This window comes from Macrosteles quadrilineatus, unplaced genomic scaffold, assembly GCF_028750875.1.
Source record: "Macrosteles quadrilineatus isolate MER2022 unplaced genomic scaffold, UCM_ALF_1.0 Scaffold_4__1_contigs__length_99947679, whole genome shotgun sequence".
NCBI classification, from domain to species: Eukaryota; Metazoa; Arthropoda; class Insecta; order Hemiptera; family Cicadellidae; genus Macrosteles; species Macrosteles quadrilineatus.
The window spans coordinates 19,552,424-19,686,068 of NW_026542597.1; the positions used below are offsets into that span (position 1 = coordinate 19,552,424).

The 133,645-nt window shown below is 34.7% G+C and overlaps 6 protein-coding genes across 11 annotated transcripts in view; 3 read left to right on the plus strand and 3 right to left on the minus strand.

Annotated features, from left to right (window-relative positions):
• Positions 1-11,642: 11,642 nt before the first annotated feature.
• LOC128992063 (neprilysin-2) lies at positions 11,643-62,581 on the plus strand. 5 transcript variants are annotated; one of them, XM_054415448.1, is made up of 16 exons: positions 11,643-11,757; positions 19,737-19,810; positions 49,905-50,038; positions 51,515-51,625; positions 52,260-52,366; positions 53,804-53,942; positions 54,288-54,499; positions 55,080-55,256; positions 55,453-55,670; positions 56,784-56,942; positions 57,619-57,762; positions 58,407-58,503; positions 59,168-59,336; positions 59,463-59,581; positions 60,457-60,588; positions 61,619-62,581. In XM_054415448.1, exons 2-16 carry the CDS (start codon positions 19,785-19,787, stop codon positions 61,961-61,963), a joined length of 2,289 nt encoding a protein of 762 aa, XP_054271423.1. In that variant the 5' UTR covers positions 11,643-11,757; positions 19,737-19,784; the 3' UTR covers positions 61,964-62,581. The 5 variants fall into 5 exon arrangements, with proteins under 5 accessions (XP_054271423.1, XP_054271425.1, XP_054271422.1 ...); XM_054415450.1 differs by lacking the exons at positions 11,643-11,757; positions 19,737-19,810 and adding an exon at positions 23,820-23,876; XM_054415447.1 differs by lacking the exons at positions 11,643-11,757; positions 19,737-19,810 and adding an exon at positions 42,847-43,022.
• Positions 62,582-64,446: 1,865 nt separating this feature from the next.
• LOC128992533 (uncharacterized) lies at positions 64,447-72,606 on the minus strand. Its single transcript, XM_054416154.1, has 3 exons — positions 72,209-72,606; positions 67,125-67,248; positions 64,447-64,790 (listed from the first exon to the last, which is right to left on the minus strand). Exons 1-3 carry the CDS (start codon positions 72,364-72,366, stop codon positions 64,500-64,502), a joined length of 573 nt encoding a protein of 190 aa, XP_054272129.1. The 5' UTR covers positions 72,367-72,606; the 3' UTR covers positions 64,447-64,499.
• An 885-nt stretch (positions 72,607-73,491) lies between these two features.
• LOC128992022 (coiled-coil domain-containing protein 40) lies at positions 73,492-89,194 on the plus strand. 2 transcript variants are annotated; one of them, XM_054415364.1, is made up of 14 exons: positions 73,492-73,556; positions 74,546-74,836; positions 76,053-76,272; positions 76,714-76,871; positions 77,526-77,770; positions 79,827-80,070; positions 80,719-80,901; positions 82,237-82,482; positions 82,816-82,990; positions 83,818-84,026; positions 85,633-85,848; positions 87,264-87,458; positions 87,706-87,864; positions 88,849-89,194. In XM_054415364.1, the coding sequence occupies exons 2-14, from the start codon at positions 74,567-74,569 to the stop codon at positions 89,080-89,082; spliced, it is 2,754 nt and encodes a 917-aa protein (XP_054271339.1). In that variant the 5' UTR covers positions 73,492-73,556; positions 74,546-74,566; the 3' UTR covers positions 89,083-89,194. The 2 variants fall into 2 exon arrangements, with proteins under 2 accessions (XP_054271339.1, XP_054271340.1); XM_054415365.1 differs by having other exon boundaries at positions 73,523-73,628.
• Positions 89,195-91,020: 1,826 nt separating this feature from the next.
• Positions 91,021-113,020, minus strand: LOC128991904 (calcyclin-binding protein). Its single transcript, XM_054415179.1, has 6 exons — positions 112,809-113,020; positions 109,695-109,902; positions 109,276-109,372; positions 108,632-108,741; positions 93,160-93,407; positions 91,021-92,039 (listed from the first exon to the last, which is right to left on the minus strand). The coding sequence occupies exons 1-5, from the start codon at positions 112,827-112,829 to the stop codon at positions 93,166-93,168; spliced, it is 678 nt and encodes a 225-aa protein (XP_054271154.1). The 5' UTR covers positions 112,830-113,020; the 3' UTR covers positions 91,021-92,039; positions 93,160-93,165.
• Positions 113,021-125,504: 12,484 nt separating this feature from the next.
• On the minus strand, positions 125,505-130,913 carry LOC128991864 (UDP-N-acetylhexosamine pyrophosphorylase). Its single transcript, XM_054415099.1, has one exon. It carries the CDS (start codon positions 130,619-130,621, stop codon positions 129,143-129,145), a length of 1,479 nt encoding a protein of 492 aa, XP_054271074.1. The 5' UTR covers positions 130,622-130,913; the 3' UTR covers positions 125,505-129,142.
• Positions 130,914-131,962: 1,049 nt separating this feature from the next.
• Positions 131,963-133,645, plus strand: part of LOC128992607 (NADH dehydrogenase [ubiquinone] 1 beta subcomplex subunit 4) — a 4,539-nt gene continuing 2,856 nt past the window's right edge. The window contains exons 1-2 of the mRNA XM_054416268.1: positions 131,963-132,066; positions 132,180-132,320. Coding sequence (XP_054272243.1) covers positions 132,192-132,320 — 129 coding nt within the window. The 5' untranslated portion in view covers positions 131,963-132,066; positions 132,180-132,191. The remainder of the gene's footprint in view (positions 132,067-132,179; positions 132,321-133,645) is intronic.

Consider the following 133,645-nt stretch of genomic DNA (forward strand, 5'->3'; position numbering starts at 1 on the left):
AAAACTAACATAATTAATGTGTTAAATGAATAACCATTCACAAAACTTTCAAAAGTCAAATTTTACGTCCTTCAATTGACTTTAAATTTACTTTTATAATTCATAACCATTCATGCGTAGCCTAAAGATGCAATGTTGACTGTTGCCATAATAGTCTGTGATGTTATATATTTACAGCATTTATATTAAGTTTACATTAGACCTGAATTTCATCAGTTAAAACTGTAACAATTGTGTTTCGTGTTTTTGTAGGATGCCATTTCCAAATACCGCCTTCCAGTAAGCATGTTAATAACACTTAAGTTGCTTTGGTGATGGTTAAATTACTCATTACAATACATATTGAACACGACAAATGCCACAAAATGTTTAATAGGGGTGATACGATTGGCATTTCATGAAAAACAGAACAGGCAAACAACCACAACCAGGTAGTTACGATTGGAACTACCGACAGGTACTTAATCCATATAAGTTTATTTCTTAATATTTTAAAGCCAAATTCTTAATTTTTCTTATTATTGCAATTCTATTGACTGATCCTCAATTTCAACAGAAACACCAAAATGAACCGGAGAAGAAATATTTCTTGAGCCATCAAAGAGGTGGGTCGACAGGGCCTGTACACACAACGGATTGTTGGGAAGGAAATGACAAGATTGCCAAACTATACGTTTATTGTGTGTATAGCGTCAACAGAAAGCTTCAAGAACTTTGAAAATCCTAGAATCTTTCAGAAAATTCAAGTTGAACCTTAATTTGTATTCGAAAAATTAAATATATGCTTTTCAATGTAGTATCGAGGTATTGTTTTAGTCGACCACAAAACAAATAGCATAGCCTACTCTTGGAATAAAATGTTCATTGTCAAATTAAATTGAATCAAACCGACAATTAATTTCAACCTGAGAGTGCGCTGCTGTCCATAGTTTGATAAGTGACTTTTAACTACATTACTTTTTAACCTAGCCAATTCAGGAAAACGTGTTTGAACTACCACTTCTTGTCAATGTCATCACCATAGAATAGAAAACTCAAGAGATAATAATAAAAAAAATATAACATTAGTTTTATATACTTTCATTTGCGAACCAGCATAATCGGACTATGGGAACGGGGGTTTATGTGGGGTTTTATGGGGTGAAATAGATTTTTCTTATTATTGTCCTTAAAAACTCAAAATTTCATAATTTCTCTCCAAACCATTTTGTAGAGCTTAAAAAAAAATAATTTAGTAGGTACATTAGTTCTGTTTTCACTAAACCGTTTGTCTATTCTAGAGCTTTAAAAAAATTCATTACATGACGTATGTTGAACATTTGAAAACTCTGAGATTCTAACCCATGACCTCAAATTTCTCGAACACCCTGTATTTAAAAAATGGTAAAAACATGTTTATGTTGTTCCTTGGGTATGAATTATTGGGGAAAAGTTTTGTTTCATCTCTATATGTCAAGCCGTCTTTAATCTGTTTAAGACAGCTTAGAAGACTCACCCAGTATATGTAAAACTAGCTATGTTTTTGTTATTACAAGATAATAAATACTATAGTGTGACTGTAGTGTAGTATAATAATGTGTAGATTTTTAAATAGTACAGAAATTGATTTCTTAAAATAAAACATAGAAGGGAAATCTATGTTAAGCAGTTGGGAAAATTGAAGCTTCCCCCCTCCCTGGAATTTACCAAGGAGCGTCACTGGACACAGTGGAAATGGCCTACATATGCGTGCCAGAGAATGTCTTAGTTTGATTTGACTATATCTGTATCGATATATAATACAGTAGCTGTAATACTACTCAGCAGAAGATTCTTCAAAACAATATATTGAGCGCTTCAATACAACTACGTTCAATAAATATAAGATGTGTATTTATAGCAAGTCTTAGTCAGTAAAATCGTCATTAGGTACGGTATCTACACTTATCTTCAATTTAGATTTACAGTAGGTAAATATACGCCCAGTTGCGTTTTTAATTGTTAATAATACAGGATTTTGGCATATTCAGAGCTGAGTATACAAAAATGTTAAATTCAAACTTCGAGCACTTCAAGGAACTTCCGCCAGGGAAGACACAAGACACAAGGAAACCACTGTGTCCAACATCCTGTTATCATGTGTTGGCAGACGCCCTAGACATGCTAACCTTGTTGGCACGCTGAGTTGGTCAAGGACCTACAAGTGTCTCTTTGGACTATTAAAGGTCTTTGGACTACTTGGACGCTCTCAGAGAGAAGGATGGACATAAACATGAACCTTGTGATGGGTTTCCTAACTTGCAGGGTTTTTTTGGTTGAGAATGGGTAAAACATTGTTTTTAGAAGACAACAATGGGGCATCCCAATAGACGAGGAAAGAGATAGATGGTGCTTCCTTTGAATTTGGATACTGAAATTTAAAGTTTCGTTATATGTATGTCAAATGCATGCGTTTTATTATTTAATAAACCGGATTATTCAATGATCGTCAACAGTAGGCTTGGATCTTGTACCTAGAGGTATAGAATTGTTGGTTTTTGACGATCATTGAAAAAACTATTGAATATTACACCTAATATACGCCAGCCCCGTACGAAGGACGGGTACTCTGCTAGTTCTGAATAGTTCTTAATACTTTTACTCACTCTACAGAACTTAAACGCCTTTAACACAAAAACACAGCACTCGCAGACAATCTACTATCACCTCGGTTTTGGATTTGTTTGAGTCTCAAACTATTGTATGTTACTTGTTTCTGTCTTAATTATTATTTATTGGATTAGGTCCGTAATTTTTCCGTCAAAAGGTTATTATTCTCACTTGGTTTTGGATCCGTTTGCGTAAAGTGATCGGAAAAATTGCACTATTGGTAAACAACTTGTGTGAACATATCGACAGTAAAAAATATTTTAACCAAACACCTATCAGTTATTTCATTAATCTACGTACTCGTATTTGGTAAATATGGGGTTTTGAACATTTTGTATCTTATTTTAAAAGTAGTTAAGCCATTGTTAAGCGGTTTTAATAACGACATTCTCTTAAAACTCAATAACACACTTGAGTCGAGGTGATACTGATTTATCACCTACCTTGTGGTTAGGTTATTTTAATTTTTTTGTTATAAGCCAATCATCGGTCCTAGGTAAAAGACACGACTCTCGGCTTTTCAAAGAATTGATTATCACAGCTTTTCGCTGCTTTCAAGCGTGAATGAAACTGAAAACTAAACTACTTTATGTAGTAGCTACGCACAAATCACTGCGAGAGTCAACGAATACAAATGTCTCTCAGTTAACTACCACGGCTTCAAACGCAAAACTTTGTGTGGTTTAAGGTGTATATTTCATTACTTTTTTAGCTTGAGCAAAGTTTGTTGGATTTTTTTGTAAAGTTTTAAAAAATTTTTGAAATAAATAAAAAAACAGAGGAGTATATTGTTTTCAGTGACACCTAGTGGTGATTGGGCGAACTGTCTCCAACCTCGACGGTAGCTTAATCTAGCGGCGTTAGACCTACCAATAAAAAAAAACCAAACTAACATCAATTCCTAACGGAATTTGCAGTGTAAATAATTATTATGCTGGAAAGCAATCGTTTACACTCAGCGCTCACCACAGAAAAACACAGACGAGTTTTCCATTTGTACTGTAGCTGCCGCTCAATTTGCCTCGCTAATATATTTCCATAGAATAGCTGCTGTAAAAAGGTGATAAAGACAGTATTTTCAAAATTTTAATAGCTTATTATAAAACAAATAAATTTGCCTATTTTAATCAAAATATATAAATAAACAAGCAAACTACAATAAATTTACTTATTTACTGCAAAAAATACATAGGAATTTTAAATTTATAATTAAAAAAATCTGTAACCATTAATTAATTGTACAAAAGACACTTCATCGTACTAAATGATTTGTTTGTTGTTTAGCTATACAAAATAGCTTAGACAGCAATTGGGCAGTAACATTTTATCTTAACAGATCAACTAGTTTTGTATTTGTTTTTTGTGCCAATAACAAGGCTACCGATGTGATGTATTTGTTTGAAATAGTATATTTCACTTCTAGCTCAGAGTAATGATACATAGGCTACTAGTTACGAAAGTGACCCATATCGAGCCCCGAGATGGGACTTTCGTGACGAATATTGAACGGTTCTTTTTATCACGATGAAAAAAAGTACTTAATCAAACTTAAAGTTCGTAATCTATTAATTTTCCCAAACACAATACGGCTGTACAATTAATTTTAGTGTAAAATTCATAACATCAACAAACTGCCAAAACAAATAAATCTCAATGGTTTTTTTACATTAAAACAATTACACAATGGTGCTCACTCCTTTTGAGCTAACCGGGAACTTTAGTTGTAACTTTGTTGATATCAGGCAAAGTAATGTTTACGCCAGGAAAAGTCAGCTGATCACTATTTGTTTTCGTTGTATGGAAATTGACAATTTTCGAAAGTCTCAGCTGTATGGAAATGGGCAATTTTCGAATACAGAGTGATGAAAACTAAATTACAATTAGGAGATGTGTGTTGATGTTATTTTGTGTCCAATGTTTTAATAAATTCCTAAGCAAAGCAAAGCAACCAGATCCAACCAAATCAGATCTAGATGACTTGATGTTTTTGTCACCCCTGACGATGGACTCTAGTAGTACGAAACTATAGGTAGTGTCTGAAAAGGACCACTTGAAGAAGATTTTACGGCACTTACACACTCACCATGTAAATTATAAAGGTAAATCCGTACCGGTACTTATTGCTCATTTTAATGAAACCCACTTGTGTATATACATTAACTGTGCAGCAGAATTTAAACTATAATTGACTATCTATATTGGGAATTAAAAGAACAACAGGTAAAAAGTAAACAAACAAAAATCTAACAGCTGATGCATCTCCAATATTTTGAATGTTAAATCTCATACAACCATCTAATTGAAATTCGTAGCCTTAGGAGAGGGTTTATCGAAAAACTTATATATTTTGGGAAAGTTTTACATAAAAAAACTTTTATTCGAGTAAGCGGTTAATATGCGTGGCCTACAATACGGTAGATTACGTCGTAAGGAAATATTTAAAATCTTATGTTTTCTTACTTAAGAAAATTACTGCAATTTCAAATCTCATCGATGAGGTACGAATGGAAAAATTAGGTAGAGTTATAACTTAACTCAAATATTATAAAATTTATATTATTTATACGATTATTTTCAGTTTGAGATCAAGTGGTTGAGTAATTGTTGTAGTAGTAGATGCAAGCTTATTATTGAGCGAAGCGAGCGGAGCGAGCGTAGCTCACTTTCCCTCACTTTGTAACTTCTTTGTAAGAGCATCAGAATGTAATGGCTTGACCAATTGATATGAAATTTGGCCAACAGCTAAAGAATACTGAGCACAATGTTTTGGTTAAAGATATTTGCAAATTTCCTTCTGGATTTTATTTTACGGGTCACGCAATTTCGCTTGTTATTTTAATGTAAGTTGAAAGAAAAATTATATTGGGTTTATGACATATGGGTTTATCTTGTTTTATTTAAATAAGATAAACATAAGTTAATTGTTTGTAACTGTTTTGTTTACATTTCAATGTTTACTTTCATCCTAGGTTAAAGTTAGTTTATCAATGGAAGTAACAGTTTTGCTATATTTGTTTTGAGCATGGCTCAAAGACCACGTCGTAATATTGGTCGTCGCACCAATAATGCAAATATTGTATGATAGTGGCGTCGTGAACAAGAAGAACCAGATTGATAGGCAGTTAGCTAATCAATTCCAACATGTATTAGATGTACTACAATTTTATACTTGCACTAACTGTCATCGCCAACAACTAACAGCTTTAAACCAATCACCGATTTGTTCGCGTTGTCGTTCAAATGCAACTAAATTCACGGCGTTAAATAATATGGATGAGTCAAGTGTCCCGAACGAATTAACTGACCTGACGATTGTAGAACAAATGTTGATTGCACGAGTACATCCTGCTACGCCCATTTACAAAGTACAAGCAAATAGTCAGGATGGCCAGTTTCACTACAAAGGTACAGTATGAACTATCAGATAAATTTGTCATTCTTTAGAACTTAAATAATATCGGGCAAACAGTGAATCTGTTGAATGGGAACATATTGTAGGTTGTTAGCTGCTTTAGCCATTGACAATCTTTAAATAATGCTTCGCTCATTTATGCGTCTAAAGTGTAACGGCAGACCACCTTAGTTAATTTTCATTAACTACAAAATTGACCGAGAAACGCACAATATAGCGAGAATATATTTCTGTAACCCAGACCAAGTATTTGTTTTACACGAGCGAGTTTATAATGTTTGAAGCTCTAATGCGTTTTTAACGCGGCGTGTGATGGTGTTTTAATGCTTTCTGCAGAGTTCAAAGACGATAGATGTTGCTCACTTTAGATAATTCCATCCCAAACTCTGTACTAAGTTGTCACGTGAAATGATGTGCAGTATTTAAAACCAGACGTGATACGGAACCCGTGATACGGGTTAGGGTCAGGATGAAAATATATGATTATTACTAGAATAATTCAATTGGTGTTTAAATTTCAGCTACCTAGATAAGTAAGTGGCGTTTTTTTTTAATATTTAAAATGATAGCTAATTTTTTTCATAAATTATTGATCACTGATGATTGACATACAGTAGTCTCAAAGGAAATGTACCGAAACATTTTTCCTACTTTGCAATAATTAATTATCTGCACAAAATGAATAATAATAAGTTAGCATAACCACAAATAAACATTCCATTCATATATGACCTCATTTAATTTAAGGTCATTTCAATTATTCCTACAAAAAATATATGTGAGGTTGGATTACAGTGTAAATAAATCAAATAAAATGTCCTTACACTTCGGTCAGAATATTGAAACATTCCCATTAGCCATTGTGGTTATTGTTAAATATTTATATGTACTCACTGAAATTTGAATTTTGTACTCGCTTAGTAGCTCAATTAGTATCAAATTATGCACCTTCCCGACGTGTGAATTTTATGTGTACGATTATACACTCACAACGTATACAGTATACATATAAAAATAAAATGGGAAGAAACACTATTCTTTCCAGCTTTGTTTACATGTGAAAGTTGTCAGTTTTAAGCGACCTTGTCAAAGCCAAGTTGTCATCGGACAGTCGTCTTATCAAATTACTCTTATCAGTTTAACCTACTGCACGTCCGTGACATTGGAATAATCTGGTTCCGACACGCTTTACCGAACAATTTGCATTTCAACGTTTACGGAAGGAACTTGAACGCTCTTCTGTTTTTCAGCAGAGAAGTACTGTAATTTATTTTTGTTGAAACACAGTAAGAAGATTTTGTAGTCTTGCGGACCTAAATTTTTATTTAAAATTAACTTCCTTTATCTCAGTAGTAGATATGTATTAAAAACTTTTGGGTTATATAAATTATACTCTATAACCTTACATTGTTTTATTCTTAATAAGTTTAACTGTGATCGCAAAACTTACGATAAAAAACACACGGAAATTGTTGAAGTAAGTTGTACACTTGTAGAGTATCAACAACCAAAATATCATAAATATCTTTGAAAAAAATAATTATGTCTTTAAATTTTCATGTGGCTATTGAATGATGAAAAATATTTAACGAAAAATAGTATATGTTGAATATAAATTTAAAACGTAAACACAGAAACAATGGTTGCAAATACTAACGCAATTAAGTCCAATTTAAATAATGTTGAGGTCATCTAAACTATGTTATTGGCTGATTTATGTTAATGATTTGCTGACCCCTGTTAACACTTATAGCAGATAAGGGTTATAAATATTGAATACTGATTAAAATAAAACAAGGTCAGTATTTTCACACTTGGCGTTTCCAAGGTGGTGTTTTAATTGTTTTTGTTGTGTTATGTGTTGGTAAAAATCTGCAGATCTATCTTTGGAGTTTGGAATATCGGTAATTATTTAAAGAATATATCTAATATAGTTAACTGATTAGGTTAACTGATTCACTAACCCAATACAACTAGATAAATATTTTACTTATCTATAAAAAAACTTTTATTTGTATTAATATATTTTTATTTTATTTACACTCGTTATAAAAAGCGGTTACAAGATCATCGATTTCTTCTTCGTCCCATTAAATTGTAGCTTATTCGCCCCATATGTAGAAACTGAGTTAAAAGTAAACTACTGTGGATCAAAGTACTATAAAAGTAATATAAGCTGAAAAATCATGTAAATTAGTGTGTTATAATTATTACAGTATACACTTTTTAATCGTTGATATGATAGGGGACAATAATAATAAACTTTGCTTTGTTAATTTTACCATCACCATGTAAAATTAATGGTTGATTTTATTAAATTAACAAACTCCTTCTACCAACAACCACATAATAAGTAATTTCTAATTAATTTTAATATATGGCAATAATTAAAAACTATATAGGTACAAACAAGTTATATTATTTAACCGGTACATTAATACCTGCATACCGTTTTTGATATCACATTACTGACAAGTTACAGAAAATATTCCGACACAAAAATACAGTTTATATAGTATGTGTTATAATGCTGCACCACATTCTATCAAGTGAATGTCCAAACCAGGTTTTATTGGTTTACAAAATGGTTCCCCGTGGAATTGACTGTGTGTTGATTGTTTGTCTGATCCACACACTGACTGACAGTGATTGATTCCAATCCTGAAAAGTTCATTAATCAGCAGTAAACGCTTACTATGCCCGTGTAGCTTTGTTACTGACTAAGATCAGCTGTTACTGACTAAGATCAGCTGTTTCGTCAGGACCATTTATTAAAAGCCCAATTATCAATGACAGCTGGGTCCAGTTTCGAACCATCTAAAAGCTACACACTTTTCTCAGGATCGAACCGGCCATCTATCTATATATTAATAGGCAAGCATGTTTCTTTAAAACCTTTTTTCTCAGCTCGTGTGCATCGCAGGGAAAATCTTCGCATACTGTGGGAAAGATATTTTCCTGTAGATGTGCAGAATCCCTTTATAAATTAAAATAGGCTCAAAAATAAGCACAAACAATTAGTTAAACAATTTTGAAAAAAATAACATGGATCTTGTGGGTTGCAATGCTGGTGACGAAATGACAACGAAATATAAACAGAAAATCAAAACAAATGGAAGAAACTTCAATCAGATGTTTTATTTACAGTGTGGGGTGAAAATAGAGAAGTCTGTACATTACATATTTTTGGTCGAGTTTCGACCACTGGACGACCTCTAGTTTTCAATTATTAGGCGAGAACTTACTTCATAAACTACAGCATTTAATTCATTTTTTTAACCTGTTTCGTCTCATGTTTACAATTTCACTGGTTAGTGATACAGTCGAAACCGTTATAAAGAATATTGGTCAGCATCTGGACGTTTGAAAGTAGTCATTCGTTTTAGAAATAAATTAAAGGCTATGAGGAGTGAAGCCCGAAGGGAAATTATCTTTTTAATTACCACTCCTCACTGCGCTAGATTATAAGCTCTAAAATGACACCTCAATCCTAAATATTTGTTGAGAAGGTGGCTGAAAAGGAGGTGTTTCAGAGAACTTTTGTAATAAGTATATCTATAAGTATAAAAGAGGATGTTTGTATATTTGACAGTGATAAACTCAGACACCGCTGAACCGATTGCCACGAAACTTGGTAAATACGTGTAGAATTTCATGGAATAGGTTTATACACCATCAATTTCGTGATCCGTCCAATCGGCTCCGCCCCAGTGGTTCTCGAGTTTCCCAGTTAACCTTATGAGAAATGGAATTAATGAATCTTAACAGCTGTTTCAATTAAACAAGTTGGTTCTGTTCTATGATGTTCCATAGCATTAAAGTTACAAGGATTACCAACAGGGTGCAGCACTATTATTTCTTTTACATTTATGACAACAGCTAATTTGCAACCAAAAGGTGAGTGAGCATAGCGAACAAACTTCAACCTAGAGGCGAGTTAGCGTAGCGAACGAGCTAACCTGAAGGCAAGTGAGCGCAGCGAACGAGCTCCAACCTAAAGGTGAGTGAGCGTAGCGAACGAACTTCAACCAGGACGTGATTGAGCCGAATAGAAAGACCAAAAATATATATACGGTACTTAAATTATAAATAGTCAAAGGCAAGACAACGTCTGCCGGGTTCAGCTAGTAGCCTTTAAAATACTCAAATAATGTCAGGAAAGCAAGAGAATTTGTCTAAAATTGTATACAGTAAGTAAATGTTGTAACACTCCGGTGGGAGAATTAGAAAATATGAGTCGTAATACGACGCTAGAACTAAGTATTTAATCCGTTGATGTAACATATACAAATGGAGCAATTAAAACTTGTCACAAGACTTGGTTTCTGGCCATCAATCGTGAAGTCATTACTTTTATAAGCAGGGAATTTTTAAATAGTAGACCAAAAACCTGTACCTATGCAATTTGACATTCCTAATAACATTGAAATCAAAAACATTTTGTACAACGTTAACTATTTAGTACTATAGCATTGACTTTAGTATGGTATATGTTGAAAAATAATTATTTTATTGGTTTTTGTCGTTTTTGTATTGAAATAAAGTTTTTGGATTGTATTAAATTTATGTTCGTGATTCCCAGTTCAATTAAAAGTGTTAAAGTTTATAGTAATAAATTTTAATGTTGTCCTTTAATTGTTTCGTTGCTACCCATTTTACAATGGAAAAACTATTCATTTCCCTTTAATTGGAGTGAGCCCAATGTATCAGCATGGGGAGCGAGCTGGTCTAGTGGTTCGAGCGCGGGACTCCGGTTCCTGGGGTTCCGGGTTCAAACCCCGCCAAATCACCAATGGATTTTATCCAAGTGATATTTCCGTAACCCCTAGGTCTAGCCTGAAGTAATGTGAATAACAATTCCGGCAAAAAAAATGTATGAACATGGAAAATAGCAATACATATTAGCTTTGAGTATCCAATAGTCAATTATATTAGTAATTTCGTGCTGATTTAGATCAGTTGACTACGCATTTCATATTGTCCCATCTGTCAAATCCGTAAATAGTATAAGACCGATGCTATGTGACCAAAGAAAGTAGGTAGTATATTTGACTATTGATCCAGTAGTCAATGGTAGTAGCCTTTTCTATTACATTTTAAAGACCACACTAAAACAATCCAGGTTCTTTAGAAAGATTACGACATCTACAAACCGTAGCTATTACAGAATACCATTCTAACTATACCAAGAACCAAATTATCTGATAGTTATTTTTTGTCCTAGGACGCTAGGCACGAGCCCGGGATTGTTTTTTTTACATAAATTTAGACAAATTTAATACTTAACTTTAAATGTTTAGCGTTACAGTTAGTTTCCAAACATTTCCAACACCTCTTTTTAGTCTTAGAACTTAAATATCTCTTATCCCGGTGTCGGTAGCTAACCCACGACGATCCCACTTATTCTATTTATAATTGTAAATATATTTGTATAACATACTTTCCATTTAATTCGAATGAAAATACAAAGAAACACAAAAGTAACAATAAGTCTATCGTAACTCGTAACAATATTAGATCAAGATTGGAAGATGTTTCATTGCCGACAATAGTGATTAGCCGGCTGGAACAGCTGTTTCTCAGCATTGTTGCAAGAGTCAGGTGAGAGGGGAGGGGATCAGCTGTTTTGACTGTGTTGCGGCTAGGTGTTTAGTTGTTGTCCAGCGTTCGCAAAGGTAACACTACCACTGACACATCACACCACTTCAAACAACACGGTAATTTATATAATTAAAACATTTGACCTTACAAGTTATTAAATTAGCTGTTATTCTTTAGTTATCTACTATATGATTTATCTAATTGGGATGTCAGCAACTGTTTTTATTAATAGAAAATAGTTAAAAGTGAAACAACTTAAACATTACATACATTCTGCACTCAAAAAGTAAAACATTGTAGGCCTGATTTTTTTTACATTTAACAAATTCCATAAACTAAGATTAACTAAACTTGTTTTCGTAGTTGGTTTGGTTCTTGATAGTTTTGTTTACATACGAAATGTGAACGGAAATGTTTTAATTTAAATATGTACAAAAATATAATAGGAACTACATATTAAATGATTTCTCTGGAAAATAAAAAATAAACAATTAATTCCTAAAACCTTGATGTTGTATTTTATGGTATGAGCATATACACTCCACATACAATATGTTTTTTGTGCATTTGTTTTTTACATAGATGGCTGTCATAAATAACTGTCTTTCCTCTGAAGTCAAAATCGAGATATAAATCGGTCAATTAACAGTTTACCCTAAATAAGATAAACATATACGCACGCCCCTAGACAAACTAACCCTACAGGTAGATACTAAAAGATATGCCCTAGAAAAAATATAGATTGTCCCAGAATTATTTTACTCATTTTTGGCACAGATAACGTTATGATAAAAAAGAGCTTAAACAAATTATCCCATATCAAGGATAACTTTAGACTTGTTACCGTTGTTACTACCTCCTTTTGATTTACTGAAGGTTGGTCTATTAAGAAAACCATATCTACATTCAAAATGTAATGTGAAATTGCATGTTCTTCATCTTTATGTACATACGGATTGCAATACTGTACAATAGGTATATAACAAATATACGCTATAATATTGAAATGTATTACTTATTTTCGAGCGTAAAATGTAATTGAATAAATTAAAAATGATAGGTTCGAACTAAGTTTCATAATAAAGCAGAAAGATATAGTTTACTATTTCTAATTTGAAAAATAGGGCAATATGAGTGGTTACCTCCCGCTATCTCCGCGTCCCGCCATCTCCGAATTTCAGGGTGACCCCTATAATCCTCGGTTACTTCCTGCGTTAAGACTTTCCATTCAAACCTAACCTAACCTAACTTAACTTAACTTAAACTAACCTAACCTAACCTAACCTAACCTAACCTAACCTAACCTAACCTAACCTGACCTAACCTAGCCCACGGGTTAAATTTTCATCAAATCTTCCATCCACGGGGCTTCGCAGCCGTGGATGCAATGACAGCTAACAACGCAGGCAGTGACTGGATTATAAGGGTCACTCAAGAATTCGGAGATGGCGGGACAGATTTGGGTTCGGAGATAGCGGAACGCGGAGATAGTGGGAGCACACGATATGAGTAACCATGAAACCACATGTTTGGCAGGTGTTGCGGTTTACATTGTCACACTACATTTACGAAAGTGCTTTTATGTAAATAGTATTTACATGTGGTTTAGTACATATTTCAAACACAAACTTTCATATCATTGTTTCCACATTTATTTGTTTTGGATTGGTTTTTTAGTAATCTTTTTCAACGTATGAAAATCAATGCAAAGGGATCAGGTTTTGTTGAGTAAGAGATTAAACATACTATTTTACAGATTTTTACTCTCATAGATCAACTAAGTAGGCACTTTTAAGGTATGTTTCTTATGGATTTTCTACATGTAATGATAATAAAGACTTTTATTTATTATTTATTTATTTATATGGGAATAACACGTCTAGTATTTATAGTAAAAAATATAACCTGTTTAACAAAATTAGGTGCCCTTAAAATGTCGGAAAGTAAAAGAATAAATAATGTTTTTGTTCATACAGGGTGGCTGAAAAGTAACTTACACCCCCCCCCCCTTAACTTTTCAACCATTTGAAATCTGTTTGCGGTAGCCTTCTTAGATATGAGGGGCTACAATAATTATGGTCAGTTTTTAAAATTGTGCCCTAATGGTTAACGGGGGTAGAGGGTAGCTCAAAATTTTCAAAACTGACCATAATTATTGTAGCCCTTCATATCCAAACAAGTAGCAACATACCGATTTCAAATATTTCTAATAGTTAAAAAGTTAAAGGGGGTGCAAGTTAATTTTCAGCCAACCTCGTGGTTATTTGGATTTGAAACGTTTTAGGGCACCATTTTGTTATTAGTGGGCCAATTTTGGTTTTCTTCATGCACATTTTTATGTTTCGATAATACCTGTCAAATGATACAAACTCGACTATACTTGTCGTTTGAAAATTTTGAGCTACCCCCTACCTCCACTGGAAGGGCAACATTTTCAAAATTGACCATAATTATTGTAGCCCCTCATATCTAAGAAGGTTACCGCAAAGAGATTTCAAATATCTCAAATGGTTGAAAAGTTAAGGGGGGTTTAAGTTACTTTTCAGCCACTCTGTATATCTCTAGTACAGCGACAAATTCTGAAGTAGACTTCCATTTGCTATATTAATAATTTTCTTTAAAATGTATTGAATGATTAATTTTTAAGCTCCTTTATCTCACAGCTCGTTTGATGAAAAGGACTATTCACTAGTACGATACAGTACTACTAGTTGACAACAAAAAGGATAGATTCGTTCGATGATGAATCTCTCTTATATTGTTCGCATTAAAAAAATTCACAATACTAAAGGTTTCCCGTAATATTCTCAAATGTATACAGTGTTTTTATGTAGGGACTGTAATTTTATGCATTATTTTTTCAACCTTACTTCCCAACGAGCCGAGAACGCTGGAAATAGTATTTATTGAACAACTAGTGGCTTGTAGGGACATAAGTCCCTAAAAAGCTCAAATGTAAAACAACTTTTTGCAATACCGGTATTTAAACAAACTCAGAATAACATTATCTATGTGTCAGAATAGGCATCCCTACACCATATCTTTTGTGTAAAAACCAGTTTGTTGTTCTTCTTTGTTTGCTTTTGTTGATGTCATTTTCAATAAATAATTTGAATCACTCCAGTGGTTTAACATGAAAAGGCAGAAAACATATCATTGTTTGTGAATAAATACTGGTTTACTAAGGTAGCTTTGGTCTTGTGGTTAATGAGGATAAATAAAAGCTTCCCTGTTTGGAATTTTAAAAATTCATTGGAGGTTCGCCTTCAGATGAATTGAAGACGCCTGCAGTAGGCTTATTATACCTACGACGATCCATATTTATCCTGTCTACAAACCTAAGTTCTAATTCACTGTCACCTTGTACAACCATTTCTTCCGAAGCTCTTTTGTAAATTTGTGCAAATGGATTTTCTAATAGAGTTTCAGCTAGTTTTGACAATATTTCAGGTTTTAAGTCACTATTTTCTCGACGCCTTTGACGAATTTCTGTTGCTGTTGATGTGTCAATAATGTACAATTGGCCACACATCACACACACACACACATTGGACACATCATGTTGAGGCAGCAAATCTGAGATTGAACGATAAATCTGTCCTTGAATTTTGAAACAGTATGGTCCTTTTCCTGGAATATCTTTCTTACTGGCTGAAAAATAAGCAAAAGCCATCGCACTGTTGCATTGTCGAATGAATTTATACAGTTGTGGGCTCTCTTCAAACAAACTTTTAAGTTCTACATTAGTTTTTGACTGAGGAAGGTTAATAAGTCCGTTATGGCAACATGTCATAAAATGATTATTCGTTAGTTCTTCTCTAAAATGAAGAGCACTACATTGAATGCACTCTACACTCTTGGTCCAATAATCCTGCATCATGGATCTTTACATTTCTCTCGTCTACCATGGGTCTCCTAAAAAGGGGTTGTAACATATCTTGATTAAGTTCGTCATTATCTACTCTTGCTCTCCTACGCGCACTGTCATTCCTATGAACAGTTCCCCGCCTTTGTGGTATTCCCCTGGCGTTCATATTAGTTACAGTACTTATAATGAAAAGAATATATATCCAGCAGCCTACATACCAAAACATCTTGAATCCCTGGTGATTTTATAAAAGTATGATCGAATAAGATTACTCTACGTTGTATATTCACTGCACTAAAAAAATATTTACTTACGAAGGAATGCAAATACACCATTTTAGAACCAATAACATTTATAGGTTATTTTAGTTGTATATTTTAACCTAACACAACCTTAACCTTAAAATGTGTAGAAATATAAAGAAAACAACATCATTTAAAATAAACTTGAACATATGATTTAAAAATAAAAACAAAACAGAAGTTAGATTTAATTTTGATTCTTTGATTATTTATACAGAATATTTATTCTATGTCGTTTATTCCTTTAACACGACAATAACGTAAAAGCATGAAAAAATGAAACTTGAGTATATGATTTAAATATAAACAAAGAATGCAGACGTTTTTCCGACTAATCTTCAATATTTCAGTTTTATTATAGTATACATTTCATAGTTGACTGGCTAAAAGTAAACCTAATGCGTGTATTGATCACTGTTTTCAAATCTGTGGCACAGCTGTTTTAATTTCAAAAGATGTAAACAAATTAAACCCCATGTTGTTTTAATGGGAAAAGTTTTATTCTGTTGCGAATTTATGGTAAAAAAAATAAGAAAAATTAATAGTTTTCCCTCAAAATTCACGTCAAGACCTTTAAAATAAGACCCCTCCCATCCTTCTACGGCCATCCAGTCACTCACAATTTCTTTACAAAAATTTGACTTACGGAATTATATATATAGATAATTTTGAAAATATTTACAGTAAACTATCATTGATTGTAAAAAGCCTAAATAATTTTACCACATAGTTTCAGACAATATCTTAAGTTTCATTCAATTTGAAGATGAGACAGAATATTATTTTTTTTAAATTTCAAAGAGTTAAATATACAGTAAATAATGTAAACATGGTTTTTAGACTGATGACTAACCGATTCTTCCGAACGCTTTAACTCAAATCTTTGAAAGGCCGAAGGAAAATATAAAACTGGGATATTCTCTAAGCTATCCTGGGTACGTAGTTTATCATTATATTAAGCTTATTTGTTTATGTGGGTTTTGTGATGTACATACAAACACACCTCATTTCTACAGTACAGTACTTTAAAATTTCTTTCACATATATGACACAGCTTCATACTGGTCCTTGAATTATGTCATCGAATTACAAATTTAAATCGATATACGATTAATGTTGCCAACATCTCATACTGCAGCTGACATAGACGTATCGTAAATCATCTGCAGCCACTGGACCATTAATATCAGTACAACACCAACAGGCGTCGTGGTTTACAGCTGATTTGTCTACACTAATATTTAGGCACCGATTGTATGCCTATTAATTTGAAACTGTTTTTCTTTGTGACAGCTAATTTGAGAGAACGGCTGGGTGTAGAAACTCGGTAGGGGTCTCTAAAGAAAGGTCTTGGTCAGTAGACGAGCCATCAAAAGAGAAACGTGGTAAATTCCCTTGGGGCTCTGCCCCAGTGGCCTTTAAATTCCCATCCCATGTTATTCTTATGGAGGAAAACAGGGTTTTGTCACAGCTAATTACAGAGAACGGCTGGGCGTAGAAACTTGGTAGGGGTCTCTAAAGAAAGGTCTTAGTCTGTAGATGAGCCATCAAAAGAGAAACAAGGTAAATTCCCTTGGGGCTCTGCCCAGAGGCCTTTAAAGTTCTCTCTTCAGATTTGTTTACATTACGACCATATGCATACATTTACACTACTTTTGAATGAAACAGCTGTTAATATTAAAATTGTGATTTAATAAATTTGTCAAAAAACTTTGGGACCTACAGTTTATAGTGGAATCCGAACCACATTTTTGCCTTGGTATATACGAATTGGTCTTATTTTCAGGATAATCGTAATAATTACTCGTGCGGACGTTAATCCACACCAGGGAGTATCGCAAATCAAATGAAATCAAAATATCTTTATTCGTACAAGACAAATACATGTTAGTACATCTGAATAGTGTCAACTTAGCTATTTAAATTAACATTTGCTTAATTATTCATATACTCTTCTATGGAATATAATACTTTGCAAACCAAGTAAGTTTTTAGTTTTAGTTTAAATTTGGAACTGTTTATTAGACACTTTAATTCTTTTGGCAATTTTCTGAAATAACTTGCTCCTTTGTAAGACGGCTTCTTTGTGTAAAATTCGCATCCACAGTGATTGCCTATAAATATCCACAATTCATAACCTCCTAGTAGCTGGATTAAAGGACGACGCCACCCGTCCCAGTTTGTATAAAAACTAAAGTTGCATAGGATAATTCTCAAAAATATCTCAATTTTTGTTTTTATGTATAGTATTTTTACTAGAGAAACATTGTGATATTTTACAGTCAACTCAAAAATATAACTTTTGCAGAATTAATTGTATCTAAAAAAAGTGAGCGTGGAATTTTAGAAGCTCCACAAGTCTAATAATTACATCAGAATAGTGATAAGATGATTTCATACAAACTCAAAGGATGATTCATCAATCCAAAGAACATGTGAATTAAAACTCCTTTATCATGGCTGAACTTTTAAAAACTAATCTCCACAACTGTATAGTAGTTTTATACAAGTTTTGGTTCAAACAAAAATTAAATCATGTAACAAATTTCATGAACTATTTTCGAATGTTTCCACCTTCGAAAACGTTTTGTGTGATACTATTTCAAGTGCAAAATACCGCTGTTAAATATCATTGACACTGTCAATAGTAAACATAAAAAACTGTGTACTTATTGTTCCAATCCTTGTTTTCAAGTCGGCATTGTTGTGCTGGTCAGCTGTTCTCACCACAGCTGATTTAGCAAGAAACACGTGAAGTACAATCATCTTTCTCAACAGCTGAGCGAGCAGTCAGCTGGCGGAACGTAATAATACGTAATACAGTAGTCCTTGAAGGAAACAAGAATAATAACACAGTTTGATTAATTTGCATTCACATGATAGGATGAGTTTGAGGAAAAATTTATGTTGAATTTTAAATTATTATACTATGTAATCGATTTTTACATTTTACACTGGGGTAAAGATAAAATAATTGAGTAAATTCATCTTTTCATTGTGCTGTGTACTTTTGAAAAGATAATTAATTAACGCAACAGTAGGCCTACGCAACACGTGTTTACTAGGTATAAGGCATAAATTATCCTATAAAACGTTAAGTACTCCAAATTAATTCATATTTTCATTGTGCTGCGCACTTTTGACAAGATAATTGATAAATTAACGCAACAGTATGCTTACGCAACACGTGTTTACTAACAGGTATATATGCATCAACTAGTCATAAACTATCCTATAAAACGTTAAGTACTCTCAAATTAATTCATTTTTCCATTGTGCTACGTACTTTTGAATAGATAATTAATATATTAACGCAACAGTAGGCCTACGCAACACTTGTTTGTAGTTTTTACATCGTTGGTTTACTAACAGGTATATAGGCATCAACTAGTCATAAACTATCCAATAAAACGTTAAGTACTCTCAACTTAATGTTAATCAAGGTTTTATGTTACAAGTCAACAATAGCCATTCAAGTTGGTAACGAGTTTTACAAGAACGACGTGGCCATTGTTTCTAAGTAGTGTTTCGTCACATTAAGCTTCAAAGAGTGTTAACTTTTTTACATTGGCTATTAAATTATTTTTCCAACGGTATTCTGACACTTAAGAACGTTAACCTCAAAATTTTGCTGTTAAATTGAGTACAGTTTGTTGACATGCAATTTAGAATTAAATTTCTCGTTCCTTCATTGATGTTAATGTTTATTCGTTTTAAAATGGGTTAATAGGGATCGTCATGGTGTCAATTTAGAACTCATGCACAGTAAAACTATATCTATCTATCACCCCTTTTCTCTATGATTTTCTATTCAAAAGACACATTTTGTAGAAAAAAGTAAGGACGACCTAGGTAAATTATTGTAAACACATATTTACCTACGTATATTAAAATAAGTTATGTTAAAACTAACTCCTTGTTACAGATTTTGGATTAAGCTGGGCATGCAACTCAACTAACAACCCTCGACAAAATGACCACAACACAGACTGTTATCAAGTGAGTACACAGTAATAATTACTGAAAAAGTTATTTAAGTAATATAACTGTTATGTCTTAAACATTAATTCCAGTAGAAACAGAGGTAAGGATTGAGTAAAGATCGACGCGTCTGTGATTTCGATATCGCATGAAGCTTGTATCAACTTTTGAAATTAACCTTCGAATAATTTTATCTATGCAGGAATTTTGCATAAAGTCAATATTTTGTATAACATAAAATCCTCCGAATACGTTTTACATGTGAAATACTTGTACGATTCGTATAAATAATGAATATTCAGTTAATTGTTACGCTGAATAGTGACTACGTTTAAAGAATTTCATTCACAACTCCTTTTTCGACACTCCATGCTATAAAACTTGAAGATCAATCATGTGAGTGGTGGTTGAAACGATGAACTATTGCATGGCCTCCTCTAAATAAGGCCGCGGTGAAAAGTGGCAACACCGCACTCTAGTCCAACCGAAGCAGCCGCACTAATTCATAATGGAGCTTCTGCGTAATGTTTATGTTCACACGTATGTTCTTGCTGTTATTAACATGGCAATATGACGGTGCGACGTTGCCACACCGACGCCGCGGACTTGAATAGAGGAGGCTATGAATATTGCAGAAAGTGTGCAAAAACTGTAACCTACGACATAAATATATATCTAAAACCAGCTGATTATTCAACCATAATGACACTCTGGACGTAAAACCTTCATCAGTTCAAATGTTTCTTAGGATCGGACCAGCTATCGAATACCTAAGTTGGCTCTCTTACCGGACTACTCTTCTTATAGTTTGCGTAGAATTTATTTTGGTGCTGTTCTTTTTCTTCAAACTATACAGAAAAATTGGGTAAGTAGCTGAACGTAATTTAACATGTGCCTTAATCCTAATTCTTACCTCGGTACAGTTAATATTTTTTTTAAAGGTTTTCGGTACTCTTCTGTTATGCCAAACACACGAGGTAAGGTTAGGTAAGTAAACAAACGTGTTAAACGAAAGTAAAGAAAATTTATTTTTAAATTGATATTACCCTAATCTAGTGTGGTAAACACAGAAGAGTACCAGATTTACCTTGCTTCATAAATGCTAAAAGTTGTAAGCAAGGAATATACTGTTACCATACGATATACATATAATTTTTAATCTAGGTTGATTATCGTACACTGTATAGAGAAAGCTACAGTTTTGCATACATAATATGACGTTTAAACACTTGGACCTACTTCGTCGGCTTCGCATAGAAAGTCTGTCTTGCGAGAAGAGAAATCTGTCACATTTTAGAGACAATGTTGTCGTTGTCTGATGTATGCACGGCGACATTGTAGCAATAGTATGACTCGGCCGAGACAAATGTGGCAACACCGCACTCCCGTCCTACTGAAACAGCCGTTGCACTTCTATATGGAGTGTCTGCGGAATGTTATTGTTTACGCGTTTGTTACGTTTGTTATTACTGTTGTGGAAATAGGCCAGTGCAACGTTGCCACATACCAACACCACGGTCTTGTATTAGAGGAGACTGTACTATAGACTAATAATTACTTTTTTTAACCTTTACCTCTTCTTTTGTGTTATCATTCACAATACATTTTGCTACTCGAATTTTACAAAAGAGCAAGAGCTCGGAAAACATAAAAAAACATGTCTTGTATATACTGTGCTATCCAGATCTACTCTTATTCTAGTATAACGTTCGTAATCGGACATTTTCTAAATGGGAAAGAGGTTAAAACTCAATGTATGATGTGATTCGCCATTTCTTACGCTCTCCTACGAAAGCTCCCAACTTCGTATTTATTCACGAGTAAGGTGTGAGGTGGACACGAATCATCTCGATATTTGCTTAACTTTAAAAGATTTACTCTTTTACTGATTATAACTTGTTTGCTTCAAGATCTTCATATTTCAAGCTTGCATTTGTGTAAGAGAATATGACAAGTAGACATCTATAAGAAGACTTAAAATATGTTTATTTTAATACTAATCAAATATTGACCGCAAATAATATTTTTTATTGAAGGCATTGATTACGAGAAATAACCATAAAGCAAACTAATTTGAAACGCATGAAAATATTAGTGTATACCACTCACACATAAAATATGGCTCTGAGAGTTTATTGTTCATTGATCCATTTTGGCAATCAGCGAAATTCCGAACCGATTCTTTTAACAGCTGCAATAAAATCAGCTGTAAAGTTAACATTTACGCTCCTGATGCCGTAACCTACATTTTTCACTATGGACATGTTACATTCAAATATCTTACGAATATATTTAATGAGTGTGTTAACGGTTGTTTGTATAATGTAACGCCAAAATCTTTGCTTTACTTAAACAACTGAGGTGAATTCGCATATGAATTATTACCACGCAATACGTGTATTGATAACGTTTTTCACTGCATTGTGACGTAAATGTTATTAACATAATGTTAAATATATAAATTAAAATATTGCTCTCTTTCAAAAAACGGCGTTTTATTTCCCGGAATTTACACGGGCAAATCTTAAATTCCTGACTTGGACTTCACTTAATTTATAGCCTAGAAAATTTAATTTTGTAAAATTTTAAATTTGGTTTGGCTCTGTTAGTAAATATCTTACTCTATGCTTTTGCAACATCACTTACATAGCAATCTTGGACGTGACTACAGAACTCTCACTGAAGTTTAATGAAGTCTTGCAACATCCAACATCCCGTACATTAGTGCAAACATTATTACTTTAGTCTATTTTGGTTTAGAAATTTCATTATTTTAATAGCATCAAACTTTAATTCTGCAGAGAGAATATTTTTCTAGTTTTTGATCGTATTTGGGGTATCTTATTTACAAAAGGTAGTATACAATACGGTTACAAATTCAGTAAAAAAAAATGAACGATTTTATTTTGGTAAAGTTTTACTTCATTAACTACGAATGGTGTGTTAGTCAAATTTACGATTTGTTTAAATTTTCCGTAACAATTTAACCACAACCGTAAAAAAAACCGTTCAATATACTAAATTATTTGTTTTTAAGCTCTAAAAAATGGTACTAAAGAAATCGGGGTTTTTTTTGTTTTGAGGGTACAAAAATGAGAAAACACCATTTTTACCCCATTAAACCCCCCTTAAACCCCCGTTCCCATAGGGCCAATTTTCATATAAAAAAATTGAACGAATAGTGTTTTTGGCCTCCGGGGACATCAAAATGAAAAAGTAAATCGGTCCTGGGCCCAGGTCTTACCACGAGATCTACGGTAATAGCTACTTCTCTTAAGGGAAATTCGCTAAAACAAGACGGGAACTTTTCATCAAAAATCTTGTGGAAATTTCCACGAAATAAGAGACCTCTTGCTTATATTTTAGCTTCAGACTATCATATTTGATATATTTTATTTCATATTTTATGTTGAAATAAAAATAACTGTTCCTTAGTATTTTTTGTGACTTTGATGACCTATTCTGGAAACTACCTAAAAAGGAGGAATTGTTGACCACTAAACAATTTATTGTGTTCATGGATAAAAGTTACTTTGATAGATTATTAGAATTTTAACACTATATGGATGAGACCATAGACAAAAAGAATTAATTATAGACTGTCAGCCATTCTGCGGTTACCATGGTTGCCATAGGTTCTGGCGCACACCGCTGGGAGTGCCGTGTAGTTACATAGCGTATGCCGTAACTACATAGCGCTCCCAGCGGTGTGCGCCAGAACCTATGGTAACCTCAGCACAGCTGACGGTATATAATTAAATATTTTTTCTATGATGAGACTTATCCCTTATGTCTGCTAATTTTCCTACCGACTTTTTGAGCAACTTAACCATATTCAAGTTCATTGCACACTTTTCCTGGTTCCTATCGGTTTATTTACAATCCATCCTCGAAAGCGTCAATGAAAGCTCATTGCCAGATTTAAACCGTCAAACCCATTTGGCGACGGTTCTTGTACTTTATACAATTCTATTATCATCGTCGTTAGTTCGATTTATCGGTTGTTTATTTAGTCCGTTGTGATGTCTCCAGTGGTGATAGAGCCGAAGTCTTCTCTCGACCGGGATTTTGCGTCTACACAGCTGTGAGTTTCTAAAGTACTCTAGTAGACAAGTATATATATAAAAATTAGTGATTGCTTGATCTAAAGTGCATAGTTCGTTGGCCGATATCTACCTGTGTAAAAAGCTTTCCTTTGTCTAAAATATGGAGGATAAATCTAATATGATAAATTCAACTGGTGATTTAGATTGCATCTACTCTTCTACTGCTACTTAGTTCCAGTGATAAGTGTTTGTCAGATTAATACTTGGTTTAGAAAAACAGGCAGTTAACTGTTAACAGAAACAACACGTTAGTCTGTAGCTATGAATGCAATCAAATATACGTCAAACCTTTCGCAGATAGATATCTAAAGTATGATTAGTTTCTACGTTTATCGATCTCGTTTTTCGGATTTAATTTTCACCAAATTGTATAAATAGGATTTGTTCATTTCTTTAAGTGTGCCTGAGTGGTTTCAACATGCTCTTTGAGAGTTTGCCACTGGTAATATTTGTTTTCTATTTTAACTAGATGTCGTCTATTGGTCGAAAACTCGACCCAAAATTAATATGTAATGTACCGTACAGACTTCTCTATTTGCACCCCACGCTGTAAATAAAACATGTGATTGGAATTTCTTCAATTAGTTTTGATTTTCTGTTTATACTTCGTTGTTATTTCGTCACCATCATGGCAATCCATAAACTCATGTAAATTTTTTAAATTTAAATCAATTTTTTGTGCTTATTTTTTTGCCTATTTTAATTTATAAAGGAACTCTGCACATCTACATGAAAATATCTTTCTAACAGTATGCGTAGATTTTCCCTGCGATGAACACAAGTTGAGAAAAAAGGTTTTCAAGAAACATGCTTGCCTATTAATACACAGGGTTAGAGTAACAATAGAACATTATTGCTACCGGAACCTTGCAAAAATGTGAACATGTGGATAAAAGTTAGACTGTAGATTAAATTCAGTGTTTTCAAGTCCCAATTTCTCCGTTCACAACATTTAGGTGGGTTTAGAGGAAGAAATTGTTCACCTCGACTTGAGTACCCTTAAAAAGTAGCTCAACAGATAAGGTTTGCCAAAAAGTCAATCAGCATCAAAATACTTGGTGGTGGGGGAACTTCCCCTCAAGTCATCTAAATTATTGATCTGGAAGATAAATACTATTAAAGTACATTTAAAACAGCATTTGGACTATTCTTTTTACACAAACACATATTATAAATCCGCAAGCCCGATTAACCGTTAGCTATCCAAAAATAGTGGCGTATCCAGAGGAGTTTTTAGGGGTTAAACCCCCCCCCCTGACCTTAAAACAATTTTTTTCCTTCATATGTCTCTAAATAAAGTAAAAACAGGAGTTTACAGGTTTAATTTTCATAAGTTTTCCGGGGAACCCCCACTTCCACGGTCCTCCGCTTTAACCCCCCCTAGGGTCATCCTAGTTACACCTCCAAAAGAACTCCACGCTTCCCATATCCAGCTCCGAAACATATTTTAGTTTTGACTCGGCGAATCCAAGCGTTTCCAAACTTGAAGCTTTCTAATTTTCTAAGTCAACCTTACACGGAATCAACCCGTGTGTCTCGTCCGATTACTCGGTCTATCACAGTTTCTCCAGTATAATTACGGCCCAAGGAAAGGTCGGTAGAGGTTCGTTGACCGTGATTGGTAGGTTCTGTAATGCATCCACCACGGTCTAAAATAGCTACCTTTCCCCAGTTGTGAAATACGGTGTTGGACATGGTTCTGTAACGGGTGCAAAGTGTTAATGTGTCATATAAGTGCAGTGTGGGGGGAGGTAATAGTAGTGAAATGGGTCTACGTTAGAGAGGGAAATAACTTTACAATTGGGGTTGGGAGTGGACGAGAGGTGTCTAATATTGCATTGCATTAGGGAGCGTTTCATTTCAAATTTTCATTAGGTAAAATCATACTATTAGGCTTATAAGCTGAAATGTGTGTTTGCAGCTCAGCCACGCATTAACTACTGGTCGGATTGGGCTGAAATTTGGAGTATATTCCACATTAACATATTTTAGGCATATTCTAATCTCAAAATCCTTTTGGTCTCCGCCCCCCAGTTGATCTGTAGTTTTCCATTTTCACCTTATGGATATTCAAATTTAAAAAGCACCAAAAAATCTTGACAGATGTTACTGCTAAACAAATAAGTTGGGTTCTAAGTGTTCTCAATCCAACTTAGCAATTATTCAAAGATTTCAGTCAAAGGCGCTACGGAGAATAGTTGATGCTCCGTGGTTTGTCTCGAATCAAACAATCCATGAAGATTTAAAAATACCTACAGTGATTGAAGAAATAACAAGAATTAGCAAGAAATATCAAGAAAAACTCGAAACCCACCAGAACAATTTAGCCGTTAACTTGCTGGACAATAGTGAATTTCCCAACAGACTAAAAATTGTGAAAGTTCTTGAACTCCCATACCGATTTGTATAGTTTTAGTTACATGATATGACTATTTATTTTTCCAAGATCTTTCACTGGAGAGATTCTTGGTCAAGTCACTTACTTATATTATGTCTTTTACTAATTGTTCACAGTTGTTCTGAACAGATAGTAAAATAAAATAAAGTTAAAAAAAATAGCTACTCTGTACACAATATAGGCGGTTTGAGTGGAAGTTCCCCCACCACCTTTTTGTATTTGTATTTAACGTTGTACTTAATCAGCTGTTTAGCTATTATTATTGAGGTATAGGCGTAATGGTCAAGTGGAGGGGATAGATTTCTTCCCCTAAAACCACCTAAATATTGTGAACGTAGACATAGATCAAATTAATGGAATAATTTGTTGGTGGAATTTTCGCTCTTAAGGAAAGAGTCTTAGTGCGTAGAAAAAATACACGTCAGAGTTTCCAGTTTTGGTCAATTAAGTGTGTGGTTCAAGAGAGCAACTTGGTTTTACCAATCGACTTGTATGACGTTATAATAATACATATTTGTTTAATCCATGAGTAATTCATTTAGTTTCTTGCAAATGAAAGATGATGTTATGGATTTAATCTAGTTCAGAAGGTAGTTACATATTTTAAATTAGTTTACCATTCTCATACTTAACCTAACAATTTCATATTCTTAGTGTCGGTCGTCTGTTTTCAAGTGCATTCGTGTTTTCGTGTGTCCGTCCTGTTTTTATATGTCTACTATTTATTCAACCCCTGACTCAATGCAAATGAAGACAATCTATCTATATATTTAATACTCAGTTGTAAGTCTTTAACTACCCAAAGTACCATGTCCTAATCAAGGTAATTCGGCAATTTAACTACACAAAATAAGTCCACTGAACATTTTGGTAGGTAATTTTTAAATTAAGATTTCATATTTTTACATAAATCACTATCATCGAAGGTACTGATTAAACATATTGTGTCTATGACGTAACAACATAACCAAGGCTGATGCGTTATTATCTCTGAGTAATTTTAAATGTCTGTCAAGTGCATTTTCATTCGCCTTCAAAACTTGCTCAGTCATCGAAAGTCCTTTTGACGTACGATTACTACAAAACACTCAGTTTGTGGTTAACTTGTATTCGGCAAAAAATACAAACTCTTCCGTGTACTTAGGTCTGACAGTTAAAATGTAGAAATGTTAAATGTGTGTCTTAAAATTGTGTTGTCTTTGGAAAAACCAAGATATATTATTACATTCTCAGTGATAATTAATTAATCATTCCAAGTTACTCGGACTTATCTATAAGTGTGCAGTAAAAGAGGATGTTGGTTTGTGTATTTGTATATAATATTTGACATTTATAAACTCAGACACCGCTGGACCGATGGCCACGAAACTTGGTACATACATGTAGAATTCATGGAGTAGGTTTATACCATCAATGTACGAGTATAATATAGTCCAACGTTTATACACCATAAATTTCGTGATAACCTTCAAGGGTTAGCCCTGGAACCGCCTTAAAGGTACCTATGTCAGGGATTTTGAAATAATTTTACTTAGATTTGTTTACTAACAAAACATAAGTAACAAAACTGGTGTTGAAAACTAATTAAGTGTTTAGTTCTGATATTTAATTGTATTTGTTTTTTGGTGCCATGTGGTTAATGAGTTAGACTCTTGCATATATTTAAAATACAATACACTATGTAAAATGTATTACAAAAATTTCCTGAGCGAAGAGCGGGCCAAACAGCTACTACTTATTAAAATGGAATCTGTTGTCCATATAATAAATACATCTCATCAAGTATATAGAACAAGTTTATCCATCAAACATCTCTGCATGCTTACTCGACGTATACATAAAATATGCTTAAAATGTATCTTCAAAGAGATTTATACACGGTATTTTGTATACCATTGCTCCAAGTCAATGCTTAACCATGTTCTTAACCATCACATTATGTGTTTTCCACATTAAATGTACGTAGGTTTGAATTAATTTTTTATTAAGATAAATTTAACAATTTGGTAACTTCGGAGTTATACAAGTTACTGTTATAGGCGTAGTTGATTACTAAATTATTTCCATGTCAAATGTGTGGTTAAATTCCAAAACAAACATCACCACTTCCAGCAGAATTGCCATTATTTTACAACCAATCGTTAAAGCTAATGTTATCTCCAACCATTTGTCCTGTAATGTTTTGGTTGTATGTGTCCTTGTTCAATTTGTTTTATGGTTGTCCTTGTTGGTTTATGAGCTGTAAAAATATCTAATTTCAAAGGTTGTATGCTGTAAATTGTAGAATATACTTAGCATACTTCAATAAATAACCTTAAATACACAAGTAAATTTAATGAACATATTTCAATAATGGGTCAATCAAAAGCACAATTATCTTAAAAATAGTTTTTAAGTCAAAATTTGTGATTCAAACCTTTTCAAACAATGATAGTTGTTATTGATTATATCACTTTCGTTTGTAAAATTTCAGCGGAGGATAGCTCAAGAGGCTGCTCAGGAGCAAAGTACCTCTTCAACCTGTATTTAATTTACTTTGACCCATTGACATGCTTCAGTATGTTAGTCTACTTAGTACTTCTACAAATATATTTTAATATAATTAAAAATGTGTAATTTAAATGATAAAGTGGTATCCTTATATATGATACGTGAATGCGATTTCTACGAAACACTACTCTTTCGTTAATAATGGACGGGCTTTGCCCCACAGGCCATCAAAATACCAATGTATTTCTTATGAAGAAAAGATTTTATTTACTTAAACAGATGAATAATTTGTATTAACAGCTGTTCATAGTAAACACATGATACACACAAGAGCGTTCGTTTTCAAGTATTCAGTTTCGATAACTGGAGTGGAGTGATTGATTGCATTATCCTACTCTTTAATCTTAAGTAACTTAAGAGTAACTTAAGAGTACTTAAAGAGTGGATTCTTTTAAGTCATCGGAAATTATAACTGCTATTCGTTTTAAAATAACTCCTGTAATACTTTTCAATTGCTCGAATTTGAGCAACAGGTGCACTAGTTTGCTTAACCATTCGACAAAACTAATGATCTTGATTAAGCTCGCTATGGTTTTAAAACTCGTCGAAACTAACAGTTAGTATTAAAACAATTGTTTGAATTATTTCAATGAATTCATTGTGTAATAAAAGTAACTAAAGGTAAACTTACGAATAAGCTGCAATTGATTGTGTCCACAACTAACTGGCAATGTTGGGAAGCAAACGCATGGTGTTAGAAAACCCAAACGCTCTAAAAAAAACGTGAGAGGTTTTTAATTAATTAATAGCTTACTTAATTCGTTGAAAAAATAATTTTTGGATTTTCATGGAACTAATAAATTTTACTGATATAATCTGCATATTGGTAAGTGAGAAAGGCCTATATTAAACTACAATTGAAATAAACTAGTACCTTTGACTATTAAGTCAATGCTAGTACGTATATTTTCTAAGATAAAGCTTTGTCCACAATAATGTAATACATTTTGATGAGAACTAATAAAGTTTACCGATCTAATCTGCATTTATTGGTAAGTGATTATACTATTAGTAGGCCTATAAACAACTACAATTTAAATAAATTCGTGTATTTTCCAAGATAAGAACTTATCTACAAAGGTTTAACATTTAGTACCTAAACAGTTTATGAAGGTAAACGCCCTCTTATGAGTAGCTAAACATTGCCTTAACACTATATTAAGAAAACTTAATGGACAAATTATTTACGGTAAAAATTAAAATAGTTTAAGTTAATTGAAAGTAAGCCCTCAGTGGCTGCCAACGCTTTCTTCCCACAGTCAATACCGTTTAAACGGGACAAGGTAAACAAATTAACTAGTCCCGTGTCCCGTGCAGTTCAAACAACGTTAGAGCTTATATCGAATAAACACGATAACAAACCTTGTGTTTATAAAATCATTGACATATCATTGGATAAGTCATTGGCATTTGACCTACTTACCATACTGATGTCAAACATAAGTATTTTTTACATAAGAATCCGAATTTAATTATTTTTATTGAATAAAAAGGTGGTTCACGCATACCCTGTTTATTGTAAGTTTTGCTGGTTTTATTGGTTTAACAATTTAGCAGTTTTTTTAGTTTAGCAATTGTTTTAACAAACTTGGTTATCTTTAATACACTATTAAATGTACAGTAGTGATTTTGTTTGTTTCTATATGACCTGAAACTAAATGCTTTGAAACTGCAAAATTTATTTTTTTTAAATGTACGTTTGACTATAATATTGATCGAGTACAGTGTTGGTAAATTTATCCACAATGGTGTACCAACGCCGAGATGACAGAAAATTTTCCAAAGTTACCGTCAAATTCAATAATTTAAAGCATAAATAAGTATTCACAAAACCCTGGTAACGACACTGCCAGTATGTAGCCAAATATAGCTGAAGAGCCCAAGATGGCTGTGATTGTGGAAGATACGATCTATAACAACCAACGTTCGCTTATGTTATTTTGCACATACATTTCAACAATTGGTTCTCGTTGGATTAATTTAGTTCCACTCCACTAGTATCTAATGGTGTGCATCTCAGTGGTGAGATTGTTTACCCTCATCCTACACGCCATCCTAATTGAGACAATCTATAACAACCAACGTTCGCTTATGTTATTTTGCACTGCATTTCAACAATTGATTCTCGTTGGATTAATTTAGTACCACTAGTATCTAATGGTGTGCATCTCAGTGTTGTTGAGATTGAACCTCATCCTACACGCCATCCTAATTGAAACGATCTATAACAAAAACATAATATACGATTCGTCTCTAAAGAGTAAGATAAAATATTTCTTTGTTGTGAGTCTCTATCAATGTTTGTGTACAACTCAGATTGAAGAGTAGAGTGGTAGTGGCTGCGGTCGTATGAAAGAAGACCTACAAGTGCAGCATTTGTGGGTCCTCTTGTGTATGTGTACCTCTGTGTAATTTATCTGAAAGAAACTTTTCGAAAATGACAAATCCCCCAAAAATATTACAATTTAACAGCATTTCTGAAATGTAAACATATTTTTGCAATTTTCCATAACTGAGAAAGTGGCAAACTAAGATGGTGAAAAGTGTGGAATAAGTCATGTTTTGAACTCTACAAGGAGTTTTGTTCGCATTCCATCACGAACAAGAATTGAAAAGAGAAGAATATAATCTGAAGGTAATTTAAAACAGAATATAGTAAAACGCTATACCATTGACAATACAATATCGATTTGAATCTCTTTGTTTCGCTATCTATCCGAATGAAGTTCCAAAGGTCGGTGATAAAAGTGACTAATTTATCTCAATTGTAAACATATAAAATTTAAAATCCATATGGTAACATACACCATCTTAATTCAAACAATGTGCTGACATTGTTGTTGAGATAAGTAGATAACAATAGTTATTTGTGCAACTAGTGAGAAAAGTGAGCAATTGACTCACTGGAGAGAAATCCTTACTCACGAGCCGTAGGCGAGTGAGGAATGGTTTCTCGAGTGAGGCAATTATACTTTGAACTCGAGTTGCACATTATACTTTTCCTACAGTTACCATAAAACAAATAAATTGGTGAAGAAACATAACCTATTTTTACACAGAAGTGAACTTTTAATATAACATTCAACGTGAAGTGACAAATACAACAGTACAACAGCTGACCAGCTGATTTACAGCCATTGCTGCCAACGTATTTCGCGCGCATACGACGTTGCCTGCATGTTACGCGCTCACTATCTCGTGCCTTCACGTTGCAAATCTAGAGTGAGACAATGTTAACATTTTCTCACTGATGAGCGAATTGGCCACTTTGCTTTCTCAAATCAGTGAGAGAACAAGTACATTGTTAGGCAACTGTAGGAAAAATTATTTTCTTTAACTTAAAAATCAATCAATAACATTATTTGAAAATATATACTTGGTACTTGAGAGCCCAGGGGTAGGACAATAAAGAAACGTGAATAAGGCATTAGGCATAAAAACTCCTATGCTTTTATAGACAAATTTTGTAAGGTCTGTGGCATTACAAAACCCAATCTCTTTGTATGTAATTAATCTTGTGCTTTCGGATCCAGATATACTGCACAACGTCATAGATGTATACATTTTGATCATATGCATTTAGATTGATTTACTACAAATGTTATTATTTTGACTGTAATTCAACAGTCAACAGAGCTCTGGGACTGGGATAGTGGTACAGTAGGTACAGTGGTACAGTGGTACAGTGGTACAGTGGTACAGTGGTACAGTGGTACAGTGGTACAGTGGTACAGTGGTACAGTGGTACAGTGGTACAGTGGTACAGTGGTACAGTGGTACAGTAGGTACAGTGGTGCAGTGGTACCTAGTAGTAACCTCCTGTGTAATGTTTTTGGGCTTCTCTTATGGCACAGAATACAGATTTATTTTGATCTTATAGTTCTACCACAGAAACGGTTGTTATCTTGTCTCTTCGTCTAGTTGTTATACGCTTAACTCATACCATCCTTCCACCCACTAATGCTTATTTATCAATCTTTTCCCGCATTACTAGTACCAAATTATCAACTTGACAACCAAACCCGATATTATATTGTTTAACTCCTCACAACCACCGGTATCATACCAGGGGCCTGTATGGGGTTCCTCAGGGCAGTACTGTTGTTCCTGTGTTGTTAACACATCGTGATATCGGTGGAAGGCCTTGGCTACTGTGGATGTGCCGCGGCCACGGTCACATAACATTGCCTTTGTTATCGTTGCAATGTGGATATGTGTATATGTGGATTGTATAATCACTAAACTTGTAATTGTATTGCATTCCTAATGGCAGCAATTCACACATCTGAAGTTTACTTGTTCATTGTTCTTTAGATTATTTAAAAACAATCCTACAAGTTCTAGTTGGTATACAATTTAATGAACCATTATAGAAAATATTTACTCGATATGTTTATGAGTTTTAAATTAGTTTTAACTGTACTTTGCAGCAGGAGTCGAACAACTAGTTTAATATTTTTTAGGTATTTTTTTAGTTTTTAATGTCCACCGCCAAAATTTTAAGACATGAAGAAGGGCTTTAAGTTGAATCACAAAAACAGAGATATGCACGACTTCGGTACATTAGCTATTTTTATGATAACATTCTAAAAGTAATCCGGTACGTTTTACCATAGACAAAAATAATTAAATATAGACTGTCAGCTGTGCTGCGGTTACCATAGGTTCTGGCGCACACCACTGGGAGCGCTATGTAGTTACAGCCTACGCACTACGTAACTACAAGGCGCTCACAGCGGTGTGCGCCAGAACCATGGTAACCACAGCACGGCTGACAGTCTATATTTAACTCTTTTGTCTATGGTTTTATGTGTTGGAAATACAGGCATAAATTAGTGTTATACCATAGACTATACTGTAAAAGTATAGAAGGTATAAGTCGTAATTTGACATCAATTCCACCATACTGTGCTATTTTGTTGTGTTAAGTATAGGCTACTACCAAGAGTATTCTCAGTTACATTTTGTACCAGAAACCCCAACGGGAACATTGTTAACATAACACGTCTTAATCTCTCTTCTTACATTTCGGTAAGATTCGATACTCTTGTAAAATTGTTATCTTAGCTACCTCAGTGCCTAAAACCATTGACCATATATACCTACAGGTAAGCTAAAACCAATTAATGAAAGCTATCAAATGAATTTGCGTCAATTCCACCATAAAAATATAGAAGGAGCTTCGTTGGTTATCACAGATAAAAATACTATCAAAGAACAGGATCTGATCTTCTGACCGTTCGCGGATGCGCTTATTACCGCATAAGCTGTGAAGGTCTTATTTAAAGGTCAGATGTGGGAATATGTATCGGGAAGACGCTCTCTTGTAGGCTACAGGGCCGTCTGCTCTCATCATCAGGTGCCCGTCTTTGCTGGGGTTCCGGGTTTGGACCAAATCATCGTATGGAAGATTACCAAACTCATATTGAGTATGGAACAGCCACAGTCGTGATACAAAGAGTCGTTTGACATAAGGACAGCTACCTTAACTTTGCTTATAATTTAACGACCCAGAGGTTATCTCTCATAAATTAGTCACTTTGACTTTAACTTTAAGGAAGGGTTTACAATTTACAGTATTACAATTTAATTATAATCCCCGAAAACGTACTAGACCACTTTTTTTCAGGAGGGCAGGGTGGCTTGCAGAACGGATTACGATCTTGGAAACCCAAGCGAGTTACTCCAAAACTATTCTCATGCAAAAAATAATCACTGAGGTTTTCAAAGAAGGCAGGCTCAAGAGAATGAACTATACCAAATTACCAAATTCTTGCGTTTTTTTCTTACTGGTATTTCTAAATCCACATCTAACGGGGTTTTGGTCAGAGAATTTCGTTAAGAATTTCGTGTCAAATTTAGAGGTTATGTCAGTTATAAGCGCCCATCAAAAAGGGGCATAGCGCTATCCACCCCCTGGAGTAGGGAATAAAAATATACATTATTATGTAGGCTTACTTTTAGAGAAGCGATATGAGTGACACTAGTTTTTGTATGTATGCAACAAAAACATACATTGAACCTTATCTTTGAGCACACATTTTCCAAGGAAAACCACCTAGACCCTCCAGTAAGTCATAAGTTACTGCAGTATAATTTTCTAGTGACGCCTTTGATGCATATCCTTTTCAAATTGTCTTTAGGATACAGTTGATGTGTCACTTATGACCAAATGTTCAAATATATCCGTACAGTAATTGTACATTAATATAGGCCTATAATTATTTTAAATTGTAATGGTTGTAGTTGCCAATTGAAATAAGATCTCTGTCACTATTCAACTAAATTACAACCATGTGGGAAAAAGGATTGGGATCTACAAAGCGAAACACAAGTGGCATACTGATGTAGACAATACAAACACAAAAATTATCCGTAGACAATTTTTACAGGATGCTGTAATTAGTATTTCTAAGTCTAACGAAAAAAAAACGAAAAAAAAGCCACCAGGCAGGCCTAAACTGAGATGGAAGGACCAGGTGCGACGGGACTTGAGGAAGCTGGGTAGAAATGAAGACCAGGCGCAGGACAGAGAAGGCTGGAGGCAATGTGTGGGCGAGGCCAAGTACCACTTGGGGTACCTATGGCCACTGCAGTAAGTAAGTAAGTAACGAAATTCTACTGCATTGCAAACTCCTTTGCACAATTTTCAAGAGGTCCCCAATGGAATGACATAGTTACCGCCTGAAACGCCGAAATTTTGGAACTTTCAAATGCACATGTTTTCTAGGCATTATTATTCCACTCCAACTGCCTTCACAGAACGGGTGACCCACTTGAAGATTACTTCAGGAGCAACGGACCAGTGATAGTTTGTCATATTAGAGCGTTTGTCCGTAGACAACGCGTTTTAACGAGCGTTTACGCGTTATCCTTGGGACCCGGAGATCCAAACTGGTTTGCCCATCTGCCTAGAGCGGCTGAGGTCAAGGCGTTGAAGACGATCCTCCACTGTTAAGAGTCCTTGGAGCCTAGATATTATAACTCATAGTCAAAAAAACACTTACAAAAGTAAGAAGAAAATGCTTAATCTCACAGTGGATTAGATATTCAAACTAAAATCACTTTGGTTTCCGAACAAATATTTTTAGATGGTAAATAACTCATCAGCGGCTATTGAATTAACAAAATTAACATTGCTCTTGTGGTGGGCAAATCCAAGATGGCCGTTAGCCTCCATGGACTCCCTTGAAAACAATAACAAAACTACAATGAAAATTTATGATCTCACAGTGTACTATATATTTAGCCTAAATTTCAATCACTTTGGTATTTGAAAAAAATATTTTTGGATGATGTTACCTAAAGCATCCAAGATGGCCGCTAGGCCTCCAAGGACTCGCATGTAAATCAATGACTTACTGAAGTAAAGAACGTTTGAACAGACCAGGTGAGATAATTTTCTACGCAGAGTACGTAGTTGATAAACCTATCTTGCTTCCTTGGAAGTACTTTTTTTTTGGGTTGTCTTACTGAGGCAGTCAATGGGCACACACTTTTCAACATATACAACAAACTGCCATTTCAGTTGGAATTTTCTTTCCTTAGTTTGTTTGTGTGTATAACAGAAGAAACGGTATATACAGATACAACTAACTCTTGTCAGTGGTTCAATTGAGTAAGTCATCTTTCACTCAAAAAGATTTCTCGTCCTTATGGAACAGATGGAGCCGATTTCATTGTTAGTTCTGTCCGGTGCACTGTAGAGGTCGGGTTTTGTTTACAATTTGTTTCTTGTTATTTCAGTTATTTAAACCCTTATTTAACAAAATAAAACTATATAATCATAAACAATAATTTGTCCCCTAGATATATAGCCAAACAGTAAAGCACAAATCATTAAATTAACGTTAAAGTATTATAAACAAAAGTTCGTCGACACTAGCGATCAGTGTCACCGGACATAAACTAGACACGAAAAACGAGCTTCAAAATTTACAATGGGATGGTAAGTCTATGTTAATTATATATTAAGTGAACAATGGCTATAAATTTTAAAAAGAGAGAATTTTAGAGGGGCTTATGGAAGACGAATTATTGAAATAGCCAGAGGATTGGTCACTGTAAAGTAAAGCACAAACTCCAAAGCCATTTGTGAGTTTTGAGATTAAAGGTAAACACTTTTTTCTCGCCCTATTACTGAATTCCGAGAAGTAGATGCTTTCCAGGCACAGACATGAGACTCAATGTAAGAAGGTAAATAAAAGGAAACATGTAAAGGGCAAAAATTTACAAACGATATTTCCCAAATTATAAACTCAAAATAAAAAGACTTGGATAGTGTTTGAAAAAATAATGTAAAACGAGGATAAAATATACCTCTTTCGATATTACATGAACCATATGATTAATACCGTATTACGTTAATAGTTTTAATGACATGCACAGAGTAATCACTCCCACATGTCTATACACGAAGCTAAGGGACACGCGATAAATATTTATCAATTTCAGCTTGACTTACGTGTTGAACAAAGGCCATTACATAATCTGAGATTGTCATTGGTCAGCTGATAGCGTCAACGGCGCCGTCGTATCATCCTGTCACTGTCATGTCCATGTCAGACATGCCTGCCATGCCCACCATACAGACAAGGCCCAACAGATTCTGCTAAGCTAAAACCGTTTTATCAATTTTGGGCAACACGTATGCAGTTTTTTTTTTAATAAGAGGGTAGGGATTTTTTATTTGTCCTATACAAATGAAGATGACGGATACTAACCTAACAAAACCTAACTTAATCTCGCCTTCCCTTTCCTTATCTAACCTACCTAACCCAACCGTACTAGTTCAGGGAAAACTTTAATAGTGGCTGACCTCTTCTTAAAAAGACCCCGCATATAGTGGGAACCCTGTATCACCATTTTAAATTCGTTAGATTTGATGTTCTGACTAATGACAATTTGTTGACAGTTGAAATTTCGAAAAAGAATAACAACTAAAACAGTAATGACCTGAAATTTAATTTCTCAAAACAATTTCAAGATGAGTCTTACGAAAAGGACGTCTTACGAATATATTAGGTTACTTACTATTTTTTCGATACTGCACCTTTATCGTCGTACCAATGTCAACTACTATTTTTGACTCAAATGAATACATTTACAATCTTAGGATTTTAATTGCCTACCTACTAAACTTAGTCTTGCTAGATTTCTATAATTTTTATCTCTCTTTTTGATGGTCAACATGGCTTGGGTCTTGATGGCATGTATTTAATACATGTTTGTTTTATGAAATAATATAAATTAAATCAAACATTACCAAATCATCCCTCTAATATCTTTAGTGTCTTGTTGCGTATTCAGTAGTAAATTAAAATAACCTCTTAGAACATTCAAATATCTCTCATAATGACCTCAAGATACTATATATCCATTCAGATACAAGATATGACATTCATTGGAACTACACAGCATTAAGGTATTTAGACTGAAATCACTGCACAAGTCAGTCTCAATAATGATATTCACAATCAGCTGATACAGCTATAAACATGTGTTTAGAAAGTGAACGATTGATTCTACGAAACGATTGTCAGATTGAGCACCCATTGAGTGAACAACTTTGGTGAACACTTTCACCAAATTACTGCTCATTCAGTGCTAGAAACTCAGAGTCTGAAAAGTCAATAATATCCATAGGTTCAGTCATAACTCCAACTGAATATTCATGAAGTGGAGTTATGAAAGACTAAACTTAACGGTCATTGACATTTGTATGTAAGTCAGGGAGAGAAAAGGGAATGTAATTTAACAGGAGGGGTAATAGTAGTAAAAATAAATTAGTTGAGATACTGTATGGATAATGGATTCAGTGTAACTACCTAAATCTGAATTTTATTTGCTTTATTATTTAATTGTCATCGTTTCCACGCCCTTACCGATTTCCTGACTAAAAGACGTATCTCCTGGAATTTAGGGCTTGCAGTAGAAGGTTTGGTCCGGTAAGATGGGTAAGATACAGTAGATTTTCAAATTATTCGTCAAGGGTCTCATTGACCTAGTTATAGAATAGATGTTTTCTATTTTTTTATCCTAGATTGCATTAAAAATACTCCTTTGTCAATTTACCACTTCTAAGAGCCGTCCGTTGAAAATATATAGGCATTTTTGTTTTAGATTGTTTTTTTAACTGTTTGTGTTTACTACATTTTTCGAGTTATTTTTCGAACTTTCAAACTTTAAAGACAAAAATTTTCCTAAAATAAGACATAAATATCAAGATTATTTCAAACCTATTAGGATGAACGTGGGATGATAGATCTTAAGAGTATTGAGAATCTACACTATTCACTGCTACTCCAAACCCACATTAAAATCTCGCAGACAAAGTCAATCTTTTAAATGGCAACCTCTACTCGTTCAATGGAACCAGAGAAAGTAAGGTTACTTAACAAGTGATGTCTATTGTCCGATCAGCTGTTTTTGTACCAATCAGCTGTTTTGTGACCGAGTTATCTCTTGTTGTTGCGCGCACGAGTTTGTCCTACGTCAAACCATAACATTGCCATTAGTTTTTTGCACTCATCTATAGTTTCCTGCCAAGACTTCTGAGACATTTCGTTATCACTTGTCTTTACGTGTACACTTTCATCTATTTTACTTTCTACGTTTTTACTTCTAGAACGTGCAATGGGTTGGACAACTTTTAACTTAATAATCGAAGATTATTTAACATTGTTTTCAAACTTTAATCTCACATAACATATTGTTTTGCTTCCTCGCAATCTAGGTATGTTGCTATGCCTTAAGAAAGCTTTCCTGATCGTGGTTTAACAATAATTGGAGTTATTTTGTAGCCACCTTTATTATGGCCCATATTTAAATGCTGTTCGTCCAGAATTTTACGTAAATATTTGACGGTTCATTCTAAATGAGTTGTTGAGTTTGAAGGTGTGTAAGTTTTAGTGAAAGTAAAATAATTATTTTGTCTAACAAAAGTAAATATTCCCATAATATATCAAATTATTTATGAGCCCAAACGGTGATTTATGATAACGTTATGCGGGTATCATACGGGTTTAAGGCCGCCATCACACTTTCTCCTGACGCCAAAAATACCTATTCTTGTGCAATCCTTAATATTCCACCGACAACAAATCATCATATTCATGAGGTTTCAGAGGATTTCCACGTGCGATAGAAAATAGTAGGTAGCCTAGGTTTATACAATAATTTTACTTTTTCATTTAGTTTTAGATCAAAATAATTGCAAATCTTTACATGAAATTAAATTTTAGCTAGGTCATTTATTATAGAGATGCATTAAAAAGAGATTTTAACGTAAGATCTGATAGTGTCAGTATTTCGAGAAAGTTTCTGTCAGTTTCAACCAAAAAACGGAAACGCAACATTGCAACAAGGTAGTAAAAATGTAAATACCTCCTCCACAGCAAAGCTGTGACTGTTCAATTTGACTGATTGGATTTTCACTTAGATAAATCTATTGAAATAACATTCGTTTTTAATGAGTACCTAGGTTTGCTGCTATAGGGAGGGTGATAAAGTGTGTTTTTGGTCAAATATTAATAGCTTAATTTAAAAAAGACACTTTTTTGACAAGTTTGATCAACATATCAATGAAAACTAAAACAATTTACTACTCCATAAGAATAACATCGTAATTTTAAATAATTTTTTTCCGTAACCTATAACCGTACAATAACAATTAAATATACCAAATTATTTGTTTTTAATCTCTTTAGGATGGTTTAGATAGAATGGAAAATGTGTTTTAAGGGTAAAAAAAATAGAAAACCCAATTTTTACCCCATAAAACCCCGTTCCCATGGTCTGTAATGTTGGTTTGCGAACTCGTTCAAATAAATGTAGTTATACTTGTTTGTACCAAGTTTCATCGAATTCGCTAGTAAGATTAGAGTTGCCCAACTGTTTAGAGTTGACTACGCAATACTACAATTTAAAATCTCATCTCCACTTTATTTCTCCACACTTCAAACTTCCTTTATCCATATTTATTTCTCAAATTATTATTGACATTAACCCTGTAAGGAGTAAACTGTGGTAATTTTGACAATGTTAAAACGAAATCAACATTGTAATTCACGAATGACAAACAGTCGTACATTGCAAGACTGCTACATACACCATCATCAGTCCTTTGTTATGTATAAACCTTAGTCTCGTCTTGTGACTTCCACGGTTGGCAGCCCTGACCTTGGATGACGTCACAAGAGACCATCCTGGCCATGACCTCGATGACCCTTGGGCACGTCCCAACCGTCTCCTCGACCAACGGGGAAGCCGTACACAGTCAGAACTGGTCCAAAATATACATTTTTATGTCCACTTTCATATCCTAGAACGCTAAAATCTAACCTGGATCCGTTACACATGTTACGTTAGGTTAGGCCTGGTTACGGTATTGTCAATTGGATAAAACACATTGATGATTGGCGGGATTTGAACCCGGAACCTCGGGGGCCAAAGTTCCATGCTTTACCACTGGACCAGCACACTCCCCTGGTGAAGGAATAATAGATACGCTATATGTTTTACAAACACTATGATAAATATTTTGGTTTGGCTATGGGCAGATTTAATTAAATACTTCTATATGAAAAGAGGACTTTTAAAACACATTAATAGAATATACACCGTGAAATATTCTCGATGATTTTTCCTTACGTTTGTCTCTAAGGAAAAATTAAAAACACGAATAAAAATGTCTTTAATGCGCTTGCAAGCAAAGCATGTTCGTACTCAAGACATGTTTCTTTTTGTTTAAACAATTCTTAAGTTGGGGAAATAACTTTAAACGAATAATGTAAACTTCCACAAGCTCCAAATGTCCCAGAAACAAGCTTAAAATTGTCTTCAGCTAATACATAAAGATTATGAATATAAAGCAGTACTAATACACCTATCTCTGAACATTATTTGTACTTTTAAACCTAAAATCACACACTTGATTATACGAGCACATCTTCAAATAATTTTGCAATCACGCATAGTTCACTGTCCAGTATGTTTAGAGTTTGCAAGTTCATTATCATATTTATAACGTGTTTTTGTAAACGACGTTGTGGCATGTGCTTGACACTAACATATTGATGTACACGTGATACGTGATAAAGTACTAGTCCTGTCATATACCCCCTCCAATCTATCATGGCGTCACAATTATATTGATAAATCTACAGGTGCGCCAGTCAAATGGACAAACTTAAATACGTTTCAAGATAAGTTTGTGTTCGCGAGTCGTTTTGTGTGGTCAAGAGTGTGTTTTGTGTTCGAGGGTGAGTTTTTTGTAGACGGGTGCGTTTTTTTCAACACTATAACGTTATAAAACGGATACTTTGAATTTAAATGTATTTTATAACATGGCGAGTTTGCGCTCGCTGACATTGAACATGTTTGCAAAGTCGTAATTAACTACATCACTCTATTTCCAGAAATTACCTAACACTACACATTGGCGTAGGGATATTGAAAACGAAGCTTTTTCTCGAGATAGAGTTGTTCCTCCTCTTCATATTCTCATGTGCTTACATTTTAACTCCCTAAAATTCTTTTGCTGTTGCATTTTTAAATCACCAATTTCTTCGTAAAGGCTGTTTGTTTTGAGATGTTTGGTTAGATATTACTGTACAATACTTCCAGTACAATAACTTCAGAAACAGTTTCGAAATAGTACAGCAGCACTTCTGAAATAGCATGTTTATATTTTCTACGAATACCAAAATATTTTGTCATTTCAGAACCACACTCTATTTCTTGGAAAATTAAAATGCAATTACAGATTCTTCCAATACCTAAAATTATTTAACTTTCTATAACATTTTATAACCATCCTTCCGAACAGTATTTGCAAACTACTTCCTCACTAGATCAAAAAATCAGCTAAACATACCACAACGAATTAAAATACGAGCTCTATAATATAAATCAAATATTGAAAATCAGCACACACTATGCAAAATACCCCAACCGTCAAACTGCGTGGTGTCGTGGTACAGACGACAATGTCAGAGATTGGGTACGTCCATTGTATGTAAACAAGACAGAGATGAATTGAAGAGAGAGATATGGACCTTGATCCCCGTGACGTCATCCGTCACACTTGATGATAACTTATCAACAGTCGTAAGAAGATGCCGTACAGCAGACTGCTTGAGTTGGAGGAGGAGCTTCCAACAGTGGCAATCACCGGGTGAGTAATATTATCTAGGAGATACTAGAGTATTGTGAGTAAGTGAGGAGATTATCTAGGAGATCCTAGAGTATTGTGAGTAGTGAGTCTAGATTATCTAGGAAATAATAGAATATTGTGTGAAGTGAGTGTAGATTATTTAGATTATTTAGATTATTTTGATTTAGGAGATACTGGAGTATTGTGTGAAGTGAGTTAGATTATCTAGGAGATACTAGAGTATTGTGAGTAAGTGAGGAGATTATCTAGGAGATACTGGAGTATTGTGAGTAAGTGAGGAGATTATCTAGGAGATACTGGAGTATTGTGAGTAGAGAGTCTAGATTATCTAGGAGATACTAGAGTATTGTGAGTAAGTGAGGAGATTATCTAGAAGATACTAGAGTATTGTGTGAAGTGAGTTAGATTATCTAGGAGATACTAGAGTATTGTGAGTAAGTGAGGAGATTATCTAGGAGATACTGGAGTATTGTGAGTAAGTGAGGAGATTATCTAGGAGATACTGGAGTATTGTGAGTAGTGAGTCTAGATTATCTAGGAGATACTAGAGTATTGTGAGAAGTGAGTGTAGATTATCTAGGAGATACTGGAGTAGTGTGAGAAGTGATTGTAGACTATTTAGGAGATACTGGGCTATTGTGAGTAGCGAGTCTAAATTATCTAGGAGATCCTAGAGTATTGAATTTAGTGAGTGTAGATTATCTTTATGTTTACACCTACATCGATGTATCATTAATGTTGACATCTAATTAACCCTTTTTACGTATACTTATAAAATATATAATTTAGCAAGTGCTATGCAACAATCTTAATGCTTTTATTTTATCAGTAAACTATAATAATTTACCTGTTTCAAACACACTTCATTTGATATTGGTCTAAAACCTGTTACAAAGTGGGTGTTATACTTGTATAAGTAGACCTAATTTGTTTACTAAAGTAAATGCTTTACTTGAGCCATTATTTTAATTTCCAAAATATCAGAATTCGCTAAATTTTAACAAGATTCACCTTGACATTATCGCACTTGAACTACTCCAGTTATCTGTCGAAGTAATAATAAACTAAAATTGGCAATGTTGTTCTAAGATAACAGATTAAACAAAACAACTTTATTAGGGATCGTATGAGTATGTAATACTGTAAAAACAGAAAATAATGTTAATAAGAGCTACTACATAGTATAAAAGGAGCTAGAACGGGTGTTTAAAACTGCAACGGTTTTAAATATCGCAAGTGAACCATATAGTTTGGTATAACAATATAGATGAATAAAAATTGTTACTTCTATTAGCATAGGTAAAGTAATATAATCATCGATACTTATAGTAATATTATATTACTACTACATTGTATTACTTATTACTGATCATAGATGACGATGCTATTATTGTTTTCATCAACACGCACGCCACGAATCAATAGATACGATCCATAAACATGTGATTCCTCTTCGTTGTGTTGATTGTTGTCACCTTTTGTTTCTATTAGGTTTATGAAAAATTAACCCTGGTTTTATCGGGACCAGGTTTACATCGCGATACAGAGTCTAGAGTCTTTATTTCATTGGTCTGTGTTACGGAAAAAGACTCGATATTTACTACTTGTTAATACATACAATTAAAATTAAACAAAACTATGTACAAGCAACACATTGAATGTAGCCTATACATTGCAAACTCCTCAAGTGAATAAAATTGATTATTAATGCGCCAACGTAGATTTACGGAATTTGAAATAAATAAATAGTTTATTCTGAGAAATACTATTAACACATCCAATTGAATGCAGGCCTACCAAAGCTTTTAGCTTATTTTATATTTTTTAAGTAGTGCCACTAGGCTATATTTCTGTTACAACTATGATATTAGGAATGTTACGGGTTGTTGCAAATATTTTCCTCGTATAATTAGGCGAAACTTTAGTTTAACTACCTAGCTAACCGATTCACGGTAATAATTTCAAACACAACAACAGCAAGGGAGTTCAAAACACAACAACAGAGATGGGGTTTAAAACACAACAACAGCAATGGAGTTTAAAACACAACAACAGCAATGGAGTTTAAAACACAACAACAGCGATGAAGTTTAAAACACAACAACAGCAATGGAGTTTAAAACACAACAACAGCAATGGAGTTTAAAACACAACAACAGCGATGGAGTTTAAAACACAACTACAGCAAGGGAGTTCAAGACACAACAACAGAGATGGAGTTTAAAACACAACAACAGCAATGGAGTTTAAAACACAACAACAGCAATGGAGTTTATAACACAACTACAGCGATGGAGTTTAAAACACAACAATAGCAATGAAGTTTAAAACACAACTACAGCAAGGGAGTTCAAGACACAACAACAGAGATGGAGTTTAAAACACAACTACAGCAAGGGAGTTCAAGACACAACAATAGCAATGGAGTTCAAGACACAACAATAGCAATGGAGTTAAAAATACAACAATAGCAATGGAGTTAAAAACACAACAACAGCAATGTAGTTTAAAACACAACAACAATGGAGTTTAAAACACAATAGCAATGGAGTTGACAATAGTGACGTTTTAAGTGAAAAATTTAAATTTTGACTCCATACACTTAACAGTTTTGTGACAGAAAAATCCGTAATGAATTTCTGTACGGATAAATTCTGACCATCTTGAATCTATAAATGATCGATTAAGTCAAGAGTTCTGCCCGAGATACAGTTTACCCCTTTCACTCATAAATTACTAAATTGGGTTTATGGTTTGGACGAATGTTTACGGGAGATCGGCGCCGGATGACCGGATGACGGTGTGGGAGACAGGACCGGTTACCGGATAACGGATGACCTAGTGAGCGATCCGGTGCCCTAGTAGTACCTAGTGGCCGCCGGCGTTGCAGTACCCAGCAGCAGAGACCATGGAGCGCAGGTTAGTGTAGGTTTAAGGGAGGTTTTATGGGATAAAAAGGTTGGTTCCCAGTAAAATGTGTGTGATAACTATCTAAGACAACATGAATTCTAACTCGGGTGGTTATTCGAGATTTTTTTATATATAACATATTTTTTACAATACGTTAAACAGTTGAAAATACTTGTAACAAATAAATACAATTTAATTTGCTAACAAGTGAATTAAAATAATTTACCATAACCAAACATATAAACACAATCCAAACTCCAAACAAAAATATGTGGTTAGTTATCATGAAAACATATTGTGTTGAGATACCATTACGCTCAAAGACAGTAGTGTTACGGCTCTCAATTAAGACTATCGAGTTAAAACCATCAATACAAATTCTAAGACAACATATTTGAGTGCTTTGTAATATTTGCTAAATAATTATAAAAAAAAAACTACGATAAGCTTCATTATTCGCTTTATATTCGTTATACTTGCAATATGTTAAATAACTTCTTGATCAGCATTGTACGTGTTATTTATATGTTATCATTCGCCTATTGGGTCTGATGATGATTAGAGTGTCCAATCGAAATCGATCACCACTTACCATCTTTTTTGTATATTTACCGTCTTGTGAGTAACATTATAAGCGCAAATATATGTTTTTAGTGTTATAAGACTTTTTTTATTTACTTTCGTTAATATTTAAAGCAAATGAACGTTGTCCCTTAAATTTAATTAAAAATAATAGATATTTTCAGATCTTCAAAGTATGAATTTCTAGTTACGAAAAAAACATAAAAAGATATTAGTTTTTACATTAGCCACCAAAAACGTGAACAGAGATTGTAAAGCAACATACTCATCTGAAATTGTATGATTGTGCCATTTTTATTAGCCTAGGGATGGAAGTGATTGAACTTACCAAGTACTTCTGATCTTCTCTCTTGAGCACCCATAATAAAAAGTGAACATAAAGTAGCCAAGTGGTAGAAGAAGGCAGATGCCATCCCTTTAATTAGGTTAAACTCGATTGAAAATAATCGTTCCTTTGACATTGATATTCTGAACACATTAAACACTATACCTACTGATATATAGTTGCTGAGAAACTGATCTTAAAAAACAACAACGAATAGAGTAAATCTTGATATTTAAATTCATTTAACGATTACAAAGTGTTATGCCGTTAAACTAAACACCAATATTAATTTTCAGGCCACAAAATAATGCAAATGTTTTCATTTCAATTAAATAAATACCACCAGCTGTTCTTTTAGTTCATAGCATAGTATAAAATTCAAAAATATTCATCTCTTCAAATGTAAACAAATCATTTCTCCATAAGGAACATAGGAACTTTAGAGGCCACTGGGGCAGAGCCCTGATGGAATTTCTTGAAAAATCTTCTTATTGCGCACCTATATCCTAATCAAAATCTCCATGCCAATTCTTGAGTTCTTATGGCTTGCAGTTTTTAAGATACAGTGATCAGTGAGCCAGTGAATGGTATTTGACTTTTACAAGTATAGATTGCAAAAAAATGTATCTCAAATTGTTTTTAAAATATTTTAAAAGACAACGGATATTACAGACAAAAATAATTAAATAAAAGACCGTCAGCCGTGCTGTGGTTACCATAGGTTCTGGCGCACACTGCTGGGAGCACCATGTAGTTATAGCCTATAGCGTACGCGCTACATAACCACACGGCGCTCCCAGCGGTGTGCGCCAGAACCTATGGTAACCGCTGCACGGATAACAGTCTATATTTATTTTTTTTGTCTATGACATTACGCTAACGAGGCATTTTTGGACACAAATATAATACTTTATTTTCGTTTTATGTTGAGTTAAACAAATTGAATTTTCTCCACTTACGGTATACCCTATAGTTTTTGGTTGCATTTTTAGAAATTATTCGCCACGCCATCTTTGCATTCGCATGATTCATTAATCAACACATATTCAATTGACAGATTAGTCTTTCCAAAATAACCCAATGTGTTAAGTTTTGTTTCCTTTTCAACAAAACAATCATGAACAATCATCTTCCTGTGGATAGCCCTTCCGTTTATATTCTGTAATATTACTCAACTGTACATATATTCCATTGATATTTTTAGTGGGCTTTGCGTATACCATAGCGACTGGATTCGGTTGCTACATATCAAGCTCACAGCTTTCTTTCAATCAGTTAGAAACTTGTTTCCGGATTTTAGTGTGTGTGCTCGTAACTTGGCGCATATCGACGACAGTGTTGGATGAAAGAAAAGATACAAGGAAGTTTCGGGTAAATAATTAAAAACTATAAGATGAGTCGAATCAATATAGGCGACGGTGTGACGAGTGCTAGAACTTATGTGAAGGAAGGAAACAATACGACAGAGCTTGTCATCAGCAGGTGCGTTTTCATAAATTATAAGAACTTGATTTTTTTCGAAAGATTGATTTGTCGGCCCAAACAGGGGCATGGATCAAACGCGCTTTTAGGTTTGTCATGGTTTTGAAACGATAATTTTTACATAAGGTATTTGTAGAGTTGTGTTTTGATGTTCATTGTTTGTTTGAATTTATTTCAACAATTTATAATATTTGAACGAAATAAAACTGTTTTGGTAACTATTGATCACCTTGTAGAAGTTCAACTGAACAGTATAACCGATAACGAAAAAGGCTTCAAATTTTATGATGGATTAATTGTAGTATACACAATCAATTGCAGTCATTGCAACCTTTTTTTAGAATCAGCGGAAGAATCTTTAAAACTTTGATCGACAAACGATTTTCGTTTTTAAGTATGTGCGATAAGCTGACGCATGTAAAATCACAGAATAACGTATTTAAAAAAATCTTGTTTACTACATCGCAAATCTTACTCAAGGAATAGGTTATGGGTTAGGCATAGCGAATACTCCGAAATCGTCTTTTAGTGACGATTATCAGTGTTATTATTAGTGACGAAGTTAAACCGAGAGCTAGTGAGAAAAACGATTCTCTATCAACATAACTGTACTAGGCAATTTAATACTATGTAATGCATACAATACTATAACATGTAGCATAATATGATACAAAAAAATGCTACGTGGAAAGAATTATCTTCGAATAACTAATGCTGAAGTCTTTTAAGTGAAAATTAGTTTTATGACTATATGGTGGTTGGTGAAAAGCGACGCGACACATGGATCTTCATTAGCCTTTGTCCATAAATGCTACACTGAACACACAAGTAGCATTATAAATTATAAATAACGTTTATTTAACTGGATTGACTTTCAATAAATTATAAGTGCATGTAAGTAACATGGATAATGTTTTTCATTTCATTTTAGAGGGCAGTTCTAAGTTATTTACCAGATTTATGCAATGTTCTTAAAAGATTGTAGAGTCAAAGGTTGTTATGTTTCACGAAAAAAACATTTTGCCGCCTTCAAACTCAATTAATTGTCATGATACAAAGTAACCATGGGGTGAGATGAAACCACTTCCGACTAAAATTTTACGTAATTTGGCGTAAAACCCTAGAGGGTAAAATTGCTATACACATAACGAATGAATGAAAAAACAGCTGTTTTTGCTGCAGTATGACGAAAAATATTTCGGTATGGTAAATAACTCATTAGTAGCTGTTTTAAATTAATCCAAGATGGCCGCTAACCACCAAGGACTCTCAATATCTAATTTTATCCGCTTCGGTCGTTATCCGTTGCCTCACTTTTCCAAATTCATATCATTCCCGTTGAATAGTCTAGGTTATAGTGCTCAAATCACTATAAATCACCTTCCAAATCTGAAAGACGCGGGTACGATTCCTAGCGAGGTCGTTTTTGGACCCAGGTGTCATTTGTCAACGGACTATTATTAATGATCCTATCTTAAACAAATCCAAGGTTTGGATCCCTTTCATAAGGGTAAAAATCAAAATCCCGATAGCGCAGAAACACAAAATTGAGAAAACACTGATGGTTTTTGTTGTTGTTCCAGGAACCCAACATGGTGGAGGCGCCGGACGCTGATGGAGCGATACTGCACGGTGCTCGCAGCCGCCGCCATCTTCCTCTGTGGCGTCCTCACTATCGCGCTCTCTATCCTCTATGTACGAGAAACAGAGCGGCCAGGTGAGTCCCATCATTGATTATATACATCTCGAGATGTATAATAAATACTGCACGGCGCTAGCCGCTGCTGCTATCTTCCTCTATGGCATCCTCACTATCGCGCTATCTATGTGAGAGAAACGGAGCGACCAGTTGAGTCATATAATTGATTACACACATCTCAAGACGAATAATAAACACTCCCTCCAACACTTAAAGCTACTAAACGCTTAAAGCACTTAAAGCTGGTGGAATGTCATATATTGTTTCCAACATGTGATATAATTTAAGTTTTTCATCTTGAATGGGAATGTTGGCAGGAATTTGAAATCTAAAGTGTGTTCATTGATTTAATAGTGTATATTTATATGCTTTCTCTCATCTTATAAAAATAAATTCAACAAATTAGGTGAATATATACAGTATAAGGATGATTAAAAACGATTGCTTTTAATTCACCCACGATTACTAGAAAAAATTCACCCTTCCCAAAAAATAGTGGTATATGTTGGTTCTTTATGTTACCGATGGTCGATTTATTAGCCTTTGCAAACCTCTATAATATATTAATAGTAATTTATAGATTTTAATCATTTCACGATAGTTTCTTAGATGTATTTAAAAGTTTTCACTAATGTTTGAAGCTTTGCAAACAACCTTCTTTTTCAAAAAGTTGGAAACTTTCACGCCAAGAGTTTTCCAAACAACTTGAGACTTTGCTCAAAGACTCAATCACACACATGCTACATTAGCCTACATGTAAAATCAACCCCATCAAAATCAGCTGTTATCATCCAAAATAATAGTGTGTTTACTAATATTAGAGATAGCTATTTTTTGGCAATATTTTCTGATGAACATTTTGGTTTTGTTACATAGTTTTGTTTTATTTTATAAGATATGTGACGGGTTCACTTTATATGAAGGTTTGTCTTCAAATCAAACCATAAAGAAAGTGAAAACACGTGACAGCTTTTAGTCCACAAGTGCAATGATACTAAAAATAATATATGAACCATTTTATGATTTTCATGCTATAACTATTTTTTTGAATTTATTATTTGGAGTGAAATGACTACAGAATTTAGAAACTACAGTAACTACCAATGTAGTAAATTCCAGTTATGATATTTGTGCTGTTATTTAATTGTAACTCATCTTATGATTTTAAAACTATAGTTAGAGACATAATGAGGTTAGGTAAACAAATTTTGAAAAATAAACACAAACACCACTCGTGCTCTTCAAATAACGTTTTAAAATCGTATATATTAAAATAATAAATCATTAAAGTAGCCCTGTTTTTATTATTTAAAAAAAAAACCCTTTGATTGAAAGTTTACACAAGAAACGTTAGTTTTATCACCGGTGGCTTTACCATACACCTAAACATTCCAAAACTTGAAAAGATAGCATTGTTATGTTTATTGAACTCTCATAACTTGTTTAGAATTTTTATTTGTTCCAAAATGACTTAATCATGTTTCCCTGTTTTAGAGTCAATGCCCAGTGCACCTGCTGCACTGGACATGGAGAAAGGCATCTCCTTATGGCAGAACAAATCTCGTGAAAAAGGACTTTGTTTGACTCCAGGATGTGTCTATGCAGGTGAGTTAACTATGTGCAGACTGCAGAGAGATTACTAGCAAAGACTTTCCACAATCAATGATTTTGATAGATATCGTATGATCTCATAATCAAAATTAACTAGTGTGGCTATAAAATATTATATATTTCACATTTATAATATTAGTAATAATAACCACACTTTTAAGCTCAGTTAGGACCAATAGAAGATTTAGTATTCTTAAATAACTATTTTAAGCTAATAAAGTATACTGTTTTTATTTTCTTTATTTTAATAATGTTTTGTAAACTTCACTTTGTAATGTATTATAAATCATATTTTATGGAAGAAAAAGTAATTATTTCCCAAAGATTTTTAGTCTACATAAAGGTTAAAGATACATTTTGTTAATAAATGAAAATTAAAAAAAATATCTTTCAAAAAATGGTTTTATAATTTAAAACGTGTACCTATTCAATTTCAACAAACTGGTGTTTTGTAGCTCATAGGGGCCAATTTTATATTATGTAGATACAACTCAATTTATTTACCGAAAAAATTGATTGAGTTCAAGTTGGTCAAAAGACTACATGCGTGTATATTTGATTTTTTTAGATCGTAACGGTTAATGAAGGTAACCGACCGAAACTAACTATTTGTTTTATCCCTCAACAGCTGCTGAAGTTTTGAATAGCATGAACAAAGATGTTGATCCCTGTGACAACTTTTATCAGTTTGTCTGTGGCAATTTTCTCAAAGAAACCAAAATTCCTGATGACAAGGTAAGTCCATCCATTTGTAATTAATAATAATAATTAATTGTCAGAATCAAACACCTCAGTATCTCAAATTTTCTGAATGGCAAAGTAGGACAAGCATGTCACTTGAGGTAGTTGTTAAAAAAAATGACCCCATCAAGGTAAAATTTAATAAGATAAGCTTTGTTTTGGTATGCTTTATCTAAGTGTAGTGTAACAGTATTCACCCTGTAAAATAGCTGTTCTTTATTTAAGTCCTTGGTTTGTGATGGTTAGGTTTTTTAAAATATAATTACTAAGTGAGTAAATGCAGAAAATGGCCCATTTATCAACAAATAGCTGGATAATGATTAATTTTTTAACAAAGTTAAAAAATATTAATGCCTCTTGCTTTTATTCTATTCCTAAACAATCTTTTTTATATACTGTATCTATAATTTTCAGCATAATCAATAACAGTGATAGTTTATTGATAATAAATTTCTGATAGCTCTGGCCACTTCCCTGTCCAGCTATCTATGAATTAAAATAGTGTATGATTACATTAGTCTATTTAAAAAATAATAACATACTTTCAAACTTAAGTAATTTTATATTACCATGATATTAAACATCTTAAAATCAGTTTATTTGTTTAAAAAGGCATGTTTATGCATAAATACAAGAAAATTTACCAGATTCAACATAAAAAGTTGAGACATGTTAACATTAACATTACTATTGGACACTGTTCGATCTATCAGGATGACCAACTCTCAACAATATTAATTTTAAGTTTTACAAATTTTCTAGACAATAATTTGTGTCATAAATTATGCATCGTATTTCACAGTAATTTATATTAATTTTAAAGTAATTCATTGCTATTACTTCTTGACCTCATGACTGGAGTCTCAGTTTCCTGGTCAGGAACCGATGAGAACCTCTTCTGCGAAGGAGTGGGGGATTGTGCCCCTCACGTCGATTAAAGAAAAATTATAAAACAATTTTTTTTTATAATAAGATTAACTTTTTAATTTTAAAATTAAACTGTCATAACCTAACCTAACCAACCAAACTTGCTGATACAGTAATATAAAAAAATTCAAGATAGATATCGAATGAAATTTTTGCTAATAAAAAAAATATTTCTGTTCATAAAATAAAATAAAATTATAAATGCTTCAAACTCTATTAAAAGATGTACAGTTAAGAAGTAATCGCATTCTAAGCAAAATCTTTGACAAAACGTTAATGTCACCAGTAGAATTCGATCTGGATACCTCATCGACATCGAGTACGCTAACCACTACGCCACGAACACCGATGGCTTCACCTCATATCGTTGCGGTAATGGTGTTCCCTCAAGAAAAGAGTGACGTCATGCCCCCCACTCTTTCCCTAATGAGGTTCTCATCGGTTCCTGACCAGGAAAACGAGACGCTACTTTCCATGGTCTAATATTTCTTATTTTTTTTTTAGACTTCAGTGACATTGTTTAGCAAGATAGATGACAAACTCACTGAACAGTTGAGAGTAATCATAGAAGAACCTTCAGCAGAAGATGAACCCCGGCCCTACAGAATGGCCAAAGACTTGTACAAATCCTGTATGAATCGGTGTAAGTAATAACGTATAAACAATCTTCATCAAAAATACCTTTCTAACCAATCATCCTGACAAAGTCAATACTTTAGTTGAACAGTAAACAAAAACATCTCCCACAAGACCTGGTAAAAAACATTAAATTTAAAGATGAACCGTAACATTGTATACACAACTTATGAAACTAAAATCCAAACCACTTCTTTGTTTTATAAATTGCGGATTTCTAGAGCTAATTTGGTTGGAACCCCATTCTGAACAATACAACATCAAACGGTTTTACGGAAACTTAAAAACAGTAGTCGAAGTAGATTAAAACTCTGAAAGTGTTCTACTAGGTACTAAATCTATTATGTTATAGCGGATATTGAGGAGAAAGGCTTGACCTACATCAAGGAACTTGTACAAAAGATGGGCGGTTGGCCTGTGCTGGAGGGAGACCAGTGGGACCCGGCAAAGTTCACCTGGAAAGACACAGTCTACAAGTTTAAAGACGAGGGCTTCAGCATTGATTATTTGATTGACTTTTCCATCACAACCGACTACAAGAACTCCACTAAAAGGGTTATTGATGTGAGTATTGTAAGAGATAAGACAAATACATGATTTACGTAAGAGATAAGATTCAGTTGTATGCATTATGATGGGATAAAGTATATGAAAATTAATTATCGAGACAAACTAAAACCTCATGATTCTTACAGTTAACCACAGAGAAGGAAGGTACAGAAGAAACACTCAGGTACAATTTAATAGTGTCTAGCGTAGTCGCTGGTGTCTAGGGCAAAGTCCAATACCGCCTGCTGTCATGTACTACAACTCTCAAAGTGGAGGAAGACACTGAGGTCTGAGTGATAGCAACTTCCTCACAGTGCTCGCCGCTCAGGCTCTTCTTTGCTCGTCAAAAGTATATTTTTGGCACAACATACCAGAGTTGAAGGTACAAACAAGGTTGTCCCATAAGCGTGTTTCCTATGTACCTTCTCTCTATGGGTTAACCTAATTTTTTATTCATTTACTATTGAATTTATACCATCCTATTCTGTTAGTAGAGATGAGAGGCTCTACTCCAATTAACAATACATAGACTAACAAATAGTGTATTTAACATTGTGTACAACTGGATTTTTAAAATCCTATTTTTCACCAATAGCTGGACCAAGCGTCACTGAGTCTGAGCAGAGAGTACTTGGTGAAGGGAATGGAGGAGAAGCTTGTACAAGCTTTGTACAGTTACATGGTAGACATCGCTACCATGTTTGGGGCTGACCGCGACCGGGCGACCAAGGAACTCAAGGAGTCGTTGGACTTTGAGATAGAACTTGCTAAGGTAAGTGACCATGTCATTGTACACACTGTCTGCTTGAAGTGTCATAAATTTATATGCTGTCAGACAAAGTGACTTTTCTACCAGGATTCTGGAAGACATTGAAATTTTGGACGTATTTGATTCTTGTACCGATATAAGCAAAAACAAAACCTTGAACTTTATGTAAATGTTTGTAAACATCGCCTTCACTTTACAGATTTCCATGCCTCCAGAAAAGCGACGAGATGCCAACAGGTTGTACAACCCCAGGACTATCCCCGAACTCCAAGAGAGGTACCCATCCATTCCCTGGGTTGAATATATCTCCACAATCCTGCCTAAGAGCGTCCCATTGATGCCGGATGAAGTTGTTATTTTGGACGAGCCTAAGTATATCGAGGACCTGGAAGCACTTCTGAGCAATACTCCAAAGAGGTAGAGTAGATCTTTCAATTTTTTACGGGGTTTTACTAAATCCTAGTTTTTTTATTGGTTCAGTGGTGTGGAGCAGGAACAAATGTGAATAGCTTTTCCACTCGGCTTGTTCCAAAGAACCTATATATTGATAGGCGACCTGTATTTTTCTACGACAACAGTGAGCGTTTCCGCACTGGAACATTTATGACTTCGCCACTGGTTCCCTTATAAATGGGTTATATAGTCAATGGTTATACCAAATAGGCTTTATTGGTTTATGGTACAAAATATTATACATAAAAAACTCAAGTGTTGTATGTAGACAAAAATAAATCTTAGTTATTCTTTGTGTATATAAGTTTGAGTCTCAAAATCACTTTGGTAAGAATCACCTTTTGCTGATCTACATTAAATTTAGTCCTCTCATTCTTAGCTTTTAAAGCATCTAATCCTCTGTTACATAGTTTTTCCTCTAGTTCCATATCGATAACAATTCCTGGATAAAGTTATGAATTAAAAATTAAGTTAGTTAAATTATCCTGAAGAAAAATTTAGTTTTTTAATGATCTAAACTAGAAACAGATTACGTTTTAACTTGTATTACAGGGCTGTTAATTTGTGGTCCTGGCTTAGACATAAAAAATACAAAAGGCATATCCCTCATATTCAACAAAAAGCTATCATTACTTGTCATTCTTGTCAATCAAAAATGGCAGGTTTAGGTATATTTTCACTTTTCAGATGTGTTGTAATAGTCAATTAACCCTTTGAGGTTGATTTATTTTTTATGAGTATGTGGTATAGATCACCATTCGAGGAGTCGAGAAACTGGCGCACGGCGACCTATACTCTCAATTCGACTGCAAAGGGTTAATATTCTAAATGAGTCAACTGTAAATATCCTTCTTTACGAGGTTTTCAAATGGCAAAATTCAATTTAAGCTATTAGAAATTAGCTTTTTCTGTGGTTTTTTAATATAGGCTACTAATTGATTGTTTTAACTTTCCTTTCGCCATGGGTAATGGGACCAATTTAGAGAAGTCAATGATTTCAACACATTGAATATTATGAGCCTTGGTCACTCATGTCATCTTATCAGATATTTAGTTGAATGTGAATGTGGTGTTCAGGGTGCAGGCCAACTACATGTTGTGGCGCGCAGTTGCGTCGTCTGTCTCATCCTTGACGGAGAGTCTACGCAAGCGTCAGCTAGAGTACGGCACAGCGCTGTCCGGACGAACTGAGAGAGAGCCAAGGTGGAAGGAGTGTGTTGGTCTCTCAGCCGGAAGGTGAGTAAATAAGTTTAAATTATTTTATTTTCAATACAAGGTTCTAGAGAAGCAGTGAGATATTGTTACAAATGTGAGTTTGAATAGTCATTAATTCCATGATTAAACAATACAATATTATTGTGATTGATTTTGCCAAACAAAATTTATTCCCCAAATAGTTGGTTTATCTTATTAGTGGCCAAGAGACAACATGGCAGGCTTCTAATTTTAATTTTATACTCTGAGGGAACTCTAAAATTAGGTTAATGAAGTAGTATGTATTAGGGAACCCTTTGAAGTTAGTGTTTTGTATGGAGTTTTTAAAAGAATTTAATTATATTAACACAGTCAGTTGCTAAAACTACAGTAACTGAGAAAACAGTGTTTCAATCAAAGAAAACATCCCAGGATAAAAACTCATTCAAGTGACAGAACAAACAACGTATTAAACAATGTTAGCTTTTGGTGAATTTATTTGTCCAAGCAATTCCTTAAAAAAGAGAACTTATTGACCATCACAATCAGTTCATCATGAATATAACTACAGAGTAAAACTGCACCTAAAGGGGTTTGTAGTGATATGGAACAATATGTAATAACCAACAAGTTAATTTTGTGAATTGTAATAAAAGTATTTTTGTCAATACCTTTATTCACCTAATACGTTTATGTTTCACCTAATGATGTTTTCCAGTTTATCTTTGGCCGTTGGTTCATTGTATGTGCAACGCTTCTTCAAGCAGGAAGCAAAAAAGAACGCATTAGAAATGGTGGACAACATCCGTGAGCAAATGTACAAGATTCTGCAAAATGTGGACTGGATGGACGAAGAGACTAGGTAAAGTATGAAAGACGTTTTGTTGTATTAACGATTTTAACAGTTCGAGGAATTAAATAGAAAATGAATTCAAATAATTTTCCACACACACCTAAAAAATATATATACAGTATTACGTCAATAATTCAGAGGTAAAAAATCCGGACCGTCAATAATTTAAATTTGGCTATAGCTTTTGTACCGTTTTTTTAAAACCACTGCTGCAGTTTAAAAGTGTATCACATATTTTTTTAAAAGCTCAAATACGTAGTGTCTGATGTGGTTACTGTACATTGTACACATATCGCTATGAATTAGCTACGACACATTGCTTGAACATAGCAAATGTTTTAGATTCATCTCTATTTTAGACCCTTCATTGAACCCATAACCTATAATTTAAAAAATATACAATTTTAATTTTTTTCCTCAAATACTGTGTACTGGCCCTTATCCGGTCAGTTTGGTAAACCGGATGGGGTCAGGTCCCAATTAATCCGGATTATTAACGTTCTTCTGTACTTTGTTTGAAAACGAAATCAACAACACTGAAGATCTACATTGAATGAAAGTGTTTTAAACTACAGCTTTTGAACTGGGAGTGTAAAACAATGATCACAATTTCAGTATTGATTTTAAAGTTTACCAGAGTTTTTCATGTACAGGAAAAATGGCCTTGAGAAGGCTAGGGCGATGACATCTCATATTGCCTACCCTGATGAAATATTGGACTCCAGCAAGCTAGAGGAATTCTATCAGAAGGTTGGCTTGAATTTAACACAATTTAGGTGTTGGTCTTGATGTTACTGTTCTCTAAGTAAAAAAACACATAATTATAATTGAATAGAATGAATGATGAATTCAAAGGAATTTTGTTACTTACTATATTTATGTTTTGATGGATACCACTTGCAAAGGCAATTCAAAATATCTATCAATTCAATCCGTTTGTCAAATAGTGTTTCAAATGAATAACTTACTTGAAATTTAGTAATATGTATTTGTGAAAGTAAAAACATAGACTAACCTGCTACATAAGTGGACTTCTATTGTTAATTTGAAGCCCATTTTTTTGTCTAGTTCATGATGATGTCGTCAACACTGATCTCTAGTGTCAATGAAATTTTGATTTTATTATTTTAGGGTTAATTTCATGATGTGTGCTTTACTGTTTGGTCATATAGCTAGCCGACGAGTTATTGTTTATGATTAGATCGTTTTATTCGGTTGAACAAGGTTTTAAATTAATTGAAATAACAATAAACAAATTGTAAACAAAACACAACCTCTATAGTGCACTGGACGGACCTAAAAATAAAATCTTGGCTTCAGCTGATGTAAAAGGATGACATATCTACTTGGAGAGTAGCCTATGTTTTATCCATGGTAAAAAAATCTAATTTAATCAAATGTTTGTATGTTTTAGCTTGAGATTACACAAGGAAACTACTTAGAATCAGTATTAAACTTGACTAAGTTTGGGCTTGACTTTTCCTTTGGAAGATTAAGGAAACCGGTTAATAAAACCGACTGGATATCCCACGGCCGTCCTGCAATTGTCAACGCTTTCTACAGTTCCATTGAAAACTCGATCCGTGAGTATATCATATTATATTTTTTTATATTGACTTTTTCACACCTAAAACTTTTTTTTACCTAGCTCTAAGGACTTTCAATACATTTTTCAAATAAGATTATCATTGATTTGTGTGATTTTTCAGAGTTTCCAGCTGGTATCTTACAAGGAGCGTTCTTCTCTCACGACAGACCTAACTACATGAACTATGGAGCAATCGGATTTGTGATCGGCCATGAAATCACCCATGGGTTTGATGATCAGGTAACACATTGGAACAGTATCTTTAGGTGGCTATAGGAACACATAATTACAATCAATTTTTATAAAACATCCAAAATTCTTTAACTGCTCTAAATATGAAGCAATAACACTTTGAATTAAGAGCGAACTAAATGTTGTCTCTACATCTTTTCCAAATCGCTGAAAATTATTTGCTTCAGCTCGAAATACCATTTTTGAATTGTTCTGTTTGGTCTGTTCTTTATTAAGGTGACTTCAAACTACTGAAATGTTAATTTTGTATGGTATTATGTGAACTCTCTACACACTACAAATTGTACAAACCTGAAGAAAGAGATATAATTTTAAATAGTTTACAATAGGGCATTGATAACTAGACAGGATAGGAAATAAACAATTAAAGTAAGTAATGAGCGTTTTAATTAGTCTGGGTCAAGTACCTGAGAGGTTAAGACAAATTTTGAGATTCCTGTTTCATGTGATACAACCAAAAGTGATGTCAAAACCTCTTTAGGTACCATAATTTAAAAAATCTTGTTCTTTATCACATTCTATACTCCATACTTCCATACTTTTTTACATTTATCCTTTTTGCGTAGTTAATATTGTTTATCTGTCTGTTTAAAATGTTTTAAATTTGTTGGTATAGTGAAGATGTTGATTTTTAATGTACAAAACAAAATGAGGATTTTTATTAGAAGACTTGTGTGTTGAGATTGTGTGATACAGTATTACCTTTTAACAAAAAGAGAAAGAATATAGCCCTAATCCTTAATATGTGCTCGTTGGCACAGACGAAGGATATTATAGTTAAGATTATGTTAAAAATATGGGGTTAACTAATACCGTACACTTTAATGAGGTCTGAGAATCTACTTTGTTTTGCCTTTGTTTAGGGACGACAATTCGACAAGAACGGAAATTTGGTTGACTGGTGGGCAACAGAAACCAAAGAAGCTTACCTCAAGAAAGCTGACTGCATTATTAAGCAATATGGAGACTACAAAGCAGAAGAAGTTGGACTTAATGTGAGATTTTGGAATTTATTTTGTTAATTTTTACTAGACTGAAAATTCAATAGGTTGTAAAAAAATAAAATAGATTGTATGATGAATATAACCATTCGTCTTACATCCGGCATGAACTGGAAACGGTTGTAAATAATACTTTCTGATATAAGATTTTTTTAATAGTGTCAGAATTTCTGTGCACTTTGTATTTTCCTACAGGTATCTAGCAAAACATTAGGTAAACCTGAAAATGTTTTCCTGACTGTATCCTTGGTCCTCTTCCTACTGACTTCCAAAACATCTTAATCAAATACCGACCATTTTCCTCAATTGTGTTTTACTAAAGATGCATTTTATGCCATAGTAACACTTGGTTTCCACGTTATTCTCTCAGTCTACAAATGTTCTCTAGAGCCTTGGGTGTTCTCCCTGCACGACCCTAGATGACAAACGTTCTGGTCCATGGTTTCTGGTACCTACATCAGCTGATTTGCCTCCTTTTTAGCAACACCTTTATCTTCTGACACCCACAATTATGTAGCCATATCGGCCCTCCCCAACGTTAGATCAATAATATCTTAGAAGTAAGAGTTGGATTGTAAGAGTATTAAAAAAAGACCATTTTCATTTGCAGTCCTTTCACACAATTGTATATATTGTTCTAACAGAATGTGGAATGTCCCATACAGATGTGTCTTACATAAAAAGTCTAACATAACAGCAATATAAATGGTGGTATTAGTTTAAAGTTTTTGTCCTACTTTTACATTTTAGGACACTAAACTGTATCCTGGAATCGTTAACACATTATTTCAGGCTAGACTTAGAGGGTGGCGGCATTATCACTTGAATGAAATCCATGATTGGCGGGAGTTGAACCCGAGGCCTCGGGGACAGAAATCCCACACTTTACCACTAGACCAGCTTGCTCCTCATAGTTTTGAAATTCATACCACCTTTTAGATGAAAACAGAATTAGCTGTAAGGCTATATGTTTATGTAGTGTATGAAAATTGCTTGATTTACACCCATTACTTTTCACCCACAGCTAAATGGAGTCAACACCCAAGGGGAGAACATTGCCGACAACGGTGGTATCAAGCAGGCCTACTACGCGTACCAACATTGGGTCAAGGAGCATGGCAGGGAGGAGGACAGACTGCCCGGACTACAAGACTTCACACCACAACAGATGTTCTGGATCAGTGCTGCCAACACGTGGTGCTCCAAATACCGTCCGGAGACATTAAAACTGCGTATCATCACCGGACAACATTCTCCGGGCGAGTTCCGAGTGAGAGGACCGTTCTCGAACCGACCTGAGTTTGCCAAAGACTTCAGTTGTCCGACCGGCTCTAAAATGAACCCAACCAAAAAATGTCAAGTATGGTAGGATTCCCGGGATTTGTTTTCTCTCTCAGATTTCTTAGCTAGTCTCTTCAGTATAAAAATCCATTTTGGTTTTGAACAAGTGAAATTTTAACAAATGTATAAACAAAGAGAATGTGTCTGGCGGCTGGTTTCCGCAGAGAAAACGTTTTAACTCCCCTTATTATGTACTTGTATATATAAAAAGACAACTTAAAAATGACATTACAAGACAAAATGTGTAGTTGTAGTTTATTATAAGCGCACATAATTTAATCTTGATGTAAAAGTGTTATCGATTTATCTATTTGGCTATTGAAATTTATCAATACATTAAGACATTAAATTACAAGTTAAAAAAATATTAAAGGATCCATGAAAGACGAATTGTGACTTAGAATTATTATAAGACTGAACTTTTTTATTTGTAGGGACAGAAGGAGTCGTTTTATTTAATGGTGCTACTGAATTTTATGTGTTAGATGTTCTATGTTTCTTATAATGATCAAGTCTGTACATAGCACAACCATGGACAATAAGATTGTAATTTATCAGAAACAACAAATGCTGTAATCTGCACTCTGCCTTGTCCACATTATTTTGTATACTCTTCTAATTTTTAGTAAATGTTATATTATTTTAATTTTTCTTTGATTACCTGGATTTTTACACCATACTATTTTAAGGTAAGGACTGCGATGATACAACGCTTGGCTATAAAACAGACCGAGAACCAAGTCAGATAAAATCGAGCCGAACCTTGATTTTATTCTTGAAAAATTATCACAATCACAGTATCTGTGAAAATAACCTGATCAAAAATTTATGAAATCAAAGTGATTGCAGGAGATTATAATGTCCCCGCAACCACTGGAGATGTTAACGATTCTGATAGACAAAGGTCTCCTCTCACACAGGCATTTTTACGATTTTACCCCGATTGTGGGAGGGTGATGATGATATCTCCGAGATTGTGGGAAATAATCTCCGGAGTCAATCAGACAGTGTTTTATACCACGTACTCCCACACCAGTTGTGGATAGGATAGGTCTACTGTTGAAACTAATTTCATGCTGTTAGCCTCCGAATCACATGTAGTAAATTAGTGGTTTTAAAAATACCTTTTACTGCCAGAGTGATTCTTGTAGTCGGTCTAGGCTACCGGTTTCGACTCTCAAAGAGACATGGAAGTCTAGACCAGTCTGCTATGCCGTAGGCCTATACGTCACCACAAGTTTTACTTTGTAACTAATTTGTGAAATGTTTACGTTGTTTCTTCTGTGTACTTTTGTGTGTTTTTGTTAGTCAACAATACTGACTTGTCCTGAATGAATGATAATTGAGACCCTTGTGGTCTGATGAAGACTACCTTTGAAGATTCAAAACCAGTAGCCTAGACAGACCACAAGAATTTCAGTAAAAAAATTATTTAAACCGCTATTATATTTTGCTAAAACTAGCAATAAAATTATTTTTTAGGCTTAATAATTACCAAATATCCCTTCTAACTGGAGAGGGGAATGGTTCCATACCCTCAAGTTTAATTCTTGCCAAGCGGTGCCAAATGACCTTGCTTTGTCTCTAGTTTACTAATACAGTAGACTCTTGCTCATCGGGACTAATGTGGCGGACGTCCGGTCCGGATTACGAAAAATCCGGACTATCGAGAGTCGGGCAAATACACAGTACTGTATATAGCCGTTTTTTCAATTTTGTTCCAGGTCCACAGTAATGATAGCCGGGCATATGCACTTCCACCGGTAATAATTTTTTCAGCCAAATTTTGTTCCAGGTCCACAGTAATTGTAGCTCGGTCATATACACTTCCACCGGTAATAATTTTTACCGCCGAGTTTATTATAAGTTATATTATAAGTTTATTTATAAGTTATCCAAGTTTTTTCATTATTCGAGGTAGTCTCGGTCCTGTTTCGCTCGGATAATCGGACTTCTACTGTACTGAGCCACTAAAAAAATCACGATTGCCGATCCGGACTACCGGGAGTCCGGACAAGGCCGATCCGGGTGAGCGAGAGTCTACTGTATTCTCAGATTTCTAACTTAACTTGCAGCTAGAATCTTATCATGTAAAGCATAAACCATGAGTGTTTCCAAGACGCAACAATTGATTTAGAACTCGGAGTCAACTTTTATACAACCAAAAATCTGAGGCTTATTTTGGTGTATCATTTCCAGTAATGTTTCGCTGTGTGGCTAAGTAAATGTTTAACTCTTATAGGGTGCATTTTACAATGTTTCTTTTACTTCTTGCTTAAGACTACTATATCTGAGGACAAGTAGTAGGCCTACTTTTAGTTCAATTTTGTACCAATGATTTAAAATTAGTAAAATAACCAATAAATAAAGAGAAGACATCCACACATTCAAGTGTTAATGGAAATAAACATGACATACAATACAACTCTCACAGCTTAGTTGTCTAACTAAACATTGTTGCAGCTTCATGTCTAGACATCTTAATTGTAGGATTGTTACAAAAGAAAAATGTTTGCAAATAAACCACTTTTATTAATACAAGAAACTCAACAAATTCTAGACCACTAGTTTCTAGAGGTCAACCATTTGTCTCTATACTTCTTCTTGATTGTGTCAGCCTCCATTTTCAATGGGTCTTTGAAGAATTTATGAGAAGCTTCCAAACGTGACTCATCGACTCCAGATCCGATTTTCTTGATAAGGATAAACTGACCTTTATCGTTCAAATATCCTTCATCGCCCTCCTTTGGTTCACCATAGGGAAACGTGATCGGAGTTATCTTTACCATGTGTTTTACGATCCACAATAGTTTGTTGACGTGAGGAGTGTTTTTCACGATTCTCTTGTCAGCTTGCTGAAATAAACGTTGGAATATATTGAAAACGATTAATTCTACTGAATAATTGTTGGAATCATATTTGTGTGTTATCAATTAAGTCTTTAACTCAAAAAGGTAAACTTCAATCTTGATGTTGATGGTACAAGCATCCAGGCCAAATAAACTGTTTTACACACACAACTTACAAGATAATTTAAGATGCCAATAGGCCTTCTATACCACCGGTGTGTGTAGTTTTAAGCAAGAGGTGACTTTGGTGGTGTTTTTAAAAGCCCAGAATCTGTCCTTTTTTGAATTTATTTTGTAAATTTTTTTGGAACATTAAATACATGCAGAACATAAATTTAGCAACAAAGAATGTAAAAACTCATTAACACGTTCGCTATGGCTGCGTTATGGTCGTCCGCTGCCGGGAGCGTGGACAGCGTCGCGTGGATGAGTAGGCTATGCGAAAATGTTTGAATTCAGTTTCATCCAATAGGAAATACAAACTACGTCCCAGTTGTCGTGGAACTAGTTTTACAAAAACCCAATAGATAGCAGCACTAAACAAAACTGCTAGTCGGCCTTCAGTATTGAAAAATGGAGGGAAAAAGCAGGGGCGAAGAACCCGGATACACCACCAAAACATACCACAAAAAAGGGATCAAGCACAATGTTGATGTTGGATTTTTTGCACAACGCTACAGTACAGTATTGCTATTCTAATTGATAGCATTGAATGTCTAACATGCTACAACAGACGTGAAGATGAACAAAGTCAACAATCGCAAAAATAAAGCCCTGTGGAAAATATGAATATTGGCGGTAACCTTGACCAGCACCGAATTAATAACCCACTACCCTAACATGCACGCTAAGGCAAAATATGCGTTTCCTTCTCAATAGCTAGACCAAATATAATGGCAGCTCAATGTCCATGACAAATGTCTCCGATCAGAGGCATGCGCACCCGGGCAGGGATCGATGTCTCCAATCAGAGGCATGCGCACCCGGGCAGGGATCGATGTCTCCAATCAGAGGCATGCGCACCCGGGCAGGGATCGATGTCTCCAATCAGAGGCATGCGCACCCGGGCAGGGATCGATGTCTCCAATCAGAGGCATGCGCACCCGGGCAGGGATCGATGTCTCCGATCAGAGGCATGCGCACCCGGGCAGGGATCGATGTCTCCAATCAGAGGCATGCGCACCCGGGCAGGGATCGATGTCTCCGATCAGAGGCATGCGCACCCGGGCAGGGATCGATGTCTCCAATCAGAGGCATGCGCACCCGGGCAGGGATCGATGTCTCCGATCAGAGGCATGCGCACCCGGGCAGGGATCGATGTCTCCAATCAGAGGCATGCGCACCCGGGCAGGGATCGATGTCTCCGATCAGAGGCATGCGCACCCGGGCAGGGATCGATGTCTCCAATCAGAGGCATGCGCACCCGGGCAGGGATTGATGTCTCCAATCAGAGGCATGCGCACCCGGGCAGGGATCGATGTCTCCGATCAGAGGCATGCGCACCCGGGCAGGGATCGATGTCTCCAATCAGAGGCATGCGCACCCGGGCAGGGATCGATGTCTCCGATCAGAGGCATGCGCACCCGGGCAGGGATCGATGTCTCCAATCAGAGGCATGCGCACCCGGGCAGGGATCGATGTCTCCAATCAGAGGCATGCGCACCCGGGCAGGGATCGATGTCTCCGATCAGAGACATGCAGTAAACGTGTAAAAAAACGAGGAATAATGATATAACTGAAATAAGATGATATAATTAATTAAAAATTGCAACAGAAAAATCAAAATTTTTAATGTTCTTAAGGTACTGTTTAAAAGCAGCAATTACACTAGGCCTATTGTTAGAAGCAGAAAAGCACATTAAACTTAATGTGAAAAAGAAAAGAACAGATAAAAGGAACAAAATAAAACAATCAAAATAAAATCATAAAATGCATTGTTGAATAAGTTTGCAAAGAAAAAGTCATCGGGTGCATTCTATGAGTAACCTAAAGTCACCCCTTTTTTCAACGACAGCCTAACTTATAAATCAGCTCCTATTAGGGCCAGAGGCTTCAAATTCAGAGAATGCTTTTTAAGATTAGGCTACGTCTAATAATGTGTTTGGTACCTACCATTTATTGATTTTGTTAGAATTTTTTTCTGCGGACTCGTAATTTTTGAGGTTTGTGTTTTCAAGGAAAAAAGTACAATCAGTTTTTTTTACGTTTAAAACTATAAATCTTTATATTCTTACATTTTTTTGTAAACTTAACTAGACATTCTACAATCCCGTAGGCCCTAACGCGCTAGTGGGGTTCACATTATAGATTTAAAATAATTTTCTAAAAACTGGTACTTACATCTGTGTCAAGTTTTAATTGGGCAATAATGTCCTTCACCCAGTACGGTTGGCCGAACAAGCTCCTGAATCTCTGCACCATGAATAATTTGGCTGGTTTTATGACTGGTTCAACCTCACCAGGTCTGTTAAAAATTGAAAAATATAGAGAAACATCTTTACCTGAACGAAAATGTAAAATGATTAATGGATCACTATTAAGGTTGTAAAGCTCATGAAATTAATTATCCTTCTGTTTAAATCCATAATAATGAAGCAATTCTGGTTTGTGTTTGTTAAGCTTAGGTATGTAACTTTTTTGCCTTTATCATACCGTATCCTACTTTAGCCTTGCGCCACAAACTTCGGGCCCAAGGCAACAATGTCGTGGGCTTAGATACTGGTAGGCCTACCTGCCATACGTTTTATCAGTAAGAAATAGGAAGAATCCTGCTGTAACTGCTCACCCATTGCTATGCTGGACATGTGCCACGCACAGGCCAAGAACAATTGGGACGGGCAAATGTAAGGTTAAAGAGGCCACCAACCTCTTTAAACCATAAATAGGCTATAGCCTGTTTGTGTGAGTCATATGCATTAAATTTAAGTTAATGCCATCCAAAGTTCAAAACAAATGATTTTTAGGCTACCTATAGGCTATGTAAAAATGTATGACTCAGACCCCAGCTTAAAAACACTTCCTGAAGTGTGAAATTGTGTAAACAGTGTAGGTATAAAAAGAAGTTTTGGAGGATAATAATTGGGAGGAAAGCATTTCCAGTTCCAATTAATGACTGGAATTTAATAAAACCGACCCTAATCACAGTTCCTCCAAAACCTCAATATATACACCAATTTTACACAATTCCACATCTCAAGGATGTTGAATTCACTAAATCGATGTGAAAAATTCACAAGGAATATACATTTGACTCATAATTTACGGCTGTCTCACTCAAAGATAACCAAAACCGGCACGCACAGAGAGCACTATGTCTTTGGTTTGCTGATAGCAAATCAGCAACTAACTTAGCCTACAACATTAAAATCCCTTCGTCCAACGATTACCTACATAAAATTGATTCCCACATATTTCCCCAGGAATCACCCCGTTTCCTACATAATGTCCAAACGTGACTTTCCGACACAATTAGAATGAAAATTAATCACAAATTTGAGCTACGTACGCCTTTGTTACTACTTCACTTAGGTATGGAATTAGGTTATGATCTGTTTATTTATTTTATTGATGTTTTGAATGTAAAAATATAGATTGGTGTACATTTTCATGAACTTGAATACCGTACCTAAATAAAACTATCAAAATCAACTACTTAGCCTACTTTTGCATGATTTTTACGTTTTGATAGAAAGATAATTTTGAACACTAGGGAATGTCAAAGCCATAACTTTAACTTAGAGTTTGTTTTTTTTTTTATTTTTTTTTTATTAATCTTCAATTTTCAATTAAATACTTAGAAATTTGACTAAATGGCTGCACTTTACTTGACGTCCTACACTCATTCAAATGAAAATATCGATCGATATATCGATTAACACGTTCACTGCGTTATATATTTTCCCGCATTATTACACTGGTGCGTTACGAGATCTATAGGTCTCGTCCGCTATGATTACCCAGGTGCGATACGAGACCCCGAGATTACGTTGCGCAGTAATCTTTTGCGCATCATAACCTCGAAATAAATGGAGAGTGAGCGCTCTGTGTTTGTTTATTTGAACCAGTACAATGTTGACAATCTTCAGCCAGCCCAGGAACTGAATATGACGTCATTGTACGAGACCCCGAGATCTCGTATTGCACATTTGTAATACTTCATAATTTATTTGTATTTATTTACAATAAAACATGTGATTTCTATTTATTTACAAATTCCTAATAATCGACAGCAATAAAATTAATATTTTATCACTTTATAGATAAAAAATTAAACTTTTTATAATAATACGTTTTCTCATGGCTGATTCTAGGTTAAAAAAATATAAATGAATAATATGTTTGCACATTATTTATTCCATTACAATTTTAAAACATGGATTGCAATATAGTAAAAATGTGTAATATTATTATACAAAATAAAAATTCCAATGTTTTAAGTGTTGAATGAAAATATCTAAACAAATATACTGTAGTTATAAAATATTTTGTCAAATAAGCCCTTCAAGATTCTTATATTTTTCATATGAATAAAATGTTGATGTTCTCAAAGACACTGAATACTAAAATTAAAATTACACATGTTCTCATTGAAACATTCCAGGCAAAAAAAAGGGTTGGTCTGGACAGTCTTTGCAGAAGGTGTTCACTCTTTTGGTTTTCTTATCAGCCTCTCTTGAAGAGGATGTTTTCCTTAGTTTCTCATAGCATCCTCTGCAACGACGCCTTTTCTTCTTTCCCTCACCCTCTGATTTACTGAGAGCTGGCCTCTTTCTTTGTGGTGGTGTCATATGTCTTACAGGAGCCTCGTCCAGGCCCATTAGGCTTAAAGCAACTGATTCCCTAAACTTAAGCATAGGCATTTTGTCGTTGTTCAGCTTCCCGTAAATAACCCACGAGTTCACCAAGGTGGTTCCCTAGATGAGCTCAAGGGCAACTTTTTTATACCACTTGAGATTTCTTCGTAACGTTGTGTAGTATGACGACATCTGATCACTGTAGTCAACTCCCTTCTTCACGTTATTATAGTCAAGCACACACTTAGGCTTCAGTATCGGCTCATTTGTTCTATTTCTTCTCCCTGAATTTACTAGGGTACTGTCATGATTAGGGGATGATGACACCATTGTCACGTTTCTTTTATCCGTCCATTTTACCACTTTTGTACCATGCTGGCACTTAAATCCAATGCATTGGCCCCTTTTCAACTTAGTTTTCAATCCTTTAGGCAATCCCTTTCTGTTCACATTTACTGTTCCACACATCCTCGTTTTCAGTTCTAGGAGTTTTTCGACGATGGGTATGCCAGTGTAAAAGTTGTCAGTTATTAAGGTCCTTCCTTTGTTGAGAAATCCTTCAATCAGGACATCGTCACTTTCAAAATCCCCCATTAGATCTAAAACCACATCATAGGTGTGCCCATGGGGGCTGTTTATGCTCTTCCCAGCATACAAAATCATTTTAAGTGTATAGCCGTCAACTGTACACAGCTTATACACTTTCACTCCATACTTATGGGCCTTATTCTTTATGTATTGTTTGAAAACAAGCCTCCCTCGCCATGGTATCATTGTTTCGTCTATTACAAGATCCTTGCCAGGTTCCAACGCATACATGTATGCTGAGTTGAGGTAATTCACAATTACTCTTATCTTAGCTAAACGGTCATTTTGGTCAGGAATCCGTTCATTATTCACAAAATGCCAAAACTTCTTTATCAACAAGAAGCGGTCTCTCGTCATGGTTTGTTTAATCAACGGGTTTCCATATAACGGATTCTTAGACCAATACAAATTGATGTGCGGCAGTTGAACTAGGCCCATACAAATCATAATACCTACGAATTTTTTTCATTTCAGCAGATGTTGTGGGAAGCCAATCATTAGACCTTGATTTTGCAGAAGGTTGGTTAGATGATAAAAATTGAATAGCATACCTGTTTGTTTCTTGGGCCATGTAGTCCCAGAGCTCTTCGTCTAGAAAGTGGAGATAAATATCAATAGGTGAAGCAGGGTTGTCAACGTTAATGTTCACTTTTGAATTTCCACAAAACTCTTCAAAATAAACTGTCTCAGGTAAAGTAAAAGGTGATTTGTCTTCGACCCAACAGCACCCGAATTGGTTTATGTCAGGTCCTTCCGATGTGCTGGTACCACCTGAGGTCGTGATCATGCCCCTACCACCTCCACCGACTGTTCCATCTTCCTCACCTCGTCCACCAACTGTTCCATCTTCGCCGCCTCCGCCGACTGTTCCATCATCCCCGCCTCTGCCGACTGCTCCGTCGTCCCCGCCTTCGCCCATTGTCCAATAGTCTCCGCCTCCACCGAGTGTGTGGTTGACAAGATGTCTGCCGGTTAGTTTACGGCGTTGGTCACAATCTTGACGAAATGTTCTCCCATCCGTCATCGCTGTCACATCCATCTCGCAGTTGTCATCTTCATCGTTTTCTCCATCACCACCTGACGAAGCATCGTCCGATGATGGTACATAGTCAGGGTCTTCAATATCGCTTCCATCGAAATCACATAGTTCTTGCTCATCGTCACTACTTTCGGATAATGCACTACTAGGGACCGGCCCATCCAATCCTTCCGTAACCAGTTGTTCCAAGAAAGCACTATTACTGGCATTCACAACAATAAGTTTTGGTCGTTTACGCGTATTGTACACCTTAGCAGGATCGTCAGGGTCTTGAGGGTCGTCAGGGTTGTCCTCATCAGACGAAAACATACTTACAAAAACTCAATAAACAGTGTACACACAGTTAACCACACTAAAACGCAATGATTAGGTTAGCTTTCAATATATCAACAAATAACCCTAGCGCTCTCTGTTGATGTTAGACTACTAAACTTATCGCCACCTGTGGCGCTTGGAGCAACTATTTTTGATACGAGATCCAGAGGTCTCGTATCGTAATAAAGTAAAAGTTTATTACTTCAGTGCGTTACGAGATCTATGTATCTCGTTTGTTTCATGAATGCCAGCTGTTTCAGCAATAAAAATACATTATTTATGTACGGTTTCATTTCTTTACGATAATCGTAGGCCAAAATATCAATGTTGTAATTTACAGATAAATAGCAAGTTGTCGGTCCCGCACCACGGGCTAGGTGCGATACGAGACCCCGGGATCTCGTAACGCAGTGAGCGTGTTATTCGATTGCTTCATTCGATATATTGTTTGGTTAGTTAGGTAAGGTTAACCTAACCTAACTAACCAAACGATATATCGAATGAAAGAATCAAATGAAAATATCGAATCGAAAAAACCAACCGAATGAGTGTAGGACGTCAAGTAAAGTGCAGCCGACTAAATTTTATGTATACATTTACATCACTAACTCTAGAAACAACCCGTTTCTTATCACTCTATCACAAGGTACTAACTTAGATGCCTTCGAAATAGGATTAGGCCTACTCACCGAGGATAGTATGTAAATCCATAACATTTTATGCCACCAGGCCAGTAATCCTTATCTCGTTTTCTAATGGAAGGATTGACCGTAGAAGTAGTCAGACACTTAACACAAAAATTTAAACTTGAAGGTAAACTGGAGAGTGTCTTTGTAAAAGACAACATTTCACCAAACTACAGAGACAGACTAAAGTTGTACTGTTGTAGTTGTAGCCAGGTTAAGATAGCTCTAGTAACATACCATACAATGACCGATTCCAAAATCTTTTTTATCTAGTCAAGGCTTTAATATTAATTTCAGTCCGATCGCTTCATAGGTTTCGTGAAATAAACAATTAATTAGTGAAAGATTAGTAATAATAATAAATAACAATCTATGTCGGCCGTCGCCCTCGGATAAGTTTTTTTAGGTTAAGTAGTGTTAAGTAAATATTTTCTTTTTCTTCTCAATCTTAGTTGTGTTAGCAGCTGGCTTGAGCAAATGTCATGTAGCTCAAAAATAATTTGAAGAATAATTAGATTAATAGCAAGGCGTAAAAGGAAAGGAAAATCCGTTAGGCGAGGCGAATAGGATTAATAGTACAAGCATAGATTTAGATTAGCCAACACAAGCAGACTTCTCATCCCATGCCGTTTTTTGTGTCTACTGTAGTTCATGTTGGTGACACTGATCACTAGTGTCGACGAAATTGTGCTTCTATTATTTTAGGGTTTATTTACTTATTCATGCTTTACTGTTTCATTGTAACTAGGGGACGAGTTATTATTGTTTATGATTCGATCGTTTTATTTGTTCAAACGAGGTTTTAAATTACTGGACTCACAAGAAATAAATTGTAAACAAAACAAGACCCGTAACAGTGCACCGGGCGGAACGACCAATAACTTCAGCTGAGCCATATTGATGACACATCTACTGTACAAGATACATAAGATAACGTAATGGAAGTTTCTTCATTGAATAGATTATTTGTAAAATATGAGGGAAAGCAGAAAACTATGTAGATCAAGGGGGGCTTTCTAAGTATGTTTAGTTATGAATCAACAATCAACATGGTTTACGCATGGTAAAATGGTTACTGTCACCTAGCTTGTTTAAAATTTTAAAACACTATTCCTTAAAATGTATTATGATTTAAATCTTCATTACAGCTAACGGCAACCTAAGGGAGTATGTTTTATCTATGCTAATATTTTACTTCCATTTTCAGATGTAATTTTATATCATAGATTATTTTTGCTTCAGCTGTCGCTGTCTGTTTGTCTCTTGTCGTCGTCATGGTAACAGGAAACATAAGTGTCAAAACAAAACTGGAAAACTGTCAGAGAGGTGTTTTGAACTTGGTGATAATGTGGTAAAGAAATAATTTTGTTTTGATGTAATTTCTTTGCTATTTACGATATTTTTAGTGCTGTCTCTTCTTAAGGTAAGTTAAACTAGTGAGTTTAGATAAACTCTAGTGTAAGGGACTATTTCTCAATTTATTCACACTGTTGTCATTGTTATATTATTCATTTACACTGTTTTTCTAGTCCATATCTTTTCTCAATTTGTATTACACCATTCGTTCAAAATTGTATTTATGTATATATGAGATAACTTGAGTAATTTTTGTCCAATTTTGATAAAATTTAGTTTGAAGGTTTAAGGCGGGATAAACTTGAGTTCGAGAAACAGCATCATCATGTGTTTTTCTAATTTTTTACTCTTAAAACACAAAATTTATCAATTTTTCTCCAGACCTTATTAAAGAGATTAAAAAAACAAATAATTTAGTATATCAAAGTGTTTTTGTACGGTGATTGGTTACGGAGAAAATTTAAAAAAAATTAATTTCATATTCCCATGTTATTCTTATGGAGAATATTGTAAAATGTTGTAGTTGGTTTGTTTATGGATATATTTTGATCAAACTTGGCGGATTTATTTATTTCATACCAAGCTATTGATATTTTAATAAAAGACACTTTATTAGTTTTCCTGTAGCAGCTATACTCGTTAAACATAAATGTTAATTTAATAGATTACAATGATTGAAAATCAATCCAGGCAAATGCAAATTCGATTAGTCGGCAGATGCAGACTTTCTAGATAGGATTTTATATCTTCAACAATTTCATTAAACATGGTCTGATAACATTTTATTGCTTCAAAGCTGTTTTGAGTCTATAGTTTACAAAAGCAATGAATTCATGTCCCAAAATAGCCCAATTGCAAAATGTCTAGTTTTCTCGTAGCAAAAATATTATTTAGCCTATAGACCTACTTGATTCATATAATGTTCATAAAAAATATTGTTATTTGATGTAGCCCAATTATTTGAATATGTTTAACTTGTTTTAGAAGGAACTGATAACTTAAGTCATGGAGGATTACATTGATAGTGGAAACAACGACCCTTACAATAATGAAAGTGTGGCAGAAGACACTGAAGAGGAGGAAGGCTCGGGAGAATTTCACCCCCAGAATGAAGCAGAACAGAACAGTAATCATGGTGGTGGATCAAGAACTTTGCCATCCGTGGAGCCTCAAGTCTTACAGCCCGACAATCCCCTCATGGAGCGTTTCCAAAATGCACTCCAAACACACTTGTTGAATCAGAGAAAAAAACTTGATGAGGAAATTTTGGGTCTTGTGAGTTGTTTTAAAACTGAAATTGCAGATGTTTATATGAATATAATTATTTTAACTAATAGAATGTTTTTAAATACCCTCAATCACCAGTTCAAATTAAGTTGGCTGTTGCGACCTAGGTTTCGGCACAAAGTTGTACCATCATCAGGCGGGCCAGTTTTGAAATCTTCAGTGCAATGGACGTCGTTTGGTCAAAACTACTAACAGTTCACGAAACACAGTTCACCGGCCGCGGCGGGTGACATCCAAGCCACAACTCATGTCCATTGAGTTGTGGTTTGGATGTCACCCGCCGCGGCCGGTGAACCTATTGTATTTCATACCTAATATCAAGTGGTGCATTGCACCTAATCCTACATAGTTGGGGAAATTCATGTTTAATAAATGCCCTACCTGTTTAATAATAATAATAAACATGTGATTGGAGTTTCTTCCATTTGTTTTGATTTTCTGTTTATATTTCGTTGTTATTTCGTCACCAGCATGGCAACGCATAAGATCCATGTTAATTTTTTCAAATTTTTAAACTCATTTTTAGTGCTTATCTTTGAGCCTATTTTAATTTATAAAGGGATTCTGCACACCTACAGGAAAATTGCTTTCTAACGGTATGCGCAGATTCACCCCACGATGCACACAAGCTGAGAAAAAAGGTTTTAAAGAAACATTCTTGCCTATTAATATATAGATAGATTCATAACAACAATGAAGAAAAAATTACTTAAAGGATTGTATTGTAGGGCTTAGCAGGTATGTTTGTTTGTTTAAGTTAACTTATTGACTGCATAGCTAGAACCTACTGATGATAGTTACCTCTTAGAAGCCATTACATAAAATTATCAATCTAAATAGGAATATGCTAATAGGTACTTGTAGTTCATGGGCTGGTAAAACTTATTTAGTAGTTTAATATCAACACCCACCTAACATTTCTGTGAAGATTTTTGTCCTTTGAAAATTTTCAAATTGTATTTTCCCCACACAGACAAAGATTGTGAATAGTTAGTTTACATTTGGTTATTAAATAACCTCTTGATTTGGTTATTGTAAGTGATTAGTAATTCAATGATTAACAAAAGATGATGGTTGATAACTCCACTGGTGAGTCTTGTTTAAAAATACAACTATTCTAAAGTTCTACCAAACCTACTATCTGTTTAAGATACAAAGCACATTATCATCGCTATGTTTGTTAATTAGAAACAAATTTCCACAGAAAATAAATCTGAAAGATGACACTAAATCATACCAAACAAGTATTGAAGTCAGAGACTTGGAACAACAAGCTGTTCTTCGCCAGAATATTTCAATGGAGAAAGAGAGGGAGACGACGGAGAAAGTAATAACTGATAGAGAGAAAATTGAAACTGATCTGCAGCGACAAATTGATAAGTGCAAGGAGACTTCTATTCACCTATCTAGTAAAATAAACAAAGGTTGGTAAATCTAATATTGTAGTACATGGCAGTTCTGTTTGGTATTTGGTTTCATTTTGATTTTTAATGGCTTAATCTTCCTATAAACACCCACAAAAAATAAGGGCAATTCAGATTTTCAAAAAAAGGCCCAAACTATTTTGTTTAAAATTTAATATATATTACACCCCTTTTAACTCTGAAAAGTGGTACAACCCCCATTATTGTTTAAAAATTACGATTCACAAGTTATTGCAACTTTTGTGATATTGCCCATAAAATATCATAGTTACTCCCATCGCTTACCCATGATGAGGGTTGTTCACATGCTGATGGGAGAAAATATGTGTTTTTTATATTATAAAGAGCTTACTATACTTATTGGTTGGTTAAGCTCCAATCAATTGGGTTACTATACATCATCTCTTAGTTTTACTAAATACAGACACATATTTTTCACAGAAGAGGAACTACGTTTGGAAAAAGAGTCTTTGGCAGCACTTATCACACAGTTCTCGGAATGGGAACAAAGTCAAAATTCAGAAATAACCATAGCGCAACGGATATCAGAGAAAACCCAAACAAACAAACATGTCTATACTCAAGAGAAAATTTATCAGGTAGGTTTGTGAAATAAAGTGTTACACTTGTGGTATTTTACATTCAACAACTATTTTTGTTCAATATAGGCATTTTAAAGTCGTTAGTGTAATCTGTAAGATTATAGCCACCATTGTATTCATAAAAGAGATATACAATTAAAATTGATTCCAAGTGAGATCGTAAGTAGATTCAGTTACCGTTTGTATCATTGGTCTATCAAATGATGCTTTCTAACAAAACTAGACGACTGTTAGTGTCAAGACAAGGGTTTGGACCTAATATTTCCTTACAAAAAACGTAAAAACGACACAGGCGTAGGTATACACACTAAAAGAATCAAATTTAAAAACTTAAAATTTCCTAGAATTTGCAACCAGATCCCTACCAATCTACAAACTTTTAACTTGGCCACCTAACTAAACTCCATTTTATCTCATATCTTTGAAAGACAATATTCAGCTGGTTTTAGTGGAAGAAATCTATCCCCTCCACTTGACCCTACCTTGAAACAATAGCTCAACAGCTGATATTAACAAAAATTCTTTCAACCTGTCAATCAGTTGCAGCATACATTAAGTGAAAAAGTTGTGGGGGAACTTCCCCTCAAACTGCCTACATTTCATGAACAGACTATAGTAGACCTGAGTATTTTCATAAAGTATCTATTTCAGGATTTGCTCCTTGTATCGCTCACTTCTGAAGTTTTAAAACTTTCGACCAAATTCGGGGAGTTGGAAAAAAACATAAAACAAAAACAGTCGGAGGTGGAAGTGATGTCTCAGTCAGTCGCTGATGGGAACGCTGACTTGGAAGGTCTGGAGAGGGAGAATAAGCGGCTTATGCAGATCTGGAATCATGTGATCCAGCAGATTCAACAGAGAGATCGGATAATGGTGGATATAAAGGCACAGCTGCTGTTAGTTCAACTCTTACATGTCATGGGTTTGATGTTACCAACAGAAGTTTGATTTATAATTAATTGCCGGACATGCCCCAGAGAACTAAGGTACAGAGAAAACACTCAATGGTACACTTAACCCTTCCCGGACGAACGAAATCGTGACATAGAATGGGAAAAAATTAAAGGAAAAAATAAAAATTAATTTTCCTTATTTGTGTTTTGTTATACAGTAGAACCTCTTTAATCCGAACCCCCGTAATCCGAACCCCTCATTGCTGTACTCTATACACAGTACAGCAGCTCTTTATTGCATAGGTACTGTATTTAATGTACAGTACTGTTTATTCACCATGTTTACTACTTTATTAAGTAAACACTGTATTTTACTTTATAAAACAATTTTTTCACTTTCCCCAAATAATTTCGATCAATTTTAGCCATGTTTTAGCTATTGTTATGTAAAAACAACAATATGTTCTGTAATCCGAACTATTCAATAGTCCGAACTACCCCTGGTCCCAATTAGTTCGGATTAAAGAGGTTCTACTGTACAAGTATACATTAAATAAACACAATGGAACACTTCATACTGTCAAAATAATTTTTTTCTCGTTTTTAACTATGCTGATATAGTAGTTATCCGCGGATGAGTAGAAAAGCAGCGGATATATCCGCCACCTGTCTTTGAAGATATGACCATGACAACGTTAGGCAATAAATAAAGAACAATATGTAAACAATAAATAAAGACAACGTAGTGTTGAGCGCGAAACGTCAAGGGGGGAGCGTAGGAGAGGTGGGTAGTGCGCGGGAGAGATGTAGGCGCGAGAGAGGGGGGGGGAGTGCGGGAGAGAGCGCAGCCATGGTGAGAGCAAGAAAGTGGCGCCTTGTTACCACGAAACATCTGGTTACTGCTCAAGTACCTGCCAGTCTGTCTAATGAGAAGGCGGATATATCCGCTTCCCGTCTGGAACATCAAAAACCATCAGCGGATATATCCACCATCCGTCTTTATTGCCAAAGACTTAGGCGGATATGTCACCCGTCCGGGAAGGGTTAAGTGGTGTCTAGTACTAGTCACTGGTGTCCAACACTGCTCCCCTCGCCATCATGTACAACGAGGAAGACTCTGTACCCTTTCTTTGCTGCTCGAGCTCTTCCTTGCTCTTCACAAGTAAATTTCTGGCACAACATACTAGAGCTGAAAGTGCATGTCCCATAAGTGAGTTTCCTCTGTACCTTACTTCTCTGTGGATACGCCAAAGATTGAATGTCATTCTTATCGGAAATGCTATGCACTACTCAATGTGAACCCCTTCTGTTGCTTTGGTTGATTCTGGTTGGATCAAGTTCATGTATTTGTTCCGACTCAAGGACATCCTGTCGAAAATGCTGCGATAAAAAAATGTATTTAATTTTTAATTTTTGCATGTCCATTGCTAGTTTTTGTCATCTCTTCTGTAATTTATTTTAACATTAGGTATAGTTTAGACCTATTTCATCAATAACTTGTATCTTTCATCAAACACTCCCAAGACATTCCCCATCCCCCCTTAAGAACAAATTTGGGGAAAAATATATTTTAAATTATTGTTTTTGTCAGCTTCAAAGATTCATATGAACTTTTAAACTTAAAAGTGCTCTGGAAAGCCTCATAGTATTTAGAGCCTATATTTTAAAATATTTTCGGCAGCGAGAGAGTTTATACCCCCCAGACCCTTCCCTTGCAAATTTCCTGGATCCGCCCCTGAACATTCCTTAATATATTTTGGACTAATTTTCAAATACTCTCAGGTTGGCGAAGGACTATAAGGTCCAAATCTTGAGTAAAATATTTCCAATTTATAACCTATTTATAAGTATATGGGTAGTTTTAAAGCGTATTCTGACATAAACTAAACGGCAGGCCTTCTTTGTAGAGTGTTCTAAGTTCATACTTTAACTCTTTATTCATTAGAAATTCTAGAGTTTCAGATACAACTCTACCTTTTTTAATGCTTTATTGAATGCCAGTTCACTCTCTTTTAACGTAAGTAAACATGAAAATCTTAAATTTACAAAATTGTTGCAGCACATCGCAAGAGCAGTACAGCCGACTGGTGTGCCAGGTGGAGAGTTATAAACGCTCTAGTGGCGGAGAGATAAAGAAGAACGAGACATTGACTCACACACTGGTCAGACTGGAGGGGGACAGGGAGATGTTGGAGCGAGTAAACGCAGCGGAGGAGCAGAAACAACGGAAAATGCGGGAGAACCTGGTGCAGGTGGCCAACATGGTCGAGCTCACCCAACGGGATGTCAACGTCATTGCTGCCGTAAGTCATGGTTAAGTTGGAAGATTTAGAATGTAAGCTCATTTATAACCTAATACGTCTGGTTGTTTTAACTCAAACTCCTCTTGAGTTGAGGGATAAAACTTAGCGTAATGTTGCTGCAACAATTGAAAGTTGTGTATGCAGGTAGGACACAGCTGAAAGAAACTTTAGTTTGTATGCTACATTATTGATTGAATTAAGTTTGATGAAGAGATTAGGGTTTAAATTTATAACCTCAAATTGTAGTTTTAAAGCAGATAGGTTTTGTGTGAGAAAAATGTTGAACATCATTTGACTTTGATAGCAAAGTTATGTAAAATTTACTCTAGAGAAACAATGTGGTTCGATTTCCGCAATAATACTTTAAATAACCTCGATAATAATTATGAGTTTACCATCTTATAATTAATATGAAGTGTGTCCAGGCTGTTCAATTTGAAAGTAAATAACAGTTGACTACGGCACAAAATTGGCACAAAAGCAAAATGTTCAAGATAAAGTACTGGTAAGTATAGTTTTGGTCTAGGGAACAACAAGAATGTATAATTTTAACTTCAGCAGTAAAAAAAAATGTAAGTTAATTTAATTTCCAATTGATAAATAACTATATCTGAAATTCGCCACCGTTTACTTGATTTTCTTTTTCAGGACACAAAAGAAAAAGAAGTGAAATTCAATAATATACAGATTGAAATCGACAAACTGATGCAAATCAAATATCAATTAGAAGAGCAAATGTTGAAGAAGTTGCATCACCAAGTGGTTCTGAGCAAAGCGGAGAAACAAAGCGCAAAAAAGATCAACAGTCACCGCGCCAACGCTCGGAAACTGGTGAGGAAATCTTACAACTAGAATTTAATATGTAATCTATACACTATTGATGTGTTTAAATTCAATTCAATTCAAACTTCTTTATTCATTATTTCTTTTCAAAAAATTTTGTTTGATGTTTATATGTTATTATGGAGTCTTTATGTCGAGTATTGTATTTATGAAGGGTTGAAATATAATCTGAAGGACAAGAATCAGCTTTCTTAATTGCCATTAAAATGCAGTCAAAAATATACTGTCCGTAGACTGTCAAAATATTGAGTTCAACAAAGTGTTTTTTCACAGAGGCATCACGATGTAGTTTTAGCATTATTCTAATTGCATATTCTTGTTTTTTTTAATATGTTGTCAAGATTAATTTTTGAAGTTGCTCCAAATAAACAAATCCCAAAAGCAATATGGGAATGTATGTATGCAAAATAGATTTTACGCATTGTTTCAATATTACCTTAAAAGGACATTTTCCTCAAAGCAAATATTCCAGAACTAATTTTTGGTAAAATTTTGTTCATATGGTTATTCCAATCTAAATGCTGATCAATAGTTAAGCCAAGAAACTGAGCATTTGGTTTTGTTATAATTTGCTGAGAATTCAAATCTATCACTGGTATTCTCTTATTTCTGTTTTGTTTTGTTTTAAAATTAATACAATTAGTTTTTCCTACATTCAAAAATAAATTATGATCCTTGAGAAATTTATTGATGTTTTCTAATTCTAGTTTACAAACTAAAAGAAGAGGAAGATGAGTAAAAATATTTTTTCAACATAATATAAAAATCCTTCAAAATAGGTTTGAATTGAGTGGTGCAGAATGTCATTTTTCCAGGACCCCTCATACTATAGAACGTTTTTGGAAGTTTTAAACTATTGAAATGTATATTTTAGCACAAAAATAAATATTGTGTATTAACAGGCTTGTGTGCTATTAGTTTCAGTGAGGGAAAGAGGTTGAGGGTTTCTGCTCCTGTTATTGTTACTCCTGTTTTGCTTTTACCCATTGTATCTTGCCATACAAAATATGAAGAAAACTTAGCCTGAATAGAGATCAAGACTTTCTGCCTTAAAATATTTGTTTAATCTTCATTGCATAAACAAAAAGCCATAATTAGAGTACTGAAGCAAATTAATAAACTTTGTTCCGAACTTTATACATTAGAATAGAAGACAGTGAGAGTTATCGTAGAATCACGAATCATCTATATGTGATTCCCTAAATTTCGTCAAGTGGTAACAGCCACTTATTTGAATTAAAGTAGGAGAATGAGCTGCCACGCTAATCCAAAAAATGTAATTTTCTGTAAAAAAAATTACTAAAATGAATTATGATTTTTTAGGAATCACAGTTGGCAGGCGCTCAAAATGAACTTGCTAAAGTGCTTCTTTTAATCGAGCAAGAGAATAAACTTATTAAAGAGAATACTTTAATATTGGACCAAGAGAAGCAAGATGATATCAAAAGGGATAGAGAACTGAAGGAGTCAGAGATGGGGCTGAAACGTCTTTATACATTGATTGGTCGGAAACGCAGCTACAACGACACGATTAACATTCGTCTTGTTGAACTTTCACAGAAAACACCGGTAAAGTATGGATATTTAAAGTGAAATGTAAAATTTAATTGTGAAATTAATGGGACAATCTTAATCTTACTTACAGAAGTTTTAAAATTAGAAAATATGTCATTGTTGTTTGAGATTTTAATTGAGTTCCTTGAACTTTTTTTACCGGAATATTTTAAATTATGAGTACTATTCACTTTTGGACACTGAAGTAGACATCTCAGCTGGACCCAAATTCCCCTACTTCTTATCATTGTCACGATTATATCTGAACTTCCAGGTTCCTAAACCTTTTATTTCACAGTATTCTCCTTTACTAAATTGCTCACGTTTTAAAATTGTTGTTCACGCCAGGCGGAGAACTTGACTCCAGACGAGCTGCAGCTGGTGTGTCTAGAGAAGACGCTGACAGAGTTGGTCAACAACATTGAGGAGCTTCACACGTCCTGGATGAGGGAGCAGAGTCGGATCGTAGCTCTCACTCAACAACGGAACAATCTACTTAATCAGCTCACCATCTACCATAAACGTAAGGACTAGATGTTTAGCTGAAGGCTAGTGAACATTTTGAACCCCTAGAGTTAAAAATTGCATTTCAATCCGTTTAATAACACGTTTAATTTGATACAAGGCCAAGCCCAACAATGTGGCAACACCATAGTCCCCGGCCTACTCGCCACAGTCACTCCACAACTGCTAACATAGATAATCAGCCACACGCTTTCTTCCATTAAAACTGAAAACGCTTTGGTCTTGTTATGCCCACTGAAGTAAAAACTCTTAAAATGTAAAGTTTATCTTATTTAAAAAAATTAACAAACATGTAAACATTAAGTCAGCTACTTTACGTCCATTTTGGTGAACGTATATGCTCGCTTAGTAACGGGAAGATTGCCAGTTCGATCATGAAGAAAGTAGAAAACGGTTCAAAACTGGACCCAGCTGTCCTTGATTATTGGACTTTTAATAGATGGATGTTAGAGAAACAGCTGATCTTAGTCGGTAATTAAGGTGTCATCGTCATCTCATTCATTTAACATTTATCTACTCAGGACCATACACATTATTAACTAAGTTAATAAGTTTTGTATAAGATTTGAAGGGTTTATAAAAGTGTGAAACAAAGTTTCAAAGATTTTACTTCAATTTGAATATTATACTATGTAAAATGAACATTGATGTAGTTTACATTCGTGTATTTTAATGAAAATTTTCTAATAATATTTTTTTAAGAGCAAGAGTCATTAAACAGTCGGCTCTACAAGGATGTAGACCGTGTGTTAGGTATCTAAAAATAATCCCTAGATTTGGCCATACTCATTGGTATCAGAAAAATATTTAGTATTCTAATTTCAGAAATACTGGTGATGAAACAAAAACAGTTGAAGACTGAATTTGAGATCGAGCATTTGAAGAAAGAGGAGACAAACATGAAGAGACTGATTGGTTCGCTGGAAAAACGACTCACAAACTTGAACCTGCAGTGCAGCCAACGTAAGGACTACAAGGAGAGCCTAGACAATCAGAATATGGTGGCTCAGAACCAGCTTATCTGTGATTTGAAGGTAAGCATAACATTGTGGGTAAGTAAGCTCACCCTCTTCTCCCCTTCCCAGACGGTCGCCTCCAATGCCCTACGTTTAGACAGGAGGCGACTCAGACAGATCACAGGAATGGTCACTGGACATGGCTTCCTGAAATTACACCTGCATCGCTTGAGGATCCACAATGGTGACACTGCGTGTAGGAAATGTGGGCTATCAGAGGAGACTGCTGATCACTTACTCTACGACTGCACAGCTCTGAATGAGGTAAGGGTCAGTACTCTTGGTGCAATGACAAGGGGCAGACACCTTCCTCAGGAGGAGCTCATTGACAGGATGCTGGAGTTCATTAAGCAACTCAGGTTTGACGGACTCTGAAGTACCATGTGGGGAGCGCAAAAAGCCCATCAGTGGCTGACGTGCAACAGGACAAGGTCCGCCCCTACAGAATCAATCAATCAATCAATCAACATTGTGTTAATGTTTACTATTATTATTATTATTATTTTATGGCCAGCATTGGACCACTTAAGTCAATATAATGGTCAGGTTCTTTTTTAATTCTGTCTCTTCTTCTTGTCCGCCCAATACTTCTTCATTCTTTCCGACCGTTGTTTTCTTTCTTCTTCCGAAACCACTCATCCTTGTCTCTGATTGTTTGCTCATATTGGCAGGATGATATTTTTGTCTTTGAGTACTGCAAGCGCCTCTGACTTATTTTCCAAATCTTCTAATGATATTTTCAACCTTCGCATGTCCTCCTTAATCTCTGTAATCCACCTAAAGTCACTCTTGCTATTCCACAACTTGTCAATTATTTTCTTGCTTATTCTATTTTTCGGTGTCCTTAAAAGATGTCCAATGAATGAAATTCTTTTCTATATCTATATAATATACTATATATTTATAAATATTTAAAGAAGAAGAGGGAACCAGTGTCCACGCAAACAGTTGGCCAGCATGTAGTGTGATACCGTACTCCTGAATTGATCACACTACTAACTAAAAAAATCTACTCTGTAAAACATAGATCTGGAATTGTAATTCACATTTCTTCTGGTCAGGTAAACATGTGACCTAAGTCCTAAGAACACTGGTTCTGGTGATACAGGCTTTTAAGACCTAAACCGTATCCTGAGCACGGGTCGAGCTTCTTGGCACGGAGCGTAACCTGGACGAACTGTGGCAAACAGCTCCAATTACTTTCATCCTCCATCATCATCAGGATAACTGTGTCCACCAACAGCAGTCCTACATTGACCTGAGCCTCAAGGACCCTTCCCACTATGTTTATCATATTTCAGTTGTTAGTATTATTGATAATGATGTAATAATATTATGATGCAATGTTGATTAGATATAATTTAACCTTGATGACCTTTTGATTATTTTTGTAATCCCAGTAATATGTTTGCCTATTTAATTAATTTATAAGAACAGTGATGTACTTCGAAATTATTGTATGGTGGATGTAGAATGTAGATGACATATCTTTATTACAAAGAGAAGCTGCTACTTAAAGAAGGATAATTTATTGAAACCTAATGATCAACGTAAAAAATCAACTAACTATTCTCATGATTGAACTACCGTTCTGATGATTAAGTACAGATTTATTATATCTCAGGATGCTGAAGTTAGAGCTCTGACTCTCCAAGAGGAGATGTGCTATCTGGAGATTGACAAGGAGGAGATGAGAGGTCGCATCGTGGAGGCTCAGCGAGATCTGCTGGCGTGGGAGAGAAAACTACAGATGGCGACAGAAGTCAAGTGTAGCATAGACAAGGCACGAGCCGATGGAGGAGAGATTGCTGTGATGAAGTCAGAAATACACCGCATGGAGGTAATATAGTGTGAATGAGATTCACTCTTGTGTTGCACAGGAATTTTGATATTTCATCACTTTTTGAGTTACTATTTTGGACCAAACTATGTTTGGCACTTTTAGCGAATTTCCCATATAGGGAATAAGCTATTACCGTAGTACTCATGTTAAGACCTGGACCCGGGACCGATTTTTTTTGTTTTGAGGTCCCTAGAGGCCAAAAACACCATCCGTTCAAATTCATATATATATATGTGTCCGTTAGCGCGATAACTCGAGCAAAAACGATCCGATTTTGATGAAATTTGGTACATACGTGTAAACCTACGTTTATTCAAACGAGTTTGCAAACCAGCATGATCGGACCATGGTAACGGGGGTTTATGGGGTAAAAATGGGCTTTTGACTCAAAAAACATAAAATTTTGCAATTTCTTTCCAAACTATTTTGTAGAGCTTAAAAAAACAAATAATTTAGTATATTGAAGCGTTATAATGCACCTAATGGTTACGGAGTAAATTCCAAAAAATTGTAAATTTAAAATTCCCATGTTATTTATATGGAGAATAAGTAAACTGTTGTAGTATGCTTGTTGATTAACATTTTTTGCCTAAATTTGGAAAATGTTTTTATTTCTTACTAACTATTAACATTTTACATGAAAAAAAAATACCTTTACCCTCCCTGTTGCAGCAAACCTAAGTATGTGTTAAACTGATTCTATTTAAATAGGGAAAAATTTGATATTTTTAACGAGACAATTTAGTGTAGATCCAATCAGGCAAATGGAAATTCGCTTAGTCTGCAGGTTTGCTGCGACGGGGGTATTTTACATTTTAACAGGCTCACTGCCTATGTATAATATATATCACACCTTTGTATAATATAGTCTCCAGACGGTAGTGAATGTGTTAAGGGTCCAATAATCCATTTATGGTTTGTGATGATAGTGAAATTATAAATCGGATTAGGCATTTTTTTAAAGAGAACTGTAATTAAGAAATTTAATACTGTAATATTACACTAATTCTACAGTTAATTAATTTAACTTGGTTATTGACTACAGGTTTTCAGTTTTGTGTTTGAACTTTAAATCCATAGTCATCCATTGATTATCAAACGTGTTGGTTTTCTTCAAACCCTAAGTGAAAGATTGTCTATACAGAATCATAATCAACTTAATCAAACGTTATGATAGAACAGTTTTGTGTTTTGTGTTTTTTAACATGCTGCACAGATTTGTATTTAGGCATACTTCATTTATCTTAATTACTGAGCAGGTTTAGTAAAGGTTTCTTTATTCTTCTTGGAATGTGGTGTAAAAGTGTAGAAAAACTTATTTATTATCAAATGTCAAATGCCAAAATTCTAAAAAAAAAAACAGAACATACATTTGGTTAAACAAACAATGTCATGTATCTAACTTTTTTCAGGTTCGCTACGCACAATTGCAAAAAGTGCAAGAAAAGCTGGCACACGACATGGAAATGTGCATCTCCAGGCGAGATGGAATCGTAGAACTTGCCCAAGCTCGGGAGAAACGCAGTACCAGAAGAGCACTTTACACTCGCCAACAGTTCCAAAAGAAGTTGGACGATCTACAGACCAAGATAAAACAAACTAACTCTGTGAGTATTTGATTTTAAAAATAGAATAACTTTAATTGTTTTAGTAACAATAAAAAGGCAAATAGGAGGTTGTCATATTTCCTAAATCAAATGCCGTGATGGTAAAATCTATATTTAAAACAGTCGTAGGTAAAATAATTTAAGAAACTTTTGTTTAAACTCGATCCAACAAAAACCTATCAAAATCAAATATTAGGCTACATGAAGACTGTGTAGTCTAGGGGATTAAAATTTTCTGGATGTGCAGGAGTTGAAGTCAGTCAATAAGTCTATTGGTACTTCAGAAGAACACCTGACCGGTCTTGCCGAGAGAGAGGATATGAAGAAGAATCAGCTGGCAGAGTTACAAACAGCTGTGGCTCAGATGCAGGCACAACTGGCCGAGGGACAGCTGCATAGACAAAAGGTAACTCACCTTGCTGTGGGGATTAAACTGGAGTGGTAGGGACTTTGGTCGCTGAGATCCCGGGTTCAAATCCTGCCAATCCCCAATGGATTTTATCTAAGTAATAACGCTTCAACCCCTCCCTATACCTAGCCTGAAGTAATCTGGCCAATCTGGGAATCAATCCTGGGCTGGAGTCTAGGATTCTAAGACAAAAAAACTCACCCTGCTGACAGTGTGCCACAGTAAATGAAAGGCACACGGGACAAACAATCAAAGTCACAAAACAACAATCAAAGCACAATCAAGGCACGAACAATCAAAGTCACAAAAACAAACTTTTACACAAAAGATTTACAGGTTTTACTCTGTGTTAGGGAGTCCAACACTATTTTATTTTAGTACTTGCTGCTTACTGCCATGGCCACTTGTACCCAAGCTGGTACTTGGCCTTGCCAACACGTCGCCAGTTCTCTTGGTCCTCCGAATCTTCCCCTACTAGTCTCATCTTTTCCATATCCTTCCGGACTTGATCCCACCACCTTCTTTGGTCTTCCTGCTACTTTTAGTATATACACTATTTGTTGACAATATCTTTGAATAAAACTGTCGGGTATATGAATACTCTGTAAATTTATTGACTCTCTCTCAAGACTCTGCTCTTTGTTATAAAGCTACGGAAACTGTATTTTTCCTGCATATTGGAGCTGTATTGCCAGGGGTCAGCAGTAAATAGAAATGTCCATGCTTTAAATGTAACCAATTGTTTGATTTTCTTAATTAGTCAAATGAGATGAATTTAGACTTTCAGCCCAACTAAGTGTTCAGTAACACATTTGTATGAACCGAGCAGTGCTTGAACCGATTATGATTAGTTTGTTTATAGTACTTTAGACAAAGTAGTATGTGTGTGACGTTTAACACCCCTATTAAACACAGACCTTACGGTCCATTCTCGAAGGCTCGTCATAACGATTTCACTAATTCTAACAAATGTTTGTTCAGAACCTGGAGATGCTTGTACGGAAGCAGAGGAAGGCAAGGCAGTACGGAGAACTCAAAGCCGGCCGATACAGTCTGCAACACAGACAAGAGAGTGCTTTGGAATTGGAAACACAGAAGCAAAAAGCTGTCAACTCCGATTTGGTTTCCATCGTGGAATCCCTCAATACGGATTTTCCCATCTTGGACAATCCGATGATGCAAATCCTGAATACACTCCGATCCCCAGCTGCTTAGCCCTTTAAAATCAAAGGAACTACCTTTTTGCTCAAAGGAAACAGAGGTTTTTGTGTGTCCAGTTTTTATAAAAGTAATCATCTATGACTAAATTATGAATATACTTTTTATACAAACCATCATTGTTTGTTTTGAATTTTTTAATAAAGAGTTTCTCCGGTGTCTGCACACAACAATTGTATTATACAGGGTTAGTAAAAAGTGTGGAGACCCCCTGTTATTTTTTTAACGGCCCATACTAGAAAAACTAAACTCGGCACACCTTTATGGCATGTTATGAAGTACTTTTTGGGCATAACCGCCACTTGGTGTACATCCCCAAAATGAAAGATTTTGGGGGAAACTCAAAAATTTTAAATACAAAGACCCATCGAGTGACCCCTCATTTTGAAGGTCCTGGTAAAAGAAAACCAACAACGCAAACTAGAGGTCTCTATCTCAATCCAGTAAAACATTTCAGCCAATTGAAATTCTCAGAAGTTAAATTTAACTTACAGCTTTCCTAGTCTAGAGACCCCCTGTAATTTTGTAACGGCTTACACTAGGAAAACTAAACTTTACACACCTTTTTGGCATGTTATGAAGTACTTTTTAAGCCGAATAGCCACTTGGTTCCCAAACCCAAAATGGGGGATTTTGAGGGAAACTCAAAACTTTTAAGATAAGCCCCCATTTTGGGTTTGGGAACCAAGTAGCTATTAGGCTTAAAAAGTACTTCATAACATGCCAAAAAGGTCACTCGATGGGTCTTTGTGTTTGAAATCTTTGAGTTTCCCCCTAAATCCCCCATTTTGGGGACGTACATCAAGTGGCGGTTATGGACAAAAAGGACTTCATAACGTGTTATAAAGGTGTGCCGAGTTTAGTTTTTCTAGTATGGGCCGTTAAAAAAATAACAGGGGGTCTCCACACTTTTTACTAACCCTGTACATGTACAATAAATACCCTTTTATATGCACCCTTTTAGACCAAAACCTGGGTTAGCATTGGGTTAGCTGAAACCGTAATAAAAAATTCAAATAGGAAAATTATCTAGGCAATGAGAGGTGGTTTAGCCAACGTAGGTAACGGAACATACAACATGGATCTTATAGTGATGCAGATAAAGTTCAGAAAACAACTGCCTATTACTATTATTTTAAGAAATGTTTTTCCTCTACAGTAGGTTTTAAGAAGACAGGAATTAAAACAACGGTTGTACACTTTGAACCAAAATAGTCTTTAATTTTAAACCACTAATTAACCAAAAATAGGTAATGTAAAAAGTCTAGCCCCCTTTATTTTGGTTACCTAGTTGAATTTTTCCTACATTTTACAAATTGAAAATTTTTTAAAGAAGTTTTAACTTTATGCAAGTAAAATTTAAAACGACTTCTCCGTTTAACAGTATAAAAAAAAACTGTTTTCCAGACTAACTCTAGTCATAATAATTTAATACTTTCACTTCCCATGACCTAAGACTCACCAGAGTGAGTTGCTTAGTAGGGAACATGTTATTTCAAAATTCATAATTTTTTATTTACTGTATACAATATTTGTATCAATAAAAACCGGTTGGTTTACTTTTAAAAGCAAAATATATTTGAAGAAACTCAACTTTGTCCTTTAACCTATAAAAGTAGACAAGAGTTTAAGTTTTGTAAGTTTGTGTTTAAGTTTCTTTCCAACCTTTCAAAAATATTTTATACTTTTTAAAAGAGGTTGGCGGTCTCTTTTAACCTTGCATTTGCCCGTCCACATAGACTAACTGCCCGTACGTGGATCATACAGGAAAGCAAGGAGTTAGCCGGTAGAGTACAAAGGTGATCTGTAGTGATAAATTGTTTACGGCAGTGACCAGGATCAGAAACCACGACATCGCTGCCTTAGGCCCGAAGTCCGTGACGCCACCGACTCACTACTAATGGTTGTCAGGGTTTGATAATACAATAAGAAACATCAGTTTAAGTAGTAGTTTATTTTACACCACATTTGTTACAAACTGTTTTTTAACAAAGTACAAAATAACTGATAGCTTACTATAACTCACGCAAATTATATTTACACCAGAGTCCCACTTAACACAAATAATTGAAACTGGACCTATTCAGATTACTAAATTGTACAGATTGGTAAATAAAACAATGTATTTTTACCTGAAAGTAACGGTGAAAATATTTCTCTGAGCTCACAAAAATTAACTAAACTACAGTAATTTAAACTTTTGTAGCTCTACTAACTACCTATTTGTTAAAATTTGTTAAACAATTTTGTGACTAAAAACATTACATAATTATCAATTTTTGATTGATAAGTTAGTTAAAGTGAGTATTTGACTCACACTAATTGGTAAGTTGTTTTATTAATATAACGATAGTTTAAGAAACAAGAAAACTCTAGACAGCTAAATGTCACAGGTAGCGGCCATGATGGATTTGGATATCCAGTTCCAGTAGTCCACGCCATTTGGTTAGTTTGGCTTTGGTTTTCACAATATATCGTTTACTTTAATATATATTAAAGTAAAAAGGAACTGTTAGGCCTATAACAATCTAAGCTAACCTGACCAAACTTGCTGTAACATTTTGTTTGATGACAATGGTATTGAAATAGTACCTAGGAATGGTATTGTTATTTTTGGATTAGCAGGGTTCAGATTGGGACTGTGGTGTACTAACTTAGTAGTAATACAATTATAATTTCAGCAGTTCTAACACTATACAAAAAATTTGAAATTACAGAAAAAAAAACAGATTACCTCCTTCAAAAAAATTAGAATTTAGGTAACCCAACACTATCTATACTTTTTGGAATATTGCTTACATTAAAATATCAAAGCTATTACAATTTAGGCCAACAGAGAATATAATAAAAATAACAAAACTGTAATTAAATGCAAATCACCGAAAACTTCTGTACCGAGATGGATATTTGGTGTTAAATGGCTGAGGAGGCCAAATTATTGCTCACATCATGACCTGAAAATACAAAAATGGATATTTAGTAGGCCTACTTACCCCCACATGCATACTACTGCAATAAATACGGGTAGAAATGTGATTGATATTATGAAAACTATTTAAAATAATACCCCCGCCGCAGCAAACCTGCAGACTAAGCGAATTTCCATTTGCCTGATTTGATTTACACTAAAATGTCTACTTAAAAATTTAACATTTATTTCCTATTAAAATAGAATTAGTTTAACAGGTACTTAGGTTTGCTGCATCAGGGAGGGTAAAACTGCTTTTTTTGTAAAATGTTAATAGTTAGTAAGAAATAAAAACATTTTCCAAATTTGATCAAAATATGTTCATAAACAAGCAAACTACAACAGTTTACTTGTTCTCCATAAGAATAACATGGGAATTAAAAATTTACATTTTTTTTTAATTTTCTCCGTAACCATTAGGCGCATAGTAACACTTCAATATACTAAATTATTTGTTTTTTTAAGCTCTACAAAATGGTTTGGAAAGATTTTGCAAAATTTTATGTTTTTTGGGTCAAAAATGGGAAAAACCTGTTTTTACCCCATAAAACCCCCCATAAACCCCCGTTCCCATAGCCCGATCATGCTGGTTCGCGAACTCGTTCAAGTTTATCCCGCCTTACACCTTCAAACCAAATTTTATCAAAATCGGACAAAAATTACTCAAGTTATCGTGCGGATGGACACATATATATATATATATATATATCTCTATATATAGATATATAAAAATTTGAACGAATGGTGTTTTTGGCCTCTGGGGACATCAAAATGAAAAAGTAAATCGGTCCCGGGCTTAGGTCTTACCATGAGACCTACGGTAATAGCTACTTCCCTATAGGGAAATACGCTAAAAATTCAAAAGTCTATTAAATTAATAGTTTAAATCAACTAAAACTATTTGCTCAGATTAAGTGTTATTTAGCAACGATTAAATTAGTCTGATGGTCAAACCATAATTTGAATAATAAGACAAGGATTTTAATTTGACGGTAAGTTGTTATGGGATTTAACCTAATCCGTAGGTTAGTAGATGTTGAGAAACCTGTGACTATTAATCAGATTCTATTAGGTTTTTTCTGTGGCTTACTGTATTTCAGACCTACCTAAGTTTAGAAGCTTGGCATGCCCCCTGTGCTCCTACTCTCAGTCCAAGCTTTTGCGATGGTGCGCTTCATATCATCGTCACCGTCCTCGTACATCTGCTTCATCAAATCGATCAGTCCAGACGACGGGTCACCTTCATTTGAAGGTTTAGGAGTGGGTTTCGGCTCTTTGGCCTTCTTCTCAGAAGATGTCAAATGAGACCAGGTATTGCCCGTGTTAACCTTGGCCAGCGACACAACCACCATATCTGGAAACAATTATTTAGTTTTGACAATGCAGGCTTAAAATACAGAAGTTTAAAATAAGTTTCCCTAAAATCATCTGACATTCTCCATGGATATTGACTTAAGACTGTAACCAGTTGTCAGGAGACCAGACATTGGACTATATGGATTCTTTGATGATATAATGTGAAGCAACTCCTTCTAAAATAATTTAATAATTTTCATTGTAATTTCTTAAGTCATCAAAAAGAATAAGTTATAATAAGTCCAATTTGGTTTCTATTCCAATTTTAAGGGACGCGTTGCAGAAAGTCAACAGTCCCGGAAGGTCAAATAATTTAAACCTGTGCCGCTAGGTCAAAAACTACAATGTTTGCAGTGTCTGTAGATCAAAAATCCCAGAAAGTCAAATAGTACAGTCCGGGCTAAAAGTTTAGTCTATTTTAAAGCAATTGACTTATTGGGAATTTGACTTAATGCAACAGCAGTTTTAATATAACGAAATAAGATAAAATATAAGTTCAGTTTCGCTGAGTCAACAGTGCCGGAAGGTCAAAAGTATAATCTGTTAAAAACAACGATAGTCCTCTCGACGCATGTCTTCAATAATTTCGTGTTTTGGTGTTCTTAAAGTTGTGCTAAAATTTTGAAATTTGGCACAGAGCTTCTTGGTTAGTCCTACTCGATGACTATTTTGTTGGAACTTTAAACTATTTACCGATCTAATTAATAAAAAATGATTTGTATGGTGAAATAGTTTTAAATCGTGATTTCTAACATGAAAAAGTTAGCATGCGAGATTTTTTTTTGTTTTTGGGTTAGAGAGGTTTTGTCTGTGGCAAAGTTGTAGCCAAAAGTGTAATGCGTAAAATATATTTTTTTGAATTTTTTACAATCAGTGGTTCAGTAGATAACTTGGGTTGAAGAGGACGGCAAATGTAGCATTTCGCAACGCATGGAAAGAACTACATCGTACGATGCGACTGCTGAGTGGACTTTTAATTTATCTAATTTAATTTATCTAAGGACAAGAAAAAGGTGAATATACAGATCACCAGTACATTCATATTATTTATAAAACATCTTTCTTTATTACCAGCTAACATTTTTCACTTATAAGAATACATCATAAACAGGGTGTTAAAATAAGCGGGGAGATACTTTACCTAGTAATTCCTTGGGTCAAAATAAACAGATCAAGGATAACATTTTTTCCAAAATAATTTCGTTAACCAGATATCCGCCATTTTGTATTTTTTACATACAAATATTTATCTTTGCACTTTTCCAACCGATGTTTATCAAACTTGGTATGTATGTTAAGGTAGGAGAGACCCATGTTATAAACAAAGATTCATCTCGATTCACCCTAAAATTTCAAAATTTAACACTTAACTACAATATAATATACTCTACTACACCACAATATTTACGTATCACCATAAATCTTTAACAAAATAAAACGTTAACATTTTTAAAAACCAAAGTAAATCAATATAATATTTCTTTTTTGAAAAATATATTTAAAAAACAGGCGATGGTAAAATAACGACAGGCGAGTTTCGATCTGGGTGTTTCAGGTTTGAATCTAGGAGGATTTAACATTAATTAACATTAATGTTTAATCCTCCTAGGTTTGAACTGATTGAGAGGAATACATGAAACCGAAGGGGGGAGGTAGCAACAAGTGCACTAGTATTTACTAGTGTCCAATTACAATTTGATGGATTTAACCAAAACCTTTTCTATTTCACTTATTTTCAGCTGTTAAATTTCAAACGATACGTTTTAGCGACATCATTAACGTTATTATCATCATCCTCGTTTGAGTTTGGGTTTGCAGCAATGTATTTTTATGAATAAAACCTTTAATTTGATACCAAACTTGACCTCTGCTGCTATTAATTGACTGTATGCACTATTAATTAACAGCTGTGTCTAAGGATTATGTCGGCCTTAGTCACAAACAGGACAACAAGATCGCTCCGCTCATCCCACACTCATCTCCATTCATACTTGGCTTAAAATGCATACATTTTGTATGGTCGCCATTTCAAAGCAACATGGCTACATTATCAATGACAAACGTGGAAAACCTTATACGAGTGTGAGTAAGTCCGAAAACAACTCTAAAAAACAATAAGCAATAAATTGCAAGAACCGTTGCTTATATCATTGGGTATACACGTATGTACTGACGTGTATACTCAATGCTTATATCGAACGAATGTACATCGTGAGAATTTCCATTAGTTGTTCCATTTAGTTGTGTGTCCATTAGTATAATAGTTTAGTTGGCTCTTTTAAAGTCAGCGGAAATTGTGACTGTTATTACCCTTGAAATAATGTTTGTGTAGTACTTTGCAATCCTACCAATGCTTATAGAATCATACGATTACAATATTCTGGCTAGAATATGTCGCATAGAGTGGTGACTACTGTATCTTTTTGGTTTGCTTGTAAAACAGGATCAACAGAGATTTTCCATCGACTTAAACAATACGATAGGTACTCTCAAACTGTTCATTGCTATAACAAACTATCACACAGTTTGATGAATATTTGTGTGTAAACCACATACAGTACACCTGTAGTCTATCTATTTTTCCTTTTATTTTTCCAAGACTTTATAGAAAATCACGCATTACGTGATCAGTGAAGAAAGGTGTCAACCTTGTTTTATAGGTAAAGAAGAACACTGCTTCATGTCAGAGCATTCAGTTATCTTTCAGTTATCATTCAGTTTACCAAATATTTGGTGAGAATTGTAAATGCTAGTCGACCTGTACCTACCCTTCTAGACCTGTACGTAAAAAGAAATGTACTGTACACTGTTTAAGCTCGTCAATTGTACTCTGGATGAATGGGCAAGAGATAAGAGGGGCCCAATCAGCTGTTTGATAACGGTATTCGTGCGGTTTACTATTTGAGTTTCCTCGTTCATAATTCTACTATAGGCTTTATTTCTGCATAATACAACCGACTTGCTTGCCCGTAAAATATTTGGGATTGAAACTGTTTAATAGTAATAGTATTCATTAACGTATTATTATTAAATTTCTTGTTGTCCTATTATTCAACAGCGACTCGAAAACCCTTGTTTCTCTGTAGTACAGCAATATTGTTACGCACAATTATTAAGATTGTTTAATACTGACATTGCATTATTATATTTTAATTTGAGCCTAATTACGACGGTCTACGTACACGTTATTAGTGATATAGTAACATTGTTTATTATCATATTGTTGTATTACACGAAAGACATTAATTTACGACGATCCTTCGGCTTACATATTATTGGATCATTTGTTTACGTATCACGATTGTAAACGTTGATTGTTGGGGTATAATTTTAGCGATTTAAATATTATACAGAGCACCTACGGTTAGGAACAAACTCCTACAACAGTTTTATTGTTAGGCGGTCGACACACGGGAAGACTGAAACCCAACTAAAGTTGAACCAACTGTTTTGTGACGCGATTACGGTTGCAGTTGCGTTGGTTAAATCTGCACACGGGCGCGACTATAATTGAGTTGAGACAGTGAATGAGTTCTAATTTTGTTATAACGATACTGTGTACTGTGTATGGTGTTTGAAATGAGTAATAGTGATGAAGAAGCCCTGGTGTTTTATAAACAATCAAGAAAGCGTAGAGTAGAAGGTGTTGGGTACATCCTTATGTTAAAACAAATATTTAATGCAGGCTCTTTGTAGCTGCTGCTGCATTACAAGAAACAGACGCAAAATTTCAGTCTATGTACACAGGATGTCAAAAAGTGCTTACGAAGAGTTATCGCAGTTGGTATATCTGATCCTTGAAAAGCGCAATACAAATATGCGAAAAGTTGTTCAAACCAGGCGACTGAAATCACCTAGCAACCGGCAGGTCCGGTTGCTTAACGACTGATCGCCGACTGGTCCTCAACTGGTCGCATCGCAGTCGCACCGTGTGTACTGTCCCACCTAACTACATTGGTCGGGACGAAGGCGACTAGTTTGTCCAACTGGTTGCCGATTTCAGTTGGAAAACAGTCTTCCTGTGTGTCGACGGCCTTATTTAACATACTAATCAACAATAACGTTTGCCGCCAATTGTATTAAATCTAATATGGGTCCTTGGAACCTATTTTTGTTAGTTTGGATGTACTATCTCTTCCCGATGGTGTAAGTGCTGACTGAGCCAGAAGACAGGCAAAAAACAGCCTTGCAAGAACAACGACTCATCCGTGCCTACCACGACCACTCCCGCCGTTATCACCGTGACACTGGCGTACTACACCCAAGGCAATAGTTTTAGCATAGATTTATCATTAACTTTAGATACTGCAAGTAGAGATTTCATTTAAGAGAAACAGATAAAGCATTGACTTTGGATACTACAAGTAGTCATCCCATTTATGAGAAACAATTATACAATTGACTTAGTGGACTTGTAGGAGACATCTCAATTACGTGAACTATATTTAGCATTGACTTTGCAAAAGTATTGGATTACAGTACTATGATAGCTCCGCTCAAAATTGCAAGCAGACAACTGCATTGTACACCTAGTACATATTAGTACACGCAAAATAATGCAAGGGACCTTGAAAGAAATATTGGCAATGAATTTTTCATAATGGCAGAAAATAATTACAGTACAAAGCACTGTGGTGCATAATCAACACAGTAAATCAATGAAAAAAGAAAAAAGTTCAAAATCTACACATTTCTTTCTACATCTATTATTTCTTACTTTACAAAATCACCGAAACCACGCTCTCCTCGTGTAAGTATAGATATATTGTGGGAACTACATCTGCCCTAGGTTGAATTAGCATAATAGCGCAAGTTTAAATGAGAACAATTGTATGACTAAAACTAGTAAAAATAATTGATTTGGTAACTGATGACGTTGTTTAGACCTATCAGGAAACTACACTCCTTTACCACGTAAATATCTAACATAGTTTGTACCTCTGTGATTTCGTCTAATCATATTCAGTGATTCATTATTTACATAGTTTGACTATGTAAGGCCTGGTTGTAATATAGCTTATGTCTGGTTTTTCATAGGTGTTGTCGTTGGTTATACAGTAGTACTTGCACATATTCGCGCCTTTTTTAATCCCGCGCTTTTATCGAGTGCGTTGACATTGACTAGTTATTCCAACTATTGTCATCAGTTTCTTGTTCTGTAACACACATTCTAATCCTGATGTATCCCTCACTACATTTCCGCCTTGAACTGCATTATTTGACGAGCGTCTGGTTTAAATACATTAATCGATTTACAAGCTACATTATGAAATATTCATAATGTACCTTGCAAATCGATTAATAGATAGTCTACTAACTAATTTACTCCCTACAAATAATTAGGTAATACATTATTTAATACAGTGATATCAATGACAAATGTATATGATACTTTTACTAATACAATATTCTTAAATTTATTACACCTATTTGCAAATGTTTCAGCTACCTTGTCCACAGTAACAGTTACATTCGTGTAGTTCTTGACAGAAGACTTTAATACAAAACTAGATGTATGTCTCTTGGACTTGACATAATTTCAAAAAGAAGTGATATTGTATACAACTCACAACAAAAATCAAATAGTTAGTATACGCTGTCCTAATTGTTATTTTTACTTCCGATTTTATAGTTGTAAACAAGGCAATAATGGTGGTTGGAAAACTTAAGTTTTTCGCATACTTGTCTTAATTTACAGATTCGGTTGCATCCTTTGTTAACCAAAAAGGATATTTACATTTATTGACAAAATAAAACTTAGACTGATCGATGATTATAAATTCGATGACAACTGCATTTGCATCACCATACTTATGCAAATAGGTCCAAAATAAATCTCTCATAGACAATATAACTTATAAAGACCGGCCTCTGCAGTAATATGGTTTACCGTACTTATTAATTGCGTACTTATTAATTTACCTTACTTATTAAAAAATAGCAAAGTGCCGAAAATTACCAATTTGTGGGTAAACCAAAGTAATCCAACCTAGCTTACTCTAACCTAACCTAACCTAACCCATGCTTAGATCAGCAAAGTGCCGAAAATTACCGATTTTGGGTAAACCCAGCTTAGGTTAGGGCTGAGGAGCTCAGCTAAAGGTTATTTTAGGGAGTCCTTGGAGGCTAGTGGCCATTTTGGATAATTTCAAACAGCTGCTGAAGAGCGATTTATCGTCCAAAAATATTTTTTCAAACACCAAAGTGATTATAATTTAACATCGAGTATAGTGTGAGATTAGAAATGTTCTTTGTAGTTTTTTATTGTTCTCCAGTGGAGTCAATGAAAGCTAACAGCCATCTTGGATTTGTCCCCCATAAGAGCGATGTTAATTACGTTAATTTCAGACAGCAGCTGGAGATTTATTTACAGTCCAAAAGTATTTTTTCAAACATCAGAGTGATTGTAATTTAAATATCTAGTATATTGTTAAATTATAAATTGTCTTTGTAGTTCTTACATTGTTTTATGAGTTACAACGTCTAGGCTCCAAGGACTCTTTTACCCTCTTTTATTGACACTTACCAGTCAAATGTGGCGATATTAATGATTTATAACGCTTTTAACGATTTTCAAACGTGTTTTTCGTGGTGAAATATGTGTTTGCTGAAAAAGTGCAAGAGGAAAAGAAGTTTGAAATGACTCGAATAATAAAAAATAGGCTTCCATTAAAAGAAAAAAAGATTTTTCAAGCGCTTATAATCGCCGATTTCTAAAGCTTTTCTCGATTTCCAAACGTGATTTTCAGGGTGAAATAGTCGTTTCCCCCTAAAGTGCCAAAGGAAAATAGCATAATTTTGGTAGATAAGGTAAAAAATGCGATAAAACATAAGTAGTGCAAGTTCAGTATTGCCTCCTGGATTTCACCAATCACGTATTCAGACCCTAATTCCAAAATTTAGTTAACCTTGCGCTGAATTTTGAGATAAATATTGCAAACCCACAACGGACCTTTCCAGTTCTTGCTTATCTTTACCGCATATCTCTCTTATCTCCAAGACTACAGACTGCGCAATGAAGGAGGGTCTCGTGCCTATGCCTAATCTGACGAAGAATGAGCAAGAGCAATCGTACATTTGTTTTTTTAATTGTGGTGTAAAACTTTTTAATTTATGTTTAGATGTTATTTAATTTCTTGTTATGTGAGTTTGAATTTAGTATGGTAGCCATTTCAGAAGAAAGTATTAAAGTAATTTGAGATGTTAAGATTATGAAGAAATGTCATTTCTTTAACAGAAATACTAAGATAACTTCTCAAAATGACTTCTAAATTGTTATTTATTTTGCTAATGCAAACAAGCATCTGTTTAGTAAATATAATTAAATTATTTCGTTTATTACGATTGTGTTAGTGTATATTACTATCGATATATCGAACTATTGACAAGAATGCCACATTTAGCTACCCCATTCAGTTTTTCATATTTAAAAATCATATCTTACAAACAGAACTTTCCAAATTAAACATCAAAATTATTTAACTGACCTTTACCCTATAGAATCAGGAATCCCCAAAGGAAGCGTACTTGAACCATACTTGTATATTCCCTTTACATCGGACCTACCAGAAATTGTAAATACTATCGTTGCCACATTTGCGGATGACATGACCATTTTATCTGTCCACGACAAACCGGTTCAAACTACAGCAAATTTACAGTTAAACTTGGATGAAATTTCACATTGGTTTAAAACATGGAGGTTCAAAATTAGTGAAAATAAATCAGAAAACATTACTTTTACCCTAAATCTGGCTACATGTCCTCCAGTATCCATGAACAATATTTACCACCCTAAAGTAACAGAAATAAAATACTTGGGCATGCACTTAGATGCAAAGCTTAATTGGAAGGCACATATCTGGACTAAAAGACAATATCTAAATTTTAAAATAACTAAGCTTAATTGTCTTCTTGGATCTAAATCAAAACTTAGTACACAAAATAATGTTACTTTGCAGAAAAGTTATAAAACCAATTTGGACTTATGGGATCCAACTTTGGGGATCATCAAGTACATCAAACATTGAAATTTTTCAACGATACCAATCAAAATTGCTACGTAAAATTGTCAACGCACCTTGGTTTGTTACTAACAGAACACTTCATAATAATCTTAGAATTTGAAAAGTCAAAGAAGAAATTACAAAATCTAGTGAAAAAAGATAATCAAATTGGAAAATCATTCAAAATCGTCTTATACAAAACAACTTTTGCAAAACTTATGACAGCTAGCCTGACCATACTACTGGAACGAATTACACGCGGTTGGTACCAAATGAAAGATATTTTCCTGTAGATGTGATGAATCCCTTTATAAATTAAAATAGGCTCAAAAATAAACACAAGAAACGAATTTAAAATTTTAAAAATAACTTGGGCCGTATGGGTTGCCATGTAGGTAACGAAATAACAACTAAATGTAAACAGAAAATAAAACCAAATAGAAGAAATTCCATTTACATGTCTTATTTATAGCATAGGGTAAATATAGATAAGTTGGAAAAATACATACTTTTGGTCAAGTTTCCGACCACAAGGCGAGCTCTCATCTTGCACTAAATTTATTGGACAATCACAACACCATTTACGACATTTAAACCTCCCATTCAGATTCGGCTGTGTTATCAAAATTATCTTTGTCAGCTAGTGTTGAGAGTGGTAAATCACTATACTTTTAACGTTGTATTATTGTTAATGTATTTGCTTATTTTTCTACTTTTGAAACAGACTGTAAATTAAATAAAGTTGAAACCCGATTAAGCTACAACCCATTTAATAGTATATTTCGTACCTAGGGCCAAAAATAAGGTTTTGCCGGCTCGAGATAGTTCGACTTCGTCTCGATCGAGAGCTGCAAAACCATTTCGGTCCGTGGTACGAACGCTATTTTGCACCACACTATACCCTATTGCCACTATTCACCTCTATAATAATGCACACTGATGGTTAGCACAACTACAACTTTAAGGTTATGTGAAGAAATAATTCGAGGCATCAGCAAAAATAAAAATAAATTGTTGCTAGGCAACGGTGACAATAAAATAATTCTATGGATACTGATTGTGTATTTAATATGCATTCATGTTTTAAGTAAGTAAGCGGGCAGCTAATTTTGCGGCCCTAGGGACCTGCTAGGGACCTGCTCGGTCCCCGAATAACGATGACAGCTAAAAACCTAATAATTCTATAGAATAACAAGCTGTACCCGCTGGCTTTGCCCCGTTAAACTAATTAATTTTCAAGATTAGCTCGTTCGCATGGCTCAATCAAGTCCTGGTTGAAGTTCGTTCGCTACGCTCTCTCACCTTTAGGTTGGAGCTCGTTCGCTGAGCTCACTTGCCTTGGGGTTAACTCGCCTCCAGGTTGAAGTTCGTTCGAAACGCTCACTCAGCTTTTGGTTGCAAATTAGCTGTTGTCATAAATTGTTAAATTGACACAGCTGTTATGATTCATTAATTCCTTTTAAATATGAAAAATCATAAGGTTAAGATGGGAAACTCCAGAGCCACTGGGGCGGAGCCCGAATGCCCGATCATAATAAAAACTACTTAGTTTTCCTATTTAATGCCCAAAGAATCGGTGTATCGAATTTCAGCCTCCTAGGTAAATGGGAAGTGGGAGAATTAGTGATGATGCGTGAGTGAGAGTGAGTGTGTCAGTGAGGGCTTTGCCTTTTATAAGTATACATAGCACATTCAACCAGCTGTTAGTTAAAACAAATTATATTGGACTAAAACAAATCGATGATTACAAAGAATACTTTAAAAAATAATTTGAACATCCTACTACTGTATTTTACTATGCACATTTAATTAAACTGCCATCCTCGTACCGAAGAATTAAATGTATCAATGGTCAGCATTACACATACATAGTATAAATAAGTCAACCATAAGTATGTATTTGAATTTTCTTCCAAATGCTGAATTTGTGTCACAAATACTGAATGTTACAGCTGTTATGTTAAGCAAATTATAATGTACTAAAAGCTAGCTAGAAGCATTGACTTATTGGAGAAGGTTAGCATCGGCTGCTAGACTTTTTAAAAACTAAAACTTAATTTATAAAAAACTGGGACATTAATTTTAAATTATGGCTTTGAAATTATCTAGTTCTCAAAATTGTCTTTCTTTCAACACAAAACTAATGAAAATCCATCGACTGGTTGATTCAGAATCGTGAAAAAACCCCATTTACGTTATAATAATATATATGATAGTTTGGACAGGTTTCAACCCTTCCGTGGCGTAATACATTACACAGTTTATATGTAGACTACATTATAACTCATAAAATAGTTCTACAATTAAATGGATCTCCTTTTACAAACGTATATAATAACCAGAAATGTTCAGATCGTCCTTGCGTGTATTTTATGCCACAAATTTTGACGAAAGGCTTTTCATTACATAAACTATACCTATTTACAGTGTTGACCAAACAGTTGGCAAGAAGCATTAATAAATAAGCTATGTACCAAATATGATAATTTTAGCTCTATTCTAATTATGACAAAACACGAAGTAACTAAAAGCGAGTTTTGTTGGTGTAGTAAGCGTTGCAGGAGGTCTACTTTACACTGAATCGACGTTCACTTTTATTGCTTTTGATCTTCCGACACTTTTGACTCAGCGAAACTGAACTTGTATTTTACCGTATTTCGTTATATTAATCCTGCTGTTGCATTAGGTCAAATTCCCAATAAGTCAATTGCTTTAACATAGACTAAACTTTTAGCCCGGACTGTACTATTTGACTTTCTGGGATTTTTGATCTACAGACACTGCAAACATTGTAGTTTTTGACCTAGCGGCACAGGTATAAATTATTTGATCTTCCGGGACTGTTGACTTTCAGCAACATTCCCATTTTAAGGGTGTACCCAGTGCACTCTATTCTTTCTTCTTCTTCTTTTTAACTGTCTATGTAGTAAAAAACATGTGTCTTCAATTATTTATTATTGTTTTGTTGTGTTTGTAAACAAGTCCATTATAATTCAATGTAGTATTGTTCAAGTTATTAAAAACCTTTCTAAAGGTAATAAAAGTTCTTTTTCATTCATTCTTACTCTCATTACAATTTTAATAACTTGATATTGTGAAATGGATACGATCCTAAAGCCAGACAAGTTTAGTGTAGATCCAAACTCATCATCTGCAAGTAAGGAATGGACACATTGGCACAAAACATTTCAGAATTTTGTTACCAGCATCACACCACAACCATCCGACTCCGATAAACTGAAAATACTTATAAACTTTATTACTGCAGAAATCAACGAGTACATAAGTGAAAGCGGTACGTATAACGATGCTATATCTGTGCTAAGAAGTATCTATGTAAAACCTGTAAATGAAGTATATTCCAGACATAAACTATCTGCACGTCAGCAGCAACCTGAGGAGACTATTGACCAATATCTCCAGGCTTTAAAATTACTAAGTAAAGACTGTCAGTTTAAAGCTGTCACAGCTGAAAAGAATAGGGATGATTATATCCGTGACACATTTATTGCTGGAATAAAATCTTCTGCTATTCGCCAGCGCTTACTAGAAAATGTTTCGTTGACACTAGATCAGGCATATAGTCAAGCCAGATCCCTAGAACTTGCACATGAACAATCATTAGCTTTTCAATCTTTCCAATCTATAGTAAATGCAACTTCGTCCCAAGAAACTCAAGCGAGCAATCAGAATGTTGATGCAACTTCAAGCAGTTTAGAAAAGTGTTCTCTAGCTGCTGTGACTGAAAAATGTTTCTTTTGCGGTAATCTAAGACATCCTAGGGTCAAATGTCCAGCTAAAAATACAATTTGTCATAACTGTGGTAAACAGGGGCATTTTGCTAAGGTCTGCAGGGCAGGTAAACTACAAACCAAGCAATTGGATAAATCTAAAGAAGTAATGAACTCTATTGACCTAGCAGCTTCGCCCGGTGGGTTAACAAAGAGTACAGTACAAGCCCTAGTTAATGGTAAATCTGTCTCTGCTTTGATAGATACGGGAAGCTCTCTAAGTTTTATAAACAAATCTACTGCTCTTAATTTAGGTATTCCTATAAAACCAGGTAGGGGTACTGTCTCAATGGCTACTACATCAATCACATCCGACATAACGGGTCAATGCAAAGTAAATCTTGTCATTCTTGATCACTTTTACAAGCAAGTTAATCTTTCATTGTTACCAGATCTTTGTGCAGATATAATTGTTGGACATGATATTTTGAAAAACCATGCAAGTATTAAAGTAGTCTTTGGTGGCAACAAGTCACAACTAACCGTATGTAGCGTGGCAGCCTCAACTGTAGAACCGGTATCTTTGTTTTCTAATTTAAAACCGGAATGTAAGCCAATCGCAATCAAGTATCATCGCCATAGCACCGATGATTTAAAGTTTATTGAAAACGAAGTAAGTAAATTGCTGAAAGACGATGTTATAGAGCCTAGTATGTCTCCATGGAGGGCTCAAGCATTAGTAGTTACTACTGAAAATCATAGAAAAAGAATGGTCATTGACTACTCCAGGACTATAAATCGTTTTACATTACTGGACGCTTACCCACTACCTAGAATCGATGATATCGTTAACAAAGTTGCAAATTATGAGTTTTTCAGTACTATCGACTTGAAAAGTGCTTACCACCAAGTAAAGATAAGAAATGAAGAAAAGCACTACACAGCTTTTGAGGCCTGTGGTCAACTCTACCAGTTTAAGCGTATCCCGTTTGGGGTCACTAATGGGGTGGCAGCATTCCAACGTGTAATTGACCAAGTCATCCAAACAGAACAGTTACAAGACACTTACGCCTATCTTGATGATGTCACAATCTGTGGAAAAACACAAGAACAACACGATATAAACTTAAAAAAGTTTATCGAAGCTGCATCCAAATACAACCTAACTATTAATAATGAGAAGTCTTCATTTTCAATGCGATCGATCAACTTGTTGGGCTATCATATATCAAACAAAACTATCAAGCCTGACCCCAGTCGACTAGATCCTTTGAAAAATTTACCTCCACCCAGAGACACCGCATCACTGAGGAGGACCCTTGGTATGTTTTCACATTATGCATCACTTATACCAGATTATGCTACCAAAGTGATTCCACTTGCGCGTACTACATTCCCTTTGTCCAAAGCAGGGCTCCAGTCTTTCGAAACTATAAAAAGTGAAATCATCGGATCTGTAGTAAGCTGCATTGACCCTGAAGCACAGTTCATCGTAGAAACTGATGCATCTGAGAGTACCATTGCTGCTACTTTGACTCAATCGAACCGTCCAGTCGCATTCTTCTCAAGGATACTTTCTCCAGCAGAACATAGACATTCAAGTGTCGAAAAAGAAGCACAAGCTATTGTGGAAGCACTGCGGAAATGGCGTCACTATTTGGTTGGTAAACATTTCAAGCTGATTACTGACCAGAGGTCGGTTTCTTTTAAGTTCGATAACAACCGTCATGGCAAAGTGAAAAATGAAAAGATAATGAGGTGGAAACTGGAATTGTCGTGTTTTCATTATGACATTGTATATAGACCCGGTAAAGATAATATGGCTGCAGATGCCCTGACTAGAGTATGTTCTTCAATCCAAAATCAAGAAAAACTGTTGATTGATTTACATGCGAATCTGTGTCATCCAGGTGTGACACGTTTGTACCACTGGGTTCGAAGTAAAAACTTGCCCTACTCGATTGATGAAATCAGACGAATAACAAACTCCTGCAATGTGTGTGCTGCTGTGAAGCCTAGATTCTTCAAACACAAAGGGATTTTGATTAAAGCCACTTCTGCATTTGAACGGCTGAATATCGATTTCAAAGGCCCGCTGCCTTCATCAAGTCGAAACCGTTACTTATTAGTAATAGTAGACGAGTTTTCACGGTTCCCTTTTGCTTTCCCTTGTTCAGACATGTCATCGTCAACAGTTAAGTCGAAACTAAAAACATTATTTTCTACTTTTGGGGTTCCTAGTTACATACATTCGGACAGAGGAACATCATTTCTGAGCCAAGACTTAAAAAGCTACTTGAACTCACTTGGAATCTCAACTAGTAGAACCACTGCGTACAATCCAGCAGGTAATGGGCAAGTAGAAAGGTATAACGGCATTCTATGGAAAACAATTGAACTGGCGTTGAAATCACTTAACTTGGAAATAAACCAATGGGAGACAGTTTTAGAGGATGCCCTCAGCTCAGTGAGATCATTACTTTGCACAGCCACAAATCAAACTCCTCACGAGCGTATGTTCTTACATCCACGTAGATCTGGGAACAATGGTGTTTCAGCTCCTTCATGGCTTCTCAATTCCGGTCCTGTCTACTTGAAGAGATTCAATCGTACGTCCAAGTATGAGCCACTTGTTGAAGAGGTCCAACTTCTTCACGGGAATGCCGAGTATGCTCATGTTAAGTTGCCTGACGGAAGAGAAACTACCGTGTCTACACGTCATCTTGCTCCGGTTGGTGAGTACCAAACCGACATAGAGCAAACCGATTTTGAGAGTGATGAAAATATTCTATTACCCACTTCTCAACCTGAACCTGAATACTTTCCTAGTCCATCATCAACACAGAACCAAGAAGATGAAATGAATACTACTGCCGAGAGTTTACAACCTAGACAAGAAGCTTCTAGAGGAGAGAACCATAACACATATCCGAGAAGAAGTTTCAGAAGCAGAAGACCTCCTAATTATTTAAATGACTACGTTCATTAACATTAGGGAGGAAGAATGTAGTAAAAAACATGTGTCTTCAATTATTTATTATTGTTTTGTTGTGTTTGTAAACAAGTCCATTATAATTCAATGTAGTATTGTTCAAGTTATTAAAAACCTTTCTAAAGGTAATAAAAGTTCTTTTTCATTCATTCTTACTCTCATTACAGTCTATACAAAAGTAACATTGCAATTGCTTTATTATGTTCCATTGTTTTCCCTACACAAGCACAAGCCGGAGTACAACTGCTGAGTGCTGATGTCGGCATAATGTGAACAGTGCACCCGTGCAGGTGCTGGCTAGTAATTGAGTTAACGGCTGGGTATATGGGAAACGAGCCTCAGGCGTAAATACTTTTATCACTTTTTCTGTTAGAGTACAGAATATCATGGACACAGTCACAATCTTAAAATAAAAGTCAACATATCAAGCTACAACTTCTACCCACAGTAATCAATTAATTATATAGGCCTACTAATAATTAATAGGACTCACCTGTTTTTACTTTCCAGCTGCTTTTGCTAGTGTCTATTGTTTCCAGGAGATTTTTAATCAGAAGAGTATAGTTTCGGTTCTCCAGACCGTTCATATGAAGCTCCATTGAACTATAAAAAGTTACCGTAGTTAGATAGAAACCAATCACATCTAATATAAAATAATTCAGTGTATAAGTTTACACAAGTATCATGTCAACTAGATCAAGATCTATGTTAACTAGTATTTCCTGTCTCTGTGCAACACTCTAATCATCTCAGTAAAAACTAATGACAATCGTACTTCCTCATTGTGAAACTTGTACCTACTTTCTCTATGTACATATTTGTATATTTGTGTAGAAATGAAACTCTTTCTTTCTTCTTCTTCTTTCTTGTATCTTTTCAAAAATCTTGAAATAATTATGAAATTATCCATTGAGTTTTTGAGGACAAGGACCTGTGGCTTATTCATTAGGCCTACCTATTTAAAAGTAGGCTACAAATAGGATATTGAGACTAACTTAATGTTATTTTTCGAGTTATTTAAAAAACACAATAAATGAGCTCTAAAGCATCAAGGGTTGACATCGGCTAGAATAAGTTCAGAATAAGTTATGCAATTAAAATGCTGAAGTAGCCTACAGTAAAATATTTTAAACTTACTTGGCAGTAAAAGTTGTGAAGACACTGTCAGCTGGAAGTGTATGTACGTTTTTCAGTGTGACAAAGATTTTGACAAACTTGTCTGATTGATCCCAGGCTGGAAAAACAGGGTTACATTTTGTAAGCAATCTTGTAGGCTATAGCATATAGGCCCTAAATGTTGTTAATGTCAACATAGTGGTTTGTGTGGAAAATAAAACAAGACATGTATGTTTTAAATAGTTTTAAAGCATGACTTTGAGGAATATGTAATTTTACTTAACACCCTACCTAATGGCCTTGTGGTGTAATATACTACCTATTGATTGTAACAAAAGAAATGTTAGGAGGGAAATGTTGATTCCTTTAAAAGTCCTATACAGAAAAGTTCAAAACAATGACAGACAAATTCTAAACACAATTTACAGCAATCCACTTACCATAATTGTTGAGTTTAACTTCATAGCACCGATTTGTACTCGGTATGGTGGTTTGAGATGTTTTGTATCCATCGGCACTGCCTGTTTGTTCTTGTAACCGGGATATTTCAGTTTGCAATTTCCTTATTTCAAGAGACACAGCATCTTTGACACGCTGCCTTGTAGCACTAGCCAACAGCTGATTCAATTCAGAGACATCAGCTTTCAACTGGAATAAAAATCAAAAGCTGTACGAGTTGACTTTTAAACTGAACAAAATGCATTTTAAAGGTTTGTTTTCACTTTTAAAATCAGGGCCGGCTTCATGTGCCTAGAACTAATCACAGTGTTCCAACTGAAATAAAAACTTAAGTACGGTAACTTACAAACATGACCTGCCCAAAAATAGCACAACAAGTAATTATGTTTAAATATAAACAGGCTTCCACACTTAGTCGATGTTTTTTACATCAGTGGTAGCTTAATTTAGGTTACAGATGTTTTTTAGGCCAAGTATTAAGGCCTATTTTGCTTGGAGCGATTGCAGCGATAGTCGTGTAGCAATAATCGCTCCGGGATAGTAGCTGAGCACTGTTCTAACGGAGTTTGCGTTGTCCTGTTTTGCTTAGAGCGACTGTCGTAAGAGTCGCTAGCTACATTAGCGGACCACTGCCCTGGGTACCAGTCTTGCAGTAATCGCTCCGCGACTGATGCGCAGATCCTCAAAACAGTCCAGTTCACTCCGTAGGCACATTAAATAAGTTAGGGGTTAAAATAGCCATAATTTACTTTTTTGTTCACATTAATTTTTTATTCATGTGCTGTTGGGATTGTAATGTTTTGGTTATATTTCCTTACACATTCATTTCATTTTCTACATGAAGAAACAGGCGACTCCAGTAAGTTAAAAGAAACATTTGATCAAGCATTTATTTCCAGCAAACTTTGCATTGTTATTGCTCAAATGGTTGTGTTTACATTTTTTTTAGGTAATCCTCATCTATTTGAATTTAAATATAAAATACTTGACTGTTCCAAGTTGACTACGTTTTAAGTTATTTAGTTGTGGGTGTTAATACTGTATCAGTTTTTTGTATAAATAGATATTTTTTATTTAGACTCCAGGTTTTATTTTCAGACATCACTAATGTTTTATTGATATGTATAAATATTTTTATTTTCATTGATATCACTACAGTCTTCTATTTATCCTATCTAGTGACGTCTAGTGATATGTATCCCTCCCAAATCCTATGAGTCACTATGTATTTTCTATTGATACTTCCACTAGGGTCAAGTAGAGCCTCGTCTTCTAACTCTTCACTGAGGATCAGGGTTGCCACCTTAGGTTAGGGAAAAATCAGGACATGGCCCCCCTCCCACCGGATTAACATAGGCTTAACCCTTCGCGGAAGGGTGACGGATATATCCGCCTAAGTCTTTGGTGATAAAGGACGGGTGACGGATATATCCGCATATGGTTTTTGATGTTCGGGATGGGAAGAGGTTAGTTGTATCCGCCTTCTCTTCAGACAGACTGGCAGTAACCAGATGTTTTCACGGTACCAAGGCGCCACTTTCCTGCTCTTTCCATGACTGCGCTCTCCCCCGCACTCCCTTCTCTCTCACACGCCAACCCCTCTCCTGCGCCTCACCCCCTCCCGCACACCTACCACCACTCCTACACTCCCCCCTCGACGTTAAACGCTCCACATTACGTTGTCTTTATTTATTGTTTATATATTTTTCTTTATTTATTGCCTAACGTTGTCATGGTCATATCTTCAAAGACGGGTGACGGATATATCCGCTGCATTCCTATTCATCCGCGGACGGGTAGCGGATATATCCGCATAGGCCTAATTAAAAAAGAGTAAAAAATTATTTTGACAGTATAATGTGTTCCACTGTGTTTATTTTATGTGTAGGTACATGTAGGCCTATAACAAAACACAAAAAAGAAAAATTAATTTTTATTTTTTCCTCTAATTTTTTCCCGCCCAATGTCATGATTTCGCCCGTACGGGTTGGGTTAAATGTGGGAATGAGGAACCGAAACCGGGACTGTCCCGGCAGAATCGGGACGGGTGGCAACCCTGCTGAGTTAAAAATTTACAACACGCACTCATGACTGCGCTGCTGATAGGTGGCATATGAGTGCTAGGCTGGTATTCAACTATGAAAAATCGTGCGGCGACCGAAAATCAATTAGTCTAACCAAATTGGCCACCGTAACAGCTAAAATATATCAATTCACAGAGGATACGCGTCCGGTAACCAGGCGTGGATTAGGCGTACGGTAGTGACGTCACCGGGTTGTGGGGTCCCAGAACGCCATTACCACAACGATACGAAGTTCGGCCAGCGTTGTTCGTGGTGTATTGGATAGAGTGCTCGGCTGATATCCAAGAGGTACCAGGTTCGAAACCCATCGGTTTCTTTAACTTTTTGTCACAGATTTTGCTTTGAATGTAATTTCTTCTTAACTGTACATCTTTTGTTAGAATTTTTGGCATTTATAATTTTATGTTATGAAGAGAATTGAACCTTCATTTGATTTTTTTCATTATCAGCAAGTTTGGTTGGTTAGGTTAGGTTATGATAGTAGCTGCCGGACGCCTAATCCACGTCCTGTTACCGGACGCGTATCCTCTGCGATATCAATTTTTTCCATTACTTTCCTATACAGAGAGCAGACGAAAAACTGAAGAAACATCGATGTCTTAGTCCCAGAAACATCGATGTTTTCGCAATGATGTTATCGGTACAACGATGGTAACATCGATGTTACTAAAAACTAATTAGTACCATAAATATGGCTGCACTTTACTTGACGTCCTACACTCATTTGAATGAAAATATCGATCGATATATCGATTAATCGATTGCTTCATTCGATATATCGTTTGGTTAGTTAGGTAAGGTTAACCTAACCTATCGAATGAAACAATCGAATGAAAATATCGAATCGAAAAAAACAATCGAATGAGTGTAGGACGTCAAGTAAAGTGCAGCCCATAAATATATTTGCCTAACTTAGGCTTATTATGTACGGTCTGAAACAAAACACATTTAACCTAAGACACATGGTTCTAGAAGGATCTCACATACACAATAGGGCCTAGGCCAACTAACCTCATCAATTTTGCTAGACATTGTTGGTTTTTAACTTATTAGATTAAATGGAAATTCAAGTTGATTTTATTTTTTAAAATGCTGGCCTATTTAAAAGGTTTAAAGTTGTAAAACACTAATTTTGCTCGCAAAAGTAAAGATAAAAAGGCGTCAATCGGAATAAGTAGGTAGTAACTTCACTGTAGTACTGTACTTGTACTTTACACCACTACTTCACTTCCCTATTCCCTTTTTCTCTTCCCTTTCCCACTTTTCAGTTCGAGCTCACTTTACTTTACTTTACTACTGTACTGAACTGAGTAGGGTAAGGGTATTGAACTGAACTGACTGACTCGACTCAATCCAATCATTTCACTACACTACTTTGCGAGTGCTATTCCCGTCATATTCTGACGTAATATTCGTTTTGTTTTGATTTGGTTGTTATTGTTTTTATTTAATTTTTGTATAGCATTTATTACTGGTTCAATGATGACATTATTCACAGAACTGTTAACAAAATAAACAAGAAAATAACAAATAAGAACATCGTGGGTTCGCCCAGAACTGAGACACCCTGTAACATAATTAATTTAGATAAAAGTACTTAATCTTCTTTAGGTTTCATTCATCCAGTAGATCTTGAGGAAGCCTTCGACGTAGCCTCCTGTTCTCAGTTGCTTCGCCAAGATGAAAAGCTAGTGCACCAGGAACATTGTCTAAAGACTTCAGAAATTTGGAGGTGGTTTTTTTCTATAAAGGCCGAGTTAGACTCCGCTCCTAGCTCCTCATGTTTTCCTGTTTCTTACAAACCAGGGAGCATTCACAGCTATTCTTAGAATTTTGTTTTGGATAACTTGAATTTTGAAGAATTTGTTTTTTGATATAGCCAATCCCCAGATAGGAGATGCATGTAATAAAATTGTTTTTATAAGGTGTGTTTTTATAAAAAAAACAATAACAAATCAAATCAACACAAATACATACTAATTTGACAGTTACAATCATGTGATCTTTAACCACCTTTAACTCCAGGCCGCACCCTGGTAGAATTGGCAACGTCGCAAGTAGGGTTGTTTACTGGCAGACGTTCCATAAGATAACATGGCAGACAAGTGACATCAGCTCGTCTGGCGCGCTAGGCAACACTTCTTGCAACGTTGCCAATTCTAGGCTGCGGCCTCTGGAGTTAAAGGTGGCCGTGACAGCGTGCTTACAATCGAGTGCGTTTTTCGAGTGAGGCACCGATGACTATCATGAGGGCGAAGCAAGCGAAAGGAGAACGAATTAGTTAACGGAAATGGAAATGAAGATTTTAGGACAGGAAAGAAGAGAATATGAAATTGTAATTTTTGGAATGGAACTATATATCGAATGGGAATGGGACAGAAATGAAATGTTTTGAACCACTGATTATGGTAAACTGATTTTAAACTTATATTATTGCCAATACATATAATATTCATAGAAAATCTATCTTATTTACCAATACTTCCAATAATACTTTTTCACCTTCAAAGAAAAACTATGAATATTTTCTGAATTTGTGCTATTAAGTCAAAAGTTGGGACTTTTTTGCAATCATCTTGACACTAATTACTATCTTTATTGTAATATTTATTTTTCTAGGTCAACTACTTGCTAAAAGTGTAACCTATTTTGCTCGAGCTAAACAATCACGTAAAAAATATGTACCGGTGTACTTTTTGTACCAGGTAAAACGACTATACCAATATTATATTGTTGTTTTTGTGTAATTTCATTGAATATATCCTAATTTGACCACTCTGCTATGCTATTAATGATAACTTTGCTTGCTAATAATGATGACTTCTCGGGTTCGTTATCAACTATTATTTCACACGAAAAATATATTTTTTCTTATGATTCAAGGTTTATTAGTATTCAATTAAAAGTGTTTTCTTGAATTGTCAAATATTATGTGTTTTTATTAATCCGGCAATCAAATCAACAATACAATATAATTTTACAAATTAAACCCCAGCTCTCCATGCATTCACACACCATTTAAGTCCATGTAATCTCTATTTCCCATTGATACTTGTGATGTGGTTATCTTCTTATAATAATTGTTATGTTAATTTTAGTATAATGTATATGTATGTAGACCTAGTGCTTCTTATTTTTGTATGTTATTTGCATTACCGTAATGCTTTTTTGTTTGGAAGTTATTACAATGCTTGTGGAATTTTACACCTGATTTGAATTTTATCAAATTACTTATTACTACACCTTTTCTAATTTTATTTGAGAGACAGTTATGTTTTTTTCAGAACATCTATTTAATTCCGTAAGCGAATCAGTCCCCACGAAATATCTTGAGCTAGGAAAAAGGTAGCATAGTTGTTGAGGATTTATTTTAAAGCTTAAGGTACAAGGACAGGGGGGAAAATATCAGAAGTGTCAAAAATTACCCCTACTCCAAGGTTGCCCCTACTCTGCCCCACAAGCCATCAAATATCCAGTCATTATTTAATGGAAGTACTGCTACTGTGTTTTTTATAAGCTGTTAAAATATACCAACCAGCTGATATAAACATTGCATATTTGTTTGTTTATTGATTTTAGTGTTCTGTTTTTAAATTCGAATTTTAATGCAGTGGCGGTGTTGAAAAGTATCATGTTAGGGGAAGACCGTGACTACGAAGGAAAGTATTTAGAAATGGTGCACAGCATAGGGAATAGTAAGGACAGGACGGAAAAATAATATTGTTTGAGGGTGATTTTAACCATTTACTGCCTGTTGTCCCAAGCAAAAAAGTTCAAATAATTTAACGTAGCATGTACATAGCGTTTAGTAAAGGGAGCATACATACATAAGAGTAAAATCTGGAGGTAGATTTTGTTACTTTGCGTTTCTTAAACTAACTGTCCCTACAAGCCACTAGTATCAAGTGTATTTGAGATTAGTCAAATATATTTCAGAAAACATGAATAATGAAGTTAACAACACAGTCAGTTGTATTTGAGAAGGCATCAAATGAATTTAAGAGCAGTGAATTCTATTCTATTTAAGAAATTATTGTTAAAATGTATTTGTGAACTTGTGATTTGGTTTGCAAATATTCAGCTGATTTTTGCCAACATCTGAAACTAAAAACCCTCATTCTGAAATGAAATTAACAATTTCTCAATTCTATATTTTCTCAAATACAATTATAACTATTCCCAACTACATTTGTAGTTTTTATCAAAGACTCTTCTAATTTACATTTGATATCTTCTCAAATACAAGTAATGATTCTCAAATACAATTAATAACTGCTCGAATAAATGTGTTCGACCAAAAGTAAGTTATGTACCTATTGTCATAGACAAAAAGAAACTGTCTATGGTATTGTACAAACTTCTCTATTTTCATCCCATGCGGTATATAAAACATGTGGTTGGAATTTCTTCGATTTGTTTTGATTTTCTGTTTATATTTTGTTGTTATTTCGTCACCAACTTTCAACTCATAAGGCCCATGTTATTTTTTTTTTAATTTTTAATTCATTTGTTGTGCTTATTTTTGACCCTATTTTAATTTATAAAGGGATTCTTCTGCACAGGCAAATATCTTTCTAACAGTATGCATAGATTTTCCCTGTTATGTGTGGAGCTGAGAAAAAAGGTTTTCAATAAACATGCTATATTATACTGTATAGAATTGGCCCCATGTTAAATCTCTATAAGAAAAGTTGAATTTCCATTTTTGACCCAATTAGCATAAATATTCTCAAAATATAAATAAACCCCATACACATGATTCCCCCGCTGCAGCAAAGCTACAGACTAAGCGAATTTCCATTTGCCTGATTGGATTTTCAAATAACATTAGGTTTAAGGAGTACCTAGGTTTGATGGTACAGGGAGAATAATAAAGTATGTTTTTAGTAAAATGTTTTTGGTATATCTTAGTACAAAATAAATAAATTTGCCAAGTTTTGTCAAAATATACCCATAAACAAGCAAACTACAACGATTTACCTACTTATTCTCTATAAGAATAACATAGAAATTTTCAATTTGTTTTTATTGTATCCGTAACAAAGAGTTGTAAGTAAAAACTTCATGATGATTTTTCTTTAACCTCTTCAAAGTGATTTAGAGTAAATCAAGAAACTTTATTTTTTGAGGGTGAAAAGTGAGAAAACCTAATTTTTACCCCATAAAACCACGTTCCAATGGTGGTACGCTAACTCCTTTAAATAAAGGTAGGTTAAGTTTCTACCAAATTTAATCAAAATTGAATTATTTTTTCCCAAGTTATTGAGCTATTGTACACTTATATGTATATGAATTTGAAGGATTTTTTGAATTTTATTTTTGCTCTCTGGTGACATAAAAAAATTAAATCGGGTCCAGGTCTTGCGCCATGAGACCTATATTAATAGCTTATTCCCTATGGGAAATTAGCAAAAAGTTCTACAATTGATCCCTTCATTACTACTCAGCACAAGATAGGTACAAACAAGTACAACAAGTTGCATTTAAAAAGATGAAGGTGTTAAACTAAACACCATAAAGTTAAGCATATTTTATTTTTAGTTGTTATTTCTATTTCATGAACATAACTAAGCAATAATTCAATTTATTTATAACTCATGTATTGATTCTAATCTTGCTATGATTAAAATTTCTCTACTGAAATTCTAATTCATATAAGATAAAGTACCGGTATTTTAACTGTGGATATCCTTTCATAGCTTATGTTTATATAGTTCACTCCTAAGGATGATTTTTTGTAGTAGTGGCCCTACTCTTGTAATTGATTATTGCAGGATAGCTAATTTTATGTGTTTGCTTATTTCAACCATATATTTATATGCTTAAGATTACTATAGTTGACTTTTAAAACCTTTTTAACATGCTTCGTTACCTTTAAGTGTTTAAAATTTCCAAACAGCTAGATTTTTAAATAAAAATGACTTGTTTCATTTGGTATTCTAAGAGGTATCCTTAATGGATTTCTCTTAGATGTTGTAAGTTCATTATTCATCCATATTCATAATATTTTCAAAACTGTTTGGATTATCTCTGTATCAAATTGTAAAATTACTATCTTTTGCAAGCTAAGGTACAGTATAAGATTTTTTCATTACTGCTTTCAATGCGTTGAACTCTTTCACTCTTTGACCCCGCTTATTGATTTATCATCAAATTTATGATAGGAGAAATTCTTCAGAATATTTCACCACAAAGTTACCAATATTATTTCCCACACATATAATCATGTTTTTAAATATTTTTGTATAGTTACATTGATCTCTATGCCTTTACACAAACTTGAACATTTTTATTATTTTAAACATTTGAATTAAACGTAAACTATATATCCTTAGCTCTTTGCTTCTTAGTTCTAAAAGGCAATCAATACCTATAAATATCCATTAATGATTGTTAAAGACCATGGTGTTTTATGATAGCACTGAATTAATAAATAACTTAAACAGTGTTCTTTAAAAAATTGTCTGATGGATTTTATTTATAAGAAGGAATCCTTCTTCAATATCCATCGAGTAAACAGTTTTTTCACAAGTTTTATGGTATTTTCTATTCACCTTTGTAGCTTTCTAAAGATCACTATGATTTAACAAGAGGTACGGTACATTAATCGCAGACATGCTTGCGTAAATATCCTGGGCCGTGACGCCAGAGTTCAGATACATTCACTGCAAGGATCTTGGGTAACAGTGAATGTTCTCGGCCGTTCTTTATATCAGAATGTGAGACAATTTTAAATGTAGAACTTCCTTGTCAATGATTCTAATACTGGTAAACATTTTAAATAAAATTTGAATTTGATTCAAAATGTAATAATTTGTTCTCATTGTTAGCTTCTAGTTGAAAAAAATTGTAGCTTGGCTTCTCCCCACATTTATTTTCCCATCTTAATGCCAAAGCCAACCCTGGCATGTTTGTTTCCTTGTTTAGGAATCCAGTGTGAAAATAATTCAACAAATCACATCTTAATTGGTTTAGCTGTAAAGACAGCCACTGAGGAGAAGTTTAATCTACACTTTGTGGGCTAGCCAATAAAGTATGGATCCTGTCTTATAAGTCGACAAAAAACATTTGTTTCCTGGTTTAGGTGTAAAGACAGCCACAGAGAAGAAGAGTTTAAGTCATCTCCTTTGTGTGCTAGTCAATAAAGTATATATGGATCCTGTCTTATAAGTCAACAAAAAGCATATGTTTCCTTATTTAGGTGTAAAGACAGCCACAGAGAATAAGTTTAAGTCTACTTTGTGGGCTAGCCAATAAAGTATATATTGATCCTGTCTTATAAGTCAATAAAAAACATATGTTCCTTGTTTTTCCTTCCACCATGTTTCCTGATCTAGATAGTCCACAAAGCATATGATTCCTGGTGTATACCAGTGGAGGTTATAAAACAGCAGAACATTTCCTACTTGTAATATGTAAGATTACCTAACAAAGCATATGTTGAGGCTGAGGGAAGTATAACTGTCCCCAATGCCACCAGGTAAGTCTGACCTTGATCTTTGTTGCCGCCAGACAACATTCTTGTGTGCCTGAATGTCCTTGCACTTTCCCTGTGAAGTAACGGTTGCCTAAACGTGCCTCTCGTGATTTCACCTTCCAACAAACAACTCAGCTAAAACATAGAACTTATTTACGGTGTTAAAAATGAATATCGTTTGAAATTTATAGAAAAGCTATAAGAATGTGTTTTTGTATATGCGTTTATATGAGCATTAGTATATGGTTTATTTAAATTGTAAGACGAATAAACCCAATTTACAGATGGGTAGTAAGTGTCAGTAAAAAAAAAAACTTAGTATTGAATATTTTTAGGAATTAAATTAAACAGTACCTAAAATAAGTAAGTTCAGCCAAACAAGAAACAAAAACTCCATAAAGAAAACAACAATTAATACAAAAGAGGGAATGCTATAGTTCGGCCGCTTAGAAAGCGACCTCCTCCAGCATTGGTTTAGCATTAGCGCGCAGGTCGTTTTCTAAGCGGCCGAACTATAGCACATAGCACATGCAGACACGGTTCAAAGAGTGACTTTGCAGTGTTCTGGGTGTTTTTGGGATTTCCTAGCTCCAGCTGGGATATATGTATATTAATCTTGTTGTTTCAGATACTCTGGACACACTTCCTTAGGGGGCGGCGCAGGATTAGTTTCCAGATACCAAAACATTGTCAAAATTGATTTCCTACCAACTTTGATAGAAAACTGTCATATGATACATTCCTTATAGTTATCAACTAACCAAACGTTTTGAACAGAGGAAAAATGCAGGGCCGTCCGAAGGGGGGGGCAAACTGCCACGGGCGCCGCGGCTGAAGGGGCGCAGCGCTGCGGCAAATTTTGTTTGTGATCTTGTAGGTTTGCATGAATTGTAAAGGTTATCAGATTATGGGGTTAATAAATAGGAATCTGAAAAATGAGGCTGTAGTTAACAATAATTTGTAACATTATAGGTGTAATCAAAATGTAAACGTAATGCAGATGAAGCTAACATATGCGAATGTGGCTAGTACTGAGGGGAGGGGGCACTGCGACTACATTTCTCCTGGGCGCTGACAACCCTATGGGGACGGCCCTGCGAAAAATGAATATTTTACTTCTTAACATGTGAATACAAAAGGCTTTATTTTAGAAGCTTCATGGTCAAATTTCTAAAGCATTTATGTTATAAAGTCCAACTGCAGTGTGACAGTGTGATCACTAAAGTGATCTTGAAGCTTCTATTGATTTTGCCTTTAGTATAGTATCATTGTCTAATGGGTACTGAAGTATAATAACATAGCCAAAAATAATTAAATATAGACTGCGGTTGGTTACCATTATGGTTACTATAGGTTCTGGCGCACACAGGTTCTGGGTGTCCAGTGGTGTGTGCCAGAACCTATGGCAATCACAGCACGGCTGACGGTCTATATTTAATTCTTTTTATCTGTGATAGTAATAAGTTGTGTTTATATAGTTGTCAAAGCTAGTATACACTTAAAACCGGTAAGCTGAGAATGCTGTACAGTTTAATAAGTTCAAAGTATAAAGGGATGTGTTAATTTCAATTTTTGTATATTTAAACCCTGTTAATATTGTAGCTGTAGCAGCAGATCTGGCTTTTGGGAAAGGAATATTTAAACACTCTCTATAATATTTTGAAATTCATAATGAATCATATCAATCCTACAGTTACAATTAATGTTGAAAACAAATACTTTTAACAGACATCATTAGTTATTGACTTCTACTACAATGTCCTTACAATGGGCCAATGACCAGTGGTCACTATTTTCTACTCTAGGATAAGTCGATTTTTTTTATTTTTACTAGTTTACATACCGGTATATAGCATCTTAAAATATTTCTTAAATTAAAAGAAGTTTTCTTGACCGAAAACTGAAAACCCAAGCTGTAAAACTACTAGTTACTTTTAAATAGACAAACAGGAAAGAATTATTTTGTTGTTCTACATTTTATAATCTAGCCTATAAAAGTGGTCATCAGGAAAACCCAACCACATAATTGGAGTACAGAGTTATCATATTTAGGTGGCTTGTGTCTCTCAACTTCCAAAGCATTGAGTAGAGATAAGGCTGTAAAATGTAATTAGGGAACATTTGGATTTTACTTTGGGGGAGAGGGGGTGCTGAAAATAATTTTGAATAATAGCAGAGAAGGAAGTCATTCCCAAACTACTTAGCTTTCATACCACTGTGCTTATACATGTTGAATTTTTTTTTTTATCACAAACATTTAACAGTTTTATACAATTTGATGCCCCAGCCAGTTGGAATTTGAAAAATTATATCAAGTGTTGTTAAATCGTACAAATATAAAACTTACATGGCTATTCAAATCTGTTCTAAACAAGGACAAAATTCAGTCAAATTCATGAACAACTTTAGTTATGTATTTTTTTCTGTTAATTTACGTCATGAGTCCGGGTGGGGCACTTGGGACCAGGACTGGTATACGAAGGCGTTGGCTGATTGTAATAAACCAGTTCATAGAGCTTACTCACAACACATTATATTCAGACAAGATTTAATACGGTTTAAAAAGTGTGGTATAGGCCTAGATCTACTACACTGAATAAAGTTTGAATTTAAACATATTTGTTAAGTGATTTAAAGATTTACGTAAAATCTTATTGACATGAAACATTACTCAAACAAACAATTAGTTATTTGTTTGGATTATCTCAAATGTTTCTAGTCTAAATTGGAAAATTAAAAACTCTGTGCAACAAGTTCTAGAGAAAATTTAAGGTACTTTGAGGCTTTGAAATCACTTATTGGATGTCATTGATCATTCATTTTACTCAGTACCTTCTGAAGAATCATTTGCTGAGATTTTCTTAAAAGATTAACCTTGCATTTGCTTTTTGCATTTGCCCGTCCACATAGACTACAGATCTGTGCGTGGAACGTATCCAGCAAGCAAGGTGTGAGCTGGTACAGTACAAGGGTGAACTGTACAGATAAAATGTTTGCGGCAGCGGCAGTGACCAGGATCCGAACCCATCGCTGCCTTGAGCCCGAAGTCCGTGACGCTACCGACTGAGCCACTGACTCTAAACTTCATTAAACCTTCATTTGTGATTTTGTATCACAAATGAAAAGTGTGATGTTGCAATTACATTCTTTTATTGTGCCCTGATGAGATAGATCAGGGCTATATGGACAACTTTCTATGTTCATCTGAACCTTCTAGCTGATATTAGTATGAGGTTTGTAGAGTAAAATATTCTAATGAAGAAGACCTCTTTCACTACACAAATCAGACGATATTGTCGTTTTGTTGGTGGATGTCAGTTTGTTAGGAAATAGTATATTTCATTACTAGGTGACTGAAAGTGGCATCTTCCAACGCATGCTCAAGTTTCATGTTTGAGGCAAAGCCGAACATAGCTTTAGGGAAATAGCTTTTGGTATGAGTTACGAACGATACTTTTCATGACAACGCAAAAATACACACGTACAGAATAACATATCTCAGTAGTATTAAAATAGTTTTAGACCACCCTTTATCATTGAAAATACACTTCACAACGTACATGGTTTCATAATTGTAGATTTTTAGATAAATATAAATACTTCGACACTTACTTGAACTGACTTAACATTTTGTAACTTTTACCAGTTTCTAAACTTTTTGTATTCCTCTTCTTATCTTTCCCGTGATTTAGTTAGTTAGATGATTAGTTACCTCTGAAGCTGTTTTCTTCAAATCATCAGTAATGTTAGACATACTTTGAGCAATTTCAAACATGCACTATGCTAAAAACACAGCAAAACAAACTAATGCCTGTTTCTGTATACATTTTAGATTGAGCAACAATAAAATCAGCTGATTTAAATCATTAAAACAAACCTAACAAAACACTAGCACGCATAGTGGATAAATAGAGAACTAATCGAGAGCGAGGGAAAATCAGCTGATTGTTTTCCCTCGTCCTAAATTAGAGCTTAAGTTATAGAGTTTATTATTCTAGAGCTATATTTTTCTGAGATAAATCAGAACTGTTTGCATATGACTGGGTACATTAACTTATCTTCACTAATACGAAAACATCAACAAAATGATGGAAGAGTAGTTAAAGATTAGTCACTGTATTACAACCAAAGCTTAGGAAAAATTAGTTTATAGCTTTTTCAATAAATGGGCATTGATTTTGTATCATTCCATGAGTACTGAGATTAAGTTTCATCCTTGACTTTATGATATCGAGTATTCTATTTCTTTAGTAAACGTTCTTATGTAAATATATTTCTTAGGACAACTTTTAGAACCATCTAAAGAAAATAAACAAATTTTTATGTAATCTAAGAATATGAATGCTTAAGACTTATTTGTGTTATTTGTAGAGACCACAAGAGTTTATAAAAGGCTACTTTAAAAGTACAAATGGCATGAAAAAATCAGTCTGTTTAAAATGAATTATGATGCTCCGTACCTTTAAAGATTCAACATTAATTTCTTTATTCCTTTGTACTGTATTTGAAATTAATATATATTCCTTTAAAACAATTTGCTGCTATGTTTTAACATAGATTTTAGCCAGGAAATACTAAAATCCTTTTATTTTTAACCAATTGACTTAGTGTCCAAGTACAAGATCATGTTTTCTGAGGAAAAGCTTAGATTTAACAATAAGCTCAGTATTTTTTTTTCTATTTTCCATCTTTTACCATGAAGTTGACTTTTAGGAACGATAACTCTATAGCCTGTATGATGGAATGTGTATCTTGATCCTTTGTCTACCTGGGGGCTGGCCAGAACTTAACCCATTGGCCAGTCTCCAGGCAGATGGAGGGTGAGGAGACAAGTTTCATCATACAGACTATAGTAATGCTTATAAGATGGTGAGCTAGAGAATGTAAACAATCATGTTCAATCAACACAGCAAACAGGATGAAAGACAATGCACTTATTATTAACCATCTGAACTTGCTTATCATTAATTTTTGTTAACTCAGCAAACATAGTTAATCATGTAATCAAGTGTGGTAAAAATAGTGTGGGTAACAAAATGTACAATATTTGTAATCATCCTGTTGATAAAATCAAAATACCAAATTAAACCCTCCATTTGTTAGGTACACGTAATCAAACTAATGTGATTAAATGAGTAACTTATATGAAGTAAAAGTAAAAGGGGTGGTGGCAATGGAGAATAAAAGAGACAATTGCCTATTATACTAAAAATGAACCAAACCTTGTAAAATTTACATTTCACATCACAGTGTTGTGATTGGTTTGAACTAAAACAAAGTAATTTAAATTATCAACCCCCCCCCCCCTCTTTCTTTGGGTATCCAATTAAGGGATGAAAATAGAAAAATGTGTCCTATAAAAATTTCAGTCATATTGTTTACAAAACTTCTAAGAAAATGTTTCATGTCATAAACATAATTCTATCTTTATAAAAATGAAATAACATTTCAATCTGAAGTCCTTAAGTTTAAAAGCAGTAAACAAACCAATCAACAGAACTGATTGGTAAACTACTGTTGCAAGATGCAGTGTGGTACCAACTGTACCAATTTGATCCATCACATTACTGTACCACGGTCTGTAGATCAAATCCAGTTGTTGTGTAATTTCTTGGTCGAGTGGAAAGCCACTTTCTCTTTAGCCCTGAGCTCTGCTGAGCCTTCCACACGTCCTTCCAGACAAAATAACATGTTGTTGCTTCTAGACTCTACAAAACTCTTGGTCGAACACTAACTAAAGAAATTGTTGCTTTTTGTGAACTGGCATAAAAATGTAAAAAATATTGCAATGCTGTATTTTTGTATTACTTCCCAGCTCCTTTTAGGGCCATTTTTCAATGGTTTAGATAAAAATTATCAATGATATGTTGAATATGAACAATGCAGTTTTTATTTATTTATTTTTTTTTTAGTTGAATGATCGTTATTATAATATTTGTTTAAAACACTAGTTGGATTATAAGATGAAACAAATTAGTCTGACCACTAGAAAATAACCACTAATATGAGTAATCCTTCAGGATTTGTGTTAAATTATAACCTTTTATAATCCTTCTTACAACATTTCAGGAAATATTGAACATAACATAAATAGCAATTTGAGTCAACACAACTTTGTTTAAATGGACCACAGCTTTAGATAACAGACCTTATCAAATACCAGGAAACCATGTCTTCCTTCTCTAAAAACTGAAAATATTAAAGTGGTTAAGGGTGAATGAAAATCTAAAATTATTTTGAAACTTTATTCTGATATAAAAGCTACACTACACTATAACAATATTTTCTATACATGATCTCTTGCATAAAATGGTAACTGGACAGACGACCTATTAAATAGATACAGACTCAATACCTGAAGAAAATTATTTTATAAATATATCTTTAAAATAAAATATGAATAGATTGTAAAACCATACATAATTATGGGAACCATAATATCAATAAAATTACACAGTTATCACAAAAAGTTGATCAAACAAAGTTGTCTTTACTAAACCTTTTTTTTAATTTGGCCTAGTCAAAATAAAACTTTGTTGCTGTATAAATAGATTTAAAAGATTAAAAACAAAACAAATATGTGATTGTATTACTTTCATAAAAAAAATAAAAAATAAAACAGAATATAATATGTTATAGAACCAATAAAGTTTACTAGCTTCGTTGAGTTGTACAGTATTAATAGTCAAAGCTTCTACTTACATATGAAATTTAGAACTAGTTTTAAAAACCAAACAAAATTCAATACAACATTCATAGTATCATCACACTCATGCTAAAATAATTTTGTACAAGATTAAATTTTACCATAAATTCTAACACATATTTTACAAATTAAAATTTTTGTCACTAAAAACTATTAAAAGAACATGCTAAGCCTCAATAGTCACTTATTTTTAGTTTGTCGTTAAAACTGAGTGTAATATTAAAAAGGAGACCTAAATTAGTTTATCCACGATAAAATAGACATCTTTTAGACAAAATAGCAACAAATTCTGACATTTGTTATGATAAAAAAACAATTCAAACCTAAAACTACGATATTATAATACATATATAACTATAAAAATGATCACAAAATTAAAGTCTACCGCTCGAAAATATTTTAAAGCAAAAACAAAGAGAGGCTATGGTAATTAGACGGTCAATACAACTAGAAGCAAATTTCCATAATCAACCAATGTAAAAGCTCATAAAACTTAAAATTAAAAATCGTAGGCAGTAAAACCCTTAACCAGCTCATTGTTACACATTATACTAAATAGTAAGGCTTCTATTATAATCTCACAAATAACAAAATTATCTCAAATGTTCAATTCAGAAACTGATAAGTGTTTAAAAAATCCGGGTATTTTGCTTGCTAGTTAATTATTTTAACTAGCCGACCAGGGTAGAATTGCACAACAACAGATGTACTTTTGAGATGCATAACTATCCCAACATACTTGGTTTATCTTGTTTTACTGTACAAACACTATGCAAAATCATCGAAAACTTGCATACGGCAGGATATATGCTTTGCTATAGGTACATTTTTACTTTTGGAAAAAATACTAAAAAAGTACCGAGTAGGCTATATTTTCAGGATTTATTGAAGTTGTGTCTTAACATTGTGAAACATGGTGGAAAAATGCTAATCCTAAATATGGTAATATATACTTTCCTACAGTTACCTAACAATGTACATGTTCTCTCACTGATTTGAGAAAGCAAAGTGGCCAATTCGCTCATCAGTGAGACAATGTTAACATTGTCTCACTCTAATTACTTTGTCTCACTCCAGATTTTCAACGTGAAGCCACGAAATAGTGAGCGCGTAACATGCAGGCAACGCCGTATGCGCGCGAAATACGTTGGCAGCACTGGCTGTAAATCAGCTGGTCAGCTGTTGTACTGTTGTATTTGTCACTTCACATTAAATGTTATATTAAAAGTTCACTTCTGTGTAAAAATAGGTTATGTTTGTTCACCAATTTATTTGTTTTATGGTAACTGTAGGAAAAGTATAATGTGCAACTCGAGTTCAAAGTACAATTGCCTCACTCGAGAGAAATCCTTACTCACGAGCCGTAGGCGAGTGAGGAATGGTTTCTCGAGTGAGGCACTTTTCTCACTAGTTGCACAAATAACTATTGTCTGTAATTTTTTATTAACATCAAAAATTTTTAGGCTATGTCCTTTATAAAGTAAATTATTGCAAAATAGTTATCATTGCATTTTTATACTTTTTGCATCAAAGTTAACCAATGATAAAAAAAAAACTTATTCAATGATAGATAGTATTTTTATATAACATAATCTCGATTGGTTGATATAATATATCATATGTTTTTCTTACTAAAGTTTTTCTTGGTGTATTTTATCAAAGACAGATTAGTCACTATCAGTAACTCTGTTCTTAACTGATAACATTGAGAATATCATCCTATAAATTGTTTATGTCATTTAACAATTAAGAAAACTTGAAAGGGAGGTAAACTTTGTGCGTCCTTTATATTTATATAGTCTCTAAAATCAAAACTAAAATGTTTTGGGAGGAAGGGTTACTATCTAGAAAGTTATAAATAATTACATTACAAATATTTATAAAAACAATAAATGCAGTTTAAAATTACTTACAAAAATATAAAGCTAGCAGTTAACCATACTCAAAAACAATTAAATCTTTTTCCTATCCAAATTGTTTGGAAAATAAGTAAGAAAAACTGTAGTCTTTGTTTTCTTAAATTTTGGTGAAATTTCACATAGGAGTACAAATTTGTGTTTTCAGTGTTAAAGATGAAATAGAATTAATTGACTACCTAACAAGACATGTAATCAGGATTTTTTCTTTTGAAAGCGCTGAGCTACCAAATGAGGGTATCATTTACCAAATTTATTTTCATGATTTGTTAGAAAAAACTTAAAATATGTTTTTGTTCTTCTATAGGAAGAGGGGTGGGCTAAATCATTCTCAGCCTGTCTGATTTTTTTTTAAATCTACCTATGTGTTTAATTTGCTTTGTAATAAAAACAATATAAGTAATTAAAATGTACTGTTATTTTTAAACTAAATATAACCATGTATCAATCAACTAAAATTAATCAACGAATTAGAAAGATTATAGTTGTTTACAGGTTATATAAAATTGAAATGTCAGTTTCTAGTAGTTTTAAGCACATTTTAGATAGGTACTTACAATGTTAAATATGAAAAAAATTATCCAAACAAAGATGGACAATAGCGGGTAACTTGTCGATTACATCATTAGATATCGTGTAGGGTCTCATTAGGGCCTACAGTACTTTTACAAGATAAAATAATATATAAACTTATTTTACATGACAATTAGGCTAGTTCTAATTGTGATGAATACAGAGTTTTGCAGAAGTAAACAAGTAGAAAATCATCAAAATACGATATTTATTGATTGAAACTGCAAAACCACTTAAATTAATATAAGTCATAGAAGCAGCATTTAATAATGATACAAAGTTATATTTGTTGACAAACTGCAAAATATTTCATCAGCAAAAAAATCTAATATTGTTCATGAATCATGGTACATAATTTATTGTGTGCCTATAAAATATTTTTAGTCATGCCAATGATATGAAACTAACTCTTAGTCACGTTTCGGCAGATTCATCTCTGATAGATAAAAGACAATTTTATGTTAAAATTTATATTTATATATTATAGCATTCAAACTATTTAAAACCAATAAAAATATTCCTAAAAGTACAATTTACATGGTTACATGCTTTATATTAGGAACTCTTAAAAAAAAGACATTAATTTTATACACTTCAAATTTACAAGATAACACATACCTTATCTAATGGACGGATTTTTAAATCTTCAAATAGAAGATTTCAAGTCTTTATATCAGTGATCAATGTGGAATCCGTTTGTGCCATTTTTAATTTCTTCTTGTGGGCTTTTCAAAAGTAGTGGTGATTCGAATGTCTTGCCTTCTACGATAGATTTGAGGCCTTCACCACCGTAGGACAGAAGAGGAGATATTTCACAAACAACTGGGTCGCCTATGATTTGTCCCCCAGCATCTTTGATGTATCTTCTATGTAGAGCGTACAGGTCTCTTCTAGCAGTTGTTGGATTGTCTTTTTCCGCAGAGTCTGGATTTTTTAGAGCGCTGAACTCATCTTCACGGTTCACTTCCCAAACAACTAAGTTTTCAGCAAACGGGAACACATCGAAGACAAATTTTTCCATCTTGATCCCATTCGGTTTTTCAGGTGTGTGGTACGTCCCATTTTCATCCACATAGGGAATTTTCTTCTTTGCGACATGCAGTTTGAGCTGATTTTCGTACTTGTTGACTATTTTTCTCAAAAACTCTGTAGTGAACAGATGGTTGCAAATGCTACCGGCACTGAATGTCAATCTACCATCATTGTTTCTCATTTCAGCTGTTTTGAGAGTAATCTCACTGTACTCCACTACTTGGAAGTTTCCATCTACGTTACAGATCACTCCTAAAGCTTCAGTTGGGAAAGCCTTTTCAACAACCTTGGCAGCACAATCTGCACCTCGTTTTACACAGTAACCTACAAATATCGGGTCAGCTACTCTGGTGAGGATGTTATCCACACTGTGACAATGCAGGTAGCGAATACCTCTCCTCTCAATCTCGTTCAAAACTCCTCTATCTCTAAGAGCTCTGTAAATTCCCCCATTGCCATCAGGAGCTTTCGATATTCTGTTTGGAGCTTCCAGAATGATTTTTCCATCAAAAGAAAAACAGGGTAGTAGGCCTTGTTCAAAGAATATGACATTGTTCTTGTTCAGGCCAAAGTAATTGTGTTCTTCAAAGTAATCTTCAGTCGGTTCCATTGTTTTCTCGCTTGTCATGATAAACCACGTAATATGACCATTTTTGCCAGTGCATTTGGTTGCAAGTTCCTCAAGTTTCACTATACGCTCGGCTTGAATTTGGTACAGTGACTTGTGAGATGGTAAGCCAACATCATACATACCTTTAGGCAAAGATGATCCTAGTCGAGTTCCCTGTCCACCAGCCATAAGCAGAACTCCAACCCTTCCTTCTGAAATCTGTACAAACCCTTCCGTTTCATAAGATGCTAACAGTTCTGGGGTAGTTCTGGACACAGCTCCATATAAATGGGGAGGTATTGACTTCATTCTGTCATCGAGCTTTTCTTGGTCTTCATGCAAGGACGTCAAGGCTTTCTTGAAGTAAGAAGTTACTTCTTTGACATCAATTTCACTTATATCTTTAATTAAATCATTTCTTTCTCCTTGGCTTAACCTATCCCAAAATTGTAAAAGATGATCTTGGCCTAGCTCCGATAAAGCACTTTTTAGTTTGTTCAAATCAGACATTTTAAAAATAAAACAATATCACAAGCCCTGTTGATGAAATTGCTTCTTTCAACAGCTGCCGAATACAAACACAAAACCGATCACATCCAGAACCAGTACACGTTTGACAGCACAGCAGACGACGAATAAATTGTAAAGCGATTCCATTGCTGCCATCACGAAACGAAATATTTCCCTTCTTTATAACGAATCCTAGCTTTACCATTATGAGGCTGAAATGTATTGTCCTAATGTATGTAATAAAATAAAGCTGTGATATATGCATAGGCCTCGACTCTTAAAATTCATACAACTTTAGTAGTAGCATAGACTAGACAGGGTATTTTTATTCCATGTAAAATCTTTACTTTGATAATATTGACGTATGGTAAGAAAAATAGACAAAGGTGTTTTTTTTAATATTTTTATTGCGGAATAACTTTTAGCCCATTAGATAAACTGTCAAAATGTTCATCTATAATGAGTTTTAGAAAAATAAATACTAATTTTTGTGTTAAACCACGTTAAACACTATTCAATAAGGTGAATTAATTAATTCACAATTAAACTTGCATCTACTAGGAAATATTTAATATTCTTGTTTGAACGTTGGGTCATGATATTAGTTATTTGATTTGATAATATATTTTGATTATACTATTATAATATTTTGTTTTAGTGAGAAACGAACGTGAAATTACTGTCCTCCTGACATAACTTGCATTTCAATTTCCAAGAGTTCTGGGAGGGAAACTGACGGATTTTGACCCAACTATCAATTATCAATTATTTAAACTAGCTTTTACCATTGACTATTGGATACAGAAGTACTTTGGATAAGAAGTAATTTGGATACAGAACTATTGTTGTAAGTCAAAGCTTTTCTTTTACTCACGGGCTTCACCCCGTTTGGCTTCATAAGTATTAATAAAACTATTGATTGGTTAAGTTAACCTGAAATTAACAAAATACCTACGCGCAAGGTTTCCCGTCATGACGAACATTTTAAAGTATATGGTTTATGGGGGTGTGACTTTGTAGTTTTCTCAAAAGTTCATGGGTACTTTTGGCTTTATATATAGATAAATAGTTTTTAAAAATCACCCTCTTAAGGACTAGAGAATCTATTGAAATAATTAATTATTATCTTTATTAATCCGTAAATAAGATAAACACATAAATAATATATAAAAAAAAGTACCCAAAGTCGATGGTTTAAAAAGCCGTCCTGAGTAATGTCATTGAGTATAAAATGGTGGCTTGATGTTTTTTCTTTGCTGTTCCGCTCGATGCTCGATTGTTCCATAATCTGATCTGGACTGGACCCAATTCAGATTTGCTCCTCTTTATCCAATTAAACTCGAGTCGAGTCTCCGACAGGGACAGACAGACAGACAGACGACAAGTAGTAAAAGTTGTCGTCGCGTCCGCTGCCTAACCTTCGCATCTTTAGTTAATTAAATAGGGTATGTAGGTTGTTCAAATGCTTTATTATTATGTTAATAATAAAATCAGGCAAACCCTGGAGTGCAGATAAAGCCTAGCCTATTTCATTCAAGCTGATTAAAATCTTTTTCAGGTCAGAGTCAAGATGGTTTCAGAAGACAGGTTAAAAGAATTGGTTGAAATAAAAAATAAACAAAGAGCTGCAACCAAAGCAGAATATTGGAAGCAAATGACTAATCCATTCAGACATGCAACAGGAGAAGGTGGATATTTGGTAAGGAGGATGTTTATTTTGTTTCAATAATCTGTAACAGGATAAGTTAACAAATATAACCTAGGTCATATTTAAATGGTGGTTTCCTAGTCCTATTTCATAAGGCTTAGTTTGGCTCTATGCTTTTGACTCAAATTTAGTCATCTTCATCAGCTCCCATGTAACTGAAGGGAGGCTATAAGTTATTTGTGGGACCGACGTTCTGTTAACACGTTCAGTGCGGCATACCTTCAAACAGGCGCTCGCCCATGGTGGCAAAGCCCCACCGTGCAACTGAATCGGTGAACGCAATTGGCATTCAAATATTTCAGTCTGAAGAATAAAAAAAGAGCAGCGGTGATTGTGCTACGTTAGCCAGAGAGTGGACATATTTCACTGAAACACCCAAAGGTATGTAGCAGCACTGCCTGGATCCGTAGCCAGTGTCTTTGTAAAGTGGCTCTAAAAGAGAAAATTGCCGGAACCGGGATAAAAGCATTGCCTGATGGGATTTTACAGGAAATTTTACCACCAACCTACACCAGACTTAAAGCTTATAGCCTATTCTAAGCTACAGGCTGGCAACGATAACGTTCCCCGGCTATGGCTGAGCTCACATTGAAGCAAGGTTGTTGGCACGACATTTCCTTCCCCGCGTCAGTGGTGCCAGTACCGCGGGTGTGAATTATTGCCCCTAGCACTGAACGTGTTAATTAGATTGAACCGTAAGAATTGTTATCACTCCAATTGCTAACCGAAACCGTCTTTCAAGGCTCCTAATCATCAACCTAATTACTCCACCTGAAATATAGTGCTGAGAGAGAGGCTTTACTTGTAAATGCAAAGGCTAAGATTATTAACCTGTAACTTAGCATCATACCCATAGCTATCTAGCCTAGGCCTATGTTAGTTGGTCTTTGAATCCTAAGTCATGTGAAGTCCTATGAACCACCAATACAAAAATTCATATCTTGTTGAAATGATCTTATCTTTTCATACCTCTTTTCATACGGCAAGGGTTGCTAGATGTAATTTTTGGAAATATAAATGAGCAATAATGATGATCGATCCAGTAGGTGTGGAGCTTAGTCTCAGATTATACAGCAATCAGTAACAGCTTCCTTCCTACTTTTCATCGAGAATAGCTAGTCTGTACCATGGAAGTAAGCAGGTGATACAGTAGAACCTGGTTAACCGAAATAAAGGGGGAGAGCCATTTCGGATAATCAATTTTTTGGTAGCCTATGTATTACCACGGTGTGTAGGAAAAGTGAATTTATACCTAACAATGTTTTATAAAAATGTCTATATAATACAGTTTTATTTAGCCTACAAAAATGTTAGGC

Excerpts from the sequence above, each read along its gene's own strand:
- LOC128992063 (XM_054415447.1), top strand. The coding sequence starts at position 42,964 with ATGCCGTACAGCAGACTGCTTGAGTTGGAGGAGGAGCTTCCAACAGTG. Across the intron at positions 52,367-53,803 it reads CCAAAATTCCTGATGACAAG|ACTTCAGTGACATTGTTTAG; the intron begins GTAAGTCCATCC and ends TTTTTTTTTTAG. Across the intron at positions 55,257-55,452 it reads TTGAGATAGAACTTGCTAAG|ATTTCCATGCCTCCAGAAAA; the intron begins GTAAGTGACCAT and ends TTCACTTTACAG.
- LOC128992533 (XM_054416154.1), bottom strand. The coding sequence starts at position 72,366 with ATGTTGTCTTTTACAAAGACACTCTCCAGTTTACCTTCAAGTTTAAAT. Across the intron at positions 67,249-72,208 it reads GGATTTACATACTATCCTCG|ACCTGGTGAGGTTGAACCAG; the intron begins GTGAGTAGGCCT and ends AATTTTTAACAG. Across the intron at positions 64,791-67,124 it reads AATTAAAACTTGACACAGAT|CAAGCTGACAAGAGAATCGT; the intron begins GTAAGTACCAGT and ends CGTTTATTTCAG.
- LOC128992022 (XM_054415364.1), top strand. The coding sequence starts at position 74,567 with ATGGAGGATTACATTGATAGTGGAAACAACGACCCTTACAATAATGAA. Across the intron at positions 76,273-76,713 it reads ATCTAGTAAAATAAACAAAG|AAGAGGAACTACGTTTGGAA; the intron begins GTTGGTAAATCT and ends TATTTTTCACAG. Across the intron at positions 80,071-80,718 it reads ATGTCAACGTCATTGCTGCC|GACACAAAAGAAAAAGAAGT; the intron begins GTAAGTCATGGT and ends TTTCTTTTTCAG.
- LOC128991904 (XM_054415179.1), bottom strand. The coding sequence starts at position 112,829 with ATGTCTAGCAAAATTGATGAG. Across the intron at positions 109,903-112,808 it reads TGTCTAGCAAAATTGATGAG|TTGAAAGCTGATGTCTCTGA; the intron begins GTTAGTTGGCCT and ends TTTTTATTCCAG. Across the intron at positions 109,373-109,694 it reads AGTTAAACTCAACAATTATG|CCTGGGATCAATCAGACAAG; the intron begins GTAAGTGGATTG and ends CTGTTTTTCCAG.
- LOC128991864 (XM_054415099.1), bottom strand. The coding sequence starts at position 130,621 with ATGTCTGATTTGAACAAACTAAAAAGTGCTTTATCGGAGCTAGGCCAA.